The 144179-nt window shown below is 36.0% G+C and overlaps 1 long non-coding RNA gene across 1 annotated transcript; it reads right to left on the bottom strand.

The window, feature by feature from the left end:
* Positions 1 to 42418: 42418 nt before the first annotated feature.
* Positions 42419 to 138513, bottom strand: LOC134807366 (uncharacterized). Its single transcript, XR_010147621.1, has 3 exons — positions 138385 to 138513; positions 100803 to 100840; positions 42419 to 42539 (listed from the first exon to the last, which is right to left on the bottom strand). It is a non-coding gene; the product is annotated as an uncharacterized LOC134807366 (long non-coding RNA).
* Positions 138514 to 144179: the final 5666 nt, after the last annotated feature.

Genomic DNA, 144179 nt, shown 5'->3' with positions numbered 1-144179 from the left:
ACTTATTATCAGAAAAATCCAAATCAATACCACAATGAGGCATCTCACACCAGTCAGAATGGCTATTATTAAAAAGTCAAAAAACAACAGATTTGGCAAGGCTGCAGAGAAAAGGGAACACATACACTGTTGGTGAGAATATAAATGAGTTCAGCCACTGTGGAAAGTAGGTTAGAGATTTCTCAAAGAACGTAAAGCAGAGCTACCATTTGACCTAGCAATCCCGTTACTCGGTATATACCCAAAGGAAACTACATCATTCTACCAAAAAGACACATGCACTCATGTGTTCATCGCTGTACTATTCACAGTAGCAAAGACATGTAATCAAGCTAGGTGCCCATCAATGATGGATTGGATTAAAAAATGTGATTATATATGATATATATAGTTATATACATAAGTTATATACAGAATATAATTATATATAATATATATCTCATATGTATATCACATATATGATGGAATACTACACAGCCACCTACATAGTAGGTGTAAATATGAGGTATATGCAATATTTTGGTTGAGGCATACAATATGTAATAATCACATCATGGAAAATTGGATATTCATCCCCTGAAGCATTTATACTTTGTGTTATAAACAATCCATTTATACTCTTTTAATTATTTCTAAATGTATGATTAAGTCGTCATTGACTCTAGTCTCTCCATTGTGCTGTCAAATACTAGGATCTATTCATTCTTTCTAACTATTTTTTTTGTGCCCATTAATCATCTCCATCTCCACCCCACCCCACACTACCTTTCCCAGCCTCTGCCAACCATCCTTCTATTCTATATCTCCATGAGTTCAATCGTTTTGATTTTTAGATCCCATAAGTAAGTGAGAACATGAGATGTTTGTCTTTCTGTGCCTGGTTTATTTCATTTTACATAATGACCTCCAGTTCTTTCCATGTTGTTGCAAATGACAGAATTTCATTCTTTTTTATAGCTGAATAGTACTACATTGTGTATAGGTACCACATTTTCTTTATTCATTCATCTGCTAATGGACTCTTAGGGTGCTTCCAAATCTTGGCTATTATGAACAGAGCTACCACAAACATGGAAATGTAGATATCTCTTTGATAAAATGATTTCCTTCCTTTTGGGTATATACCCAGCAACGGAATTGCTGGATCACATGGTAGCCCTGTTTTCAGTTTTATGAGGAACCTCTAAAGTGTTCTTCATAGTGGTTGTACTAATATACATTCTTATCAGAAGTATATGAGTTTCTTTTTCTCCATATCTTCCCCAGCATTTGCTATTGCCTGGCTTTTGAATAAAAGCCATTTTAACTGGGGTGAGGTGATAGTTCATTATAGTTTTGATTTCCATTTCTCTGATGATTAATAATGTTGAGCACCTTTTCATATCCCTGTTTACCATTTGTATATCTTCTTTTCAGAAACGTCTATTCAAATCTTTTGCCCATTTATTTTATCAAATTATTAGAGTGGTTTGAGCTCCTTTATATTCTGGTTATTATTAATCCCTTGTCAGATGGGTAATAGGTAAATATTTTCTCCCATTCTGTTGGTTGTCTCTTCACCTTTTTGAGTGTTTCCTTCACTATGTAAAAGCTTTTTAGGTTGATGTGATCCCATTTGTTCATGTTTGCTTTAGTAGCCTGTGCTTGTGGGGTATTGCTCAAGAAATTTTTGCCCAGATCAATGTCCTGGAGAGTTTCCTCAATGTTTTCTCACAGTAGTTTCATAGTTTGAGGTCTTAGATTTCAGTATTTAATTCATTTTGATTTGATTTTTGTATAAGGTGAGAGATATGGATCAAGTTTCATTCTTTTATATAGGGATATCCAGTTTTCCCAGCATCATTTATTGAAGAGATTGTATTTTTTCTGATGTATGTTCTTGGCACCTTTGTCAAAAATGAGTTTACTGTAGGTGTTTAGATTTGTTTCTGGGTTCTCTATTCTGTTCCTTTGGTCTATGGGTCTGTTTTTAAGCCAGGACCATGCTGTTTTGGTATAGCTCTGTAGCACAATTTGAAGTCAGGTAATGTAATTCCTCCAGTTTTGTTCTTGGTGCTTAGGATAGTTTTGGCTATTCTGGTCTTTTTGTGATTCTATAGAAATTTTAGTATTTTTTTTCTATTTCTGCGATGAATGTCATTAGTATTTTGATAGGGAATTAATTGAATCTGTATATTGCTATGGGTAATATGGACAGTTTAACAACATTGATTCTTCCAATCCATTAACATGGAATATATTTACTTTTTTAGTATTCTTTTAGATTTTTATCAGTGTTTTGTAGGTTTTTTTTTTTTTGTAGAGATCTTTCACTTCTTTCATTAATTCCTAGATATTTAATTTTATTTGTTACTATTATAAATGGAAAAACATTTTTTATTACTTTTCAGATTTTTGCCTTTGGCATATAGAAATATTACTGATTTTGTATGTTGTTTTTGTATCCTTACAACTGTACTTAATTTTTTAAAATATTAACTAACATTTTTCTCTAATTTTTTTAACTTTTATTTTATGTTTAGGGGTACAAGCTCAGGTTTATTACATAGGTAGGCTTATGTCATCAGGGTTTGTTGTACAGAGTATTTTGTCACACTCAGTTATTAAGCCTAACACCCATTAGTTATTTTTCCTGATCCTCTCCTTCCTCTCACTCTATACCCTCCAAGAGGTCCAGTGTGTGTTGTGCCCCTCTGTGTGTCCCTGTGTTCTCATCACTTAACTCCCACTTATAAGTGAGGACATGAAGTATTTGTTTTTCTGTTCCCCCCAAAATATAAATAATTGTATTATAAAGACACATGCATGCATATGTTCATTGCAGCACTGTTCACAATAGTAAAGACATGGAATCAACCTAAATGCCCATCAACTATAGACTGGGTAAAGAAAATGTGGTACACATACACCATGGAATACTGTATGGCCATAAAAAAGAATGATATCATGTTCTTTGCAGGGAGATGAGTGGAGCTGGAGGCCATTATCCTTAGCAAACTTTACTGAATTTGGTTATCAGTTCTAATAGTTTTTTTGTGTGTGGGGGGGGTCTTTAGGTTTTTCCAAATATAGAATCATGTCATCTGCAAATAAGAATAGTTTGGCTTCTTCCTTTCCAATTTGGATGCCGTTTATTTCTTTTTCTTGTGTGATTGCTCTAGCTAGAATTTCCAGTACTATATTGAATAACAGTGGTGAAAGTGGGCATCTTATAGTGTCCAGATCTAAGAGGAAAGATTTTCAGTTTTTCCCCATTCAGTACAATACTAGCTGTGGGGCTGTCATATACAGCTTTTATTACATTCAGATATGTTCCTTCTGTACTCTTTTTTTTGAGGGTTTTTACAATCATAAAATGATGTTAAATTAGTTCAAATGCTTTTTCAGCATCAGTTGAAATAATCTTGTGATTTTTATCCTTCATTCTGTTGATATGATCTATCACATTGATTGATTTGCATGTCGAGCCATTCTTACATCCCTGGGATACCACTTGGTCATGGAGAATGATCTTTCCAATGTGTTGTTGAATTCTGTTTGCTAGTATTTGTTAAGGATTTTTGCACCATCATTCATCAGAGATATTGGCCTGTAGTTTTCCTTTTTTGATGTGTCTTTATCTGGTTTTGATATCCATTTAATACTGGCTTTATAGAATGAGTTTGAAAGTATTCTCTCTTTCTTGGCCAGGTGCAGTGGCTCATGCCTGTAATCCCAGTACTTTGGGAGCCCAAGGTGGGTGGATCACTTTAGGTCAGGAATTTGAAAATAAAAAAAGAATACTTTTTTTTTTTTTTTTTTTGAGATGGAGTTTTGCTCTGTCACCCAGGCTGGAGTGCAGTGGCATGATCTCAGCTCACTGCAACCTCAGCAGCGTGAAACCCTGCCTCTACTAAAAATACAAAAATTAGTTGAGCATAGGTCTGTAGTCTCAGCTCTTGAAAGGCTGAGGCATGAGGATCGCTTGAACCCGAGAGGCAGAGGTTGCAGTGAGCCAAGATCGTGCCACTGCACCTCAGCCTGAGTGACGGAGCAAAACTCTGTCTCAAAATAAATAAATAAATAAATAAATTATCTTTCTCTATTTTTAGGAACAGTTTGAGTAGGATTAGTATTAGTTCTTCTTTAAATGTTTTGTAAAATTCAGCAGTGAAGCCAATGGGTCCTAGGCTTTCCTTTACTGGAAGACTTTTTATTATGGCCTAGATTTTATTACTTATTATTAGTCTGTTTGGTTTTTAATTTCTTCGTGGTTCAATCTTGGTAGGCTGTATGTGTCTAGGAATTTATCTATTTCTTCTAGACTTTTCAATTTATTGGCATATAGTTGCTGACAGCAGCCACTAATGATCCTTTGAATTTCTGTGGTACCAGTTGTAATGTCTCCATTTTCATCTGATTTTACTTATTTGGGTCTTCTCTCTTGCTTAGTGTGGCTAAAGTTTTGTCAATTTTATCTTTTCAATAAACCAACTTTTTGTTTTGTTGATCTTTTGTATTACTTTCTTCTTTTCAAATTCATTTATTTCTGCTCTGATCTTTATTATTTATTTCCTTCTACTAATTTTGGGTTTGGTTTGCTCTTGGTTTTCTAGTTCTTTAAGACGCATCATTAGGTTATTTCTTTGAAATTTTTCCTCTTTTTTGATGTAGGCACTTGTCGCTATAAATTTCCCTCTTAATACTGCTTTTGTTGTATCTCTTTGGTTTTCATATGTTCTGTTTTCATTATCATTTGTTTCAAGAAATTTTTATCAATTTCCTTCTTAATTTCTTCATTGGCGCACTGGTCGTTTGGGAGCATATTGTTTAATTTCCTTATGTTTTTATCATTTCCAAAAGTCCTCTTGTTATTGATTTCTAGTTTCATTTGATTGTGTTCAGAGAAGATGCTTTATATTATTTCAATTTTTTAAAGTTTTAACACATTTGTGACCTAATATATGGTCTGTTCAAGGGAATAATCAATGTGCTGAGGAGAAAAACATGTGTTCTGCAGCCATTGGATGAAATGTTCTGTAAATATCTATTAAGTCCATCTGTTCTGTAGTGCAGATTAAGTCCGATGTTTCTTTGTTGTGTTTCTGTCTGGGAGACCTGTCTGGTGATGAAAGTGGGGTGCTGAAGTCTCCAGGTATTATTGTATTGGAGTCTATTTCTCTTTAGCTCTAATAATAAATGGTTTATATACCTGGGTGCTCAGTGTTGGGAGCATATAAATGTATAATTATCATATCATCTTGCTGAATTGACCCCTTTATCATTATATAATGACCTTCTTTGTCTCTTCTTACATTTTTTGTCTGGAAATCTATTTTGTCTGATACATGTAGAGCTACTTCTGCTCTTTTTTGGTTTTCATTGGCTCTTTTTCCATGTCTTTATTTTCAGTCTATGTGTGTCTCTATTGGTGAAGTGTGTTTCTTGTAGACAAGAGATCATTGGGTCTTGATTTTATCTATTCAGCTCCTCTATGTCTTTTCATTTTATATACGCTGATACAAATGGCCAAAGTTACTTGTCAATATCTTCAGTTAGAGACCCTTTGAGGGTAAGGCCTACATTCAAGTTGTCTCAAAGACTCATTTACCTCTGCTCTCTCTAACCCATTTCATATATACTCATTAAATGAGAGCCATACACCAGGCACTGGTCTATGTATATGTCTACAGTGCTGAATTAGAGAGAAGTTCATGATTCAAAGACCTGTGTGTTTGGAGGAGATAGACCACAAACATTTATATTAAGTACTATCATATGGATAATTCTAGGACTGAAAAAAGAGAAAATTGAGGTGATATTTTAGATAGGTCATACAAGACTCATAGGGAAGGTTATATTTGGGCAGAGACTGAATGAAGTGAAAATGAGTGTCATAAATTTTCTGTTAAATATAATCTTAGTAGAGAAGGCTGTAACATAAAGAGACTGAAGTAGGAGTGCATCTGGGAGGTATTCAAAGAGTAGGAGAAACAGGGAGGCTGATAGCATATGAGTTCAGAGAAGTACACAGGGGCTGTATTTTTCCTTGTGAGCCATTGTAAGAACTTTAGATGGGAGGCATTTTGAGTGTTGATAGCAGGGAATGATATTATATGATTTACATTTTAAAGGATTCCATTTATTGCTTGGGATTAAGGAGAAAAGGTGGAAACAGAATAGCTAGAAGGCTATTGCAAGTTGCAGGGGTCCTGGCGACCATTATGCCTTAGAGCAGTGTGGTGGTAGCAGAAATGGTGAGAATGAATTGGACTCTGGGTGTATTTCACAGAGAAAGCTGAGAGGATGTGCTGGCAGATTGGATGTGCATTTCTATGAAAGAAAAAAAGTCATAGATGACTCTAAGATATTTGATCTGTGGAACTTGGTCAATTATGGTACCATTTACAAAGATAGAGAAACTAGGGATGGAGCAGGTTTGTGGTATAGGTGGAAAAATTTTAAAAACTGAGTTACCTGTTAATCATCCAAGTGAAGGTGTATTTCCAGTTTATGGAAATCAGTTAGGAAAAGAGTATAGTGTGGTTAGAGAAGAGAAGAGGAAAAAAATATGAATTGCAGAGTACTTCATTTTTTAGAAGATAAAAATAATTCATCAAAGAAAATAGAAAAGAAGTGGTCAGTGAGGTAGGAGGGAAATGGAAAAAAATGAAATGTCCTTCCAAAAATAAAAAAAATTGTTTTAAAAATGGGAATAATTGAGTATATCAATGTTGCTGTTGAGTGAAATGCAGTCAGTTCTTCATCTGTGGGGGTTCCTCATCTTCAGATTCAACCAACCAATCTCTGATTGAAATATTTAAATAAACAATAACAATTTAAAAATACAAATTCTAAAGATGTAACAACTATTTAGCATTTACATTGTATTAGATATTATAAGTAAGCTAGAGATGATTTAAAGTATGTATATGGAGGTTATATGCAAATATTACACAATTTTATATAAGAAACTTGAACATGATAGATTTTGGTAGCTGCAGGGGTCCTGGAACCAATCCCCCATGGATACCAAGGGATGGCTCTAATACGAGAACTGAGAATTTGCTATTGTCCCTGCTTTCTGCTAGGGACAGAGACATGTCAGGAGTAGGTTCAAAATGAGAAATGGAGACAATGGATAGAGAAAACTCTTTTGAGGTGTTTTGCCATAAAGGAAAATAGATAAATGGGGTTATTGTAGAAGAGAGATGGAAGGATAAAGGGAGGATTTTCTTTTAAAATCAGAGCTATTGCACTATGTTTGAATGGTAGTCGGGGGAATTCAGTAGAGAGAAAAGATGATATGGGAAAAGGGTGGACAATGCTAGAGAAATATCCTTAAATGAGAAACACGTGCTGCAGTACTAAATTTAAGAGTTGACTTTTGATAATAACAGGTCTAGCTGTAAGTGTATATGGGTACAGACTGGCTCAGTGAAATAAGAAGCAGGGTTATTAGCTGGCAGAAAAAAGTTGATAGGGGAAGGTGAAGGTCTGTGCATTACTCCATTTTTACGCTGCTGGTAAAGATATACCGAAGACTAGGCAATTTACAAAAGAAAGAGGTGTAATGGACTCACAGTTCTATGTGGCTGGGGAGGCCACACAATCGTGGAGGAAGGTGAAAGGCATGTCTCATACGGCAGCAGACAAGAGAAGAGAGCTTGTGCAGGGAAACTCCCCTTTACAAAACCATCAGATCTCATGAGACTTATTCACTATGACAAGAATAGCATGGGAAAGACATGTCCCCATGTTTCAATTACCTCCTACCAGGTCCCTCCCACAAGTGGGAATTACCAGGGCTATGATTCAAGATGAGATTTGGATGGGGACATAGCCAAACCATATCAGTCTGAAAAAGAGGAAATCACAGGGAATTGCGGTGACCTTCCTCTTTATAAAATATATATTATATATTATATATATAATATATATTTTAAATATATATATAATATATATTATATATATATAAAATATATATATAATATATATTTTATATATATATAAAATACAATTTAACAAAAGATCTGGGTAACATATAGAGACAGAGCTGAAATTGTCCAAGGCTGTTCAAAGCAGGGGTCTTAAAACAAATGCAGATTTCAAGGGAGTTATAAAGGAGCCAGTGTAAGACTAGGGTACGTAATAGTTAATCAGCAAAATATGAATCATAGCATAATAAGAAAAGAACTAGAGACAGATGTCCTTGAGACCCATGAATAGTAGCTTTATATGCACATTTTTAAAATTGTGAATAAATATAATGACGAAGTGGATTATACGACCTTAGAAATTATATAACTCCTCTCTCTCTCTCTCTTTGCGTTTGTGTGTGTGTGTGTATGTGTCTATATATTATATATCCTTTATTACCAACCAATTTGAGAATATGATGAGATCACTAAATGGATTTTCTCCACTGAAAAGTACATTTATGCACATAGGTACAATATCATACATGAAGTATTCACAGACCAATGGATAAGAATTCTGATCCTACCCCTAAATGTATTCTGAGTAAACTGACCTTTCCTCTCTCATGTCCATGGTTGTGTATTTCATCCTCTCTGCTTGCAGTGCTTATCTTCATTTTCTCACCTACCAAGCTGCTGCTCCTCCTTCAAATTCTAAGTTAAGCTTTGCCTTGTCTGTGAAGCTTTTTATGACTCTTAAGAAACCCTAGGGGCACCTTCTTCCAAGTGTCTGATCTTTCCCTATTAACATTTATCATTTTGCTTTGTAACTGTTGGTTTGCAAGTCTGCTTAATCCATCCTGCTGTGGATTCTTTGAAGGCAGGATTAAATCTCTTCATTTCTGAATCATTATTACCCAGATTAGTGCCCGGCAAGTTTTGAATAAATTTTGCAAATAAAGAAAAGTGAGTCCTCAAAGGGGTTAGGGGACTTAAGCAAGTCAGTGTCAGAACTAGGCCAAAACTATGGTGTTTTCTTTGCTGAGTTTAAGTTTCTCTTTATTCTGCTTGCATCTACCTGCTTTTAAGGAAGAAAACATTTTTACACCAGGAAATAGCTGATGGGGCAAAAATGGACTAAAGTGCACATTGATAGGTCATCTATAAGTATTAGTGCTCCCCCTTGTGGCATCTCAGGAACATGGAGGTGAAAGTGACCATGGACTTACCAAGGTCTGTTAGGAAGCAAGATGGATCTTTAGCTGGGAGAGAACATCTGTGCCCCGGCCTGCATTCCCCCAGGAAGAAGTTAATCAGAAGATGTTTCCTTTCACCACAAGCAAAAATTATCTTTATTTCAAGTCTTCAATCATTTTCATTAGATTCCACAGGCATCTGAGTAGGTTCTTTAGGCAGATATTCTGACTTACATTATTGAGAATATAAGTCCTCATTATAACCTATTGAAATAGGTTGTCTCATTCTAATGTTACCAGGTGAGACAACTGAGGTTAGGATGTTAAAGTAATCATTGCAAGGGTGGACAGCCTGGAGCGCTTGTCTTTGAAGTCCTCTATGTAGCACACTTTCTACCATACTCTGCCTGTTTAGACAATAAAAGTTTGGATTGCTGCAAAACAAGCTAGCTATTGTTGTTGCCAGAATTCTGTTAGCTACCAAGTAGGCAAAGGAAGCTGGCATTCAGTGGACAGCTCAGGTGCAGAAATCAAAGCTGCTTTTTTTCCCTGCTGCTTTTTTCTATATGGAGATTGCACGTTGCCGAAATATTAGCTGAAGACAAGGGCTACCCCATTGGGAGGTGGTGGATATGGTGGAAGGATGGCTGAAAGTACAAGGATCTCTATCTCTGATGCACAAGCCCAGACCTCCCAAGTGGCCAGTGTTAAAGTCTTAACATTTTACTTGGAACAGAGGCTGGAGGAGAAAGGAAAAGCCTTCAGACTGTCCTCATGCAAAGGCTCCAAAGCCCAACCGGAAACATTTTTCTTCTCTAAGACTCAAGACATTTTTTTAACCGAGCCAGGAGCTTAGGAACATGCAACAGCTGATAGGGAGCTTTTAGGATGACTGGGTGCTGTCTTTACTGGCAGAGTCAAATATTAGCTTTGATTTGTAATGTTTTCGTAACACACTTTCCTCTCCTGGAGTCTTATCCCCCTTAGTAGATCTAACAAGCATCTAAATCACCACAAGAGTATGATTAACACATTTCCATATGCTGAACCCCTGCAAGGCAATGATCAAAATAGTAGCTGATACCTATCGATCACTTATTATGTGATAGGTGCTTTACCTTCATGATGATCTCATTCAATCCTTATAGCAAACCATATTGTAGTGACCAAGACAGATTCAGAAAACTTGCCCAAGGTTACAATGAGTAGTCAGTGGATCTGAGACTAAAAGTAAACAATCTGACTCCACACTACATTACCTAATGAACTAAAAATAAAAAGAGTATCTGAGGAACTAAGTCTCCACCTGTAAGACTGCTCACTTAGTTTACTCAGCACATTTGAGAACCATAGAAAAAAGCTAAAGCTTCTCGTTTCTCTCACTGTATAGCTGGTTAGATAGATGAGTAGATAGATGAGTACTAGCCCATGATCTAGCCAGCCACGTACTTCTTAAGAAAAATAATGACAATTAAATTATCACCAAGATTCAACATTGTAGAGAGATTTTATAACTGAAAAAATTTGTAAAAAAAAAAATACAGGCAACTGGGTGTGTTTGGTACTTTGATTTTAAGGTCGATCTATTATTGGTTACTAATTTGCTTTGATTGTCAATTTCACTTTCAGAAATTCCTGGATGTTGTGTCTCCACAACTTTCCAGAGGTTGCCACATCCATATCTGTCTTGTTTCCCACAGAAGCCCTGCCGTCCTTCACTGCTCAGTACTATTTCTAATAACATTTCCAGTAGTGCCCTGAGGGTTGTACCTCTTGTTGCCCTGGTCCCTGCCACCTGGCCTTATTGCACATCAAGAGAGGCTCAAATTTGTCCCCACCCATTCTTAAGCCAATCAATATGCATGTAATAAGGCCCATCAGTAAAAAGGATTGAGGAAGGATCCTCCCCAAAACACATGGTTGTCAGGGTACAAACCAGGCCTTGCCAGCAGGGTAGGTATGGGTGATGGGAGAAATTGGCAATGACCACCACCATTAATATGACTTGTTACATCCAGATTGTGGCTGTTGTAACAATCATGGAGGATAGATCTGTCTTCTAATCTCAACTCTGCCACTTCTGAACTGTGTGACTTTGAGAAAGTCATTTTGCCAGTCAGAACTTCATTTTTCTGGTCTCTTAAATTAGGATAATAATACCTACCAAATAGCCTTGTTGTATTGTAAAACAAGTAACAGACCGGGGTCATTCTGTCCTTGAAATTTTAGGATATACAGATAAGGGACACTATGATGGGTTGAGACCAGGCATATCAGGCTTTGCATCCTAACTTGCTCCACTTAGCAACTGTGTGAATTTGCAGAAATTTTTTCAACTCCCTGACCCTGTTTCCTCATCCGTAACATGCAGTTGAAACTACCTACCATATGGAGTATAGAAATAAGACAGTATATATAAGTAACTGCATTAAGACCTGGCATACAGATTATAAATCCCTTTATTTCTCCTACTAAAGTTCCCATTATTCTTGACTATTTGATACTGGAGAGCAAGAGGGGAAGAGGAGATTGTCCCTAGTAGTGCACTTGTCTTCTTTCTCCCACTTAATACCATAATAATAACTACTGCTACGGTCACCACTTCTAATATGACTGCTTTTACCACTAGTGCTGCTGCTGCTGCTGCTATTCTGGTATTATTTATTGAGCAGGAACTATGTAGCAATATGTAAAGGGTACTGCGATGTGCTCTTTACTGTGCTATTGATTTTAATCTCAGTATGTCTGCTTTCAATCAATTATATTGCATGGCCTTGAAAAATAGCCATTTCATTCCAGTCCTGGGTTTTTGCAGGCCAGGGTTAATGCAAGAAGCTTTCATCAGTAAACCATAAACTCTAGAAGGTGTGAATAATAGGACTTGGCCTATGCATCTTTCTTTTTATCCATCTCGGTCCTAGCACCTGCTGATGAGTCCTTCTTTGAGTGATTTCACAGTTTGTCATCCTAACTGTTCTGGGCTCTTAGTGTTTCACTGCAGCATTTTTCAGGCAAGCATAAATCTCCAAATCTTCAGATTTTGAATCAGCTAGAACAAAATCTCAGCATTGCTTTTTATGCTATTAGTCATTCTCAATTGGTTCTTTTCCTTTTGTTCCAGTCATTCTAAATGGCAAAAAACAACAAAAACAAAAAAGCAATCACGAAGTCACATCCTTGGATGTTATTAGTAGAAAATAAAACGGCATTCACTTCTATTCTGTTGAACATATACTTACTCTGAACAAAAGAAATTGATGAACTAAAACAAACAAAATATGTTCCTCAGCCTTGCTTTAGACAGATAAGCAAGACAATTAATATCAAGGCTGTTATTTCTTTGTTCCAATTTTCTATGGCTGTTCATAATTTATATTCTCCAAGGTATCTGAGATTAGATAACTATTAAAGTTTCATTCTGTATTATTTTTGGTATTTAGTGAAAGTTTATTACCTACAGGCCTTTTGAGATAAATAAACTTTAATGTATTACTATCCCTACAGAATGTCAGACCTGGAAAGAACCATAAGGATGAGATTTTTCTGGGACAACCATCTCATTTTGCACATGAGAAAACAGGCCCAGAGCACCCTGAGATGTGTGTGCTTTGGGAGTTCAGAGTGGACCCTCTTTGTAACACAGTACTTTCTGTACACGTACTCCTTTGTTTGAAATTCTTTTTAAATTGTGTGTGCTGAGTAAGAAGTTACCTTTGAGCTTTTTTAAAAATCAATTTTTTCCACTAGTGTAGTAAAGGAACACTACTATTATCAGATTCGGTTTATTTGTTCAAGCACCCACTGGGACATTGAGGAAGGACAGGAAGTATAGTGGAGGAGTTTGACTAAATATAATTGAGGAATAATCCTCTTTCCCCAGTACAAAGGAGCTTTTCAGAGGCTTATTGCTGTCCTACCTGGTTGGTTGTAATTTGCTGAGCATGTAATTTCTATGTTAAGAGCTGTTCACAAGACAAAGGGCACAGATTGCTTTTGGGAACCTTGTTAATTGTTGATAATTCTTCTTCACTCTAGTCCCCACCCAGAAGCCAGAAAAATATGCTACCAGGTATGCTAGCTGTTCAAGCTTAAAACTATTTTTTAATAGAAACTTTATTAGGAAAAATAATCCAGTAAGTTCCATATACTCCTTCCATGCTTGGTTCCCACCGTCTTCCTCCCCGTTACTTACCAACAATCCTGGTCCCAGTGTCTTCCCTTCCAGTGTAGTGTCTTCTCCTGCTGCTGGCCTTATGTCATGACACAAATGCTGAAAGTTACTTCCTCCAGTGTCCTTCCAAGTATCTGAACAGTACGGTGACTCTGTCTTTACCTGCTTCAATTGAAGAGTGAGAAGCTTCTGGTGGCTGTGTGATCGTCAGCTTCATTAATCAGTAGGTCACAGTCTAAACATTTCTCCTCACCGGTGCCATGACTCTTGGTGACCAGATTGAAAATCTGATGAGGCCCAGAGAGCAAAAGTGACTCTACCAGTGACTGGACCCCACTCATGGCAGGCCAGGATTATGGTGGGAATCTCCTGTCCCATCTCTCAGGTGAATGTCACACTGTTTGAGACAACTTAAGGAAGGGATATAGAGAGAGTGAGTGTGTCCCATGGTAGCTTTAATCTGGCCAAGCAGAACAACATGAATGGAGCAAAAGTCTCAAAGCAAAATCTCTCACTCAAAAGACAGTGTGCCTTACTAATTAAGAACAAAGGATTTGGAGTTATGGAGGCCTATACCTGAGTCCCAGATGTGCTGCTTACCTACTGTCTGACTTGGAAACATTGTTTAACCCCACTGAACCTTAATTTTCTACCCTGTGGATGAAATCTATGATACTTACACCATGAGGTTGTCTTGAAGAACTAGATGACATAATTTATAAAAAAGACTTAGATGAATATCTAATATGTGCAGGCCAAGATGGTAACTATTACTGTCAAGATGAGCCCTGCTGCATTCTCACCCTTATTTACTCTTTTTAATTTTCTGGAAATCTTGCTATTTCAGTCATCTTTTTGAGATGCTTATCAAGGATTGGCTCTTAAGAGCACATGGCTTTGTATCAGATACAGCTATGTTTGAGTTTGGACTACAACATTTATTTACTATTTATGTTACTCTATGCAGGTCAGTCTACCTTTACAAAGCTCAGTTTTTGGACTTGTAAAATAGGAATAATACGCATACATCTTGATAGAGATGGGCCTAGTTAAAAGATTAAGTTAGATTAAATGAGACTATAAATTTTAATAAAAACAGGAACCCTATCTTATACAACGTGGTGTTCCTTGCATCTGGCAATGTGCCTTGCATATAATTAGTGCTCAATAAATAGTTGTTAAAGGAAACAATTAATAATGCATGAATACAGCTTTTAATACAGTGTCTTACACATATTAAGTGGGAACTATATCTGTCATACACCAGTTAAAATATATGCGGAGAAACAGAATTGCAGGGCCATTTAATATTTCTCTCAGTAGATACCCATCTGGAATAGCCTCTCAGACTACCAAGATGTCTCTGTAAATGACTCTGACTACTTTTTTCTTAATAAATAAATGCCAGGGAGACAAATTTCAGAGAAGGTGGAGGCAGAAGGGGTTAACAGCTGATTCTGGGCTCTCTTGTAGAGACCTCCAGACTGGCAGAATAAGTTCTGACATTTGGGAATGCTAGGTGGGTAGGTGGGAAGGGATGATACTGAAGGTTGGGAGCTTGCATGAAACAGGTGACTACGAGGAAGGTAAAAGGGTTGAGATTATGAATACCTGGCCTTAAATCCTGCCTTGAAACCTGGAAAAATCACATAGTTTTGCTCTCAACTGCCCCATTTATAAAACAGGAATAACAATATTTTGCAGGATTATCGTGAGAATTAAATGAGAGAGTGGATATAAAAGTGATTTGTAAAATACTGAACCAAAATAAGGAGTCATCCCTCCAGGATGGAACTTTGCTTACTCCATGATTCTATTCAACTCGAAATCCTGACTGAGTCCAAGTTGACCAAACCTAATTAGGTTTCCATCTTATATCATGAGTGTTCTCTGGATTTTATGGGAAAAAATAGAATTCATATCAATACAGTAAATATTGATTTTATATGTTTTGAACAAAGTACTTTTTAAATTATCTGAAACCCTCCCTGACCACCCTGGCAGTCAGTTATTCATACATCTGGCAACCACATCACCTTGAACTTCTCTTTCCTCTTGATTACATTTGTTATTTGTCCTCTCTTATAGAACTTGAGCTGGAATTCTAGTGCTTTAAGAAACTCTCATTAAATGACTGTTGAAAGAACAAATAAATATTTTGAACTGAGAATGAAATATGTTGCCAATTATTTGGTAGACAACATACAGCATAAGTCAAATGTGTATTACATATAAAGCATCCCTAGTCTAAAAATTTGAAATCCATACTGCACCAAAATTCAAAACTCTTTGATGGCAACATGATGTCACAAGTGGATAATTTCACACCTAACCTTATGTGATGAGTTACAGTCAAAACACAGTCAGAACCTTGTTTCATACACAAAATTATTAAAAATATTATATAAAATTACCTTCAGGCTGTCTGTATAAGGTGTATTTGAAACATAAGTGAATCCTATGTTTAGATTTGGGTCTCATTTCAAAGATATCTCACTTATGTATATGTAAATATTTCAAAGTCCAAAAAGATCTGAAATCCAAGATACTTATGGTTCTATGCATTTCTAATAAGGGATACTCAACCTGAATATATATAAAGAGCACAGACAAAATGCTCTATTATAGTCCAAAATGTGTCAGCCACAATGAAACCCCAAAGAGCTAATCTCACTGGCACTGTGGCACCCACAAAGCTATAACTTTTGATTATTTTCCTAGAGTTGACAATTGCCTAATTGTTTTACTCCTTTGGTATTTTGATCTCCTTTATTAATTTTTCCCAAGCACTTCAACAGAATCATCGAAATCTCTCAGTACTATTTATCATATTGGTAAACTCACCGCATAACTCCTTCTGGAATCCTCTATCATCATGTTACAATCTTAAGTGGTTTCTGTCTATGCCTTTCACACAGCTTCTATGCAGGATAAGTGGAAGATTTACCCTGAAACTTCTCTCCAGAATCCTCCTGAGGATTATCTGTCCCTTTCTTTTTACATCTCTTGTTTATAGATGGGATATTTTCCTTTGTGCCAGCTTATGTTTTCCTTCATGAGAAGCATATCTTCTAATAACATATTGAGAAAGAGAGATGAAGGAATGACACTTCTGAGACTGCTTGAATAGCAGTGCCTCTATTATATGCTTATGCTTGATTTTTTAGGAGGTGAGGTATAGAACCATAGATAAGAAATTATTTTCCCTTAGAATCTTATAGTATTGTTCCATTTCTGTCAAGCTTTGGCATTAATATTGAGCATTTAAAATTACCTAATTTCAGTTTCAGTGCTGATTTTTCTCTCTGGAAGGTTGTACATATTTCCTTAATATTTGATGTTCAAAATTTTCATGATGATATGTCTTGGCCTGGGTTTTTGTTTTTGTATTTTTATTGTTTTGCATTTTTGTTAGAGACCACGTTTGTTTACTCAGCAACTGTTATTTCCGCCGGGCACAGTGGTTCACGCCTGTAATCCCAGCACTTTGGGAGGCCGAGGCGGGCGGATCACGAGGTCAAGAGTTTCAGACCATCCTGGCCAACATGGTGAAACCCCGTCTCTACTAAAAATACAAAAATTAGCCGGGCGTGGTGGCAGGTGCCTGTAGTCCCAGCTACTTGAGAGGCTGAGGCTGGAGAATGGCGTGAATCTGCGAGGCGGAGCTTGCAGTGAGCCGAGATGGCACCACTGCACTCCAGCCTGGGCGACAGAGCGAGACTCCATCTCAAAAGAAAAAAGAAAAGAAACTGTTATATCATTCCTTGACAATTTCCTTCCCAATAATCTCTCTGTTTTCTTTCTGGAGAGTATATTAGTCAGATTTCATAGATTGAACCTCAAATTCAGTATTTTTCAAACTTTATCATGCATTAGAATCACCTGGAGGCTTCTTCATACAGATTGCTGGCTTCACTTCCAGTCACTGATTAAGTTGGGATGATGGTTGAGAATTTCCTTTTCTAACAAGTGTATGGCTTACTGCTGCTAGATATCCTTTGAGAACCACTGTTCTAATTCTCTTCTTCTGGTAACTTTTGTTTTTCACATCATTTTCTTTTTTGTTCCCCTCTCGGAATTAATACCTACTCATTATTGTCTCAATTTTTGGTCAGATTTTAATTTTAGCTATAATATATTTAATTTTCTAAAGCTCTTTTGTGTTTTATGGTTAAGGATATAATATTTTCAAAAATAGAAGTATAATTTACATACAGTAAATATAGATATCAAATGTATAATTTCATGAGATCTGACGATTATATATATATCTAACCAACATCCTGATCACAACATAGAATTTTTTTTCTCCTGAAAGTTTCCGTGCCCACTGCCAGTCATTCTTCCTGCCCACATGTCACAACTCTCCTGATTTACATAACCATAGATTTGTTTGTATGTGAATTTTATATACATGGAAACATACGTTATGATCTCTTTTGTGTCTGACTTCTTTACTCAACCTATTTTTGAGGTTCATCCATATTGTTTCATTTACAGTGGTTCATTCCTTTGTATTGCTGAGTAGTATTCCATTATTTAAATACAATACAACTTATCTATTTTTCCAGTTGATACATTTGAGATCTTACCCCTACCCCTAGTTTTTGGCTATTGTAAACAGGGCTTTTATAAGCAATATTGTACATATATGTTGTGGACATATGTTTTTATTTCTCCTTAGAGTAGAATTTCAGTCTTGTTGGGTTAGGAGTATATTCAAACTTATAAGAAACTGCCAAAGGGTTTCCTAAAATAGTATCACCTTATGCTTTCACCAGCAATCTATAGGAATTCTTGTTGTTATGTATCTGACACTTGATGTTTTCGTTATTTTTATTTTTAGCATTTCTAGTTATTGTGAAGTGGTATTGCATTGTTATTCTAATTTGCATTTGGCTAATAATTTTAATTTAAGATTTTCTCGTGTAATTTTTGATCATTTAAATATCTTGTTTGATGAAGTATCTGTCAAAACTTGTGGCAACTTATTACTGATTTGCAGAAATTATTTAGCTATTTAGGATACAAATTATCTTTCAAATATAAGTATTATATGTACTTTTTCTCAGACTATGAATTGTCTTTTAATTGTTAACAGTGTTTTTCATGAAAGTTTTAAATTATGACAGAATGAGAAAAATTAATTCTTACGTGTATTGCTTTTTGTCTACTAAGAAATCTTTGCACCCAAATTGTAGACATTCTCCCAAATTTTTATCTGGATGGTTTATAATTTTAGTCCTCATATTTAGTTCTATAGTGTAATTTTATCTTTTTATTTATAATTTTTATATAATTGTACATATTTATGAGGAACAACAGGATGTTTTGATACATGTATAAATTGTGTAATCATCACATCAGGGTAATTAGCATATCCATCACATTAAACATTTATTATTTCTTTGTGAGAAATTTATTATTTCTTTGTGAGATTCAAAAACCTCTCCTTTAGGTATTTTGAAATATACAATACATCAGACTATGCAATAGACTGAAAGAACTTATTTTTCATATCTTATTGTAGCTTTGTAGCCATTGACCAATCTCTAACCATCACCCACCCTCACCCTAACCCTCCCCATCCTCTGATAACCACTATTCTACTCTCTACTTCTGTGAGGACAACTTTTTAGATTCCACATATTATTGAGATCATGTGATATTTGTCTTTCTGTGACTGGGTTGTTTAACTTAACATAATGTTATTCAGGTTTATCCATGTTGCCACAAATGACAGGATTTCATTTTTTATGGCTGAATAGTATTCCACTGTGTGTGTATATGTGTGTGTGTATATATATATATTATATACGTATATATAATGTGTATATATATATATTATATACATATATATAATGTGTATATATATTATATACATATATATAATGTGTATATATATAATGTATTCTTTATCCATTAATCTGTTGATGGATATTTAGGTTGATTACATATCTTGGCTATTGTGAATACTGCAGCAATAAACATGGATGTGCCAATATCTCTTCAGCATACTGATTTCATTGTCTTTGAATATATACCCAAATGTAATGAGATTTCTGGATCATATGGTGGTTCCATTTTTAATTTTTTGAAGAAACTCCATACTGTTTTTCATAATGGCTGTGCTAATTTACATTTTCACCATCAGCGTGTAAGGATTCCCTTTTCACCACATTGTTGCTAACACTTGTCATCTTTCGATTTTTTAAAAATTGTCCTTCTGACTGGAGTCAGGTGATATTGTAGTTTTGATTTGCATTTCCCTGGAGATTAATAATGTCAAGCATTTTTTTTAAAATTTCTGTTGGTCACCTGTATGTCTTCTCTGGAAAAATGTCTACTCAGGTCCTTTGCACATTTTTTGTTGAATGTTTTGTTGTTGAGCTGTTTGAGTTTTTTATATATTTTAGATGTTAGCCTCTTATCAGATGTATAGTTTGCAAATATGTTCTTCTATTCTGTCAGTTGTCTCTAAAACAGCATGGCTCTGTCATAGAAACAGAAACATAGACCAATGAAACAGAATATAAAACTGGAATTAAACCCAAGCATCTATAGACAACTGATATACAGCAAAGATGTCAAGTACATGCAATGGGGAAAGGACAGTTTCCTCAATAAACAATGCTGGGAAAACTGGATATTCACATACAGAAGAACAAAACTAGACCCTTATCTCTCACCATATACAGAAATTAACTACTAAAAATGTATTAAAGACTTAAACATAAGACCCCAAACTACAAAACTACTTGCAAAAAACAGGGAAAAGCTCCAAGACATTGCTCTAGGCAAGGATTTTTAAAATAAAACCTCAAAAGCATGGGCAAGATAAGCAAATACAGACAAATAGTATCATATCAAATTTAAAAAAAAACTTCTGCACAGCAAAGACAGCAATGAACAGAGCAAAGAGACAACCTAAAAAATAGGTGAATATATGCACAAATTATGATGTAATTTTAATAAAAACAATTTCTATATGTAGTTTGACGTAGGAGTGAAGATCATTGCTCATTTATTTTTAAAATGGGTTTCCAGTTGTAGGATCTTTTTTTTTAATGGTTTTTATTTCCTTCATTGAATTGCCTTGTCACTTTTGTTGAAAAGCTATTGACCACATATATGTGACTTTATTTCTGGAGTCTATTCTGTTTCTTTCCACTAATCTGTATGTCTACCTTGTACCAAATTCCCACTGTCTTCATTGGCTTTATAGTAATCTATGTAATCTGGTAGTGTGAATTCTCTGAGTTTATTCTTATTTTCCAAGAACGTTTTGTTATTCTGAGTTTTTATTTTCTTGACTTTGAGTAAGTTGTTGATTTCTACCAAAAAGAAGCTTATTGAATCTTGTTTAGGATTACATTAGATTCATCAATTGCTTTGGGGAAAATTTACATTTTATAAAATTATCCCTTCCAATTCATGAAAATTGTACAAATCCCTCTTTATTTAGGTATACTATAATTTCTCTGGAATATTTTGTTTTGTCTGCAAAGCTCTTGAACATTTTTGTTCAATCTATCCCTGTAGGTTTAGTATTTTTGATCATATTCAAAATAAAACTTTACAAAATTTATTTTTCCAATTGTTTGGTGCAGGAATATAGAAATGAAATAGACTTTTGTATATTAACCCTTATCCTGAGACCTGACTAAATGCACTTCCTGGTTTTAGTAGTTTTATTTCCTTTGAGTTTACTTGAAAATTTTTATGTGAATAATCATGTCATATGTAAATAAAGATAATTTTGTTTCTTTGTGTTCAAGCTCTGTACTTTTCACATATTTTTCTTCTTCTTTTATGCAATGACTAACTAGGACCTTCAACCATGTTTTCTGGAAGGAGTGAGTACTGACAATGCTTGCCCTGCTCATAGATGGATAGCATTTGATCCTTCACCATTAAGTGTGATGTAAGTGTAATGTTTCTTGTAGGTTTTTCATAGTTGTCCTTTATGATATTGAGGAACTTTCCTTATATTTCTAGTTTTCTGATAGTTTTTGATAGAATTGTTACTGAATTTGTAAAATGCTTTTTTTCTGTGTGGTGATCCTGTTGCTCTTGAGTTTGTTATTGTGGTAAATTACACTGATTGATTTCCAAAAGTTATATCAAACTTGCATTCCTAGGATAAATCTCACTTGCTCGAAATGTATCATACCTTTTGCAAATTGCTGTAATGAATTTGCTGTTTTAATACAGACTTTTAAAATCTGTATTCACGAAGAATGTATGTCTTTTCATCGGTATTCATGAAGGATGTGTGTCTGTAACTATGAGGCAATTGTTCTATAAGTAATATTTTATCAGTATTTTAATAATTGATAAAACGAGGTTTCATAAAATTAGTAAAGGACCTGATTTTCTTTCTGTTCTGAGAAGGTATATGTACACCTTCTCCCATATATATATAAAATAGAAGAGAAGGTACATATACATTTTCATATATATATACCTATATGTATATACCTTTATATATAGGTGTATATATATATCTCTCTATATAAGTATATATATTTTATGTCTTTATATAAATATACAATTATATTTATATAATTATATATATACTTTATATATAATATATACTATATACAATATATTATCTATATAATATATGTAATATATATACTATATACAATATATTATCTATACAATATATAATATATAATACATCATATATATGATTTCTATAATATGTAATATATAACATATATATTATGTAATATGTATTGTATAATATACAATATATTATATATAATATATATTATATATTATACATATAATTTGTTATATATTATATATGTTATGTTAAATGTAATATATATTATGTATCATTTATATTATATATAATTATATATATTAAATATTTACATATTATATATACTTTATATAATATATAATTATACATAATATATAATTATATATTGTACATAAAGTATATATATTACATATAATATATGATATATATAATTTATATATATTATATACATAATTTATATATATAATGTATATAAATTATATATATTATATATAATTTATATATTATGTATGTATAAATATTTTAAATTATTATATATAAATTATATATATTTTAAATACATATATTTCATATATATTATATATATTTATATTATATAATTTATATATATTTATACATATAATTTATATATATTTATATATAATTTATAAATTATATATATACTTTATATATATTTATATATAACATATATATAAATTATATATATTTATATATATTATATATAATTATATATATTCATATATAATCATATATATAATCATATATATTTATATATAATTATATAAATATAAATTATATATATTTATATATAATTTATATATAAATATATAAATTATATATAAATTATATATATAAATTATATATTTATATATAAATTATATATATAAATTATATATTTATATATAAATTATATATTAAATTATATATATAAATTTATATATAATATAAATTTATATATAAATAATATACAAATATATATAATTCATATTTATATAATTTATATATATATAATTTATATGTATATATAAATTATATATATATAAATTATATATATATAAATTATATATATTTGTATATTATTTATATATTTCTATATTATTTATGTATATTTATATATCATTTATATATATTTATATATTATTTTTATATATTTATATATAATTTATATACATTTATATAGAAATATATATCTTTATTTAGATAATTTATATATATTTATATAGATAATTTATATGTATTTATATATAAATATATATGTTTATATAGATAATTTATATATATTTATATATAAATATATATAGATTATCTATATATATTTATATATAAATATATATAGATAATTTATATATATTTATATATAAATATATATAGATAATTTATATATATTTATATATAAATATATATAGATAATTTATATATATTTATATATAAATATATATAGATAATTTATATATATTTATATATAAATATATATAGATAATTTATATATATTTATATATAAATATATATAGATAATTTATATATATTTATATATAAATATATATAGATAATTTATATATATTTATATATAAATATATATAGATAATTTATATATATTTATATATAAATATATATAGATAATTTATATATATTTATATATAAATATATATAGATAATTTATATATATAGATAATTTTTATATATTTATGTATATTTTATACATAAATATATACCTATATATTTATATATAATTTATACATAAATATATACCTATATATTTATATATAATTTATACATAAATATATATACCTATATATTTATGTATAAATTATATATAAATATATATACCTATATATTTATATATAATTTATACATAAATATATATACCTATATATTTATCTATAATTTATACATAAATATATATACCTATATATTTACATATAGTTTATATATAAATATATACCTATATATTTACATATAATTTATACGTAAATATATACTTATATATTTATATAGGTATATATAATAAAAATATATATTCATATTATTTAGGCATAAAGAATATATAAATATTTATATAATGAAATATTTTATAAAATATATATTTATATAATATATATTATTTAAATATTATATTAGTATATTATTATATAAATATATAATTACATATTAATATATATAACTATATATCAATATATAACTATATATTGATATATAATTATATATAAACTTATATTTAATATATAATTATATATATTTATATGTTTAATATATAACTCTATAATATAATATATAACTACATATTATATTATATATACTTATATATTATGTAATATAATTATATTATATGATATAAAACATATATCATATAATATATAAATATAGAATATAATATATAACTATATATAATACAATTATATTATAATACATATATAAATATAATATATATATTATTTTATTATATATAATTATGTATATAATTATATAATATATAATACATTGTATATTATATATTATATAATATATTGTATAATATGTGATGGATTATATCATATATTGTATAATGTATGATAGATTATATAATATATTGTATAATATATGATAGATTATATAATATATTGTATAATGTATGATAGATTATATAATATATTGTATAATATATGATAGATTATATAATATATTGTATAATATATGATAGATTATATAATATATTGTATAATATATGATAGATTATATAATATATTGTATAATATATGATAGATTATATAATATATTGTATAATATATGATAGATTATATAATATATTTTATAATATATGATAGATTATGTAATATATTGTATAATATATGATAGATTATATAATATATTGTATAATATATGATAGATTATATAATATATTGTATAATATATGATAGATTATATATTGTATAATATATGATAGATTATATAATATATTGTATAATATATGATAGATTATATAATATATTGTATAATATATGATAGATTATATAATATATTGTATAATATATGATTATATAATATATTGTATAATATATGATAGATTATATAATATATTGTATAATATATGATAGATTATATAATATATTGTATAATATATGATTATATAATATATTGTATAATATATGATAGATTATATAATATATTGTATAATATATGATAGATTATATAATATATTGTATAATATATGATAGATTATATAATATATTGTATAATATATGATAGATTATATAATATATTGTATAGTATATGATAGATTATATAATATATAAATATATTGTATAATGTATTCATATTATATAATATATGTTATATAATATATATTTATATCATATTATATATTGTATAATATATAATTTATTATAAATATATAATATAATATACTATATAAACATGTATATATTATGTGAAATATATAAATATATAAATATATGTTATAGAAAATATATAAATATATAATATAAATATGTAAAAATATATTTATATATTATAAATATATAAATATATATCATAAACATATATATGTTATATAAAATTATATATAGTTATATATTATATAAAATTATATATATTTATATATTATATAAAATATGTATAAATATATTCATATACATTATATAAAATATATATATTTATATATTATATACTTATATAAGTATATTTAAACTATAAATGTGAAAATATATAAAAATATAAATATATTACAAATATATAAATGTAAAAATATATATAACTATATATAAAAATATATATTTATAAATATGAAAAATATACATATATAATATAGAAATATATATGAAAATATATAAATATCTATTTGTATATAAATATATGTATTTGTATATATTTTTCACATTTATATTTTATATATATACCTATATATAAAAAAGTCTGTTATATGTGTATATATATGTGTATGTGTATATATATACACACACCTCCTCTTACATATATATATAATATATATGAAGGTGTATATATATAGGTATATACATAAAAATATACATAAAATATATATAAATATACCTATATATGTATATATTTATAAATGTATATATATACATACACACACACACACACATATATATATATAAACACACATATATATGTACATATACCAGACTTTTTTGGGGGGGGAAATTTTTTCTTAATTCTATTTCTTTCACAGCAATAGGGTTATTTGGAGTTTTATGTTTTGTGTTGACTTTAGTATGTGTATTTTTCAAACAATTGATTAATTTTATTTAAGAGACTGATTGTTCTTGTAACATTTGTTTTAATCTTTTAAATGCCATTTTAATCTCTAGTGAGATACCCTATTTTATTGATGACATTGCTAATTTGTGTTGTTTCTCTTTTTTTCTTTGATCAGTCTTGATATGGGTGTATCAATTTATTATTCTTTTGAGGAGCTATTGGCTTTTTTGTTATACCTCTTACTACATTTTTAGTGGCTGCTCTAAGAATTATAACATACTTCCTTAATTTATTACAGCATACTTAGAATTAAAGATTTATAGAAAATGAAGGAATCTCTCAATAATTTCATTTAATCCATACTTTTGTCATGTATTTTACTTCTCCGTATGTTATTAACTTCACAATAAAATGTTACTAAGCAGTCAGTTGTCCAATAAAGACTGTTAGGAGAAGAAAAAACATACAGAGTCTTGCAGAGTTACCCGCATATTTACCATGTTAGTCATCTCCATTTCGCGTTGTAGTTCTGATTTTTTATCTGGTATTATTTTCATTCTATCTGAAGAGTTTTCCTTAGTTCTCGTAGTACAAGTTTGCTGGCAAAGAATTATTTCAGCTTCGTTACCTGAAAATGTCTTTAATTTTGCCTCATCTTTGAAAACCATTTTGGCTGAATGTAGAATTCTGGATTGTAGTGGGCTGAGTCGTATCCTCCCAAAATTCATGTGACCTGGAACCTCAGAATGTGACTTTCTTCGGGAGTAGTTTCTTCGCAGATGCAACTAATTGGGGATGTGCAGATAAAATCATCTTGGATTTAAGATAAGCCCCAAATCCTATGACTGACTTCCTTATCAGAAGAGGAGGGGATGCAGAGAAATACACAGAGAACACCATGGGAAGATGGAGGCAGACGTTGGAGTGAGGTGTCTATAAGCTAAGGAATGCCAAGGATTGCTGGCAATCACCTGGAGCTAGGAGAGAGGCATAGAGCGGCTTTTCCATTATTCCTTCCAAAAGGAAGCAACCCTGCCAACACCTTGGTTTGAGATTTCTGCTTCCAGAACTGTGGCCATCTGTTGTGTTAAGCCACCCAGTTTGTGGTAGTTTGTTACGGTAGGCCTAGGAAATGAATTCGTTGCTCTAAAGAGTTTTGTTTGTTTGTTTGTTTTATCTCTGAGTGCTTTTAAATGGTTAAACCTTTTTTTTTCTGATTACCATTTTTTCTGGTTTGAAGACAGCTGTAATTTATATAATAATCCCTCTGTATATAAAGTATCATTTCCCTTTGGCTGCTTTTCAGCAGGCTTGGTTTTCAGCAGATTTAAAAAAAAATCCTACTATGATTTTTTGCATTTATATTTTTAGGTATTTTCTGAGCTTCATGGGTGTGTAGGTTTACAATTTTTGCTATATTTGAGGGAAAATTCAGAAATTATTTCTCCAAATTTTTTTCTCCTGAATTATGCTCTAATTTTTCCTGAGGTTTTATTGCAATATATTACACTATTTTAACACCTCACAGGTCACTGAGGTTTTTGTTTTCTAAAAAGTCTTATTTTGCCTCTTCTTGAGATTGGATACTTCCAATTCATGATCCTTTATTTTTCAATATCAAATCTGCTGTTAAGCCCAACCTATGGTTTTTTTTCTTTCAGGGTTATGGTTTTCATTTCTTTCAAACTTGTAGTTTTCATTTCCATTTGGTTCTTTTGTTATTATCGTTTCTATTTTTTCTGTGGAGCTTTGCCATATGTTCTCTCATTGTAGCTTCCATTAGTACTTGAGAACATATTTACATCAGCTTGTTTCATTTTCTGCAAATTCTAATAACTGGATCATTTTGATATCTGTGTCTCCTGACTTCTTTTGCTTGATTATGGATCTCATTTGCCTCCTTCTTTGACTATCTCACAAATTTTTATTTTATTTTGGACAATTGTTGATGATACATGGTAGGGGTATTGAGTTATGTTTTTAAAAAGTGCTTTTTTTTCTTTCAGAATACAGGTAAAGAATGATGGATTTTATTGATCATGTCAGGCTTGGGTTTATTCTTTGTTTGGATGATCTATTTTAATTTTAGACATAGGGAAAATCCCTCAAAATAGGGCATGGGTTTACTCTTAATGTGGAGCCTTCCTGAGATCTCAAATGAATGAGCAAGGTGTTCACCAAGACTTCTTCACTCTAACCTGGATTGGTCCTCCAGTATATTCCAGCATTGAATGACCTATGGCATTTTCATTTAGGTCTCTGCCCTGCATCAGCTTCTCTCTTTTGGGATTCACAGGGTCTCATTTTTCACATGTCTCATTTTTCACGTGTGTAGCCAGTCTTTGATGAGGTCTCGTGGGGTAAACAGGCTTCTGAGTACCCTCCACACTGCAGCTTTGTCCTGTCTAGTAACCTACACCAAAATTTCAGCCATTTCAGAAGCTCTCTTCACTAACTGATTCTTTGGCTAGCAAGACTGCCATACTCTGCCTGGTCTCCAGCACCGTAGACAGGGGTGTACCCCCAGACCTAGAACATTGGCACATGTGCTCTCTCTCTCTGCTTCTCTCATTTCAAAGCTCACAAGACTGAGCTGCCTATGGTCCAATTCTTGAAGACAACTGCTTCATGTGTTGTGTCCACTTCAGAGTTATTTGCATCAGGTGGGCAAGTCTTATGCAGCTATTCTTTCATGGCAAGAATCTAGAGAACTAAAATTCTTATTTTTTTCTCTGATAATTATTATAGTAGTCTTTTATTTAATGGACAAAATATGTTCTCTTACTTCTGTGGAGGTATAAATGATCATTTGCTTGTTTATTTAGCTCCCTACATTTTCTTTCTTTCCTTGTGTATTAGTCCATTCTCACACTGCTATAAAGAAATACCTGAGACTGGGTAATTTATAAAGAAAAGAAGTTTAATTGGATCACAGTTCCGTGGGCTGTACAGGAAGCACGGCTGGGGAGGTCTCAGGAAACTTACAATCATGGTGGAAGGGAAATAGGCAGGTCTTACATGGGCAGAGCAGGAGGAAGAGAGGAAAGGGGGAGGTGCTACACACTTTTAAACAATCAGATCTCATAAGAATTCATTCATTATCATAAGAACAGCAAGAGGGAAACCTGCCCCCATGATCCAATCACTGCTTACCAGGCCCATCCTCCAACACTGGGGACTACAATTTGACATGAGGTTTGAGTGGGGACACAAGTCCAAACCATATTACGTTGGTATTTCCTTTTCTCTTTTTTTAAAAAATATATTTATTTTGGTTTGTGATTTAAGAGGTTACCTCAAATATATAGGTAAAAAATATTCAAAAAAGCTGTCTGGAAACTTTGTTGCAAAGACAGAAGTTGTTCAGTGATATAACTCACTATAAAGTGATTGACTAGGGGAATTAGCTGCTTATTGATGAACTTCCAGAGGTCAGTAGGTGTGGGTCTATTGTACTTCAGAGAGGATTCCTTTAAATCTGTTAATGTGGAAAAAAACAAGAACTGCTATCTAATTGGAGCAAGCATATGTTTTATATCTCTGTTCGTTCAGTATAGTCTCTATCGTACCTAATACCAGGGCTTATAAGCGTGGATGTCAGTGCTCTGTAAAGTGAGTGAGTATATTCTGATTATCCCCACTGTTTGACTGAAAGATTTCACTTGTTTCTTCCCATGTTCAATACTGTGTTTCACTTCTGCAATCAGCTATAACTGACAGATACTCCTGTGTTCAAATTGTTTAGATAACAAACTATTTTTGGCAAAGGTAGAGGAGGTGTAATCACCTTGCTATGTGGGCCAAGGAAGGCGTCCTGAAGTGTGGGGCACCTTATAAATATTTTCAATCATTTCTTTTATTTTTGGCGCCATACTATTTTCAAGCCTTAAGACATAACTGGCTCTTCCTATTTCCATGGCACTCTGTAATGCAGAGAGGTGAATCGTCTTTCTTACTGAATTTTCTCTGAAGGAAAGTTTCCATCTTCTGTGTACAGCTACATCAACAACTGTTAATGTGTCTACCCTCCATCCACCAGAATAGTGGAGTCAGTTCAGGTGAAAGGAGGTTGCCTCCTTTTTAAATAGCTTAAAAAAAAAACGCCCTTTTACACATATTTTAGTGAAATTTCAAGAGGGCATAGCAATGAACATGTGCATTCTGTCTACCACATTCAGCCAAAACAACATTATTGTTTTAGAGTAGAGTGAAAGTAAGACTGTGAGGCATAGACAGAGAAGGATGTAATCAAAGGTGGTTCTTTAAAATTTTTATTTAAGCTTATTCTTCCAACAATATCTTGTTCCCACACTCACTCCTCCATATACTAGAACCTGGTTATGCCTCTGTCTAGCATCAGCATCTCTTGCCTTTCACTCTGTATCTATAGAACTTTAGTGAAAATAAGCTGTTAGCGTCCAATGGCCTTAAACAAACACATTGTATCCCTGTTACCAGGTCATAAAGGCAAGAGTGGGAGTGGCAAGGAGAGAAAAAGTGAACAGGTGTGACGGGAAGGGAGGTCATTTTCCCTGTACATTCTGAGCTGCACATTAGTCCAGGCTCCCTCCAATTTGCAGACATATTAGTGGCAGCCTTGCCATTTCCAAACATTAAAACACAATTTGCAGGGCTCTCTCTTGTCTTTCCTGACTTTATTTCAACAAGATAAACCCATCTGGAAACACCCTTGAAGCAATGTTCTTCCTGCCTCATTACAGCTACATCAACACTTCAGCATTCTGGGACTGCCCTGCTTGCCTCCCCCTTCTCTGCCAGAGCGTCTCATAGCCAATTAAATCCACTGTAGCTCAGCTCTGAGGCCTAGTCTTTGCTCCCTTATTGCTTTTCAATAGCTTGAAATCTACTCAGCTGAAAAACCAAACTGATAATCAGGCAGGAATCATCACTGGAGTGAGAAATTATTGAAGAACCGTGCAACGCTGAAGACTGCCCCATTGGAATGTGGCCCTAGATGTAAAATGAGCCTTTTTAGTACCCATGTGAGAGCAGTCATGACTTCCTATCCTCAGGTGCTCTCTTTGATTTTTAAATCCCAGAGCTCTAGAGTAACATTTAGCTGCTGCTCAGGGACTCCTTTTGTCCCTTGCCATCTCACACCAGAATTGTGTAAATGTTTGTCTCAGCATCCAAGAGGAAAAGGAGTAACAAAAGCCCCAAATGTAAGGCTCAGTGATAACGTCTGAAGTCAGCTGTCAGCTTGCAGCTCCCTAACTCTTCACCCGTCAGCTCTGCTTCCTCTGCAAGTCCCAGCTTAATTATATTTTCATATTTATACAATGCCCCAACTATCACTCCTTCACCCTAGTGCCCTTCTCCAACTACCTGGAGAATGTCAGAAGTGAAATGGATATTGTAGATCATCAGTTTAAGTCTTTCATTTTAAAGAATTAGAGAAAACGCAAGAAATGACTTTTCTAGGATAACATAGAAAGTCTATGCTCTGGCTAAGGTAGGAATGTGCACCCCATGCCTAGGGCGGGAACTTGGGTGAGGTATGTGAGGCACTCGGGCACAAAATGTAAGAGAGAACAAATAAACCCAGAAATTAAGATAACTAATATTTTAATGCAATATTTTTTAAAAAGCAAAATTAGTACAAAACACTCCTTGAAGAACAAAATATCATAATATGAAATAAAGGCAGAGTCTAACAGGGCTAAGATTGGGGGGAGGTGAGTGAGGCAGGCCTGCACAAGCACAGGGCTGGACCCTGATTTTACTTAAAATTTTGATATTTTGTTCTTTATGGACTTATTTTGCATTTTAATTTTTAAAATACCACATTAAAGTATTATTTTCTAGATTACTGACATTGTGTCCCCTTCAATTTTGCTCCCCAGTTGAGTGCTTACTTGCTTTACATTAGCCCCAGCTCTGTTTCTGATTCTCAAACTAGTTCTACTTCTGAGCCCATTTTGCCTGACTTTTCCATGTCAATCTTCTCACTTTGAATCTCTTGATTCTGCCGTCATTGGTCTCACAACTTTTACTCTTCCCACTGAACCTGACTTACTTGTTTATTTGGACCTTGGTTATACAGGTTTCTATATGGCTTGGCTACCTGCTTACTGAACCCTACCTCTCCTCAAATATGGGGCTGTTTCTGCTTCTCTGGTTACTGCTGTATATATAGGAGCTTAAAATCTCCAGAATCCATTGTTGTGTCACCACAGAAAGAAAAACAAAATTGCCAATTCTAAAAGCTGTTACCTTTTTGCTAGGCCATGCTAACTAATGGAATGGGGTAAAGAACCAGAAAACCAAACACGGAAACTAAGATATGTGTTAGAAATGCATCTGTTCTGTACTAAAATTCTAGTTTATTTTAGATAAATATAATTTCCCAACACAGACCTGATGAGGTCTATTTCCAGGCTCCTTGATCTTCACGTTGCATTATTTTGGCTTGCCTCTTTGGATGTTCCAAAATTTTGATAATTGAATAGTAGTTAAATTAAGGAGGTTTTGAAATCATTTTTGCTCAATGCTCTAGACTTCATTCTTCACGTCTAACATTCCTTTAGGTAATACAGCTATTATACCATGTAGCATTTGAAGAATACATTTTTTAAATAGTCAACCTACTGCCACCTTCATCGTGATAATTTATGTTGTTAACAAATATTTACTTTAGGAATTCAGGATATGTTTGGATATGGAAGTTTTCATTCACATACTCTGTTGGGGGGGGATATGTGTGGTTATCTGGAGAAGGATTGGCCAACTGTGCCAAAGGGTGATGATGGTTGTGTAAGATGAGGATCTTCTACTGGAATTGAGTAATATCAAGTTGGAAAAGGCCCTTACATCATAATTTTTTATTGTTAATGTAATTTGAAGGCAATGTAAGTTTTTGTCTTCTTCCTTGTCCCCAAAGACTCATGTCAATGACCATAGGAAAAAGATCAAGAGTGAGTCAAAGAGCCTGTTTAACACATACCCTTAGATACTGATTAATCAGAGCCTAAAGACAAGGTACACAGGATATACTGCATAGTGATGAAGTCTAATCTTTTAGTGTAACGATCACCCAAATAATGTGCATTGTACCCATTAATTAATTTCCCATTCCTCACCTGCCCCCCATCCTCCTACTGTTCTGAATCTCCAATGTCTTATTATTCCACACTCTATGTCCAGGTATACACATTATTTAGCTTAGGGGGCCCATATTTTTTGGTTAAATTACTATGCCATTTTCTTAAGCAATTCTGCTCAAAATATCAACTCTTTGTTACAAGTCTGCAATAAAATAAGAAACTTGTGTTAGTATGTAAGTCAATAACATAACTAAGCACACTGCTTTGTCCAGATGGTTATTTTTCTTAGCTAGACATTCTCAGTGAAGAAAGCAGTATTTTGAACTCCACCGTGGTGCAAGCTCCTTATCTCCTTGTGTACTACAACTTTGAGTAATATTGATAGAATTATTGTCTGTATCTGTACACTTGAAGCTGACTCACCACCACTATTTCTGTGTTCCATTCTATGGAAAGATGTTTATGGCATACAACTTCCTTCTAAGAGCCCCAGAAGTGTCCATATTACTTCTGATCACTTCTCTTTGACCACAATTTAGTCACACTGCAACACCTAGAAGCAAAGGAAGCTGGAAAATGTAGTCTCTAGCTAGGTGCTATGTGCCCAGCCAAACCTTGAGTCCTAATACTAAAAGGAATAAAGAAAAATGGATATGGAGGACAATTAACAGCCTCTGAGACACCACATTTTACTCCCTTACCGTAGGGCCATGAAATGGCTGAAACCAGTAAGGTCCTGGAAACCAAATTTATAACATAAGTAAAATGAAAATATGCAATAGAAAAAAATGTCTCTTTTGGGGAAATTAAGAAGGTACAATAAATAACATCTCTCTGTATTTTTCTAAAGTTATAAACCATTGGAAAATAAGCCAAATAATACAAACAAGAGGCCATATATCAACTTTATTACTGAAAAAGAATATATTGGAGAATGTGGCTTTATTTGTAGGCAAATGTACTTTCAACAGATAATCTCAGAATAAGAAGACATATCCATCCAGTGAGAGGAATGGCTGGACTGTTAAAGGTAGTGTCCCATACACACCCAACACCTCCCGCATGCCATCCCCAACCCTCCTACCCACCGCAGGGCATTTCCTATTATGCCTATTGAAAGACTGGGCAGACTTCAGCACATGATCTCTGAAGACAACATTATTTTTGAAAGAGAAAAGAAGAAACTGAGATGAGCTCACTCATTTTATTCCTTCTTAGCTTTCCAGTGAAATCAGTCACTTCTTCTTTGGAGAGGATTGCTTGATAGGCAGGAAGGTCAGTAGTGTTACATTAACAACGCCCTCCACCTGGAAGGAAACACTGGAAGTGGAGAAGAGGCATTCCTCACCCCTCACATTGCCCAGCTTTTTGTTCTCTTAATGTATTGCATTGGGCTTAACCATTAGGCTTATGACCAATCTGTGGGATCACTATCTCCTTCATGTAAGCAGATCCACCATCTCTAAGGATAGTCTTGTTTTTTCACTGTCATGAAGATATTTTAAAATTATTAACCACTATTTTAAAAAAATATATTATCCTAGACCCACCAGTGGGCAGTACAGCTATTGACCCCAGAAGGCTCTGAAATTGGTCCAAACCACACATTAATTGATTTCATTTCAAGGCAATTATTTTCCACTCAAATTTATTCAGCTATTTTGCTCAGCATAGTCAATTCATGGGTTATTTAAAGAGATAAAGTAACAATATTACAATAATTTAATAATAAAATGCCAAGCTAGAAGTGCTGCAAATTTAGATACAAATGCTTCTCAAAATAGGGTGACAAATAAAGGTGGAAATATAAATCTCTTTGTAGGTTGAAGTCCAATGACATTAAAGTTCAAAGGAATTAAATTTGAAAATCAAATTATTTGACTGCCTTCATTATTTCCTCTCCAAATTAATATTCAGCTTAATCTCAGCCAGAGGGATTATCCATCCATGCCTGGCTGGAGTTAGGATTCCTTCAGTAGCTGAAGCCAGGCAGGCTTCCACAGGAATGATTGTGAGTCCTTTGGGAACTTAGAAGCTTTATTTGTTCAATGCAAAGCTCTTATAAGCCTCTCTTTTGAGAAATCCAAAGAGGTAACAGAACATGCATGATCATCACAGCACTGGCTCACACCCAATAAATTTTGAAAATGATGCAATTCCCAGACCCTAGAGAAACTATCTCAGATAAAATTATGTACTTAATGTTGCCAAGAATTACAGCAGGGACTTGATGGAGTCTATATAAAGGAGGAAAAATGGAGAAAAGGTTTTTTGTTTTGGGCTAGAGACAATGCCAGTCATCTGGTACCTTGTCCAAAAATCTATGACCTGTGCTTTGTAAACTCAAAAATGAGGTTAATTTTAGCATTATTGATTTACTATATGGGGTGGGAGGAAATCACTGAGACAAACTGTCTCCTCTCTTGCATGTTGCATTTAAGGCATTGCTGCCTTCTTGGAAATTTAGAAATATGTATTTATATCCCCTGTCATAATGGAGATGCATTTTCCCTACCATCTGAGTACCTTGGAAAACCTCTTTATTGCCATTTCTCTTTTCCCTTGGAGCCCAGTGTTTCCATCTCCTAGTGCTGAAATGAGTATGGGCTGTGTCTAGTGATATAGCACCAATACTCCTCTACATGTAAATATAATAGTTTCAGACTTGATCCAATGTTCTTGTGGCACAAAATTGCTTAGGCTTAAAAGCCCTCCCCCTATGAAGGGGAGGGGTTCTTCTTTATATGAAATTAACCTATCCTGATCCACATTTTCTCAGGCTACTATCATCTGGTTGAGGTTCCTCCAGCCCATATCTTTGGTAATTGTGGCTGGTGCCTTTGTGGATGTCTGAGTGCCCTTATCCTCTGTCTTTGCTGAACCTGAGACCTAAAACTTTTTCTTGAGGTCCTTTGCCTGTACCTTTCCTGGGCTTGATGTCTATCCATTTCGAGAGTTACTGAGGCCCACAACACACACCTTTGCTGGGCACTTGCTTTTCCTTAAAATAAGCAGATAGATAACATTGTTTTCTTAAGGCAGAGCATGTTTAGTTCCCTCTGTAAAAGCATAAACCACTTGCTTGAGGTCGAAGCTGCCTTAAACTGTCTTAACCCATAATGGACAAATTCCCACTTCCATTTACCTTAGGCCTAACTCCCTCTGTCCTGGTTAAAACAGTTAAAAGTTAAACTAATACCTATAAAAACTGGCTTCATTGTTTCCTGCAGGCTACTGAAGTCTTTGCCTTGGACATATCAAAATGCTCAGGTAGTTCGCATGTGTTTTGCCCCAAACCACATTTCACCGTCTATGTCCCAATTGTCCTGATCAGTGTAGTATATTATAATACTTCTTGGTAAAAACTTTCTTTCACCCCGCCATACCCTACAGGAATAGAGCCTGACCCGATAAACCCTAAAGAGTGAAGGAGTTGAGCGGAGTGTGTGAGCAGTTTTCTCTTGAGGGAAAAGTAAATGAACATGAACTGGGAACATGTACATGATTCCTCTCTCAAATTCAGTCGTCATCGAAGAGCGATAGCATGAACAAAGGCCAAGGGTTTCAGGAGTGTTCCCTTTTTATGAAAGGCAATCTCCAGAGTGGAGAATTATCATTCTCCTCTAAAAACAGTCTGCCCTTCCCAAGCACAGTAATCCTTTTTTTTTTATTGAGACATTAACAGATGATGTTTACCTGAGATCTTGAAATTGACTAATAGTTGTGGCATAGTTGCAATAGGCTGTAGGTTATGCACACTGCTGATTCTCTGGTACAGTGGTTCTCAACTGAGGGTGATTGTGCCTCCTTCTAGGGGACATTGGATGTGTCTGGAGACATTTTTGGTTGTTACAACCTGAGGCCCATGCTAGCAGGTAGAGGGCAAAGATGCTGCTAAACATCCTATAATGCACAAAACAATCCCATACAACAAAGAATTATCTGGCTCAATATGTTAACAGTGCTAACTAAGGCGGAGAAACTCTGCTGTAGATATAACTTCAGTTGTTTGTTTCCAAGTCAAGAAACATATTGGGATGCAAGTGAGCGAGAAAGCTGTTAATATATAGATAACATTGAAACTCTCCTGAAAATTTTTTTAGTGAAATAAGTAATTTATAAATTATGGTGGTCTGTTCTGCTACAACATATGTTTTTGTAATCTGAATTAAATTAGTCCATGTGTGATTGTAAATAGAGGAATAATGCCAGGAAAATGTGGAAGCAATTTTTTTAAATTTTTTTTCCTAGCTCGTTAGTGTTTTATACCACCAAGTGGCCACAGCGGGACCCAGAAGGAGGAAGCAGGTAATACCATATGCAAGATGTATTTCTCATTGATTAATTGGTTGTCAAATGGGCTCAATTCTCTTCTCCCATCGTCTATTTATACCTATTTGCAATGTCGTTTTGCACTTTGTAGCTCCTATCATGATGAACTGAAGTCTATTTCCACACCCCTTGAATATGAATTGGCTCTGTGACTTGTTCTGGCCAGTCAACAGGGGCAGAATTAATGGCCTACCAGTTTCAAGCCTAGGCCTCAAGAGACCTTCCACAATTCCATTTGTTCCGTTGGAACTGTATGACCATTACATGAATAAGTCCAGACTAACCTGCTAAAGATTTAAAAATTCCTTCAAGCAGAGAATATCACACTGGAGTTCCTTCTTGATTAGCCAGGCTACTGCTGACCTGCTAACTGATCACAGATGCAACGGTCCTTGCATCTCCTGCTGAGATCAGTCAAGGCTGGCCCAGGTCAGTAAAACCAGTCAGCTGACCTATAGACACACTAATAAATGGTGGTGTTTTAAGTTACTACATTTGGGGAGGTTTGATATGCAGCAATAGATAACTGATATACAAGCCATAATTTCTTCTTGGCTTATTTTTGCCACATGCTCCATTTTTGGAGGACTTATTGCACAGTTACCTTTGATTTTTGTGTGTTTTTCCCTTATCTCCAAACTTAGTAGAATCTACCATTGCTTAAACTTTATTCCATCAGATCACCTTTAGTGAGCGGTGGCTCACGCCTGTAATCCCAGCACTTTGGGAGGCCGATGTGCGTGGATCACGAGGTCAGGAGTTCGAGACCAGCCTGGCCAACATGGTGAAACCCTGTCTCTACTAAAAATACAAAAAATTAGCCAGGCATGGTGACAGGTGCCTATAATCCCAGCTACTTGGGAGGCTGAGGCAGGAGAATCACTTGAACCCGGGAGGCAGAAGTTGCAGGGAACCGAGACCATACCACTGCACTCCAGCCTGGGCAACAGAGCAAGAATCCGTCTCAAAAAAAAAAAAAAAAAGAAAGAAAAAAAGAAATATACAGCTATATTTAGCTATCTCTACGTATTAGGAATTTAACATGATGTTTTAACTCTGCTTGTATTTTGATTACATATTTCATTATTATTTTTGTTAGTGCTGTGGTTAAAATGTTGCATAGACTTTTTTTTTTTTTTTTTTTTTTTTGAGATGGAGTCTCGCTCTGTCGCCCAGGCTGGAGTGCAGTGGCGCGATCTCGGCTCACTGCAAGCTCCGCCTCCCGGGTTCACGCCATTCTCCTGCCTCAGCCTCCCGAGTAGCTGGGACTACAGGCGCCCGCCACCACGCCCGGCTAATTTTTTGTATTTTTAGTAGAGGCGGGGTTTCACTGTGTTAGCCAGGATGGCCTCGATCTCCTGACCTCATGATTGCATAGACTTTTGAGTGTTCTGTCCCACTCCTAGGTTTTCTATAGTCCTATTATTTTAATTTGTGATTTTGTAGAATTTAAGGTATCTTAGAACTGTATGTATGCGTTGCATTATAGGCAACAGAAATGCCCACATTTTTTTGAGAATCATATTATTTATGCCTTACTCACAACTGATTCTTAATCACTTGTGTACCAAGACATAAGGTTAGGAATTTTGCTCAGGCCACTCTGGGGGATCAAAGAAGCACCTAAACAGAGGGCTCTGTGGATATGTTTATTTCTGTTTTGGGTGTGTGTCAACATGTGAGTGTTTGTATGTATGTGTGTATTATATGTGTGAGTTGGTAGAAAATTCAGAGAATTAATATACTGTTACGGTTTTTATAACACTAATATGTTCCCAGGATGTTTAATGCAACTTATATCAAATTATTATAAATAGTTAAAATAATAAACACTGTGATTCATAAATAGCTCTGCATTTTATCAAGGACTTTCATATCAATAGTCTCATCTTTAGTCCTCATGGAACCCCTGAGATACAGGTAATATTTTTTAATTTTTAAAAATTTGATTGTAAATCAACAAATAATTGTACACATTTTGGGGGCACAAAGTGATGTTATGATATATGTATATAATGTAGAATGTTTAAATCAAGCTAGTTAATATGTCCATCACTTCAAATACTTATTTTTTTGTGGTGAAAACATCTAAAATTTACTCTTAGCAATTTTGAAATATACATTACAATAGTCAGCACGCTGTGCAATAAATCTCAAAACATTTATTTCCTCCGTCTGAAAAAATTTTCAGGGAAGTTTCAGTGCTATCCATATATTAACTGCATTCCCATTCACTTGAATTTCAATATGTTTGCGTGACTTGGATTACTATATATTAGTTGAAAACTTAAGGCATTTCTTTTCTAAGAGAGAAACTGAGGATATATTAATTTATAGTGAACTTCCATCTTCATATCCCTTGACCAGCATATCCTTCTTCCCCCCCGCCCCCTGCCCCCGCCAAGCCTCTGGTAACCACCACTCCACTCCTTGCCTGAGGTCAGGTTCACTTCAGTTTTTTTAGATTCCATTTCATATAAGTGAGATCATGTGGTATTTGTCCTTTTGTGCCTGGCTAATTTTACTTAGCATAATGTCCTGCAGGTTCATTCATGCAGTCACATATGACCAAGTTTCCCTCTTTGAATTCCATTGTACAGATGAGGAAAAGGAAAGTGGACTCGGTTTAGTGCTCCAGGTAGTACATGTCAAATCGGGGATTTTTTTAAAAGATGCTTTTTTTCCTACTCCTTCACACCAAGATGGCTTCTTTCGGAAAAGGGCAAGACTGGAAATCTTAAGGCATTCCTTTTCTGAGAGAGGAAGGGAGGATAAATCAATTTATAGAGAACTTCCATCCTTACTTTATAATGTAGTGCTAGTAACAAACATAAAATTGGTAATTAGGTAGCTTTTTGTTATAGATAAGGAAATAGACACAGGTAGCAGTCCTAAGATCAAACCATGACCAATATGAAAGCTTTCTGAATGGGGAGTTGGTTCTTTCTCACTAAAGTCTTGATCCTCTTTTATCCTCAGTATCTCATTTTGCACATATTTTAGTAAACCTCAAGTCTTCTTGGAAAAAAATCAAGGCATAAATATGACATAAATAATGCAGCCCTACTATTTAGACAGCCCATGACACATTTTCTCTTAGAGCTAAAGACAATTCCCAAGAGTGTAGTATTTGGTCTGTGGCTACCCAACAGTGCTTCTTCAGCTCATGGCGTGATGTCCCTGCTACTGTTGGCATCCAGGCTTGGTTTCTAGGACTTTAGTTCCTGGGTACAGAACCATTCCTCTTTTCAGGATGTACCAGTCAGCTTTTATGTAAAAAGGAGGGATTGACTTTTGGGGAGAAAATCAAATCTAGTTGGAGTTGTCTTTGATTTTTAGATTTGGGTCTCAGATGGGTTTATTGAGATCCTGATGTTGGGGGATGAATACTGTCAGCACACTGGGTTGTTCCAACATGCAGAATGCCATGGCTGGCCACTTGCACGGCTGTGATACTCTGTAGAAAATACTCTGGCACCTCCACATGTCCCCCAGCCAGCTCAGGACACTGATGTCAATCACTTCATCACAGCATTATATGGATCACACAATCTCTCCTTAAACTTGTTATTTTTAAGCATTCATTGGGGTCATGATGTTCTGAGGTTAGTCCTTAGGCACTTTCAAATTATTAGGCAAGACAAATTATTACTGAATGTCCTCAGCTTTTACTCTGGCTGGGATCAAAGTGTTCTCCACAACTGCTTCAGCCCAGCATTCTAGGTGAAAGGAGGTCCAGCACCACAAGTGCCATTAGGTTTTGGAGCAGGCAGAAGGGGGCCAGAAAGACTTGAAAATTTTATTTTATTCTAATAGGCACAGCATGAAAAGAGACATTGAAATGGAATAATTAAAAATGCTAGGTTTAAAGTTGCCTTTTACTTCCCTTCAATATGCTGTGAATTCTCTGTTCAGGAATGATTTGTCTTCATTCCCTTCCTTCTTAACATGAGTAATTTCTCCTATTTACTGAGTCCATCTTCCACGTGACATCTTTAGTTTTTACAATGTGTCTGTAAGGCATTACTATGCTACAAATGGGCAAAACAGGCTTAGGGACGTCTGGGTAGATTTTGGCTGGTCTAGCTCAATAGGAGGTTAGATTTTAGCACATCTAGGGAAAGGAGTTAGTGAATATCTTTTAGGCACTCCTTTATGAACAGTGTTTACTTTATAAAAATATCAAAGAGCTATTATTCTGAAGTTATGTAACCGAAATGCAGGTTAGTCGCTCACCTTGTACAGAGTACAAGTAACAAGAATGGCGTCTGGTATAAAGAAAGTAACCTCAGTTTCCTCATATATGAAAAGCATTGTTTAAATTACCTCATAGAGTGTGAGGATCAAATCTGATAATGAAAACAGGGCATGACACACAATAATTGCTGGCTTTTATCATCATTGTTATCAGCATTGTCCTGATTCAGTTCTTGCTCCCTTTGCTTCAGTCATGCCCAGGGCTTCTGTCCTTTGAACGTTAAAGTCTTATTTCTCTCTTTTTTGTTGTTGTTGTTGTCTTCCATCTCTGTTTAAGGAGTTACTGTCAGTGATACTCAAACTGTGGTCACTAGACAGGTAATCTCAGCATCATATGGGGGCGTGTTAGAACTGCCAATTCTTAGGTTTGGCCCAAGACCTCCTTGATCAGAGTCTCTAGGGAAGGGGCTCAGGAATCTGCATTGTAATAAGCTTTCCAGGTGGTTCTGATGCTTGCTAAACTTTGAGAAGCACTTTTCTAAGTCAATTACACTGTTTGATTTAAAAGCCCTGAAAATGGAGACAAGATTTGGGTTCATATCCCAGCTTTGACACTCATGGGCTACATAAACTTTGGCAAATTGACTCTAGATTTTCCTTTGTAATGTGTACAGTGTTCTCTGGAGTTTCATTACTTAGGTTATAGGCTAAGCTACATGAATGAAGAAACCCAAAAAACAGTGATTTGAATACATTTATTTCTCTCTGCATAATAGTTCAGAGGTACGAAGGTAGCCCAGAGTAAGTTTGTGGCTCTTTTCTACAAGGTCATCTAAGGACTCAGGATTCTTCTGACGTGATTCCCTGCCCCTCCTGAGACATTGTTTTGTTCATATAGTTGACTTGGGCTCATCGATGCTATGTCAAGCTTCTTGCCTGAGGGAAAATAGAAAGAGAGAGAAAGGAAAACAAGTAATTTTATTTTAAAGAAGTGATGCAAAAGTTGCTCATATTACTTTTGCTCATATTCCCTTGGTGAGAACCTGGATATTTGGCTATAACTGGTGGGAGGCTGGAGAATGCGTGTATGAGCTGGCTGGCCAGCTACCTTATACAAATTCAGGAGCTGTTGGTATTCTGATGCTAGTAAAATAGATACTTATAGAAACACATAGCACAATGCTCAGCACATAGGAATTATTCCACAAATGCTAATGTGAGATGGAATAGTGTGGTCTTGAAAAGTCAGATAGATATGAGTATGAATATGCGTTCTTGTACCTACTTAGTATTTGACTTTGAGAAGATTATTTCTTCTTTGAGATTCAATGTCCTTATTTTCTAAAGTACAAATTACATAAGGTAATAGTCTTAGCTTACTGTGTAGGTTTTAGAATGATGGAGGGTTTAGGCTACCTCCAATTCTAGATCAGAATGCGTTTTGATTCCCTTAATTACAATGAGGCAGGAGATATCCTAAATGTGTCGGAATGTTTCACATGTCATTAATTCCTTATCAAACACAACTGCAAGCAACACTGCAATTACTGTGCAGCTATGGGCCCACAGCCTGAAGGTAGGGATCTTAATCCTAGGGCCCATTTGATGATTGGTGGGGTGTACATGGCAGAAATTGTGCCAATAGCCTAAAGCACAGCTTTCAGTTCCGCAGAAGGAGGAGGTGTTTCCATCATTTCATTATATTCTCTAGGGCAGAAATTGGAGGCCTGTGGTGAAATATAATTACAATTCTCTATTGTCTTATTTGGGGTATAAACAAATTCCTCTCTAATCAATTTACAGAAACAAACATAAAAAGCAAATAAGCAGCCTTCTTAGAAAGGGAGTATTATACAGGATTTGCATATGTCACTTACTCTGGTGGAGCAGAAATGCAGCCATGTATTTACAAACAAGGCAAACGTATGCCCTGTTCAAGAATAGTGCTTATTATTGGAGCTAGTCCTATTTGTCTTGACATCAAAAATTCCTTTTGATACTTGTCAGTTTTCTCTTTTAGAAAAAAACAATGATTCCTGAAATCTCCAAATTAATAAAGTCAAGGACGTCTTTAGGTTTCTTGCTGTCTACTTCCTTCCCTCACAAAAGACACTAGAAGCTGGAAATGGAGACCAGAGTGTTCTAGGTGTATCATAACATTGCTAAGAGCCTCGCTTCCTGGGGTTCATTTTCTCTAATTACTAAGAACAACACTAGCAGTGGAAAGAATAAAATAGGTATGAAAAAAGGAGGTTGGAGACTTTCTTAGCTTGGATCTCCTTAAGAGCAGAGCCCAAGACAGACGCTTGCATGCAGGGGTAGATGCTTCTTAACTTGGGTTACCTCTAGATAAACCCATCATATGTTGAAAATATGTAGCTAAGAAATGCATCTTATACACCTAACCTACAGAACACTGTAGCTTAGCCGAGCCTACTTATATGTGCTCACAGCATTTACATTGGCCTACAGCCGGGCAAAATCATCTAACAACATAGAGCCCCGTAGAGTGCTGGTTGTTTGCCCTTGTAATTGCTTGGCTGACTGGGGGCAGTGGCTGCCAGTGAGAAAGAGTAGAGTACAGTATATTGCTAGCCTGGGAAGAGATCAAAATTCAAAATTTGAAGTACAGTTTTTACAGAATGCATATGGCTTTCAAAGCATCATAAAGTCAAAAATCGTAAGTCGAATCATTGTAAGTCTGGGACCAGCTGTGCTTTATTTGGAAAGTGATTCTAGGGAAGAGAAATGAGCATATCAGGGATCAGAACACGATATCCCAAAATATGGTGTCATGGCATGCTGAGTATTTCGTTAGGAAGGAGATTGGAAGGCCTTAGAAGAAAGGTCACTCTGACCTTCTCATGCTCTCCCTTCTTCCTTTCCCCACACTCCCCCAAGATGTGTCAAGAATTTTTCTCCCCACCTCAGATTATAGAAGTTAGAACTCCTCTCCCCCAAAGTGAACCATAAAACCTAGAAACATCACTCTCTGGCCTACCTTCCCTGAAAGTAGGTCATGAGGGTCTTGTTCTAGAGTTCCTGCCCCATATGCTGAGAGAGGAATGCCACATAGAGAGCCCAAGAATAATCTGAACAAACAGGCCTTGCTTGGTCTCCTCGCAGTTGATTACTATTAGATTCTACTTTCTTTGTCCAATCATGCTTCTTCACAACTTTTCACGTTTTTCATCAGACTTAGAATAAAAGCACAGTTTTCCCTGGGTATGGGGGTCACATAAAACCCTGGTTAAATAAACTTATGTTTTTTTTTTTTTTTCTGTTAATCTGTCTTTTGTTACAGGACTGTCATCCGTGACCCTTATGACGGATGAGAAAAAGTTATTACCTTATTGCCCCTATGGGGGGTGAGGGGAGAGAAGCAGGAAGGAGAGAAAGGCAATCCAAATATGTATGATCCCATTGTCTACTGTGACAGGCAAAGAATCTTGATTCAGAGAGAACTTTTAAGGAAACTTGTGACATGAATCTTGGAACTGACCACCTAAGGGACAAAGGGGGAATCAATTTGTGGGAGTGAAAAAGTAAATATTTTTCCTCACCCACTGTAAGTTATTACTTACAGTGCTATAACAATAGACAGATTCATAAGAGAAAAGCACAGCCAATTGATTTAACAATGTTTTATGTGACATGAGAGCGTTCGGAAATGAGGACTCAAGGACTCCCCCCCAAAAAAACTGCATTTTTATACTTCAGTTCAATGAAGAACGGACAGTCCTGTAGAAATGTCAGTGTACAAAAAACAGGGTGAAACTTCATGATAATAAACTGAAGGTTGGGGGAGGGAACCCAGAAAGGCCCTGAAAGGTTCAAATTCTTCTTGGCTTCTCTGTGTATCATTCCTTCTCTCCAGGTTTGGTGCAGTACTCCTCTGGAATGCGGGTCTTATGACTTACTTTCAGTTAAGGTAGATTAAAAAAATGTTTTATAACTATGCTTTATACAGAAAAGTGGGGGTGGTCAGAGTGACCTAGCTCCTGTAGCTTTTTCAATTGCTGAGTGCCATGTTTTCACATATCATGTTCTGAGCTCCCACAAATTATTAATTAGTTCCCAGACCCCAGTGGACAAGGTTGGACACGTAGGGGTTAATTATCCTGCCGTTTGGTTTGTACAGACATCTCCTACTATGGCATCTGAGAGACCATGGGGCAGGAGTGGGAGGCCATGGTGCAGCTGATACAGGCCTGTGCTAAGCAAATCTCTGCAGCAGAGAATAGTGTAGAGGCGCGGACCCAAGAATTTAAGCTTGCATATGAGTGGTCTCCAATGCAGATGACTAAAGGATATTTTTTCTCTTCTCACAACTTTTTGATTCTAGTGTTATGCTGTGTGTAATTTTATAATAAGAACAATAGCTACAATTTATTTGCTATTTGCTGGATGCAGTTTGAGGGACTTGTGCAACATGTTCTCATTTTATCCTTTATAATAGTCCTTTATCATGACTTTGTATCGTTGATATTTACTTACGAGTAAATATTTTCAGATAAGTTAAATAATTTACTTACAGTTACAAGGTATATGCATGTATGTATGTATGTTTTTAAAAATTATTTTATTAGCTCAGAAAATATATGAACCATACTGTAGAATGGAGACTTTTAAACATTTTTGGTTTAGCACTTAGTTTTTTATGTCTGCTAATGTACTGAAGCAAGAGTTTTATAAAATTGCATTTTCTCTTTTGACATGTGTTGTTAAAAGAGAAAATACAATATTTTCTATTCTGTCCTACTTGTGTGTGTGTGTGTGTGTGCATACTGTTTGCTACCCATTATATTGATTTTATCACTCACTAATGAGTTATGAGGCATGACCCCACAGTGTGAAAACGGTGACCTAGAAAACCAATATTTTATAGAAAATATTCACTTTCGGATGACAGGGGTCATCTGAAGCCTCATGAATGCCTAGCTCAATGGATGATTGACAGATGATAGAAAGATTGATTGATAGATAGATGATTGATAGATATAAGAGCTAAATGTAGTGCTTATTTTATTCATTTAAGTTTGGCTTATAGTTAGCTACGGGCTTTATGCAATAGCTTTAGGCTTCGTTAAACAAAAGAGTCTATAGGATAAGTCATATTGCCTACTGATACTTTAAATAATTTTAACTTTTATTTTAGATTCAGGAACTACATGTGCAGGTTCGTTATGTGGTTATATTACACGATACTAGGTTTGGAATACGGATGATCCTGTCACCCCAGTAGTGAGCATGGTACCTAACAGTTTTTCAATGCTTACCCCTCCCGCTTCCAGCAGCCCCCAGTGTCCATTGTTGACATATCATTTTATTTTATTTTGTAACGGGAACTGAAATTTTGATAAATATTCTCGCTTGAGACTAGAGAGGAAATATATTTCCTTTATAATTTGGATTTGCTGGATTAAAGAATAAGAGAAGAGCAAGAAGAGGAAAAAATAAATGAAAGCATGTGGAAGAGTGCACCAATGTGGAAGAGTGTGTGCCAATGTGGCTTTCATGGACTTCTTGTGGGAGTCAGATGGGGCACCCATGGGCCAGTGAACACTACTGCATGCACAGCTGCTTTGCAGCTCCCACTATGCTCCTGCTCTTTTCTTCTGCTGTGCTCCTTTTGCAGTCTGTTCAACAACAATCTTTTCACCAAATTTACTCCAACCCGCTACTTAGTATATATGATGCAATATTACTAATTATCAGAAATTCTTTCCTCTGCTTATTTTGAATATTGCCTTTACAGGTTCTGGAGGTGGAGCTGACACTTGTTTCTTCTTTCATAAACACGGGATAATGCTTTTCATTCCAGATGAAAGGGTGAGTCTTTAATGAGATAATGTGTATAGCACAGTAGGTGCCCATCACATTTTAGCTAAAAGTGTCCTTGCTTTCTGCAATGCACCAAATCCACTTCCTCCTGCCACTGTGGTTGAAGCCTGCTCCCGGGCTCGTCTATACCTTATCTGGTCCTGCCTTCCTGAGCAGCTGATCCTCTTGATGGTGTGTGGTCACTTCCTGAAAGCTAGTGGTGGCTTTGTGAATGCTCACAGGAAACTGAGGAAAAATTCTTCAGATAAGGCACAGAAATTTCTCAACAAGGCTGTTCCTTCTCTAGCGTGCATTTATGCAGGTCTTTCAGTAGGTATTGAGACTTGAATATGTAGAAAATCTTTCTTTTTCTATCTTTCTGTGACAACACAGCACACAAACTCCCTGAAGACCAATTAGTCACCTTTATTCAGAAATTTAGGCTGAAAAAGTAGTCTTTATCTGGAACATTTCCAAACTCAAGGGAGAGACAGAGAGGAGATGGGGAATTATGTGATGAGTCTCAAAGTTCTGGCTGTTGTTCCCACCATGATGCCATTGGTAGGAGTTCACATGCTCACCCCTGAGTTCAGCAGGGTGGATGCATCGTCCTCTCACAAGAAGGACAATCAAAGGAAGGGGATCCAGAATATTTAGCAATCATCAATGCTACTGATCAACCACCAGACACAAGACTACATTTTAACTCAAAATCATTGGATGTTCTTGTGTATCTCAGCTTGTGTGCACATTTACATGAACATGGCCACCCTCATCTAGGATCAACAGCATTCCACAGGACACTTTAGGGGGTCCCACCTCTGTGTCTTTGCTCATATCATTTCCTCCTGCTGGAATGTCTTTCCTCCATGTTCAAATTTTGTAGATTTACATCAAAACAGGAATAGGAAATTCAAAAATAAATAAATACAAATAGCTAACGAAATTGTTCAACCTGACAAATAGTAAATGGAAAAAAAAACACTAAAACAGAGATTCCATCTTGGGCCTAAAAAAGGCAAGGATTTAAAGAGAAACATACAATATTGTTCAGGGGGAAGCAATACAGATATTTTCATTTACAGTAGTTTCCCCTTATCTTCAGGTAATATGTTGCAAGACTCTCACTGGATGCCTGAAACTGCAGATAGTACTGAACCCTATGTAGACCATGTTAGTATGTTTTTTCCTATGCATACATACCTTTGATAAAATTCAATTTATAAATTAGGCACAATAACAGATTAACAACAATAAATAATAATAATGTAAACAATTATAACAACTGTGCTATAATAAAATTTATGTGAATGTGGGCTCTCTTTGTCTGTCCTTTAAAATATATTTTTGTGGTGTACTCACCTATTTTCAGACCACAGTTAAATATAAGTAGCTAAAACCTTAGAAAGTGAAACCGCCAGTAAGGGGGGACTACTGTACTATTGCTAAGAGTTGCTATCCAGGCACTTTTTTATGACTAAAAAGCTGGAAAGAATTGAAGTATCTCCCATCACTCTCTAACCCCTATTCCTTATACATTCATCACTACTTGATATACATGTGTGCATGCCTACAACCCCCTTTACAAACACATGAACTCTTTCTTTGCTTGCTATTGTTCTCCCCAGAGAATGTAAGCTCCACAAGGACAATGACTTTATCTAGCTTGTATATTATTATACCTCCAGTCCTAGAATGTCTAACACATAGGTGGTCACATAGTAAATATTTATTAGATGAATATATGAAATGATCATCAGGAATCTGTGTAAATAAATAATGACATATTTACATAATGATCAACTTTATAGAATTTTTTAAAAGTTATTAAAATTTTAATTTTAATGTTTTCAATGTTTTATGTTTAAATGTTTTAAAATTAAAAACATGAAAAATACTTATTGTCTATAATAAAGACACAAACACAGTGGTTATCTCAGACTGATGAGCTTATGATTGATAGTTTTCCTTTTTATATACATCTGCATTTTCTAAATACTTATCAATAAGCATGTGCTATTGTTATAATCAGACAAACATGTAAAAGACAAAAAGTCCTGGAAGTCCAGCTCAAATGCAACCTCTTCTATTAAATATTTCCTGAACTCTCCAATCCCTGGTGATCTTGGCCTCTACAATCCTCAGGACATAGTGACCATGTCCGAAACCATGCATAGTACTGAACCCTATACTGATTACAATACTGTGATGTTGGATTTGTGGGTATAACCCATTTGTGTCATTTAGCTGTGTTCCTCTTGGACCAACAGCTTTAGCTCCCATTGCCCTGCCCAATGCAGGGTGAAGGAATATGGTATTCTGAAAAAGGTGGAGCAATAGGAAGTTAAACAGGGAGGAAGTTAAGAGGAGAATGTGGATATACCAATATATCAACAGAAAATAAGAAACAAGATCCTGTTCAGTTCCTAAAAATGACTCCAAAAAAGGTATTTTTCACTTGAAAACAGTGCAACCTTTAGCTTCGAGAGAATGTCGTAAAATTTACTGCTGGGGGCATTTGAGGTCATTGAGGCCCACCTTTAAATGAGTTCCATAAATTCCCAGGATGAAGCTCCAGACTTTGAGAGATACAAAAGAGGCCTATGGAAAGGTAACACAGGTAAAGAAATAAGAGATGAGTGTTCCCTACCCCCCAGCTCCTCTGGCCACCCTCCCAATGGATCCCTGTGGTGCCAGGCAGGAATGACCTGCTTGGGGATGCAGCGAGCTCCCAGGACCTTACCCACTGCTTCCTCTACCCAGGTATTTCACTCGGCTCCCCAAATTGACTCAGCTCCAGGCCGGTAGGGGAGGAGCCAAGGATGGCCGAATAGGAACAGCTCCTGTCTACAGCTCCCAGCGTGAGCGACACAGAAGACAGGTGATTTCTGCATTTCCAACTGAGCTTTGAAGAGAGTAGTGGTTCTCCTAAGCATGCAGCTTGAGATCTGAGAATGGGCAGACTGCCTCCTCAAGTGGGTCCCTGACACCCGAGTAGCCTAACTGGGAGGCACCCCCCAGTAGGGGCAGACTGACACCTCACACAGCCAGGTACTCCTCTGACACAAAACTTCTAGAGGAACGATCAGGGAGCAGCATTTGCAGTTCACCAATATCCGCTGTTCTGCAGCCTCTGCTGCTGATACCCAGGCAAACAGGGTCTGGAGTGGACCTCTAGCAAACTCCAACAGACCTGCAGCTGAGGGTCCTGTCTGTTAGAAGGAAAACTAACAAACAGAAAGGACATCCACACCAAAACCCCATCTGTACATGACCATCATCAAAGACCAAAGGTAGATAAAACCACAAAGATGGGGAAAAAAAACAGAGCAGAAAAACTGGAAACTCTAAAAAGCAGAGCGCCTCTCCTCCTCCAAAGGAACGCAGCTCCTCACCAGCAACAGAACAAAGCTGGATGGAGAATGACTGACGAGTTGAGACAAGAAGGCTTCAGATGATCAAACTACTCTGAGCTACAGGAGGAAATTCGAACCAATGGCAAAGAAGTTAAAAGCTTTGAAAAAAAATTGGAAGAATGGATAACTAGAATAACCAATGCAGAGAAGAAGTCCTTAAAGGACCTGATGGAGCTGAAAACCAAGGCACGAGAGCTATGTGACGAATGCAGAAGCCTCAGGAGCCGATGCAATCAACTGGAAGAAAGGGTATCAGTGATGGAAGATGAAATGAATGAAATGAAGCAAGAAGAGAAGTTTAGAGATAAAAGAATAGAAAGAAATAAACAAAGCCTCCAAGAAATATTGGACTATGTGAAAAGACCAAATCTATGTCTGATTGGTGTACCTGAAAGTGACAGGGAGAATGGAACCAAGTTGGAAAACACTCTGCAGGATATTTATTATCCAGGAGAACTTCCCCAATCTAGCAAGGCAGGCCAACATTCAGATTCAGGAAATACAGAGAATGCCACAAAGATACTCCCTGAGAAGAGCAACTCCAAGACACATAATTGTGTCTTGGAATAACCTGATTCACCAAGGTTGAAATGAAGGAAAAAATGTCAAGGGCAGCCAGAGAGAAAGGTCGGGTAACCCACAAAGGGAAGGCCATCAGACTAACAGCTGATCTCTCAGCAGAAACTCTACAAGCCAGAAGAGAGTGGGGGCCAATATTCAAGATTATTAAAGAAAAGAATTTTCAACCCAGAATTTCATATCCAGCCAAACTAAGCTTCATAAGTGAAGGAGAAATAAAATCCTTTACAGACAAGCAAATGCTGAGAGATTTTGTCACTACCAGGCCTGCCTTAAAAGAGCTCCTGAAGGAAGCACTAAACATGGAAAGGAACGACTGGTACCAGCCACTGCAAAAACATGCCAAATTGTAAAGACCATTGAGGCTAGGAAGAAACTGCATTAATTAATGCACAAAATAACCAGCTAACATCATAATGACAGGATCAAATTCACACATAACAATATTAACCTTAAATGTAAAGGGGCTAAATGCTCCAATTAAAAGACACAGACTGGCAAATTGGATAAAGAGTCAAGACCCATCAGTGTGCTGTATTCAGGAAACCCATCTCACATGCAGAGACACACATAGGCTCAAAATAAAGGGATGGAGGAAGATCTACCAAGCAAATGGGAAATAAAAAAAGGCAGGGGTTGCAATCCTAGTCTCTGATAAAACAGACTTTAAACCAACAAAGATCAAAAGAGACAAAGAAGGCCATTACATAATGGTAAAGGGATCAATTCAACAAGAAGAGCTAACTATCCTAAATATATATGCACCCAATACAGGAACACCCAGATTCATAAAGCAAGTACTGAGTGACCTACAAAGAAACTTAGACTCCCACACATTAATAATGGGAGACTTTAACACCCCACTGTCAACATTAGACAGATCAACGAGACAGAAAGTTAACAAGGATATCCAGGAATTGAACTCACCTCTGCACCAAGCGGACCTAATAGACATCTACAGAACTCTCCACCCCAAATCAACAGAATATACATTCTTCTCAGCACCACACCACACCTACTCCAAAACTGACCACATAGTTGGAAGTAAAGCACTCCTTAGCAAATGTAAAAGAACAAAAATTATAACAAACTGTCTCTCAGATCACAGTGCAATCAAACTAGAACTCAGGATTAAGAAACTCACTCAAAACCACTCAACTACATGGAAACTGAACAACCTGCTCCTGAATGACTAGTGGGTACATAATGAAATGAAGGCAGAAATAAAGATGTTCTTTGAAACCAATGAGAACAAAGATACAACATAACACAATCTCTGGGACACATTCAAAGCAGTGTGTAGAGGGATATTTATAGCACTAAATGCCCACAAGAGAAAGCAGGAAAGATCTAAAATTGACACCCTAACATCACAAATAAAAGAACTAGAAAAGCAAGAGCAAACACATTCAAAAGCTAGCAGAAGGCAAGAAATAACTAAGATCAGAGCAGAACTGAAGGAAATAGAGACACAAAAAACCCTTCAAAAAATTAATGAATCCAGGAGCTGGTTTTTTGAAAGGATCAACAAAACTGATAGACCGCTAGAAAAACTAACAAAGAAGAAAAGAGAGAAGAATCAAATAGACGCAATAAAAAATGATGAAGGGGCTATCACCACCAATCCCACAGAAATACAAACTACCGTCAGAGAATACTATAAACACCTCTATGCAAATAAACTAGAAAATCTAGAAGAAATGGATAAATTCCTCGACACATACACCCTCCCAAGACTAAACCAGGAAGAAGTTGAATCTCTGAATAGACCAATAACAGGCTCTGAAAGTGAGGTAATAATCAATAGCTTACCAACCAAAAAAAGTCCAGGACCAGATGGATTCACAGCCGAATTCTACCAGAGGTACAAGGAGGAGCTGGTACCATTCCTTCTGAAACTATTCCAGTCAATAGAAAAAGAGGGAATCCTCCTTAACTCATTTTATAAGGCCAGCATCATCCTGATACCAAAGCCGGGCAGAGACACAACAAAAAAAGAATTTTAGACCAATATCCTTGATGAACATTGATGCAAAAATCCTCAATAAAATACTGGCAAACCAAATCCAGCAGCACATCAAAAAGCTTATCCACCATGATCAAGTGGGCTTCATCCCTGGGATGCAAGGCTGGTTCAATATGTGCAAATCAATAAATGTAACCCAGCATATAAACAGAACCAAAGACAAAAACCACATGATTATCTCAATAGATGCAGAAAAGGCCTTTCACAAAATTCAACAACCCTTCATGCTAAAAACTCTCAATAAATTAGGTATTGATGGGACATATCTCAAAATAATAAGAGCTATCTATGACAAACCCACAGCCAATATCATACTGAATGGGCAAAAACTGGAAGCATTCTCTTTGAAAAAACACACAAGACAGGGATGCCCTCTCTCACCACTCCTATTCAACATAGTGTTGGAAGTTCTGGCCAGGGCAATCAGGCAGGAGAAGGAAATAAAGGGTATTCAGTTAGGAAAAGAGGAAGTCAAATTGTCCCTGTTTGCAGATGACATGGTTGTATATCTAGAAAACCCCATTGTCTCAGCCCCAAATCTCCTTAAGCTGATAAGCAACTTCAGCAAAGTCTCAGGATACAAAAATCAATGTACAGAAATCACAAGGATTCTTATACACCAATAACAGACAAACAGAGAGCCAAATCATGAGTGAACTCCCATTCACAATTGCTTCAAAGAGAATAAAATACCTAGGAATCCAACTTAAAAGGGACATGAAGGACCTCTTCAAGGAGAACTACAAACCACTGCTCAATGAAATAAAAGAGGATACGAACAAATGGAAGAACATTCCATGCTCATGGGTACAAAGAATCAATATCGTGAAAATGGCCATACTGCCCAAGGTAATTTATAGATTCAATGCCATCCCCATCAAGCTACCAATGACTTTCTTCACAGAATTGGAAAAAAACTACTTTAAAGTTCATACGGAACCAAAAAAGAGACTGCATTGCCAAGTCAATCCTAAGCCAAAAGAACAAAAGCTGGAGGCATCACGCTACCTGACTTCAGACTATGCTACAAGGCTACAGTAACCAAAACAGCATGGTACTGGTACCAAAACAGAGATATAGACCAATGGAACAGAACAGAGCCCTCAAATAATACCACACATCTACAACCATCTGATCTTTGACAAACCTGACAAAAACAAGAAATGGGGAAAGGATTCCCTATTTAATAAATGGTGCTGGGAAAACTGGCTAGCCATATGTAGAAAGCTGAAACTGGATGCCTTCCTTACACTTTATACAAAAATTAATTCAAGATGGATTAAAGACTTAAACGTTAGACCTGAAACCATAAAAACCCTAGAAGAAACCCTAGGCAATACCATTCAGGACATAGGCATGGGGAAGGACTTCATGTCTAAAACACCAAAAGCAATGGCAACAAAAGCCAAAATTGACAAATGGGATCTAATTAAACTAAAGAGCTCTGCACAGCAAAAGAAACTACCATCAGAGTGAACAGGCAACCTACAGAATGGGAGAAAATTTTTGCAACCTACTCATCTGACAAAGAGCTAATATCCAGAATCTACAATGAACTCAAACAAATTTACAAGAAAGAAAAAAACAACCCCATCAAAAAGTGGGTGAAGGATATGAACAGACACTTCTCAAAAGAAGACATTTATGCAGCCAAAAAACACATGAAAAAATACTCATCATCACTGGCCATCAGAGAAATGCAAATCAAAACCACAATGAGATACCATCTTACACCAGTTAGAATGGCCATCATTAAAAAGTCAGGAAACAACAGGTGCTGGAGACGATGTGGAGAAATAGAAACACTTTTACACTGTTGGTGGGACTGTAAACTAGTTCAACCATTGTGGAAGTCAGTGTGGCGATTCCTCAGGGATCTAGAACTAGAAATACCGTTTGACCCAGCCATCCCATTACTGGGTATATACCCAAAGGATTATAAATCATGCTGCTATAAAGACACATGCACACATATGTTTATAGCGGCACTATTCACAATAGCAAAGACTTGGAACCAACCTAAATGTCCAACAATGATAGACTGGATTAAGAAAATGTGGCACATATACACCATGGAATACTATGCAGTCACAGAAAATGATGAGTTCATGTCCTTTGTAGGGACGTGGATGAAACTGGAAACCATCATTCTCAGCAAACTATTGCAAGGACAAAAAACCAAACACTGCATGTTCTCACTTATACCTGGGAATTGAACAATGAGAACACATGGACACAGGAAGGGGAACATCACACACCAGGGACTGTTGTGGGGTGGGGTGAGTGGGGAGGGATAGCATTAGGAGATACACCTAATGCTAAATGATGAGTTAATGGGTGCAGCACACCAACATGGCACATGTATATATATGTAACAAACCTGCACGTTGTGCACATGTACCCTAAAACTTAAAGTATAATTTTAAAAAATCGGAATTAGAGGCTCTATGAGAAGAACCATGGTTTTCAAATCAAAGACTGAATTCCAAATGTTCTCATACATCAAAGAAGACCTAAGACTAGCCCATGTGGCTTAGAGGTGACAACGTATCATCAAAGAGCTAAATAACTGACCATTATTCTAAAGGGACTAAAACATTCTTTCCCAGTCTCAGCCTTCAAGTGGCAGGTCACTGCTGAAGACTTGAAGGAAGAGAGATTAACCCTTTAAGATATTTGGTAAGTTCTGTAACCATAGTTTGTATATATTCCCCTACTATTGAACTGAGATTGCTAATAAAATCAGAGAAATCAAGGTTTAAATTCTAGCTTTGGCATGTGTGAACTTGGGCAAGTTATTTACTTTCTCTGGGCCTCAGCTTCTGCATCTGTGAAAAGGGCCATCACAGTGCATTATCTCACTTACAATGAAGGGTAATTGTGAAAATTAGAAATAATAAATCTGAAGAGCCTGTCATAGTGCCTGCCACATCAAAGATTTCCAATAAAAGCTAACTTAATATCTTTACTCAGTTATATTCATTATGTCAGGAAAGATGCCAGACGCCAAGTGTAGCAGGGCAGCTTTTACATTTACGAGCACAAAATTTGGTTCAGGTTCATGGATATTTTCATAACCTTAGGTGAATGACTGTTTCCTTCTACCACCATTATTTCATCTGAAATATGATCAGCTTATGCTGGTTGATTTCCAAGGCATTTTAAGCTCTGACATCCTATTTTTATGATACTATGAATGAATTAATTGGCATGGGCTTTAGTAGGAACCTCTCTTTTTCTTTTCCTTCACTCTTCTACATCCTTACTGCTCCTTCCTTAATCAACCACAGCACTGACTTCATTCCTATTCTCTTTTACTCTGTTTTCTACCCTTCCAACCCACTGATAACCCCGTTGTCAAAAGGAATTTTTGGAAGCTCCAATTTGTTAAATTGCTCCATTTCAGTAAAATCTGAATTGCTTTAAGTCTCAATCCCTTTTTCCCATTTGCAGACTAAACCCTTTATTTGTTAGAGTGAGATTTAAAGTTCTGTAGTCAGCCTCTGTCCACATTTGTAAATGTACTTCTTTAGACTAATATTTTAATGCCTATGACTTTAAGCCAAAATAAAAGTAATGCTAATTGCAAAATTGTAGAAAATTCAGGTCATAATCAGATACAATACAAAATCAGAAAGTTAAAAATCATTCTTAATTCTACTCTCGAAAGAAAACCAGCAACGTGGTGTGTATTATTCTAGTTTTACATCCATTCATACTTGTGGTCAGATGAAAAATTTAAAATTTACCCATGTGTCTTTTCAAGATACCTTGTAACTCTCTTACATTTGTCTAGCTAGTTCAGAGGCATCCATTGCTCCAAAAGAAGAGAGTCATTAAAGCAGAATGCAAACAGAAAACAAAGGTTTAAATAATTAAGCATATGAACTAACATTATTTAGAAGTGAGTGATTTGTCAGATTTTCTACCTCTCTGTTCTGCTCCAATGCCCTTCCTTCAAAAACAAACAAACAAAAACACCCCCAAACCCTACTAGAAGTCCTGAGGCATAGGGGATGATAGGATGCTCAAATGGGTTTGGCTGCGTAAGTGTGAGAGGTCCCATATGTCACACGTTAAAGTAGAAACTGGGGACCCAGAAAGACTCTAAATATCCACCATCCTCCATTTCATGGAAGGTATAGAGTAGAAATGACTGTTTAAGATATCCAGATAGAAGCATTTCTAGAATCTCTCAGAGGTTCCTAAGGCCCAAGGGTGGTCTGGAGGTGACCACCATTTGCTGTGAACTAGAGATGGGAGCAGAAGCAGCTGAGAGAAGAGTAGGCACAGAGAACCTTCTGGGAGGAAGAGGATTCAGCACAGAGCTGTAGGGACCAAAAATGGAAGACTACAGGGGAACAGGGTGTTTCACAGATGCCAACATGGACAAGAGACAATGACCACAGACCAAGTGCCTCTCCTCACTATGGGTTGGCATTGTGTAAATCTCACAGAATTTGCACCTAACCCAAATACAAACATGCTTCATTTTATTGTGGTTTGCTTTATTGGGCTTTGCAGATAATGCTTTTTGTTTTTTTATTTGTTTGCAATTGAAGGTTTGTAGCAAGCCTGCATCAAGCAGGACTAGCATACCACTTTTCTAATAGGATGTGTTCACTTTGTTAGCATTTTTAGCAATAAAGTACTTTTTAATTAATATATCTATGTTTCTTTTTAGAATAATGCTATTGCATACTTAACAGACTATAGTATAAACATAACTTGCATATGCACTGGGACACCAAAGAATTCATGTAACTTATTGTGACATTTGCTTTATTATTGTGTTCTGAAAACTAACCTGCAATATTTTCAAGGTATGTCTGTATATGAGGGAAAAACTTTTTGAATTGAATGAAATTTCATTTCTACCAATTGGCCAAACAGGAAATCAAAACAGAAAATGGGTTTATAAATGGAAAAATAAGTTACATTTTTGCATACTCAACTTTGTGAACTGAGATTCACAGAATTGTAGAACTATAGTTCTTTTCCTTAGACTTACTGGTCTCTAAAATGATCATGCCTTTAATGTAGGACACATTCAGTTGCCTCTGTCTGAAATACTGCCACATCCTTCATTTCTCCAATTAAAAATATCTGCTCCATCTTTAAGACCTCTCTAAATAAAATCATTTACCCTTTCACAGGCCTCTCCCAAATCCCCTAAGTATGGTGAATCCTCTTACACTACACAAACTCCCAATAAAGCAGTTATTTTCATAACCATTATTATTACGTGTATTTCACTAAACCAAGATGGGCGAGAAAATGAGACCTTATCTTCTATCATTTGTTTCTCATAGCTTAGCACAAAACCATGGCATCTTGCAGACCTCTATGTATCTTTGTTGAATAAATGAATAGAAGGGTGGTAACCTGAGGATGATACCAGAGGGGAAGAACCAGAGAGGCAATGATGAGTAGAAAGGTGTTATAGAGTGCAAGTCATCTTGTTTTTTAAAAAGCAACCTAGCCATGTATCATCAACCCACAAATCCAGTTATAATAACAATAAAAATAATTTAAATTATCTATTTGTCTTTGCTTCACTCAATGGTCTACAGTGAACAAATCTTCTCCCAAAGAAGAGCCAGTATCTGGACTTTCCATTTCCCTAATTAAATTTAGAGACATCTCCAAAATAGGAAAAATGCTGAATTCTGACAATTGTAGGTTATCTCTCTTATTCTGTTCCCATGGGGTATTGTAAATTTCCCTTATCCTGATTTCTTGAATCTATTTGACTTTTTCACTTCATTCATTTTTACGACTTTCTTTTGGCTTATGCGAGAATTACCCATTCCAATTTTCTGGATTTTAGAGCCCCGCTATTGGACTAGTTCCCAGGTTCCCTGCATTAAAGGAATAAAACAAAGATGCAGCCAACTCAGCAAGTCATGGTCCTCTCATTTACAAAATTACAGAGTTAGAGCTCAATGGATATAAATTCTTTTCTATGAAAAGCGAGAATGATTACGACAGAATCATCTGGAGGACATACTTCACACACAGACTTGTGGACATTCCTCTAAGTGAGAATTGTGGGTGTGCCCAGGGTTCGTCCTGTTATCTTCAGCAGTCATCGGACAATTTAGACTTTCAGCCAGGTCTGAAATCCACTCACTCCTGTAGGTACTCCCTAGTGTTCCTTCTAGTCTATTATAAATGATAATACAATTGAGAATTTCAGCTCCAGATACCAGCAGGGAAGTTTATTTTGAGACAGTGCCCCTCAAGTCAAGTCTTAATCTTTACATTTCCACTGTGGGAATAACTCTTGATGTTGAGAATGGCTGAACTAAGGTGAGCATGAGAGCAGGCAACCTAAGCATAAACTTAGGTTTATACAGCGAGTTGCTAATTCTTAAAGCCTTTTATTTTTATTATATGATTTGATCCTCTTTATTACCCTAGAATTCATCAGGGAGGAGAGGTTATTGTTTCAGGTTTACAATGAAAAATTTTGAGACTCAAAATGGCCGTGTCTTTTCTCCTTCACAGTTTGGTGAGTAAACCAGCAACATCAGCTGGGAAATTTTTAGAAATGCAGAATTTCAGGTTCATGCTAGTCCTATTGGACAAAATCTGGAATTTAACAAGATTCCCTGGGTGATTTTCTTTTACATTTGAGAAGCATTCAATAATGTGATTTTCCAAAACTCCTGCATCAGGCACAGCTCATGGTGAGCAAAACCATCAGAAAATGAAGAGATCATTTATAAGGAGAAATATGGTTGCAGCCAGTAAATCAACAGTCAGGTTGGGCACCATTTTCTTGTGAGAAAGTTACAGGCCACAGGCAAGAAGTCAGGGCTGTCAGCAGCCTCATCACCAAATACCCAGACAAGGAGCAAGAGAGAGGGGCAGAGGTAATGAAGCACTCCCTTCAGGGATGATCCTGAGAGGAGAGCTTCTTTCTGCTGACAGGTGAGGGAGTCTGTGTGTCTTTCAGGTCTGACCTTGAGTTTTATTCCTACAGAGAAACAGAAGGGAAGAAGAGAAGGGGAAAACTGGAAATGTGACATCACCCAACCTATAATTAATCATGTTCTTTAGTTGGTCTTGATAAGCCTCAGTAATTTTTTAAAAAGAGAACACTTGAAATCTTCCCTGTTAATCTCATACCTTTTCCTGATAGCTGTAACTTATTGAAAATACTTGATTTCAGAAGTGTCCATGCCTTTCTTCATTACTTTATTCCACAAGTACTTGCTGAGTATTTTCTGGATGCTCAGTGCTTGGGAAATGAAAATGAAGGACATAGATTCTGTCATTCTGGTGCAATGAGGAAGAGAATCAAGTAGAGGGGTAATTTTAGTAAAATCATACCATCTTATTTCATGTTACCTCAGGAGGGGATGTGCCTTTTGATTTTTTGAGAAACTCAACTCAACATTTCCTGAATGGGGAGAAAAGAAAATGTTCCAACTAGCTCCAGCCAGATAAAATCCAGACAGACTGCGATGAGTGTAAGTTGCACACCTATCCATGTGGTTAGAGGATGAGAAACTCTGGGACAGTTTGGGCTACCAGGCCATTTCTGTATTTGGAGTGAGAAAATAGAAGTTTTATATATATATATGATATATATATATATATATGATATATATATATATCATATATTTATAAAAATATATATCCTATATATATAAAATACATATGATAAAGAGTGTTGGTAGGTGCTATGTCCAGCAAATAATTAGCGTCTAATATACCTTCACATCTAAACTTCAGGTTCTTTTAAGAGCAAGAATCTGTCTTTAGTTCTAGGTTCACCATGACAGCTATCACAGTGACAGGTACATGCAAAACAGGTACTAAAGAAATAGCTGCTGATCAAACCAAAGGAGTGTTCAGCAAATTTTCATTTACCAAGTAAGTATGTATAACCCTTCTGGGCTGGGCGTGGTGGCTTATGCCTGTAATCTCAGCACTTTGGGAGGCCAAGGCGGGAGAATCACTTGAGTTCAGGAGTTTGAGACAAGCCTGGCAATATGGTGAAATCTCGCCTCTACTAAAAATATAAAAATTAGCCAGACGTAGTGGTGTGCACCTGTAATCCCAGCTACTCGCAGGAGAATCAGTTGATCCCAGGAGGCAGAGGTTTCAGTGAGCCAAGATTTCACCACTACACTCTAGTCTGGGCAACAGAGTGAGACTCCATCTCTTTCTCTTTCTTTCTCTCTCTGTCATATATATACACACACACATATATAGATATAGATATATGTACATATATCTATTTCTGTGTGTGTGTGTATAAAACCCTTTTGACAAGCAGGAACTCTTTTGCTTTTAGCATCAAACACAGGCAGACACATATCAATTTCCATATCCTATTAACTCTCTTGCTTTCCTGTTCTATGGAGTTGTCTAGCAATATTCTGTACAAGACCTATTTCCAATGATCATTTTAGTAACAGATATTGAGGGAAATTAGCACTTGTATTATTTCACTCATTATCTCACTGTGTCTGGGCAAAGAGAGATGAGTGTCTTTCTCATTCTTCATATAAGGTAAACTAGGCAGCAGATTAGACTAAGACCATGTCACAATTTATGCTGGCTAATTTGTGAACAGAGCCTCAATCTGACATTAACTCCAACCAACTATGCTGCTTTTCTCCCTCTCTCTCTCTCTCTTTTTTTTTTTTTTTTGTATTATCTGGGTAAATGTCCAATCTTTCTTTCCTGTTACATTTTTTTCTTATTAGTATGACTAGAGATTTATCAATATTGTTTATCTTTTCAAATCACTGGATTTTTTGTTTGATCTTTTCTACTGTTTTTCTGGGTTTTTAAAATTTATTTTATTCCCTTTTGCTCTTCTCTTTAATATTTCTTTTTTGGATTTAATTTGCTCTTCTTTTTCTAGTTTATTAAGGTGAAACTATAGATTATTGATTTGACAACTTTGATTTTTTGAGATAAGGTCTGGCAATGTCACTCAGGCTGAGGTGTAGCTGGGGTATAGTGGCACGCTCGTAGCTCACTGTAGCCTCTGCCTCCCAGGCTCAAGTGATCCTCCCACCTCAGCCTCCTGAGTAGCTGGGAATACAGGCGTGAGCCACCATGCCTAACTAATTTTGATATTTCTTTTCTTTTTTTCTTTTCTTTTTCTTTCTCTTGTTGGTACAGAGGGGGTCTCACCATGTTGCCCAGGCTGGTCTCACACTCCTGGGCTCAAGCTAGCTTAGCTCCTCGGCCTCCCAAAGTTCTGAGATTACAGGCGTGAGTCACCATGCCTGGCCAACTGTGCTGCTCTTTAAGATCATTTTAATTCTGTTTTAAGATTTGAGAAGGACAAAGTATGCCACTAAACAATTGTAGTCATTTAAGTTGAAAAATATCAAACAGTCTTTATGTTGCCTTAGTTTGTTTCAACTTCTTTATTTCTATATTGATGTCAAGGAGTGTGTGTGTGTGTGTGTGTGTGTATGTATGTATGTGTGTGTTACCCCAATGAAGTAATTGCTGCAGATCCCTGAAGGTCACATACTTTTGGATTATTTTGTATGTGAATGTGTGTGTGTGTGTATGTATCAATGGATTTTATCTACCCATAACTCTGGATTCACAGCACTCATAATTGAAGAGACACCAATGAGAACTATACTCATCCTATAGCCAACATTCTAAATATCTAATGAAAAACTAGCAACTTAATGGGAGCTCTAATGGGGGAGTTCCTGAAAGAAATACATTTTAAGCTAGGTTTGATTGGGAACTGAGTGACAAATACACATTTGATCACAAAAAGCAATGCCAAATACTCTAAAATGGATAGTATTCGTTATCTGGCAGGTACTAAAAATAAACTCATTTAGTAAAGTGCAACGTTAAAAAAAAATGAAGGACTTCTGTTTCTGGGAGCATGGTGTAGAAGTACATTTCCCTATTCATCCCACTAAGTACAATTGAAACCTTATATTTTATATAAAATAAATATAGTAATACTCTGAAAGGTAGAGAAAAGAAGGCAGACCGGCTAGGGACCTCAGGACCCAAGGAGCTACAAAGTGGTGAATTATAGGGTTTACTTTTCGCCTTACGTATACTTGCCTTGGAGTTGAAGAACCCATCAATCTGGAAATTCCCATGGTCACAAACAATTTTAAAACCCCAACAAAATTTTGTGGTTTTTTTTTTTTCTGGCAAACAAACAATAACAACAACAACAACAACAAAATCAAAAAAAAAAAAAAAGGAAAAGAGCAACAGAGAAGAAAGAAAGAAAAAAAAACCTTTCAAACAATAACCCCTCTACTGCAACCTAATGGCACTGAAAAGAACTGTGTCCTCTCCCCTACGCATAGCAGTTAACGCAAGTGGGAGACTGGACTTCTCCCTTTGTGAGGCTGTAAAGAAGCACCACAACAACCCTGCTGGGGTAGTGCCAGAGAGGGCTAAGGAAGCTAAGACGTTCATCCCACCAGCCAGTGGTGAGTCTTCCCCTTCCCCTTATGGTGTCAGTGTATACCATATGGGGAGGCTGAGCTTCCAACCTCACACCAAGATGGTGTCAAAGACAACCTAGTAGAAAGTCAAGATTTTAACCCCTGCCCAGCAGTAATGAGTCCACCCCCACCATAGTGTCAGGAAAGATCCCATGAAAAGCTGGAATTCCCACCCCCAAAAAGCAATAACAGGGAGTCCCCATCTCAGGTGTTAAAGAGGCCAAATGGGGAATCTGAACTTTTACCTTCACTTACAGGGAACAAGATGACAGAGAAAGCGAGCTAAAATGGAAGGGTTAAATAAGTCCCAGAATCTCAGTATATAATGTGAAAACATCCAGTTTTCAATTCAAGTCACTTATTATATGTAAAGCCAGAAAGATCTGAAAGTGAATAAAAAAGATATTCAACAGATACAAACACCAAAATTCCAGAAATGTTAGAATTACCTGACAAGATTGTAAAGCATACATGATTAAAAAAAAAAAAAAAAAACACTTCAATGAGCAATTACAAACATACCTGAAACAAATGAAGAAAATAGAAAGCGCCAGCCAAGCAATAGAAACTGCCAGTGAAGTAATAGAAGATATTATGAAGAACCAAATGGAGATTTTAGATCTAAACCTAAAATAAGTAAAACACTCAGTAGACGGGCTTAACAGCAGAATTTTTCCAAATGGATCAATTCTTTGAAAACATAAACTACCACCACTCGCCTAATACAAAATAGATTATTTCAATAGTCATAACTATTCATGAAATTGGATTTATAATTTTAAAACTCCCTCTAAAATATCTCCAGGACCAGATGGTTGCACTAGATAATTCTAGAAGAATTAAAGCCAATTTGACACAATGTCTTCCAGAAAATAGAAGAGGATGAAATACTTCTCAGTACATTTTATGAAACTGATAATGCTCCAATATAAAAACCAACCAAAGACAGTACAAAACAATCTACAAACCAATATCCTCATAATATACTTAACAAAATACTAGCAAATAGAATTATGTTTTATATATATATATATATATATATATATAATGACCAAGTAAAAGTTATTTGAGGAATGCAAGGCTGGTTCTGTATTCTAAATCAATTAATGCAATTACCATATTAATAAGCTAAAGAAGAGCAGTTACCTGATCATATCAATGAAAGCAGAAAAGGCATTTGACCTAACTCAATACTCATTCAGATAATAATGTCAGAAAAGTAGTTAGTTAAGAAAGAACATCTACAACAAAGCTTATATCTATAATTATACTTCATGATTAAAGACTGAATATTTTTCCCCTAAAAGCAAGAATAAGGCAAGGATATCCATTCTAACCACTCTTATTCAACATGTTGCTAAAAGTTCTAGCCATTGTAGTAAGGCAAGGAAAGAAATGAAAATGCATACAAATCTAAAAGGAAGAAATAAATGCAAACGGCATGGTTGTATACATAGAAATTACCAAGCAATTTACAAAAACAAAACACAAAACCTCCTAGAAATAATAACCAAGTTTAGGAAGGTTGCATAATACAAAATAAACATACAACAATCAATTATAATCCCATACAGTATATACTTCAGTTCTCCCCAAACTGATAATCAGGTTTAATGTAATTTCTACCACAATCCCACCAAGATTTTTTGTGGTTATAGACAAAACTATTCTAAAATTTATATTGGAAGGCTAATGAGCTAGAATATCTCAAAGTATTTTAACAAAGAGGAATAAAGTGGAAGGAATCCATCTACCCAAATTTCAAAACTTGCTTTTTAGGTACAATCATTAAGACTGTGTCTGTGGTACTGATGGTGTGGTATGGATGGAGTGTGTCAGGGCTGGAGGGGTAGGCACATAAATCAATGGAACAGAAGAACCCAGAAGTATTTCCATACAAATGTACCCAATTGATATTTTGACAAACGTGCAAAAGCAATTTAATGGAGGAAAGATTACTTTTTCAATAAATGATGTTGGAACAATTGGACATCCAATAAATAAATAAATAAAAATAAAGCTTGGCCTGTCTCACACTTTCTACATTAATTCAAAATGGAACATGGGCTTACATATAAAATATGTAACTATCAAGCTTTTAGAATAAAAACATAAGAAAAAATCTTGTAAGTCTAACTAGGCAAAGAGTTTATAGACTTGACACCAAAAGCACGATCCATAAAAGAAAAAAATTGATAATTTGGACGTCATGAATATTTTTAAAATTTGTTCTACAAAAGAACCTACTGAGAAGATGAAAAGAGAAACTACAGAGGAAAATATATTTGCAACCTACAAAGAACTAGTATTTATAATAAAGAATTCTCAAAACTCAACAGCAAATAAAACAAATAGCAAACAATTCAATTAGAACATGGGCACAAGACTTAAAGAGACATTTCACCAAGATACAGATAGCAAATAAGCACATGAACAATATAAAACATCATTAGCCATTAAAGTGTAAATTAAAACCACTCTGAGTGAACAAAAATCAATTCTAAGTGGCGTGCATAATGTTTCATTCTATTTACATATCATTCTTCAAATGACAAAATTATAAAATGAAGAACAGGTTCATGGATGCAGGGAGTAGGGGTGGGGAGTGGGTGTGACTATAAAAGGACAAGAGAGATCCTTATGGTAATGGAAATGTTCTAAATCTTGGCTATATCCATGTCAACATCTTGATTGTATTGTACTATAATTTTTCAAGAGGTTACCACTGGGGAAAACAGTAAGGCTACACTGGACCTATCTGCATTATTTCTTACAACTTCATGTGAATCTATAATTAATTCAAAATAAAATAATAATAAAAATAATAATTAACTGTAACTGGTTCTTATTCCAAAAAAGGAACAAAATTAATCTCAGGACAGAATAACAAACTCTACAGAAATCTGTGTGAAAAAGAAGTCTTCTGAAGGGCATGGTCTGAAATGAGAAAGGATGGGGGTGAAGAGGGTGGAATTATAGAAAATAATAATTTTGAATCATTAGGGGAATCCCAGGAGAGAAACAGTAAAGGGATCAGGAAATAAAGAAAAGGGGGAAGATGTGTGGAAGTTCAAAACCAAAGGATCAGGAGCATATTGGAAGAGCCCCCTCAAAATAAGGCCAAAGAGGATTTTCACATGGATGAAATGACTGAGGAGATGTTTTTTAAAAGGATATCTAATATTTAACTATTAGTAACTTGTCATATAACAACCCTTAATTTCTCCAAATCTTCTAGAACAGCTTTTTGGTTTGTGTCCCCTTGAAGGAGACTGGAAGACAAGAAGAAGGGAGGAGAGACCCGCCCTTCCCGAAGTGCTTGCAGTTTCTACCAGCATTAGCCTGGCAAGGGCTCTACACCGTGGCCACAGGACACTGTTTCCAGGCTCCACACAGTCTCCTCCTCAAGCTTCTACATTCCAATATCTCCAAACTCTTCTCTTTGTTATCCCATCTCATCGCTGCCCCATCTCTTCCCATTGTAGCTGTTTGCTGCAACTGCTACCTCAGTGTTACCTTAACATTCCTTTTTCATCTTGTCTATTCCCTAATGTATTTTAAACCAAACCTTTGTATTTTTTTTTCTGTTAAATACCTCAGATGGTTTCTTTTTTCCTGATCAGACTTTAATATTATACTCATATAAATAATATTCATGAGTGCAAGATTTTTATAAGCACAGATGGAGACAAGTGGTAGACTTGGAAGATGTACAGACTGAAAGCTTCACTTCCTTTGAGACTGACCACAGGCAGAACTAGGAAAGTAATTTAGCATTGCATGAGAGTACTGCCTCAAATCAACAGCCTTTTATGTTAATATGATATTTATGTTTTCCCAAATAATAAATTCAACTGGGTCAACTTTTTGCCACTAGGTATAAAATAACACTTTTGGGTGGATTTTCTGCCAGGCTACCTATGAGGTTAGCATATAATTCATTTATTTGTCTTTAATCCAATCCGTTATGATGACATGGCAGAAATAATTTTACTAGAAAATGTATAATTATCATACCAAAGGGAATCGAAAGTTAGAAAAAATCAAGTTGAAACCTCAATTGTGTCTTAAATGGTGCTTCTGTAGGTAATAAATAGGCCCCTATTTCATGGATTTACCCTTTAGTCATTGCAGTGTCTGTTTCAAGCACACAGGCATGTTATTTGTAATTGAGATACACATCCAGATTTCAGTTTAACTTGGAAGACCTCTATAAAAAGGCTGATTATACTGAAGTGCTTCACTGAGTGGTCCAGGACAATCACGAATTAATTCAGGGAGATGCTAGAAGGTTACTGGCTGTGTAAGACAGGACTTGAAAGGACCACCCTACCCAGACATGGTAGAAACCCCAGACTAAGAAAGGACCACCCTACCCAGACATGGTAGAAACCCCAGACTAAGAAAGGACCACCCTACCCAGACCTGGTAGAAACCCCTGCACAAACTTCTCTTCATGATGCCTTTCTGCCATGTTCCAGGTTTTTCTCTGCCTTCTGGTGGCAGCAAACTCCGTCCTCAAGAACTCTTAAGTTGTTGCTTCTCAACTTCTCAACAAGGCAGAGAAGCTTGGGTAGAGAAAGGTGTTTCAGCTAATATTTCCTAAATTGGAAAATGCCAATGTAGGTAGGACTTCCTGTCTTGCCATTGGTGGATTTGCTTATGCTAAAGGGAATTTTTTTTTTTTTTGTCTCCATGCAAACTGAAAAATCTAGGCTTCTTTTTAAGTATGAATTGATTCCCAGCTCAAAAAATGTTATCCACCTCTTGGCTGTTTCCTCAGAGCTACTTCAGTTCTCAATTCCGCCCAGAGACACCAAGGAAGCTTCACATTTACAGAATCTCATTCCTGTCTAGCAGTTGAGAGTTTGTTTTTCTGAAAGCTTAAGTCTTCAGGTTGTGCCTTCTCTGGCAGACCTACTTTGAGACATGTGCCCATTTTTAAACTGCACTGAGTCAAACAGGATAGAATGAGGTAACTAAGCTGGACCAGAACACATGTTCTACTCATGTATTCTGTGAGTGAAATCAACTTTACCTGAAAAATATGAGATGGGAGTGGGCAAGGAATGGCTCAGAGGAAAATGAGGATACCAGTGCTACAAAAAGGAATGGATCTGGGGAAACAACAACAACAAAAAGCCCACTATATGTTATTTCTGTTATAAAGCCGTGTTGTAGCATCTCTACCTGAGTACTAATTTCTTTTCATATCTCTGATTTGGCTTCTCTGCTTTCAAAACACCTAGCAGTTGCCTGGCTAATCTGGAACTTGAGTCAGTTTATTTCTTGCTGTATTCACTGAGGATTCATCTTTGTTCTAAGATGAACCTCCATACGTGATACTGTGGGTGGTGCATAACAGATGGTGCTGTTGTCTTTTTAAGGTCATTGATAGGGCTCCTGAGAAAATATAACTTAGCAGACTGTGGATTCTGTGTTCTCATAACTGCAACCAAGATGACTTGACTCTAAATTAAGAAAATAAAATTTCAATAATATGACCTGTCCCTAGGTCCCTTTGCTGCTGATTCTAGAATTAGGAATGCCCAATTTAGAAGATCTGAGTAACCAGTACAGTTTGAAGCCTGGGACACAGCTGCCATTAAGGTATGAGTAGATGAGTCAGGTGGTTTTTGCCTACACACTGGACAACTAGCTGTAGCTGTACTTACACAAAAGGAGGGGGAGAAGAGGATGCTTGTAGATGGGATCTAAATGCTTATCTAACACAGCAGAGAGCAAGCTTTGAGAAATTGTTTTGTTGGGTTTTTCATGGGAGGCTGATTACACTAGGATCTAAGTGAGATGTATCTTATTTTTCTGGGCAAAAATCCATTAGAAGAACTAAAGGAAGTTCAGAAGAGATTTGGTGAGATGATAGAAGGAAACTGTTGTGACAGCTTGGTTATGCTTATAGAGAACTAAGCATGCAGAGTCACCACGCTACCCAGACATGTTAGAAACTCCTGCACAAACTTCTCTTCATGATGCCTTTCTGCCATGTTCCAGGTTTTTCTCTCCCTTCTGGTGGCACCAAACTCTGTCCTCAACAACTCTTAAGTTGTTGCTTCTCAGCCTGAATCTCTCTCTCTTTTTTAAAAAATTTTACTTTAATTTCTGGGATACATGTGCAGAACGTGCAGGTTTGTTACATAGGTATACATGTGCCATGGTGGTTTGCTGTACCTATCAACCTGTCATGTAGGTTTCAAGCCCAGCATGCATTAGGTATTTGTCCTAATGTTCTCCCTCCCCTTGCCCCTCTTGAATCTCTTATTTAGCTAATCTCCCTGGCTATAGCTGGTAGGCTTGGGGTGGACATGGTGTTCAAACCTAGGGACCTGGAACTGGGACATGGAGAGAGCAAACAATTTCACCCTCAGAAGCAGCACCAAAATCCTGGATCATGATGATCCAGGAGGCTGCCATTCTCCCTCACCGCCCCACCCCACCCCTCCTGTGCATTGTCCAAATATCCTCCTTTCTCCTTTACTTCCTGGCCCCTTCTGCTTACAGTAAATGGAGGTGCTGCTTCGTTAGTCAGAGAACACACATTCATCTCATTTTGTTCTTGTCCACACTTAAACACACAGATTGTAGGCAAGAATTCTAGAGGCATTTGGTGTACCAGCTAAGGAAAAGTTTACAGATGTCAAAAGTTCTTAATACACTTGTTAATTTAACACATATATTCTCTCTGAATCATCAAAGCTAACAGAAGGAACTGATATTATGGGTAATCCAAATATAATTTGCTTGGTTTTGAAAATTCTTCTGTTCTGACATTTGAATGCCAGTGTGCCTGGTGTTCAGGGAATTCACAACATGGAAGCAGCCATATGGTACCTGGTGGCCAGTGGCCTCTGAAAGAACAAGTGATTTCTCAGTCCTACTCCTGGTAATTGCCTCCCTGCTCTGGATCTCTCCCAAGCAAAAGTAGACACATTTCCCAACCTAGTGCAAAGCATCAGCCTGAGTGGAGTTGTCTACACCTTCTCATCTTATATGGAATTCTTTCTTCTCGTACTTGCAATAAGGATGACAGTAGGTATGATGAAAGGGCCTCAAACAAAAATAGACAACCCAAACCAACTTGCATCTATCTTCCTTCCTTCCATAATAGCTTATCTTTTAGTATTATTTCTGCCTTTAAAGATTATCTTGAGTTTATTATCCAAAATGGAAGAACATTCCATGCTCATGGGTAGGAAGAATCAATATCGTGAAAATGGCCATACTACCCAAGGTAATTTATAGATTCAATGCCATCCCCATCAAGCTAACAATGACTTTCTTCACAGAATTGGAAACAACTACTTTAAAGTTCGTATGGGACCGAAAAAGAACCCGCATTGCCAAGTCAATCCTAAGCCAAAAGAACAAAGCTGGAGGCATCACGCTACCTGACTTCAAACTATGCTACAGGGCTACAGTAACCGAAACAGCATGGTACTGGTACCAAAACAGAGATATAGATCAATGGAACAGAACAGAGCCCTCAGAAATAATGCCACATATCTACAACCATCTGACCTTTGACAAACCTGACAAAAACAAGAAATGGGGAAAGGATTCCCTATTTAATAAATGGTGCTGGGAAAACTGGCTAGCCATATGTAGAAAGCTGAAACTGGATCCCTTCCTTACACCTTATACAAAAATTAATTCAAGATGGATTAAAGACTTAAACATTGGACCTAAAACCATTAAAACCCTAGAAGAAAACCTAGGCAATACCATTCAGGACATAGGCATGGTCAAATGCTTCATGTCTAAATCACCAAAAGCAATGGCAACAAAAGCCAAAATTGACAAATGGGATCTAATTAAACTAAAGAGTTTCTGCACAGCAAAAGAAAGTACCATCAGAGTGAACAGGCAACCTAGAGAATGGGAGAAAATTTTTGCAATCTACTCATCTGACAAAGGGCTAATATCCAGAATCTACAATGAACTCAAACAAATTTACAAGAAAAAAACAAACAACCCCATCAACCAGTGGGCGAAGGATATGAACAGACACTTCTCAAAAGAAGACATTTATGCAACCAAAAGACACATGAAAAAATACTCATCATCACGGGCCAACAGAGAAATGCAAATCAAAACCACAATGAGATACCATCTCACACCAGTTAGAATGGCGATCATTAAAAAGTCGGGAAACAACAGATGCTGGAGAGGATGTGGAGAAATAGGAACACTTTTACACTGTTGGTGGGACTGTAAACTAGTTCAACCATTGTGGAAGTCAGTGTGGCAATTCCTCAGGGATCTAGAACTAGAAATACCATTTGACCCAGCCATCCCATTACTGGGTATATACCCAAAGGATTATAAATCATGCTGCTATAAAGACACGTGCACACATATGTTTATTGCGGCACTATTCACAATAGCAAAGACTTGGAACCTAGCCAAACGTCCAACAATGATAGACTGGATTAAGAAAATGTGGCATATATACACCATGGAATACTATGCAGCCATAAAAAATGATGAGTTCATGTCCTTTGTAGGGACATGGATGAAGCTGGAAACCATCATTCTCAGCAAACTATCGCAAGGACAAAAAACCAAACACTGCATGTTCTCACTCATAGGTGGGAATTGAACAATGAGAACACATGGACACAGGAAGGGGAACGTCACACACCGGGGTCTGTTGTGGGGTGGGGGGAGGGGGGAAGGATAGCATTAGGAGATATACCTAATGTTAAATGACGAGTTAATGGGTGCAGCACACCAACATGGCACATGTATACATATGTAACTAACCTGCACGTTGTACACATGTACCCTAAAACTTAAAGTATAACTTAAAAAAAAGAAAACAAAACCAAAAAAAGAATCAAAATTAATGTAGCTAAAATAAACTGTAGCTAAAATAATTTTCCAAATGATTATTTGAAATACAACCCTAAAATTCACCTAAAATTCAACTCCCATTCAGACTGACTTAAATAATTAGGTATATCCACACCAGGAAATAGGGTGAAGCCTTTAATAAGAATGAAATTTCCTTTCTATGGGAATATTGGGCTGGAAAAAAAAAAGGAATGAGATAAACATATGTACATGAAAATATGCCCATGCTAAACTGTTAAAAGGAAAGAGGGGGTTACAATAAGTATAGCACTCTGTTTTTACTAACTAGTTAACTGAATACGACAGATTAATATGAATGAGAAAAAGATCAGGAAGGAAGCCTACCAGATTGTTAACAGTATTTACCTCTACAGGATAGACTTGAATGAATAGGGATGAAGAGCTTTTACTTTTTTTGTTGTTTTTTTGAGACAGAGTCTCGCTTTGTTGCCCAGGCTGGAGGGCAGTGTTGTGATCTTGGCTCACTGCCACCTCTACTTCCTGAATTCAAGAGGTTCTCATGCTTCAATCTCTTGAGTAGCTGAAATTACAGGTATACACGACCACACACAGCTATTTTTTGTATTTTTAGTAGAGATAGGGTTTCACCATGTTGGTCAGGCTGGTCTTGAACTCCTGATCTCAAATGATCCGCCCGCATTGGCCTCCCAAAGTGTTGGGATTACAGGTGTGAGCCACTGCACCTGGCCTACTTTTTTCTTATATAATTCAAAAAATAGTAGAGTAATGAGTGATTTAGTGTTACTTATTCTTTTTATTTTCATATTAAGAAACTGAGTGTTTCTACAATTCTTTGTGGTTCTATTTGAAAATAGGACCATTTGCTTTTTGAAAGCAAATTCATCTAAAATTCATCCTGCTCATTTTTATGTTTCTATTAACTATCGTGTTGACAGTGTTTTAACAAACAGTGGAATTTTTTTGTATCGTTATGTATTTTTACCCTTTGATCTACTTTTGTTCACTTAAAAAAAAACCTCGGCAGTTTGTCTCAACATTTTACTTAAAATTTTAATTATTTACATTTAAATGCATTTTAAGATACCTTTAATAGTTATGAAAATCATACACAATAAGGATGACTCAATATCATCTTGTTATAAGAGGTATATATCATGCGGAGACTGAATTAAAAGAACTTTCCATTTTTTCATTTATTTTAAGAACACATGATCAGATGTGGAGACTCTCCCCAGGGTTTTCATTTTATATAACTCATCTTAGAATAAACTGATAAATTAGTTTTATTAAAATACAAGAAGTAATTTGTTATTAAAAGTACAACATGAAAGAGGGAAAATACTACTAATAGTTAAAAGTTATTGAACACTTACCATTTGATAAGTACATGTACTGACTCATTTAGCCCAACTAGAAAACCATGATAGTTTCTCTCTCTTCCTTCTTTCTTTCTTTCTTTTCTTTTCTTTTTTCTTTTTTTTTTTTTTTCAGGGTCTTGCTCTGTTGCATAGGCTGGAATGCAGTGATACAATCATAGCTCACTGCAGCCTCAACCTCCTGGGCTCAAGCAATCCTCCCACCTCAGCCTCCTGAGTACCTGAAACTAAAGGTTTGCACAACCACACCTAGGTATTTCTTTTTTCAAATTGTTTATGTTGTGTAGAGACAGGTCTCACTATGTTGCCCAGGCCAGTCTGGAACTCCTGGGCTCAAATGATCCTCCTGCCTCAGCCTCCTAAAGTGCTGGGATTATAGGCATGAGCCATCTTGCTCCGCCAATAGCCTTTGTTAGTATCCCTATGTTGCAGATCAGAAAACAAGCAGAGAAAAGTTAAGTAACTTGCCTAAGGCTGACAACAAGTGAGAGGCAGAAAGGGATTTGAAGACAATTTTAAATCTAGTATTCTTCCTTAATTTCTAGTATACTAGTTATACTAGTATACTAGGTTATACTAGAAATTAAGAAAGAGAGAGGGTGATTTCCCCAGGGATAGGAGGAAGGCTTCTTAGATTGGATGGTATGAGTACTATGTCATGTATACAGTATGGTTAAGAGACGAGTATGTGGATTGGCAATTTAACAAAGGAGAAGGTTCTGTTTAGAGAACTCTGTTCAGGAGCTAAGTCAACTGAAGGTAACTCACCTCCAGGTGAAAAGCAGTATACAATATTATGGGTACTTCTGAAAAGAAAGAAACTCATTTATAATCCAACTGCCTTAAAACAAAAATGATTCTAAATTTTTCTTTTATTTATCAAGCCTATATTGAGCACCAGCTCTGTTAATGCTCCCTTCTGAATACTGGGGTGTAGGAATATATTTAATATAATCCTTACCTGCAGGTAGCTCACAGCCAGGTATGGATCATTGAAAACACTGCAAGTCTATTTATACTGACAAGTAGATTCACATCCCAAATTGTATTTTTAGTGGGACGCCTCTTTCTGAGCAATCACCACCTGCAGTTATTCTTTATAAGCCTCCTGCGATAAATGAGTATGAAGAATAGCAGTTGAAACAGTACAACCAAAATCTTTACTTTATCATACAGATGCAAGTCCACATGTCATCATGTTCTTTGTCTCCTCTCTTCTGAGTTGACTCTCTGAACTGTTGGATCCATCTCCTCCACTGTTTCTACCACTGTTGCTATTCTAGAATGCATCAAAACAAACTAGCCTAGCCAGGGTTTCCTGGGAAATTGGGTGACGTTGTGCAAAAGAAGCCTGGTGGAAGACAGAGCTGCAGCTCAGTGCTGCGGTCATCTTCAGCATTGATGAATGAGTCATCCTTCACAGATTAGCCGGTCAGGTCCTGTGAGGAAAGTCTGCTCTTGCCCATCCTTGAGTAATAAAGCTCAACTCCTTAGCAGCACCAGCCCCAGACCGTCACCTGCCAGCTTAGTTTGCCTCTCTTCCTCTTCATTTAGAATTATCTACAATGACATAGCAACTCTCTTGGGGACTCAAGCTTCCATATATTACCATTCTCAATAGGTAAATTCTTTGGGACTGAGAATGCAAACAAACAAACAAACAAAAAACCACCATTTTACTTATTTAGAATTAGAGTAAGGAAATTCCTGAGTGATTCAGTGTTCTCATTTTACAGATGAGGCACAGAAAGGTGAGCTCACTTTCTGGAAGTCGATGGCTGAGTGAAGTGATCTAGCTTCAGGGTCAGAACTTTACTACTACATTTTAATTGACAATAGTTTGGTAATTTTTATTATTTTTTTAATTTTAGGGAAGGTAATAACTTTTCTGAAATTCAGTCAGGAACATAGGTTTGAAGCTTTTGAAACAGAGATGTGAAAGAGAAACTAGGCCAAAAAGGACCTGAGGGTAAAATCATAAGGTTGACAATCATGACAGTCAAAGAGGGTAGTGGCGATTCTTTCATTGGTCAGACCTCTCTGCTCATTATCCATGAATGATGAACTAACTCCGTGCTAACACTCAAGCATAGGCCATTAAGAGAGTGGCTGTCTCTCGGTGCTGCACAAAGGGTAAATGAGTAGGATTTGAATTGGTAGAGGTAGAGGGGCATTCTGACATGAACCATCCTCTCCTGCTTCACTAAGACATTGCTGTTCCCTCCGTAAAGACTTCCTGATCGTAGCGTGGCAGGTGTCAATGTTAGAAGAAGCCTTAGATGAGTTCGTGTCAAAATCAATGTGGAAAACCCTTCCAGATCACTCCAGATAGACAAAGGCTTTATAGTTTGCTTAAATGCCACTTATAAGAAGCACATTACCTCAACAGACAGCCCATCCTATAATTGGATAACTTCATGGAAAGAAAGTACTACCTTTATTTTTGCAGTCATCTGCCTTCTATAACATTTGCCCACTGGTCCCCTCAAGGAAGTGTGAGATCACCTCTTGGGACTTGTAAAATGATCAGCTCAACCTTTGATTTCCCTCACCCTATAACCAGCCAAGATGATTTCCATTTGAAATAATCAGTTCTTCCCTGAATACCTTCATTAAACATACCTTTATTATATACTTACTCTATGTGCAAACCACGCCAAAAGCTAAGAATATTGAGCAGATAAACAACTGTCCTTGTTAGTTTATGGTACAGATCCTTAGAAAAACAATTATAGTGTAAAATGATCGTTGATGTGCCTAACCCTAACCCTAACCCTAACACAGATGCTTAGCACAATGCCTGGTACATGGTAGCTACTTGGTAAATATCCGTAGAAAAATAAATTCCTTAAGTTAGCATTAATTGGGCAGGTGATAAGAGAAACTTTTTAGAAGAATTGGCATTTGAATTAAGTCTTTGAAAACTAAGTATTTATGACTTACACCAAGTAAGAGGTTCTAAGCTGAACTCCATTTTAACTTCTCAGTATACTCAGATCTAGGAAATAGTGAAGTCAGGTTTGGTGGATGCTCAAGGCAGGAACTATAACCCTTGTTCTGGTTTTCTAGTATTGCCAGTGAGAGAGAAGAGCTTCTACTAGCCACAGGCCTTCTTTACTCTCCCTGGTTCAAGACATCACCATCCCTACCACTGAGCACACCAACCTCCTTCATTTACCTAGTGTGCACATGCTATCCTGGAAGAGGAAAAGGAGAAAAGAAATGCAAATATAAAAGCAGGCTTCAGGAGCCACAAGATATGTCCATTTGTTTGCACATGCGCACTCACACACATACACACAACACACATTTGTATACACAATGAGAGGCAATGAGATGCAGTGGAAAAACTGGATCTTTGGAATAAGGTAGGCATTGGTTTGAGCCTTGCCTCCACCACTTCCTACCTGTATGACCCAAGGTGAACCCTTCATCTTCTCAAGCCTCAGTTTTCTCACTTGTAAAAGGGAAAAAAAGAGTTACCATCCCACAGAGCTGTTATAAGAGTTATCTGAAAGTGTGTATGCAACATGCCACCTTTCCTGCAAAGTAGAGAAAGGCTTACTTTCACCTTTCAAAATCTGTTGCCTGGTGAAGTAGAGTGAGGGTCTCCTCCATCATAATAAGGTCGTCTCCCACCAAGGTGCTAGAAGGCCCTTTCTCCATCAAAAATTTACTCAACAGAAAAAAGGTCACCAGTTAAAATATTTCAGTTTATGACCTCCAAGGACTATTTTGCAAACCATCTCACACTTCCTCATGTTGCATCAGCTGAGATATTTTCTGAGATTTTGTTCTCTGAGTTCAAGGCTATGTCTTGTTTGTCTTTGTATCACTTTAAGTATCCTGTGCTTGTAAACTGTTTTTGCACTGTAGGTGAAGGTCAGTGTGACCTGGGAAAGGGGCACAGCCTTACTTACCGACTTCCAAGGCATGTGTGTGCATTTTGAGTTCAAATACAGATTCCATTACTTGCCAAATTGGGGAAGCAAGTTAACCCCAGACTTTCCTTCTCTCATCAGTCACATAAGGAAAATAGTGTCCTTCTTACAGGTGTGTTAGGGGATTTGCAGAAATACTTTAGCAAAGAACTGAGAACAATGCCAAGTGTCTTATTTAAAATGGTGTGTGTGTGTGTGTGTGTGTGTGTCTGTATTTACTTTAGATTTTTATTGTTTCTCTGAGATGAAAGAAGGCTTAGAAATGTGTTTTTTTTTTTCTTTTTAATTTTCTCTTTGATCTTCAGTCACTCTCTGACCTTGGAGAGGTGGACATAATGAGGAAAGCCATCAGCTAGTATTTTTGAAAAGTTAACTATTCTCTCTGGGTCAATGATTCCTCAACTACAAAACTGTGATGCAAATGCTACCTTCACAGTGTTCCCATAAGAATTAAATGAGCCAGCATCTGTGCAGTGCCTTGCTCAGAGCAGGTGCTTAATTAATGGTAGTGAAGATTAGTAATGCTATCATTAAATGCATCCAAAGCACCGACTCACTTCTTTCCTAAAACAACCTCAGAATTATTGGTTTACATGAGGAATAATATCACCATCTTTTAAAAAATGTATCTGCATTAGGTTGTCAAAAAGCTGCCACACATACACACATGCACACACGCACACACACACACAGAATTAATTGACTCTTACATTGGAGCAAGATACAAATACCTTCTATTCTCTAGTACTAATTATGTTTGTTTGTGTGTCCCTACTAATGAATGAAGTTTATGCTTAAGGACAAAATAAATAAATAAATAATTTCCAATTTAAGACTAAGAATCTAAGAATATTTAAAAAGTATCCTGCTGTTTTTTGAATAAATTCTCTAAAAAGTAGAAAAAAAAGGGCAATCCCTTTAATGAATGCGTCTCCTCTAGCATTTCCACTTAGCTATTGCATTTGGAAATGAAACCGTCTCTTTCCGGTTTCATTTTCAAAGGTGGTAATATTAATACTAATACTAACAAAGTAGCAAATATAACTACTTCAACCACCCCAACGCAGGACCACCATGTTTAAACTTCATGTAACATTAATCACTTTGAAAAATATACTTACCTTATTTGGAGGAGAACAGAACAGCTACCATGATTAAGTCAGTTGTTGTTATATACAGGTCAAAGTCAAAATTAATCAATTAATTACATAACAGTCATAGTTATTCCTCCCTTTTCTTCTTCCCCTATTCTTTTATTTTCTCCTTCCTTCCTTTACTTTTTCCTTCTCTCTCTCCTTCTGATTCCCTTTTCTTTCTTCCTCCCTCCCTTCCTCCCTTTCCCCCTTCCATCTCCCATCCATTTTTCTTCCTTTATTCCTCCTCTCTGTTTCCGCTCTCTTTTCCTCCCCTCCCTCCCTTTTCGCTTACTCTTGCTTCCATCTTTCCTCCTTTCTTATTTATTTTATTCCTTTAAAATATGTACTGAGTGTGAACATGTTCCAGCCACTGTATAAAGTTGTTGGCATAAAAAAAATAAATAACAACCACATTTCCACGTACCACAAACCTCATACTGAAAATTTGCTCAGTGTTTTGCAGTGTAAAAATAATTTGGCTCCTTTATTTTAAGAGTGAAAATCTCCGTAAGATGACTCAATTATGTATTTTTTTTTCAGGTGAGAAAAATGAGGCTTGGAAAATTTGAATGACTTGTCAAATATGAATATGACAGGTAATTAAGCATTGCCCTGTCTTAAAAGGGTGAAAAGAAATAAGTAGGAAAATTCTGTATTTAAAAATATTCCCACAGAGGAAAAAAAAACTAGATCTCCATGATTGAAACAAAAACAGTGCTTTCTACTTAGGAGTTACTCTGCTCCAGTAGCTTGTATTTTTTAATTAATAAATGTGAAATAAAGATGGTCCAGAAATAATAGAATTCTCCTCGTTAGAGGGTGTGCATTGTGGGGGTGGATGACAGATTTACCAGTATAGTCTTTCCATTTTGAGGCTGCACAATCTGTCTCCCTAATGCAATATAATTACCATCCAAAGTGACACACTGCATGAAGCATCTTGGGATGGAAGTGGAGTTTATTGTGTTCTGGAAATATTTACAGTCATATAAGTTAGATGCTGTCATGAAACCAGTCTAAAACACTATTTAAAATTCTCACTTAGTATATGTTTAAAACATTCTCTTCAGAACAAAGGGTACAGGTGCTTTTGAGAATACTTATTACTTATCTGTCTACCTGCCTACCATTTTTCTCCTTCCTTGTGGTTGGCAGAATCCTGATTTTGCTCAAGTACAGTCCTATGCTCATGTGCTTCATTGCTTAGAAGACTAGATCATCTCTTTAATCATTTTTATCCAATGTGCTGCTTCAAAATGGGACTTACAGTTTTGTTGAAATAAACTAGCTGCTATCTGAGAAAAAGAAGGCTCTACCAACCAATATTTTTACTCAGTTATTCATTTAAAACTTTTCCTGAGTGCTTACTATGTGCCAGGCACATACTAGGACCTGGGGATGCAAGGATGAATAATACCAATATCTAAGCTCAAGAAGCTTACCGCTGGTAAAAGAGAAAAGAGTCAAAAGGTACCTGAAGTACAGAGAGAGTAATGTTGTCATATCTAAATGTGTATACATATAATATTTTATATATATAGAGAGATTTACAATGAAATTATTTCTCAATAAACCCATAAGTTGAAAATATCATGTCAAAAATCCATTTAATATGCCTAACTTACTAAACATCATAGCTTAGCCAAGCCTACCTTGAACATGCTCAGAACAGTCATATAAGCCTACGGTTGGGTGAAATCATCTGGTAACACAGTACACTGTAGTGTATTGGCTGTTTACCCTTATCCCATGGCTGAACGACTGGGAGCTAGGGCTTATTGCCACTCCCCAGGAACACAGGAGAGTATCACTAGCCCAGGAAATGATCGAAATTCAAAGTATCGTTTCTACTTAATATGGATTGCTTTCACACCATCATAAAGTTTACACATTTTAAAGTCAAACCATCATAAGTCAGAAACTGTCTGTAGTTATACATAGCAGTCCTCATGAATACATTAATGCCATTATCACAGGAATGGGTTCCCTATTGTCAGAGTGGGTTTACCCCCTCTTGTTCTCTCTGTCTTTTCACCATGTGATGCCTTCTATCCTGTTATGATGCAGCAAGAAGGCCCTTGCCAGATGCCAGCCCCTTGGTCTTGGACTTTACAGCCACCAGAACTGCGAGCCAGTAAATCTCTAATTATAGATTACCCAATATGTGGTGTTCTGCTATATTTATATAATATGTACTAAAACAATGATAAAGGAATCAATTCATCAAGGAAATGCAACAACTGCAAATACATATTCACCCAACATGGAAGTACCAAAATATAAAAAGCAATGATTAATAGATCTGAAGGGAGAAATAGACTACAATACAATAATATGCAGTAATTCAATACCCCATGTTCAGTAATGGACAGATCATCCAGAGAGAAAATCTGTAGGAAAATGTTAAACTTAAACTGTACTTTAGACCAAATGGACCTAATAGACATATACAAATACTGCATTCAACACCTGCAAAAATACACATTCTATTCAACTGCACACAAACGATTCTCCAGAATAGATCATATATTAAACCACAAAATAAGCCCTATCAAATTGAAGAAGATTGAAATCATATCAAGTATCTTTTCTGACCACAATGGTCTAAAATTAGAATTCAATAATAGGAAAAATATCAGAAAAAGTCACAAATATGTGAAAATTGATCAATGTGTTCCTAAACAACCAATTGGTCAATGAATAAATCAAAAGAGAATTTTTTTTAATCTTGAGCAGAAAATGGAAACACAACATTTAAAACTTATGGGATGCATAAAAATAACAGTCCTAAGAGGGAAGATTATAATAATAAATTCCTACATCAAAAAAGAAGAAAGATCCCAAATAAGCTAATATTAAACCTTAGAGAAACAGAAAAAGAAGAATAAACTGAGCTGAAAATTAGCAGAAGGAAGAAAATAATAAAGATCAGAGCAGAAATAAATAGAGATTATAAAAACAATAGAAAAGATCAACAAAACTAAGGATTGTTTCCTTGAAAAGACAAGCAAAATTGACAAACCTACAGCTAGACTATGGAAGAAGTCTCAAATAAAGGGAGAAGACTCAAATAAATAAAAAGAGAAATGAAAGAAATGACATAACAACCCATGCCACAGAAATACATTTGTCAGACTTACTTAGGGTAGGTGAATTTTATTCAAGTATCATAAGAGACTACTAAAACAATTATATGCCAACAAATTTAAGTTAAATGAAATGAATAAATTCCTAGATAGATAAAATCCACCATGACTGAATCATAAAGAAACAGAAAATCTGAACAGACCAATAATGGTTAAGAGCATAGTAAATCAATAATAAAAATTCTCCCATCACAGAAAAATCTCAGGACCAGATGGCTTCAATGCTGAATTCTACCAAATATTTAAGTAACTAATACCAGTCTTTCTCAAACTTTTCTGAAAAACAGAAGAGGAAAGAACGCTTCACAACTCATTTTAGAAAGCCAGCATTACTCTAATACCAAAGCCAGACAAGGACACCACAAGGAAAAAAAAAATTATAGGCCAACATCCCTGATGAATGATGGATTAAAAATTCTTAACATAATAATAGCAAACCAAATTCAACAGCTTATTAAAAGGATAATTCACTATGAGCAAGTGGGGTTAATTCCTGGAATTCAAGAACAGTTTAATATAGGCAAATCAATAAATTCCATATATCACATTAATAAAATAAAAAAACTATGATAATCTCAACAGATGAAGAAAAGAAATTCAATAAAATTTAACATGCTTTCATGATAAAAACTCACAACAAATTAAGTAGAACTGTTCCACAACACAATAAAGGCCATATAAAAAATTAATAGCTAAACTCATACTCAACAGATGCATAGACCAATAAAATTGAATAGAGAGCTGAGAAATAAATCCACACATTTACAGCTACTTCATTTTTGACAATGATGTCAAGAAAATGCACTGGAGGAAAGGCAGTCTATTTAATAAATGGTGTTGGAAAACTGGATATCTACACACAGAAGAATGAAATTAGACCCTTATCCCTCACCACTTATAAAAATCAAAATTGATTAAAGACCTAAACTGTAAATACAGTATAAGAAAACGTGGAAAGCTTCATGTCATGTTTTTGGGCAATGATGTTTTTTTTTACTGTGACCCAAAAAGCACAAGCAACGAAAGCAAACACAGACAAATGGGATCACGCCAAACTCAAAAGCTCTTGCACAGGAAAAGAAACAATTACTACAGTAAGGAGACAACCTATGGAATGGAAGTAAATATTTGCAAAACATACATCTGATAAAGACTTGATATTCTAAACATATTTGGAAATTAAACAACTCATAAAAAGAAAACAAGAACTTGATTTAAAAATGGGAAAAATACCTCAATAGACATTTCTTAAAAGGTGTAGAAACAGCCAACAAGTATATGGAAAAAAATGATCACCAGTAATCATCAGGGAAATACATATGAAAACCACAGTGAAATTCATCTAATACCTGTAAAATGGCTTTGATCTTATGTGACAAATGATAAGAAGTATTGGCAAAGATGTGGAGAAAAGAGAATCCTTGTACACTGTTGGTGGGAATGTAAATTAATACATCATTATGGGAAACAGTTTGGAAGTTCCTCAAAAATTAGAACTACTATATGATCCAGTAATTTCACTACTGGTTATAAATCCAAATAATTTGAAATCAGTATGTAGAAGAGAGATCTGCATTCCCACGTTCATCGCAGCATTATTCATAATAGCCATGATATGAAATAAATCTAAGTGTTCATCAGTGAATGAACGGATAAAGAATATGTGGCATATATACATGATGAAGTACTATTCAGCTATACAAAGAAGGAAATTCTGTCATTGTGACAACATGAATGAACCTGGAGGATTGTTAAGTGAGGTAAGCCAAGCATAAAAAGAAAAGTACCACATGATCTCACTTATATACGGAGTGTAAAAAAGTTGAACTGATAGTAAAATGGTGGCATCCTGAGGCTGGCGGGGGCATGAGGAGTGGGCAGGTGTTTGTCAGAGGACACAAAACTTCAGTTGGCCCTTTATATGGGTCTTCACTCTGACTAGAACTTAAAGTCTCTGTGTCAGTACGGTGTAATTTCTATTGTTTTTGCCCCTTACCAATCTCCCCCTTCCTTTTATTAAAAAAAATTTTAACCAGAAAATAAGGATAGTTAAATCCTGAGATAGGGATTAAGTCATGGTTTAAATGAGGAACAATCAATGCATCAGATTCTGTCCTCTTCTCTGCACACAGTGAATTTATAGTTAAGGATCCCTTTGCTATGAGGGTAGAAAACCTCACTGACTGCACCAATGAGGAAGAAGAGTGCATGGACTCACAGGGAGCCTCACAGCAGCCACATGGCAAGCTCCAGGTGGAGGTGCCATTAAGGCATGTTCTCTCGTTGTTGGTGCCGATAACAATAGGGAACAATGCAGCATGCATTTTAAGACCTGGCCTGGAATAAATATGTTTTGTCTTTCCCTCCCTGGAAAAAAAAAAAAAAAAACACTTCAGTGAGACAAGTGAAATAAGTTCAATAGATCTACTGTATGACATGGTGGTGATATAGTCAATAATAATGTATCACCATAATTTATTCTATATACATTTTGAACATAAGTTGAGCTTTCTCAAACCAGAAGCAAGAATTAGTCATTCTTGACACATTTTCCTGTTCTCCACCTCCTCCCAGTTTTTCAGTGTGCTAGAACCAGATATCTGCCTTATACCACCATTTCCTGATGACCGTCTCTCTACGAGTCATATAGACTCATCCTTGACTCACTTTGGTGACCCCCACAATACCCCACGCACGGTGCAGGTATGCCACAGTGACCACCTCTAAGTCTCAGCATCCCTCCATGGAACTTGTGCCTACTTTCTCTGAACCCACCAATTAGACTTCCCCATAAGAAACCTGCTTGGGCAATGCCCCAGACCCCAGTAAAGGTTTTGGCCCTCATGTCCCTTGCTGTCTCTCTCCCCTGCTTCCCTGCCACTGGTTAAATATGCATATGTCCTGGATGACTCTCCACTTCCCATTGATCCTGTGAGGTATGCTAACCCCTTCTCTCTGGGATTTGTAAGTAATACACTAAAAAAAATCATAAGTATGTGAGATAATACATATGTTAAATAGCTTCATTTAGTCAGTCCACTATGTATACAAAACATCATGCTGAATACAATAAATATGTAGATTTTTATCATCAGTTCAAAAAAGTTAGAAGTCAATAGACTGGATTTTGAAAACAACAACAAAATAAGCAAAATTCAACTATACATTGCCTACAAGAAACCCAATTTAAATATAAAGACAAAAACAGATTTAAAGTAAGAAGGAGAGAAAGACATAATAATTGTCTCAGTCTGTTCTGTATTGCTATAACAGAATACTTGAGACTGGGTAATTTATAAAGAAAAGAGGTCTATTTAGATCACAGTTCTGCAGGCTGGGAAGTATGAGAAGCACAGTGTTGGTATCTAGTGAGGTCCATGTGCTGGGTCAAGCCATGGCAGAGGAGGTCAAAGAGGAAGTGGACACATGTGAAGAAGCAAAATTAAGGGGCACCCTCACTTTATAACAAAACATGCTCAGTGGAACTAATCCATTTCTGTAAGAACTAATCAATCTCCCAGAGCAAGAATTCAGTCATTACCACAAGAACTGTACCCAGACATTTATGAAGTATCTGCCCCCATGATTCAAATACCTCCCACTAGGCCCCACCTCTCAACACCTTCACATTGGGGATCAAATTTCAACCTGAGTTTGATGGCGAAAAACCATATATAAACCAGTGCATTCCACTCCTGGCCCCTCAATACTGATGTCCGTCTCTCATATAAAATACAGTCATTCCTTCCCAATAGTCTCCCAAAGTCCTAATTTGTGTTAGCACCAAAACAAAAGCCAAAATCAGTCCCATCTGAGACTCAGGTCAAGCTCCTTCCAGTTTTGAGTGTAAAATAAAAGTTATTTACTTCCAAGACACAATTGTGAGACAGACATTTGGTAAATATTCCCATTCCAAAAGGGAAAAGTCATCCAAAAGAAAATAACAACAGGCCCCAAGCAAATAAAAAACCTGATGGAGCAGACATTAAATCTTAAAGATCGTAAATAATCTTTGACTCCACGTCCCACATCCTTGGTGCACTGGTGTGAGGGGTGGACTCCCAAGGCCTCAAGCAGTCAGTCCCACCTCATGGCTTTGTTACCAGAAAGCAGTCTTGATTCAGACCCCAAGACAAGGTTCTTGGATCTCACACAAGAAAGAATTCAAGGGGAGTCCATAGAGTAAAGTGAAAGCAAGTTTATTAAGAGAGTAAAGCAATTAAAAAATCGCTATTCCATAAGCATGCCGCTGGTTGTCCATTTTCATGGTTCCTTCTTGATTACATACTAAACAAGGGGTGGATTATTTGTGAGTTTTCCAGGAAAGGGGTGGGCAATTCCCAGAACTGAGGATTCCTCCCCTTTTTAGACCATATAGGGTAACTTCCTGACATTGCCATGGCATCTGTAAACTGTCATGGCACTGGTGGGAGTGTCTTTTAGCATGCTAATGGATTACAATTTACATGAATTATAATTATACATGTAATGAGCAGTGAGAATGACCAGAGGTCAGTTTTGTTGCCATCTTGGTTTTGGTGGGCTTTAGCCAGCTTCTTTACTGCAACCTGTTTTATCAGCAAAGTCTGTATCTCATGCCATCCTCCTATCTCATTGTGTGACTGAAAATGCCTTAACTTCCAAGGGATGTAACCCAGTAGGTCTCAGCCTTATTTTACCCTATTTAAGATGGAGTCACTCTGGTTCAAATGCCTCTGACAGCTTTGCTAGGCACAGCTCACATGCCTGCTGTCATAGATTGGAATCAAATGCCTATAACTTTTCAATTTGTGGTTACATACTGCCACTGGCTCTACCATTCTGGGGTCTGGTAGTGGCCTACACCTATGGATCCCCTAGGTATTGTCCTAGTGGGGATTCTCTGTAGTGGCTCTGCCCCTCAGGCAGGTTTCGGCCTACTATCCCAAGTTTTCTGATACAACCTCTGAAATCTAGGTGGAGGCTGCCAAGCCTCTATGGCTTTTGCATTCTGGGCACCTGCAGCCCTAACACCTTGTAGAAGCTGCCAAAGCTTACCACCTGACCACTCCAAAGTGGAAGCCTGGGTCACACTTGGGGCCACTGGAGACATGGCTGCTTCAGCCAGAGCAGCTAGGATGCAAGAAGCAGTGTCCTGAAACAATGCAGGGCAGCAGTCCCTCAGGCTTGTCCTCTAAAACTATTTTATCAGGACCTGGATGGGAGGGGCAGCCTGGAAAATCTTTGAAATGGTGTCAGGGCCTTTTTCTCACTGTTTTCACTATTACGTAACAAGCAGTCACTTGACTGCACCCTTGGATTCCTCTTCTGAAAACACTTTTTCATTCTCTACCCCATAGGTAGGCTAAACGTTTCTCCAATTTTTATGCTCTGCTTCCCTTTTAATTATAAATTCTACCTCTAGGTCATTTCTTTGCTCCCATAACTGAGCATGAGCAGTGAAAAGTAACCATACCACTTCTTGGAGACTTTGCTATTGGAAATTTCTTCCACCAGATATCCTAGTCCATCACTCTTAAGTTCAGTCCTCCACAGGGCCCTACAGCGTGAACACAAGGCAGCCAAAAATTTTGCTACAATGTAACAAGGGTGACCTTTGCTTCGGTTTTCAAATAAATACTCTCCATTTCTACCTAAGACTTTATCAAAATGGCCTTTACTGTCTATGTTTCTATCAATGTTTTGGTCACAGCCATTTAATCTCTAAAAAGCTTCAAATTTTCCCTCTTTTTTTTTGTGTTCTTCCGAGTCCTCATCACAATCACCCTTAATGATCTGTTCACAGAAATAGAGCCTTTTTCAAGCCTAATCCTCCAAATTCTTTCAACCTTTGCTCATTACCCAATTTGAAATCCACTTCCACACTTTAAGGTATTTTTACAGCAACACTCCATTCCTGGTACCAGTTTTCTACCTTAGTCTGTTTTCTGTTTCTTATAACAGAATATCCAAAACTAGGTTATCTCTAAAGAAAAAAAAATTTTCTTACAGTTATGGAGGCTGAGAGTTCCAAGACTGAGGTCCTCTTGCCAGCGGAACTCTCTGTAGAGTCCTGAGGTGGCACAGAGTGTCACACAGAAGGGGCTGAGCATGCTACATCACAACATGGTGGGGAAAGTCAAGGGGAAGTAGATATATGCGAAGAGGCAAAACCTGAGGGGGCATCCAGGCTTTATAACAACCTGCTCTCAAAGTGTCAGTCCCACAAGAATGAATTCAGTCTTGCAAGAGTGAGAACTCACTACCGTGAGAACAGCAACAAACCATTCACAAGAGATTCACCCTCATGACCCACATATCTCCCACTAGGGCCCACCTCCCAATACCACCACATTAGGGATCAAATTTCAATGTGACTTTTGGTGGAGACAAGTCATATTCAAACTCCAGCGCCAGGCTATCAAAGAAAGCTAGAATGACTATATTCATATTAGACAATTCATGGAAAGAAATATTACCAAAGATATAGAGGGTCATTTTTTAATGTTCAGGGGTTACTTAATCAAATGGCATTACAAAATTCAAAATATTTCTACACCTAATAACAGAACTTCAAAATACCAGAAAGAAAACCCTTGACAAAACTTCAAGGGGTAATAAGCAAATTCACAATTAAAATGAAAGATTTTAACATTCCTCCATGATAACTGATAGAAAAAGTAGACAGAAAATCTGTATCTTCAGCAAAGATACAGAAGACTTGAAAAAACATAAACCAACTTGAACTACTTGACATTTATAGAACACTCCACCCAACCATAGTAGAAAATGCATTATTTTCAAGTACACATGAAACATTTACCAAGTTAGACTGTATTCTGGCCAAAAAGCAAGTTTTAATAAATTCAGTAATAGAAAGATAGCTGGAAAATCCCCAAATATTTGGAAACTAAATATCACACTTGTAAAGAAACTATAAGGAAAAGAAGAAATCTAAAGTGGGATTTCAAAACATTGTGAACTGGACGAAAATGAAAACACTGCATATCAACATTTAAGAGATGTGCCTACATGTATCCCAGAACTTAAAGTAAAATAAAATAAAATAAATAGATGTGCCTAAAGTAGCAGATAAAGAAAAATACTATAGTGCTGAATATGTCTAGTATAAAAGAAAAAACTTCTACCTGAAGGAACTAAAAAAAAAAAAAAGAAAGAAAATTAAACCCAAAGTAAGTAGAAAAAAGGAAATAATGAATATCAAAGTGGATATCAATTAAATAGAAAACAAAGCAATAGAGAAAATCATCAAATCCAAAAGCTGGTTCTTTAAAGAGATCAATGAGTCTGACAAACATCTAGCAGGAAGGATTAGGGTAAAAAAGAGAGAAAGCAAAAAACAACATAAATTACCAATATCAAGAATAAAATAAGTGACAACTACAGATTCTACAAATATTAAAAGAGTAATAAGTGAATATTATGAATAACTTTATGCAATACATTGGACACTTAGATGAAATGGACTAGTCCTTTGAGACACAAACTATAAAAAGCTCATGCAAAAAGAAATAGGTGACCTGAATAGCCCTATATCAATTAAAGGAATTTAGTTTGTTAAAAATCTTCACACAAGGAAAACTCCAGTCTCAAATGTCTTCACTGGGGAATTCTACTAAACAAAGAGAAAAAATAATACAACTTCTAAACAAACTATTTCAGAAAATCAAAAAGGAGCAAATGCCTCCCAATTTATTCTATGAGACCAGTATTACACTGACACTAAAACCAGACTAATATATTAAATAAAATGAAAATTACAGACCACTATCCCTTATGAAAATAAATGCAAAACTTCTTAACATTTTAGAAAATTGAATCAAATGATATATAATATAGTTAATTCATCATGACCAAGTTTATCCCAGAAATGTGAGGTGGGTTTTAATATTTGAAAATCAATCCATTTAATTCATTACAATAAGAGACTAAAACAGAAAAAAAGATCATCTCAATAAATATAAAAAAATTTTGCCAAAATCCATATCCATTCCCAATAAAGCTTCTCAGCATACTAGACATAGAAGAGAATTTCTTCCAATTGATAAATGGCATCTGTAAACAACTTTCCCCTAACATTACAGTTATTAATGAAACTGAATGCTGTATCTTTAATATAAGAAACACAGCAAGCATGCATATTCTCATCACTTACACTAACTACTATAATTATGATACTAGCCAGTACCACAAATCAAGAAAAAGAAATAAATGACATCCATATTAGAAAGAAAGATGTAAAGATATCTATTACCAGATAGTATGATCCTTTACATTGAAAATCCTATGGAATCTTCAGAAAATTCTATAATTTATGTATAAAAATCAATCATGTTTCTATATACTAGCAAAGAACAACTGGAAGTTGAAATTAAATAAAGAATCAGAACCATCAAAAATATAAAATATGTATAAATCTGGCAAAAGATGTACAAGTCTTATAAAATAAAGACAATAAAAACTTTGTGAAGCAAACTTACAAAGACCTAATATATGATGCTATGTATCATGATCAAGGACTCGGAGACTCAAAAAGGTTAAGATGTTATTTCTCTCTAAATTGATCTATAGATTCAATTCCTTCAAAATCTCCATAGGCTTTTTATAGAGCTTGACAAGTTGAATCGAAAATTAATATGGAAATTCAAAGGGCCTAGAAGAGTCAAAACAACTTTGTGAAGAAGAAACACATTTGAATATTGACTTTAATTCACCAACCAACTTTTAAGACTATAGTGTAGTTACTATAGTCAAGTCTCTATGGTACTGACATCAAGATAAACAACCTTCAGTGGAATAGAATACAAATTTATACATAATCTACACATATATAGTCAGTTGACTTTAGACAAAGACACAAATGCAAGCAGATGAGAAAAGATAGTCTTTTCAACAATTAATACTGAAACAGATATCCACATGCAAAAAAATAAAAAAACAAAATATTGAACTTGAACCCATACCACGTAAAAGTGAACTTTGAGGCTGCGCACTGTGGCTCATACCTGTAATCCCAGCACTTTGGGAGGATGAGGTGGGCTGGATCACAAGGTCAGGAGATCGAGACCATCCTGGCCAACATGGTGAAACCCCGTCTCTGCTAAAAATACATTAGCTGGGTGTGGTGGTGCATGCCTGTAATCCCAGCTACTCGGGAGACTGAGGCAGGAGAATCACTTGAACCAGGGAGTCGAAGATTGCAGTAAGCCGAGATAGTGCCACTGCACTCCAACCTGGTGACAGAACGAGACTCCATCTCAAAAAAAAAAAAAAAAAAAGAAGATGAACTTTGAAGTGGATCATAGATCTATATGTAAGACCTAACACCACATAATTTCTAGAGGTAAACATAGGACAAAATGTTTGTAACTTTGGGATAGACAAATATTATTTGGATATTTTATCAAAAGCAGAATTCATAAAAGAATGAATTAAAAAATTTGACTTTATCTAAAGAAGAAATGAATGATCTTCAAAAGTTGCTGCTAAAAGAATGAAAAAAAAGGCAGACTAGGAAAACTATTTTCAAGTAATATATCTGATAAAGACTATCAAGAATATATAAAGAAACCTTAACATTCAACCAAAAGAAAACATGCAACCCCAATGAAAAACATGGGCAAAAGATTTGATAATACATTCCACTAAAAAAGACATATAGGTGGATTCATCATATGAAAACTTGCTCAACATAATTAGTTAGTAGAAAAATTAACATTGAAACTATAGTAAGATACCACTACACATCTATTAGAATGTCTAAAATTCAACAGAAATAACCATATTAAGTGTTGGCAAGGGTGCTGAGTAAATGAAACTTTTATATATTACTGGCAGAAACATAAAAGGGTCTAACCACGCTGAAAAACACTTTGGCAGTTTCTTAGAAAGCTTAATGTATACCTACCGTATAAATCAGCTATTCCACTCCGTGTTATTTAAGATAAATTAATGCATATGTTTATATAAAGATTTGTAAATGAATGTTCATAGAAACTTTATTTTCAGTAGCCCAAAACTAAAAACAACTCAAATGTCTATCAACAGTGTAATGAATAAGCCAATTTACTTAGCAACAAAAAGTAAGGAACAATTGGTAACACCCAACAATAAGGATGCATCTTAAAATAAGTGTGATGAATAAAAGAAACCAGAAGAATAAAAAGAGCATATACTGTATGAATGCTGGGTAAAGTAGGGGTAGGGAGGCACAAAAGAGAAGGACTACAAGGGGCATGGAGAAACATTTGAGTTTGATAGATATGTTTATTATATTGATTTTGATTGTGATTTTATGGATGTACACATTTGTGGAAACATATAAAATTATCCACTTTAACTATATATAGTATGTCAATTATACCTTAACAAGATTGTTTAAAAGGAGAGAGAAAGAGAGACAGAGAGAGAGAAAGAATATTCTGGGGCTCCACCTAAACTCAGTTGAGAAAGAATGCAATGAATTTGCGTCACAGATGAGGAATGCCCTTCTTAACTCCTGCAAAATATGAGAAGTAAGAAAGGTGCTGTGGCACATAGGAAGGGCATATAACCACGCTTTAGCAAGTCAAGATATTATCCTAGAGATATTGTACTTACATTGACTAGTAAATGCTAATACAAGTAGCTAAATGAAAAGAGAAAAAAAGTTCAAGAAATTTTCCCAATAGGGATCTTGCCTAAGGAAAGACCCAGAGGTAAAGAAGCAAATGATTCATTTCAGGAATTTGAGATACTATAAATGATTCTTAAGAGGCATATAATGGTAGAGGCAAGAGGATATATGTGAGTACACAGATCCATGATAATATTATCATGACCCTGAGGAACTGAAATACACTGAAGCATCCTCTGCTTCAATAATATTAAATTGTTTCCATTACAGTTTCAGTTGTGACTATTTTTGATGCATTCCATTTTGTTCCAAGATAGAAATCAATATGCAGAAAAATTTTTAATAAAACAAGCATTTTGAAATGCTCCAATATTCCTAACATTCAGGATAAGAAAAAGCTCACCACCTTAAGATTATGTTGTTACTGAATGCAGGAAACAGGAAGGTAAGAAACTCATTATCTGCCCACATATAGTCAATTTCAAAACTTCCCAAACATTCCTGTTCAGCTGTAAATAATATAGGTTTACGGTTTAGAATTTTAAAATTGCATAAACTGCAAATTTACCTTTGATTCTTAAAAAAAATGACTCAACCTGCAAATTGATGTGTGACAGGCACAGTGCTAGACACTGAAGTCACAAACATAAGAACAATGAAGTTCTACCACTTGGGAAAAATTAGACTGTGATTAATTCAGAGTAAGTATGCAGACCTCCATAGTTTCCACAAAATTCAGTGTGTTCTGTTGAACATCAATTTAATGGAATTATAATTCTGCTTGAAGCCTTAAATTTCCATAGAGATACCAATTTATTCACCAAAGGAGTGTTCACCCACATTAAGAGAAAGTGAAATGTGGTCTGAGATTGAATTTGGCATCCTGATAACATTGTCTTAAGTACAAACCCCTTCTGTGAGGTCAAGATTAGAAAGATTAGTGGGAAAGAATAATTTTTCTTACAAGAGCAAGCTCTAGGCTTGTAGGTCTGCTTCATAACAGGGCTTTGATCTTTCCCATTTTGCTAATCTGTAAATCCAATCACACTTGCAGTTGAGCACACAGATTTCATTCTCTCTTATGAGCTAGGCATCCCTCCGAACTGCTATATGGCCAGACCAAAACTCTCTGAGAGAATTATGTTAAGTCTTATGACCGGGACTAATCATTACAAAATGCATTTTAGTCTTAAAAGGAGAGAAGAAAAAATATTATCAGTATTATAAATATTGAGATCAGTTTTGATTGATCATTAGAATCAGTAAATCAGACATCATTTTCTAATAGTATATTTATACTATATATAAAATGTATGTGTGCTTATATATATTAGAAGTGCTACCAAAAAATAAGTATAGCAAATTTATCCCTCTCTGTAAAATTTGTAAAGGCTCCCAGGATTATAGCAAAAGAGAAATATCACATGTAAAGTGAAAAATGAAAACATATTATTGGATTGAATTTCCAATGAGTTACTAAGGAAATAATATTATTCAACAAATGACTAGCAATTTATTTTTTAAAAAACCAGATTATTCAGTTCTAATTTTAAAAATCTATTGCATGCGACTAAAATATTTAAATACTAGAAATTTTGAAAGAAATGTCAAAAATATACATGGTTTAATTTTTATATATTGGAATAGGAAAGAAAGAACAGAAAAAGTAAAAACTATGATGGAAATAATTAAAAATATTGTTTATATAAAACTTTTAAAACTAAAAACAACAAACTGAACAAAAATAAATTAAACCTCAATGTGAAAAAAATATTTTTTTTTGTAATATGGGTCAAAGAACTAATCTCTTGATTCTACTTTAAACAGCTTGCAAAAAAGACAAACCAATTTAAAAGAAATAGGAAAGGGGCAAATATTTAGAATAGATATTTAGATAGAAATACAAATAGCTCATAACCAAATAAAAATGTTCCATCTAGTTCCACAGCAAAAGCAATGCAAAATAAAATATTAAATTTCTGTGTTTCACGTATCAAATCACAAAATTTTTGTTTGACAATATACAGTATTAGAAACTGTGCTAAGAAATCAGTGTTGTTTGTGGGAACACCAATTGAGAAACTCTTTGGAAGAAAATGCAGCTATATTGACCAAAATGTCATACCATACATAACTATTTACTCTAACAATCTTTGTTGTAGAAACTTACCTAGTCATGTTCACACATACACAAACATATATGTACAAAGATGATTCTTACAGCCTTATTAATAAAAGCAAAAACCTGAAAATATCTTAATACTGTCAATAAATAAATGTTATTATAATATGTCAATAAACATAACAAATTTTGTTACATTTATACCAATGAATATGATGCAGTTATTAAAGGATGAATTGTATTAGTAGGTGTAAAAAGGAACAAAACTGAAGATATATCAATGGGTGAATAAAAGCAAGCTAGAGAAAATTGTGTATAAAATACTCCCATTTCCATAAACACGAAGAAGCTACAGAAACTGAGGTTTGTACAACCATGGCAAAATTTTGGAAGAGTACATATGAAAATTGATCATGTTACCTCTCAGAAGTAAGATTCTAGCTCTGAGGTGATAGGCAGAAAATTCTTATTGTGTAATCTCTTGTACTACTTGGATTTTAAAATTATATTTATACCCTGTTTTTATAATGAAAATACTTTCTAAGCATCACTGTAATAAAGATTTTAGCTTTTAACTTCAGAATAATAATATTTGGTAGGGTGCTTAATATGTGTCAAACACTGTGTTACGTGTCTTCAAAGCATTCTTCTAAACCTCACAACAATTATAAAGAGTATTTCTATCTCCATTTTAAAGATGACAGCAAAACTCAGAAACATTAAATAACTTGTAAAAATTCACATAACTAATGAGTGTTACATTTACTCCATCCAAAAGTTTCACTAATCAAATGGTTATAAGTTTGGGTTCTTAAGGACCAATGCCAGCACTTAGCACATTGGTGAAAATGGGAATAATTGACTGTCTTCTTGAAGCTTTATTTGTTCATTTGATTTTTAATGCTCATGAGTGGGAGAGGACTCCTGATTCTCACATGTTACAGTAGCTGGTAATAATCTAGCCATTCTGTTATAAATAACTATAAAACTAAACAAATATGTATATGAAAAGTATGTGAAAAGAAAAATATATTTTCAGAACACAACCATGATCCCCAAGATAAGGATAACAAATGTGGTGAGCCTCATGATTGCCCAGCTTTCAGCTCTGAGGCACTTGGAGCTGAAGACCAAGAGGCACACAGGTATCTGAGCTGAGGAGACAGAAATCAAAGTTTGGACATAATGTTTTGGACATAATGTAAGGGACTGGAATTTGCAGTCAGAGTACTACAGAATCTAATTTGCAGTCAGAGTACAAGAGAATCAATAACTGTGAAGAAAAGGAGCTCTAGATTGCTTGCTACATAAGACTCCTATTTAGTCTTTGGCTGATTATTAAAGTATGCATGCACAGGATGATACTTGAAAATGCTGGGCAAAGGATACCTACCAAGTTGCTGAGAACTCAGTGAAGATTCCAAAGCTTGTATATCCATTGGAAAAATCTGAGTTCCAACCAGCCAGAATAGAGAGACCTTGTTGAAACTTCAGATAATTAAATGACACTTCAGAAATCTCACATCTCAGGAATAAGGCTACTCTAGTCCAAATGTAATGACTCTTATGAACAATTCTTAATATAAAAAAGCTGAAGTACAAGTAAATTAAGTCTGCAAGTATCAAATCCAATCTTCTTTAAATAAGAGGAAAATACACCACTTATAAGGTTTAGGATTAAATAAAACATGAGTAGACATGCAAAGACACAGGAATATATGCCCTGTAAGTATGAGAAAAGTCAATCAAAATAAAGAGATGCAGAAATGATGGAAAGAGCTAACCAGGACACAAAATAGCTATTATAAATATGTTCAAGGACTTAAAAGGACTAAATGAACATAAGGAGGGAAAAGATACAAGATTTCAATAGAAAAATACAAATTATGAGAAAGACAAAATTTTTATATTGAAAATATAATATCTAAAATAACAAATTCATCAGTTGGCTTTTCAGTATATTATAAACTACAGAAAAGTATCAGTAACTTTGAATACGGGGAAATAGAAGGTACTCAAACTGAAATAGGAGGAAAAAAATGAAGAGACTCAATAAACTGTGAAATGATATCAACTAGTAAAATATACCTAAAATTGGAGTCCCAGAAGAGGCCAAAAGAGACTTAGGGATGGGAGAGGGATGGTGGAAAAATATGTAAAGAAATAATGGTAAAAAGTTTTCAAACTCATGGAAAATATAATCGTAGAAACCCAAGAAGTTTAATAAGCTCTGAGTAGTAAAAACGCAAAGAAAATCACACCAATATACATCATAATCAAAATGTTACAACCTTATCAAAACTACAGTGAGACACCATTTCACACTAGTCAGAATGGCTGTTATTAAAAAGTCAAAAAAACAACAGATGCTGGCATGTTGCAGACAAAAGGGAACACTTACACACTGTTGGAGGGAATGTAAATTAGTTCAGCCACTGTGGAAAGCAGTTTGGAGAATTCTCAAAGAACTTAAAACAGAACTATCATTTGACCCAGGAATCTCATTACTGGATATTAAAAAAAATCATTTTACCAAAGAGATACATGCGCTCATATATTCATTATAATACTATTCATAGTGGCAAAGGCATGGAAACAACCAAGGCACCCATCAGTGGTGTATTGGATAAGGAAAATGCGGTAAAAATACACAATAGAATACTATGCAGCCATTAAAAAATAACAAAATCATGTCCTTTGCAGCAACATGGATGCAGCTGGAGGCCATTATCCTAAGCATATTAATGCTGGAATAGAAAACCAAATACCACATGCTCTCACTTTAAGTGGCTGCTAAACATTGGGTACTCATAGACATAAAGATGCCAATAACAGAAACTGGGAACTACTGAGGGGGAGAGGATAGCAATGGTTGAAAACTACTGTTGGGTACTATGCTTAGTGCCTGGGTGATGAGACCAATTATACCCCAAACATCAGCATCATACAGTATACCCAATAACAAACCTGCATATGTACCTCCTGAATATAAAATCAAAGTTGAAATTTAAAACTGTAAACCAATAATTTTAAAAAGCATTTTAACAAGAAAAAGGATATAATAAAAATAAAACCACAATTCCATAAAATAAATAGAAAACAAATAATACATAGAATTCACAAAACCAAGAGATAATTTTTTGAAAATATTAGTGAAATAATAAACTCCCAGACAAATAAAGAAAAAAGAAAATGAAATACCAATATCAGGAATAATACAAAGTACTTCCTTCTATATGCTACTGACAATAAAAGGCAAATAATAAAATTAATATACAACTTAATATGAATAAACTTAATAAGGGAAATGGAAAAAAGCTCTTTCATTCAACCCAAATGGAATAGAAAAATTAAAGAGCTTTTATCTACTAAAGAAATGATTTCACAGTTATGAATAAACGTCCCACCAAGAAATGTATAGGCCCAGATGGATTCACTGGAGAATGCTAACAAACAATTAAGAAAGAAATAAAATAAGCTTACACAAAATATTTCAGAAAATGCAAGAAGAAGAAATATTTTCTATCTCATTTTATGAGGCTGCATTGCCTAATGCCAAAACCAAACAAAACATTTACAATACAAACACACAAGAGACCAATATCCTTCAAGAGTAAAGGTTCAGAAGTTCTTTACAAAACATGAATAAGTCAAATGCAAAGATACATAGAAAGATAATATCTTAAGAAGAAATCAGGTTTTCCCCAATATTGAAAGTTTGATTCTTACTAAAAAAATCCATCAATATAATTCAACTTATCAAATGAATAAAATAATTATATAACCATTTCAAAAAGGGAAAAGAAGAAAAAAATTGTATTTATTTATAAAAACATGCCTAGAACAATAGGAGTAGAAAGTAGACTCATAAACTAATAAAAGGCATCTACCAAAAACACAGAGCTAACATCATTTCTTAATGTTGAGAGACTGAATGCTTTTCTTTTAAGCCTGGGAACAAAGCAAGAATGTCTATTCTCACCACGTTCATTAAACATCATATTAGACATTCTAGTTAATGTAATTAGGCAAAAAAAGAAATAAATAACGGGAATACATCAATTTAATGATAGGAAAGGATGAGTAAAAATTTCTATTCACAGACAACATCATTATGTATGTAGAATAGTCTAAGCAATCTGCAAAAAATTTCCATCGAAATTATTAAATAAATTTAGAAAGACTAAAAGATACAAGCATTATATATATATGCATATATATGCACATACATATATATGATCAATTTAAAATATATAAAATATACATATAAATCTATCTAAATATAAATATATATTGTCAGTGAGCTGTTATAAAATTTTTAAAATATCATTTGAAAGCATCACAATATGCAAAACGCTTAGACATAAATTTAGCAAAATGCATAGATACAAGTACACTGAAAACAATAACATATTGCTGAGAGAATTTAAAGAGAACCTAAATAAATAGAAAGATACGCTGCATTCATAATTTAGAATTATTCAACACAGGTATTGTTGATAAGTGACTTCTACTCAAACGCATGTTTAGATTCCAAACAACAGACAAAGTCTGTAAGATTCCAACAGACAAAGTCTGTTGAAAACCCCAACAGACTTTTCTTGTAGAAATAAATAAGCTTTATGTGTTTGTGTGGTAATGCAAATAACCTGGAAGGACCAAAACAGTACTGACAAAATAAGAACAAAAAATCAATATATCAAAAAAGAGTCCAGAAATAGACCACCCACATACAGTTGATCTATTTCTACTTTGGCACCAAAACAATTCAATGGGAGAGAGTTGAGTCTTTTCGACAATTGCAGATACAATAATTAGATATCTATATGAAAAGTATTTGTAAAAGGATAATTTCTAGAAAATATAGCAGTGCCTTACTTAATATACTAAAAGTTTGGTGGCCTTATTATAGAAATTTCCTTTTCTCTGGAATATTGGCTATATCCTTTTAAAACACTGGCATTTGGGTTTCACTCCACCACTTAACTAGCCGTATGAGCTCTTTTTCAACCCTTCATTTCTTTCTCTGTAAGATGGACTTATTAATACTCATCCTTTTCTTCTCCCAAAAGTAAGGCAATATCAAACAGGATAATCAAAGTATTCACATATCTTCTCCTGCAGTCCAATCTTTACACTTTCCATCATGCTTTTGTTTTGCCTTCTCCTTCCTTAGCATAAAAGTTATCAGCATGTCTTGAGTTAAAAAAAAAAAGTCAGCCAAACACAGTAATAAATTCAATGTAGCAAATAATTTTAGATGCTACATAGGCCATACCAAAGTCTATAACATTAAGGCAGTTTTGATTGGACCATGAGTTGAATGAAGGACTTTCCTGATGGACTATGATTATTAATGCTCTCAAAGCCCTTTTTATAATGGAATGACACTTTTAAGATTTGTAGTGTAAGCACAGCTCCAGTGATTGCATTATTCTGGAATAATGTACTGCTTAAGTTGAACGGTGTGGGATTTGCTCCTGGCTTAGAATCCTTGACCTTCTATGCCCTGTTTATTAACCTCATTGCAAGGCAGCATATACTACTGTTCAGTTAGGGTTGAGAATGAATGCTTTAGCAGCCTTAGGAAATATGCTTCCATGTGCCTTCAGGCTGATGTTTATAGAGCTATTGGTGATAAAACTCCAATGACGTTAGTGAAAGGAGGATAAAATTCTTTAGAAAAAATATTACACTTACTTTATGGAATGTTGAGTTCCAAGTTCTCCAAAACAATTCTGGAAAAGAAAATGAGAGTCCTGTGATTTTTTATGGAGTCAATGAATAAAATAGGTTTGGCGTGTAGTTTAATTCAGTCCATTATTGTTATCATATTGTATGCCTGCCCTATGTAAGGATAAGGGAAACACAGATACAGAAGATAAAAGCCTTGCTCTGGAACTAGTCTGCAGGGATTTTTCAACCCTCAATGCCTATTTATCACTTGGGAAGCATTTAATAAATGTTTATAAAGGAGGCATACACCAGGACAACTAGTATCTATAATTTTAACATCACTTCCATTGATTCCAATGTGCAGCCAGAGAAAGCAGAACTGGGTCCCTCCCAAAAATGTGATGATTTAGCTGATGCTGCATGTAAAGAAAAATTCTGCATAAAGTTTGAGGAGTTAAAAATGGAATGAGAGTTCCAGAGAGCATAGCTGAAAGACTTTGGATTGGAATAAACATATATATTAAAAAACAAGAGTAAAACATGCATGAGAAAAGATGATGCATGGGTAAGAAAAGGAAACACTAGGTGCCTTTTTTTCCCACCCTTTCTTCCTTGCTTCCTTCCTTTCCTTCCTTCATTTCTTTCCTTTCTTGCTTTATTTCTTATCTTTTTGTATTCTTTTTCTCTCTCTTCCTCCCTCCCTCCATCTTCCTTCTTCCCTCCCTCCCTCTTCCTTCTTCCCTACCTCTCTTCCTTTTTCCTTCCTTCCTTCCTACCTTCCTTCCTTCCTTCCTTCCTTCCTTCCTTCCTTCCTTCCTTCCTTCCTACCTTTCTTTCTGTGACAGAGGGTCTGAGGACATAAGGAGAGATGAACATTAGATTAATATTGGGAACATTGAGTTCTAGTTGGTGTGTCAGTTGGGAGGTAAACTTGGGAACAAGTGTCTAGCTGGTGAATATAAGTATTTAAAGAAGAAACAGTGCTATCTTCAGACATTTGCTTGCCAAATACTTTGTTAATTTGTTGCATCTGCTTTTTGCACAGATTTATGGACTTCATGCATTAAGATCTCACCAAACAATAAATGTTCTTACAATTCACTTCCCTATCCACCTGAGAGGTATTGGAAAGCCTGTGGAGTTTCACTTCATCTCTGTTGATTTCTATACTATGGGAGTGTTTGTTAGCTGATACTCTCAATTTAGTTTTTCTCTCAGATCTTGGCTCAGTCTTCTTATCTTCAGTTAGGTCATCTCTGATCTTCCTGATAAGATAAATTATTCTATTATGTAGTATCAATCTCCTGTAAACCCCTCGTTCATATTTTACTCACTTGTGTATTTCAATTTTTTAAAGAGTTTCTTATAGTTACATATCTTTCTGCATAGGATGTAAGCTCCACGGTGTAAGGACCACTTGAGTTTTTCATCATATCTCCAGCACGCCCGTCAGTGTCTCGTTCAGAGATAAGTCAGTAAATATTTGTTGAATGAATGAATGATGGAATGACTATGGGGGAAAAAAAAACGGAAGGAATAGAGAGAGACAAGCTGGCTACCTGTTGCAGAGGTAAAGCAAATAAGATTTTCCAAGGGTAAGACAGTTTTGCTTTGGCACTGTTTTCAAATAATCACTGTTTCTATAAGAAGAAAGCCTGAACAAACCATCCAGGTAATTCCATGACTTTTGGCAGTTGTATCTTATTTACACTTAAAGAACTGTTTATTTTTTTAGCCCATAAAACGTTAGGATGGAGAGATTATATGCTCTGATGTCCCAAGAAAGATGCCATTCCTGAGCTTATAGGGGAATCTAAGTTCCCTGGACAATTTAATCATATTTCTATCTTTAGGACATTGGGGTAGAGAGGAATAATGGTGCCCCTTCCCTGATTCTTTTTGTCTAGAAACTTTCTTCCCAACTGTGGGACCTATTTAGCAATTAAGGTAAAAGGAGCTTTTCTTGATATAACAATGGCCAAAAAATGTGCTTAGCACTGTATAGCTTACATTTAAAAAGTACAGCTTCTCTCTCCTTTCATTGTTCCAAAACCATTCAAATAGCCATTATAAAGAAATAAAAACAGCTTAGAGGAGTTAAGTTTTTGCCAAAATCACTCAGCTAATAAATGACATTTTTCAGACTAGTACCAGACAGTACCGTTGCCCCTGTGCCTTTCATCTGCATTTGAAAGCCATTTCCTTCCAGTTCATTAGAAACTGAGCACTAGCGCATAGCATCTTACAGGCAGAAAGAACCTTGGGAGCCACACCTTCCGTCTTTGCACCCGGTGCAGTAAACCTCTGGACTGCATTCTTCATAAGTAGATACCCAGCTTTACTTGAATATCCACAGTAATGGACATTTTATTGTTTCCTTGGGCAGCCCATTCCACTATTGAGGGCTCTAATTATTATCTGTCTCCATAGGAAGTCTACTATTAGCGATTGTGCACCAGTAACAAAAGTCCTGCCTAAGTGTTGGTGACAATGGCACTACTCCTGAGAGTATTTGCATTAAGAAACAGGCTGTCAGAAGACAACATACCTTAACAAGAAGCAGTGAAGCTCTAAAAGTGTGATAACAGGCATCTTGGTCCTTCCTACATGGGGGAATCCTAGTTTGTCTTATGGACACATTTTTGGCATCTGTTCCTGCCATGTTGTCTTAGTTACACTCTTGCTGTGGTGGATTACAGTAACTGGAAGTATGATAAGGGCCCTTTAAAAACCTGAAAGCACAGTTGGGAACCAGTGAGAAACTGATGTTCTTCCCCATTCCCATCTCAATTAAATTTTTTAATAAGCATTGAGATTCTGACAATGTTCATTTTTAGAACCCTAGAAATAATGCACAATGTTGTATTCATTAATGTAGTCCTTCAATACATATTTATTAGGCACCTAGTATGTGCCAGGTGTTAGGCTCAGCACTGAGAATACAATGATGAACAAAACCAGACATGCTCCTGCTGTTGTGGAATCCACAGTCTAGAAGGGGAGCAGATACTAATTTTAAAAAGCAAAAGCAAATGTGAAATTGCACCTGAGATTTACACTCTCTGAGTGATTCCATATACATTGAGAAGATTCATGGAAAGTGGCTCTGAGGAGATGATTGGTTTGGGATCTGAGGAAGGCTACAGCATACTAGGGAAAAAGTAGAGTGCAGAGGGTGAGGGAAAGGTTTTACCCACGCTCTGTGGTTGGTGAGGACATGTTACATTTGGGGAATGATAGAAGAGTAATGCCTTTGAAGAACAGAGACTGGAGATCATGCTGCCTAATAATGACTTTCCCTGGTGAAGGTCAGGTATTCATTTTATCATGTTGCAATTTTTACTGTCCCTATGATGTGCTGAGTAGGCAACTTTTGGAGGTTATTAGTTTATTCACCTGAAGAGTTGGGATATTTCTCTTTTTATTTTTGGGAAATATAGCATAGATCCATTAAATAAGGTAAAGACTTCCAATCTTGAGATGAAAAATAGATATTTATAGAGCCCATCCTTACAGATTCTTACAGATTCATGATAGCTGCCTATAATTATATGATGACAAGGATTCTGAGTCATGTCTTTGCTTAAGCCCATCTGCTCCTTCTCCTGTGGTTAGTCTTTAGCTCAATTCGAGTGTTCTGGTCATTCCACTTGCCTGTCTTTGTCTCAGAAAGTAAGAAAAGCTATTTTATCCTGGAGCTGAAAAGTACATTGAGCATTAAAAGTGGAAGAGGAAACTATTCATCTCATTTATCCTGTAATGGTGGTTTTGCCTTTAAATGGATTCTAAAGCCATTCTTTCTTTCTCAGTTCTTAAACACAATTTCGTATGGGCTGGTGTTTTTTAAATCCAAGCAAAATTTAGGCAAATATGTGTATCTGCTCTAGAAATTTTGGGGAAAATCCTTCCGTTTACAAATATTTCTGCTGCTTTTCAGTTTTATTTAAAAAGAACAACAACAAATCTACGAAAGAAATTTAAAAATACCCTTCTTAACACTGTTCAATATTAACTTCAAGACCTTTAGGTTTCTAAGATCTGGGAAATAGGGTATTTCCCAAGAATGTCATTTCACATACTGCATGCTACCCAAGATAAAATATTTAGAAGCTAGGGATTGTTGGAGGTATAAAAATACCAGTGTTTGCAAAACCTACAATAGTGAAATATTTACAATTTTTCAAATAGGAATGTTAATAAAAGTATCAGCAGGTAGGACTTTGGCACCAACTCTGTAAACATACTGGCTGATTCATGATTTTAGGAATATAGGAGAGGTTACCAAGAAGGATGCAGATTTTCATTTATGGTTCACATTGGTTTGGGGGGGGTTAAATCTGAAGAATTATTTTAAACTCATGTTTACATGTTCTTATTCTATTCACTTTAAAAGTACCTAACTTCCCAATTAATGAGAAAAAAATGTAGACTTCTAAGCTATAGAGTTTCTCAGATGTCTACACTTAAAAGGCAAAAAGATCAGTAAGATTGGCTTTAGTGAAAAATGTATAAGGAATCTTTCTACAAACAAGTAAACTATTAATGAAACACTCCAGTGCCTGAAGAAATTAGAATAGGATAAAACTAATCTGAATGCAGAGTGGAAGAAGATACTAGCTCTTTTGAGTGCCTAATATGTGCTGGGATCCTTTCTACACACTTCACACATATGAGGCCCTGTAATATTCACAACGAAACTTATCATAGGTAAGACCAGCCAGGATTACAAAGGAGGAAATTGAGGGTCAATACGATTAGTAACTTGCACAACAAGCACATTCGGGACCTGAACCCATGTCTGACTCAGAGATGCCTCCTCTGTTTTCCTCTGCCTGGAAATATTGGTCTAAAAGACAATCAATTCTCTGTTTTTTTTTTTTTTTTTCTTTTTTCTGTTCCCTAGCCCAACAACTACAGGAGATGGTTGCTTTGGAAAATTTTCAGCAGTCGTGTTTTGAAATTAATGGAGAGTTGGAGTTTCTGACTTTTCTCTCATAAATCTCAGCAGAGAGCAATGTATTTGTTGTGATGTGTCTGCACCCAAATTCGAAACAGTTTTCTTTCTCCTAGATGTGTTGCCCTAGATTCCAGCAAGCATGGTCTCTCCAGATTTCAAATTGGATGGTTCACCTCCCTATAATGTACCACTTTTGGTACAGACATCTTGTTGTCTAGAATGTGGGAGATTCTTACCACAGATGGCTGGGGAAGGGTTGAATGGCCCCTTGGCATGGTCTCCTTCTAAATGTATGAGTGGAAATGGAGGGTCGGGGGCTTGCAATTTGGCTATGGTCAGACAGCTGCTGAACAACTGAAGAATTTTAATTCAGCTCTGTCTGACTTCTGTCTATCATTCCCTTTTACGTTACTAATGAGTAGAGTTCACTCTTATACATTGCTGTATCTTCATCAGTACCTGGTACAGTTTTGATTACATGATATCTATCCAAATAAATAACATTTTAAAGAGCATCTGAATTATTAACTGATTCAGAATAATACTCAGGCTTAAATAATTTAGAAGAAATAGGGGAAGAAAATAACATGTACAAAGGCACAAGTATATGTGAAGAAATAGTTTCAGGAAATGTTCCTTTTGAAGACTTGGTTTTTATCCTCCTCTATAGCACTCACCACAATCAGCTTTGCATTTAGAATAATATGTCTATCTTCTCAGCTACATTAACTATGTCAATGAGACATAGCCTGTGTCTCATTTTTTGTGGCTCAGTAGCCAGCACGAAGTGGGTTTTCAAATTTTGCTTACTTATTGGCATGGAATTATAAACATATCCCAAAGCAGAGATAGTGCAGCTTCTCCTCCCCTTAAAGCAGCCGGTGCAGTGGAAGTAGTATAATCTTTGGAGCCAAAGAGACTCTCCATTGTCTAGCTTAATTAACTATAAATTTGCCTTAGTTGCTCATCTGTAAAATGAGGCTAATAATACTTAGTTGGGAAGATAAGAGAACTAAATTAAAATGCTTAGTTAAGTTGCCCATCCCATGCTTGAAATGAAACAAATTTCAGGACTCTGCTATTCTTTCTTCTCTTGCTCTCCAAAGCAAAGTCTTAAGGAGCCTGGCTGTTAGTGAGCCAAATCGCCCTCCCTCGGTACCCGACACAAGGATCTCAATCCTGTATTCCTACAACTCTTGTTCATTTTTCCAATTTATGTACTGTATTTGACACCAAGAGAAAAGCTATTTTTAAGTGTTTATTTTCCCCATCATCTGTGCTGTGTTTGACTCACATATGATATGGGCAAGAATGTTTAATGGCATTCAACTTAGCAAACACCCTCATCAGCCAGACAAGCTGCTTTCTTTCCAGAGGCCCCGCTAGAGCAATTCACCCTCATTTCACACCTGGGGGTGCTTTTCTTCTTCCTTTTAAACAAATTCAAGCTGATCTTCAAGTAAGCATTTCAGTTGAACTCCATCAACCCTACAAAATGGGGCCAGAGGGTACTGGAACAACAGCACATTTCTTTTACAGAAATTGAAATGACTTAATACTTTGATAGCTTGTAGCTGTTCCAGGAGTCTCAGCTGTAATCAGAGCTACTTAATCCTTTCTTCTTCCCAGTGAAAATAAATTCAATATATCTGTAGTTCTAGCTCCCCCACAATACTATACATTTTGCCTATATTATCACCTCATGTCATAGAGATATTATGGTATGTTAGTTTCATATATATATATGATATATAATGTGTACATATATGATATATAATGTATACATACATTTTTTATATATATATAATGTGTACATACTATTTCATACGCAGTGCACTCAGCATATGTCCCACACACCAGTAGGCATACTTGATGTTATTTCAATTCTATTTTCTCAAATTTAGGAATGAATATCATCACTATCAGCTAAGACTATAAAATGCCAAATGTGTTTTCTTTAATAACACAGAGGATTACATATGTTCAGATGATTTTAATACAACTATCTCAAAATGATCTCTCTAAAAGGAAGCACATTTAGTGTCATATTTTTGCCATTAGTCCAAAGTATGTCGGAACTGCTCCCAGGGAATCTGTGGCATGTGACATATTATTAACATGATTATCCTCATCAATCATCATTATCCTTAAAAAGGCTACTATAGTAAATATATATTGTTTCTGGCTGTCTAACAAAACTCCTTTACACTGGGGAATAGCATATCCTTTCTCTGTAGAATTATTTATTCCTCCCTCATACCTTGCCTCTCAATTACTGATTGGCCCTCTTATTTAGTTCTGGGGCTGTCCTATTATCAAAATTCTACCTCCTAAAGAAAACAATCCCGATCATGAGTGAGGAGCCAAGATGGCCGAATAGGAACAGCTCCGGTCTACAGCTCCCAGCATGAGCGACGCAGAAGACGGGTGATTTCTGCATTTCCATCTGAGGTACCGGGTTCATCTCACTAGGGAGTGCCAGACAGTGGGCGCAGGCCAGTGGGTGCGCGCACCGTGCGCGAGCCGAAGCAGGGCGAGGCATTGCCTCACCTGGGAAGCGCAAGGGGTCAGGGAGTTCCCTTTCCCAGTCAAAGAAAGGGGTGACGGACACACCTGGAAAACTCGGGTCACTCCCACCTGAATATTGCGCGTTTCAGACCGGCTTAAAAAACAGCGCACCACGAGACTATATCCCACACCTGGCTCGGAGGATCCTACGCCCTCGGAATCTCGCTGATTGCTAGCACAGCGGTCTGAGATCAAACTGCAAGGCGGCAGCGAGGCTGGGGGAGGGGCGCCCGCCATTGCCCAGGCTTGCTTAGGTAAACAAAGCAGCCAGGAAGCTCGAACTGGGTGGAGCCCATCACAGCTCAAGGAGGCCTGCCTGCCTCTGTAGGCTCCACCTCTGGGGGCAGGGCACAGACAAACAAAAAGACAGCAGTAACCTCTGCAGACTTAAATGTCCCTGTCTGATAGCTTTGAAGAGAGCAGTGGTTCTCCCAGCACACAGCTGGAGATCTGAGAATGGGCAGACTGCCTCCTCAAGCGGGTCCCTAACCCCTGACCCCCGAGCAGCCTAACTGGGAGGCACCCCCCAGCAGGGGCACACTGACACCTGACACGGCAGGGTATTCCAACAGACCTACAGCTGAGGGTCCTGTCTGTTAGAAGGAAAACTAACAAACAGAAAGGACATCCACACCGAAAACCCATCTGTACATCACCATCATCTAAGACCAAAAGTAGATAAAACCACAAAGATGGGGAGAAAACAGAACAGAAAAACAGGAAACGCTAAAATGCAGAGCGCCTCTCCTCCTCCAAAGGAACGCAGTTCCTCACCAGCAACGGAACAAAGCTGGATGGAGAATGATTTTGACGAGCTGAGAGAAGAAGGCTTCAGACGATCAAATTACTCTGAGCTACGGGAGGACATTCAAACCAAAGGCAAAGAAGTTGAAAACTTCGAAAAAAATTTAGAAGAATGTATAACTAGAATAACCAATACAGAGAAGTGCTTAAAGAAGCTGATGGAGCTGAAAACCAAGGCTCGAGAACTACGTGAAGAATGCAGAAGCCTCAGGAGCCGATGCGATCAACTGGAAGAAAGGGTATCAGCAATGGAAGATGAAATGAATGAAACGAAGCGAGAAGGGAAGTCTAGAGAAAAAAGAATAAAAAGAAATGAGCAAAGCCTCCAAGAAATATGGGACTATGTGAAAAGACCAAATCTACGTCTGATTGGTGTACCTGAAAGTGATGCGGAGAATGAAACCAAGTTGGAAAACACTCTGCAGGATATTATCCAGGAGAACTTCCCCAATCTAGCAAGGCAGGCCAACGTTCAGATTCAGGAAATACAGAGAACGCCACAAAGATACTCCTCGAGAAGAGCAACTCCAAGACACATAATTGTCAGATTCACCAAAGTTGAAATGAAGGAAAAAATGTTAAGGGCAGCCAGAGAGAAAGGTCGGGTTACCCTCAAAGGGAAGCCCATCAGACTAACAGCGGATCTCTCGGCAGAAACCCTACAAGCCAGAAGAGAGTGGGGGCCAATATTCAACATTCTTAAAGAAAAGAATTTTCAACCCAGAATTTCATATCCAGCCAAACTAAGCTTCATAAGTGAAGGAGAAATAAAATACTTTACAGACAAGCAAATGCTGACCGATTTTGTCACCACCAGGCCTGCCCTAAAAGAGCTCCTGAAGGAAGCGCTAAATATGGAAAGGAACAACCGGTACCAGCCGCTGCAAAATCATGCCAAAATGTAAAGACCATCAAGACCAGGAAGAAACTGCATCAACTAACGAGCAAAATCACCAGCTAACATCATAATGACAGGATCAAATTCACACATAACAATATTAACTTTAAATGTAAATGGACTAAATTCTCCAATTAAAAGACACAGACTGGCAAGTTGGATAAAGAGTCAAGACCCATCAGTGTGCTGTATTCAGGAAACCCATCTCACGTGCAGAGACACACATAGGCTCAAAATAAAAGGATGGAGGAAGATCTACCAAGCAAATGGAAAACAAAAAAAGGCAGGGGTTGCAATCCTAGTCTCTGATAAAACAGACTTTAAACCAACAAAGATCAAAAGAGACAAAGAAGGCCATTACATAATGGTAAAGGGATCAATTCAACAAGAGGAGCTAACTATCCTAAATATTTATGCACCCAATACAGGAGCACCCAGATTCATAAAGCAAGTCCTGAGTGACCTACAAAGAGACTTAGACTCCCACACATTAATAATGGGAGACTTTAACACCCCACTGTCAACATTAGACAGATCAACGAGACAGAAAGTCAACAAGGATACCCAGGAATTGAACTCAGCTCTGCACCAAGCGGACCTAATAGACATCTACAGAACTCTCCACCCCAAATCAACAGAATATACATTTTTTTCAGCACCACACCACACCTATTCCAAAATTGACCACATAGTTGGAAGTAAAGCTCTCCTCAGCAAATGTAAAAGAACACACATTATAACAAACTATCTCTCAGACCACAGTGCAATCAAACTAGAACTCAGGATTAAGAATCTCACTCAAAGCCGCTCAACTACATGGAAACTGAACAACCTGCTCCTGAATGACTGCTGGGTACATAACGAAATGAAGGCAGAAATAAAGATGTTCTTTGAAACCAACCAGAACAAAGACACAACATACCAGAATCTCTGGGACGCATTCAAAGCAGTGTGCAGAGGGAAATTTATAGCACTAAATGCCCACAAGAGAAAGCAGGAAAGATCCAAAATTGACACCCTAACATCACAATTAAAAGAACTAGAAAAGCAAGAGCAAACACATTCAAAAGCTAGCAGAAGGCAAGAAATAACTAAAATCAGAGCAGAACTGAAGGAAATAGAGACACAAAAAACCCTTCAAAAAATTAATGAATCCAGGAGCTGGTTTTTTGAAAGGATCAACAAAATTGATAGACTGCTAGCAAGACTAATAAAGAAAAAAAGAGAGAAGAATCAAATAGACGCAATAAAAAATGATAAAGGGGATATCACCACCGATCCCACAGAAATACAAACTACCATCAGAGAATACTACAAACACCTCTATGCAAATAAACTAGAAAATCTAGAAGAAATGGATACATTCCTCGACACATACACTCTCCCAAGACTAAACCAGGAAGAAGTTGAATCTCTGAATAGACCAATAACAGGAGCTGAAATTGTGGCAATAATCAATAGTTTACCAACCAAAAAGAGTCCAGGACCAGATGGATTCACAGCCGAATTCTACCAGAGGTACAAGGAGGAACTGGTACCATTCCTTCTGAAACTATTCCAATCAATAGAAAAAGAGGGAATCCTCCCTAACTCATTTTATGAGGCCAGCATCATTCTGATACCAAAGCCTGGCAGAGACACAACCAAAAAAGAGAATTTTAGACCAATATCCTTGATGAACATTGATGCAAAAATCCTCAATAAAATACTGGCAAACCAAATCCAGCAGCACATCAAAAAGCTTATCCACCATGATCAAGTGGGCTTCATCCCTGGGATGCAAGGCTGGTTCAACATACGCAAATCAATAAATGTAATCCAGCATATAAACAGAGCCAAAGACAAAAACCACATGATTATCTCAATAGATGCAGAAAAAGCCTTTGACAAAATTCAACAACCCTTCATGCTAAAAACTCTCAATAAATTAGGTATTGATGGGACATATTTCAAAATAATAAGAGCTATCTATGACAAACCCACAGCCAATATCATACTGAATGGGCAAAAACTGGAAGCATTCCCTTTGAAAACTGGCACAAGACAGGGATGCCCTCTCTCACCGCTCCTATTCAACATAGTGTTGGAAGTTCTGGCCAGGGCAATCAGGCAGGAGAAGGAAATAAAGGGTATTCAATTAGGAAAAGAGGAAGTCAAATTGTCCCTGTTTGCAGATGACATGATTGTTTATCTAGAAAACCCCATCGTCTCAGCCCAAAATCTCCTTAAGCTGATAAGCAACTTCAGCAAAGTCTCAGGATACAAAATCAATGTACAAAAATCACAAGCATTCTTATACACCAACAACAGACAAACAGAGAGCCAAATCATGAGTGAACTCCCATTCACAATTGCTTCAAAGAGAATAAAATACCTAGGAATCCAACTTACAAGGGATGTGAAGCACCTCTTCAAGGAGAACTACAAACCACTGCTCAAGGAAATAAAAGAGAATACAAACAAATGGAAGAACATTCCTTGCTCATGGGTAGGAAGAATCAATATCGTGAAAATGGCCATACTGCCCAAGGTAATTTACAGATTCAATGCCATCCCCATCAAGCTACCAATGACTTTCTTCACAGAATTGGAAAAAACTACTTTAAAGTTCATATGGAACCAAAAGAGAGCCCGCATCGCCAAGTCAATCCTAAGCCAAAAGAACAAAGCTGGAGGCATCACACTACCTGACTTCAAACTATACTACAAGGCTACAGTAACCAAAACAGCATGGTACTGGTACCAAAACAGAAATATAGATCAATGGAACAGAACAGAGCCCTCAGAAATAACGCCGCTTACCTACAACTATCTGATCTTTGACAAACCTGAGAAAAACAAGCAATGGGGAAAGGATTCCCTATTTAATAAATGGTGCTGGGAAAACTGGCTAGCCATATCTAGAAAGCTGAAACTGGATCCCTTCCTTACACCTTATACAAAAATCAATTCAAGATGGATTAAGGATTTAAACGTTAGACCTAAAACCATAAAAACCCTAGAAGAAAACCTAGGCATTACCATTCAGGACATAGGCGTGGGCAAGGACTTCATGTCCAAAACACCAAAAGCAATGGCAACAAAAGCCAAAATTGACAAATGGGATCTAATTAAACTAAAGAGCTTCTGCACAGCAAAAGAAACTACCATCAGAGTGAATAGGCAACCTACAACATGGGAGAAAATTTTCGCAACCTACTCATCTGACAAAGGGCTAATATCCAGAATCTACAGTGAACTCAAACAAATTTACAAGAAAAAAACAAACAACCCCATCAAGAAGTGGGCGAAGGACATGAACAGGCACTTCTCAAAAGAAGACATTTATGCAGCCAAAAAACACATGAAAAAATGCTCATCATCACTGGCCATCAGAGAAAGGCAAATCAAAACCACTATGAGATATCATCTCACACCAGTTAGAATGGCAATCATTCAAAAGTCAGGAAACAACAGGTGCTGGAGAGGATGTGGAGAAATAGGAACACTTTTACACTGTTGGTGGGACTGTAAACTAGTTCAACCCTTGTGGAAGTCAGTGTGGCCATTCCTCAGGGATCTAGAACTAGAAATACCATTTGACCCAGCCATCCCATTACTGGGTATATACCCAAATGACTATAAATCATGCTGCTATAAAGACACATGCACACGTATGTTTATTGCGGCATTATTCACAATAGCAAAGACTTGGAACCAACCCAAATGTCCAACAATGATGGACTGGATTAAGAAAATGTGGCACATATACACCATGGAATACTATGCAGCCATAAAAAATGATGAGTTCATATCCTTTGTAGGGACATGGATGAAATTGGAAACCATCATTCTCAGTAAACTATCGCAACAACAAAAAACCAAACACCGCATATTCTCACTCATAGGTGGGAATTGAACAATGAGATCACATGGACACAGGAAGGGGAATATCATACTCTGGGGACTGTGGTGGGGGGCGGGGGGAGGGATAGCATTGGGAGATATACCTAATGCTAGATGATGAGTTAGTGGGTGCAGCGCACCAGCACGGCACATGTATACATATGTAACTAACCTGCACAATGTGCACATGTACCCTAAAACTTAAAGTATAATAAAAAAATAAAAAATAAAAAAAAATAAATAAAAAAAAAGAAAAAAAAGAAAAAAAAAAGAAAACAATCCCATTTACGATAGCATCAAACTGGATAAAATACTTAGGAATGAATCTAACTAAAGAAATGAAAGATTTACACATTGACAACTATGAAATGTTGCTGAAAGAAATCAAATAAGATAGAAATAAATGGTAAAACATTCCATGTTTATGGATTGGAAGACTCAATGTTGTTAAAATGTCCCTACTACCCAAAGTTATCTGCAGGTTCAATGCAGTCCCTATCAAGATCCCAATGGCATTTTATTTTCACAAATAGCAAAAAAATCCTAAGATTCATATGGAATCTCAAGGGACCACTGGATAGCCAAAACAACCCTGAATAAAAAGAACAAGTTGCAGACTTCACACTTCTTGATTTCATATACTACCCCAAAGTTTTTCTAAGCAAATAAACTGGTCACGAAAGGACAAATACTGTATGATTCCACTCAGGCAAAGTAGCTAAAGTAGCCAAAATCATAGAGAAAATAAGTAGGAAGTTGGTGGCTAGAGGTGGTGAGATCACGAGAGGAAGAGGATTGGAAAAATTAGTTTTTAGTGGATATATAGCTTCAGTTTTATAAGATGAAAAAGTTTTAGAGCTCTATTGCACAACAATGCAAATATACTTAACACTACTGAACCATACGCTTAAAAATAGTTAAAATGGTAAATTTAATGCTTTGCTTTTTTACTACAATTTTTTAAAAAGGAAAAATAAAGAAAACAAAGCATCTTCCTTCCTCCTGACCATAGTTGATTGGTCAGGCAGTGGGCTCTTGACCTAAGCTCAGCCAGTCAAATAGCTATGTAAAAAAAAAAAAAAAAAAAAATATATATATATATATATATATATATGTAAAATATATAGGTATATATATGTGTGTGTGTAAAATATATATATGTATGTGTGTGTGTATATACACACACACACACAAAATCTGGAAAAAAAGGACATGAGTCATCTTTGATAACTAAAACTCTGAGTTACAAAGTTTGGAAGCTGCCAGTGTGATATTTCCTGCCTTATGAGAGAACTGGTCTTTGGTGAGAGAAAAGTACCAATGAAAGACGAAGAGAAAGTATCCCAGCATCTAAGTGTTAGCTGTAACTAAGCCCCTAATATTACCATCAACATCGTGGAAACAACAATTTATACATGGAGTATCTGTGGAGCAACATACTAAATGTTTTATATTTATTGTCTTATGTTGTAAGTTTACAAATCTTATACCAGGGTCTCTAACATCTGTAAAGCGTATAGTCTACCAGGATGATCAAGTACACAAACAGACAATTTCAACAATATGAAAAAGGTAATATGATAATTTTAATAATGAATAAGGTCTAACAATTCCAATAATTGAATACTTTGAATATAAGCTATATAATACTGATCAAAAATGAGAAATATTGGGCTAATCCTAGTGAAGAGAATACACAAGACTTTCTTGAAAGAAACAGTACCTGAGCTGAATCTTAAAGACTGGGTAGAATTGAGCTAACCAAAGAAATGGGGATATATCATGCCATTAGACAAAGTAAGAAGTCAAAAATCAATTCCTCAGGTGTTTAGGATGAGTAGAAATTGCAGTGGGGAGTGACAGTAGTAGGAGCTGAAGTAGAAAAGGGCTAGTCAGCTAGAGCTTGATTGGCTATGCTCTGCCTACATCCTGCTAGTAACCGCAATCCCTGAAAAGCTTTGAGCAGGAGAATGACATGTTGGATTTGCATTTTAACTAGATTACACTAGCATCATTGTGGAGGATGAATCTGAAGGAAATGGAAAGGAAATCCAGTTATACAGCTATTACAACCACCCAGGAGAAAGATGGACAGCCGTGTAAATAACACAGTGATAGTGGAGATTGAAAGGATCTATATTTTTCAGGCAAAATTTTTTAGGACTCAGTAATTAGTTAGATGTGTTTGGGGAGTAAATACCAAGGAAATAGAAAAGTAACGTTCAAGATGTTGCCAAGTTTTAGCACAGATTCTGCTACCTCCTTGGTGAGTGAGCTTGGACCTGAACTTGAGTCTTTTTATTTCCAGGCTGTCAGACTGCACATGGGCTAATAGGGCTGTCAGACTGCACATGGCAGTTTGAGCATCTCTTCCATGCCCATTTCTACTGCTTTTCCTTCACTCACACATTCCTCAACAAAGAGACATTGAACATGTATTGTGCTAGGTACCAGGGATAAAAGATGTATAAATTATGCCTCTTATCATTAAAAGGCTCAAGTAAGGTAAACAGGCAGTCAAACAATTACTATATCACATGATGCAGGGTTTCATTCAGTTGTGTACACAGGGCTGTGGGAGGAGAAAAAACAAAAGAGAAACTAAATGCATTATTGTCTTATAAAGGCCATGGAAATGAAAGGATATTTGATCACCTACATTCAAAGCTCCTGGAGGGCAAGACCTGTATTCTTTCTGTTTACTCCTGATTCCTAGTGGCCTACCTATAGTGTTCTACAACACATTTCAAATTCTTGATACACATAACATATTCAAAATACATATTCCAAATCTTGGTGTAATTCATTTGAACTACTGGGCAGCCTATTCACTGGGATGAGAAGAATTTTGTAGCCAGAAAAATGTTTCTAACTCATAGTTTAAATATATTTCTAATGAAAAAGGTCATTCTGATGCCCAGAAACTCGGTTCTTTAGATGATCCTTAAATCTCACCTACTTTCTGCCAGTAAATGGAGGACAGAGCAAAACCCATTTCAGCCTGCCCACCATTGGAAACACAATCCAATCACAAAATCTGACTGATCAATGAACAAGTGGTAAGCAATCTCATTAAGTGGTAGTCATTCTTCCTCTGTGTGTAATGATAAATATGACATACACAAAACATTAGATTCAGGGTCAGGGATTATATCTATATTTTTTTCCTTGATACTAAAGCAGAAGATTGTAAAGTTCCTTTTTTGTCACATTCTTTAGGATGTCTGTTCGATGTCTGGTGTTTTAGCAATGATGAAAAGCAAGAAAATGGAGGAACAAATGAAAAGCAGACTTGCTAAGGCCACCCCAAATGAAGACTTGTCTTTACTAATACTCTTCGCATTCCTGTGTAATTATTTTTCTTTAAGGATAGTAAAAGTTGAGGGGTTTTGCTCTTTCTCATGGAATGTATTGTGAACCAACCTAATCTAGATGAGAGAGGGTGGGTCAGAGCTGGTTTCATGAGAGTGTGACCTATGCAGGTACACATGGCCTTATACTTAGAAGGGTCTTACTCTTGGTTTAATGCTCTGCTGTTGCTATCTTGACATTCTTATGAATATTTTTTTTAACAAGGGTTCCCATGTTTTCAGTTTGCACTAGGCTAGTCCTCCTGAAATGGATATACTAGTGCAATATCTAGCACATAATGACTACTCAGTAAGTGAATGAATTCATAAATGAATCAAATTTTTCTTGAAAAATAAGTTAGAGATTTCCAAGTTGAAGTGGGAAAGAATTAGTACAAGAAAAACTTATGCAAAAACACAGAGGATAAAGAGAACCTCTACGATTCAGGGAGTGGCAGGAAGTTTCGATTATGGCTAGAGACCGGCCTGTTTGAAGTCAGTTATGGGAGAGATGAAATTGGAAAAAAAAATACAACAGTTGATAAAAATTTTGAAAGCTTTAGATGCCATTCTAAACAGCTTAGGCTTTATTCCATAGCATAAAGAAATCCATAGAAGTCCATGAAACATGAAAGTAACAAGGATCGGATATGAATTTTAGATGGTCACTCTGGCAGGTGAGGGATGAACCAAGAGCTTGGTATGGGTCATGGGATACTTAAGCAGCAGCCAAGAACATAGGAGGAGCTGGCTGCTGGGAGGAGGGAAGACATGTCTCTTCTGGAAGGAAACAGAGGTTGAAAGTAATACCAAAGTGAATGTGTTTGAACTTTAAAATACTTTTAATCTTAGGCAACATACTTAATCTCCCCAGACATACTTCTTCATACATATTATAAATAGTCTGGATCACATGATCACTGAATTGTTTTCCCGCCTTAAAATTTGTGTGATTTTATAGTTTTTCAGATTTTATTAAAATTTTATAAAAATACACAGAGGTAATTCTATAACTTCACTAGATTGGTGCTCCTAGAAAGCAGATACTTTTTCTTCTTCACCTCTTTATATCTAATTACTGGAGTAGTGCCCTGTACATAGAAGGTTTTTCACAAACATTTATTAAATAAATAATACATACAATATTCTATCATTTATAATGTATATAATTTTTATACTGCTAATATCATCAACGAACATTTAGTGTGCCTCTAATATAATGAAGTTCTATTAGATACAGAGAATACAGAGGAGAGGTACGATATCTGCCCTTAAGGACACATTCTAGTTGCAAAAATAACAACAACAACAAAAAAACACACAGAAACACACACACATCTACATGTTATATAGAACAGTAAGTGTCATGTATAAGGAAAGTGTGATGTAAGAGAAAGAATATGGGCTTTGAAGTCAGAAAAACTCTGGATTCAAACCTGACACTTCTATTTAGCTACTCTATCAGTTTGGGAAGCTAGCTTGGCTTCTGTGTGCTTCTTTTACAAAATTGGAGAAAATGCCTTTGTTGTAGAGATGTTAAGAGGATTATAATACATAATATACGTAAACAACCTCACATATAGTAGCTACTCAAAAATTATAACTATCATTATTATTACTGATCATAATTATTATCATTATTATTGATAACTATTATAATTATTACTGCATACACACAGGAAAAAGTAGTCCAGCCAACAAGTTAGGAAAGGCTTTTTCAATGAGGTGATCTTGAGCAGATTCTTGAAAGATGAGAAGAAATAAACTAGGCCCCATCCTGGGCACAGGGAAGAACAGCACATGTGGTTTGGATTTGGGAGGTCATGTGTGCTCATTGCAAGCATTCTTGTTTGGCCCCAGCAAACTCTGCTGTAGAATCAGTCACAGGGAGGAGAAGGGTGGGAAGTAAGGGGCCCTCTGCTCCCACCTTCTTTCCTTTGTCTGTACTTCCTGGGCAGAGGGCAGGCACATCAGCAGTTTCCTGGCCTAATAATCAAGGAGTTCTTCCATTTGGAGAAAAACATAAGGTCATACTTTTTTCACACTCATATTTTCAAACTTTAAAAACTATTGCTGATAAGAGGAAAACAAAGTTATTAGTGAGTGTTCTGTTCTGTATGTTTTTCCCTTTAGAGTCACATGAGCGCTAATTAGGGAAAAACCTTTTCCTTGAAGCAGTATTAAATGTTTTGTCTAAGCATCACAATGAACCACTTGCAGACAGCACCAATTGCTAGTGGTGTCTCCTTGGAAGTAGCCTATGCCTCCATTGTCCCTTTGGAGTTCAACAGTACAGTACTTCATTTCACCTTTTAGACAACCAATCCATTGGGCTACGTGTGTGAGAAATTGGCTCTGATATATTACAAGAAAGATAAAATAATCCTTGATGTAAACCACAGCTTATTGCTCCTCATCCCCTAAGAGCAGCGCTAAACCTGGTTTCTTGCATGTTTCCAGCAGTGTGGAAGGAGCAGGCAGGGAGGTCCCTTCTAACCCCCTTGTTCTTGAACGTTTACCAGAAGAGCAGCTGAAGAAGAAGGAAAGGTACAGATTAGTACATAAATGATGCTTGTACATGTATAATCTGATTTCCAGCATTCTTTCAAGGCACAGATTATTATTTTTATCCTAGAATGAGAGAACTGAGGCTCAGAGAGTGAGAGTATGAATGTTCCAGATCTCACAGATAAAGAGTGATAGAACTAGGATTTAGACCCATGTTTGTCTAACTCAAAAGCTGGTGCTCTTTTCATTATCACATGCTTTCACTTTTTCTGGCTGTTCACAACTTACTGCATTGCATCAATTCCAAGACACATTTTTTTCCGCATTGTGAGCATATCTGAAATGGAAATACATAGTATTTTACAACTGCTATTAGCCAAGACAGAATTGTAACTACTAGTCATTGCCTCTGTATGCATAAACTTGGGTGTTATTCTTGAAGTCATGATTTGATAACTGCAGTCACTCGATGTCTTTGTCAACAAACCACTTAGGAAACATTTGAAGAGGATTATGTGTCCTAGTAGTCTTCTGAAAAATCTTCCTTTGGTACACGGTAAGATCAAGAAAGCACCACCACTAAAATATACAGAACAAGAGTCTGGGGCTTGGAAAAAAAATCTTCAGGAAAAGAGTAGAACACTTTTCAGAAATGCTGCATCACTAATGCCCTTGATGGTACAGGGGAGAATGTTGTATAAAAAATGTACCAACTAGAAGATTCTTATAGCAAAGCTTACTCAGAATAGTCAAACTGGTTTTTCTTATATTGTTATTACATTTTGCTGTATTAATTCTGTTTACATTTTATTTTTATGTAAGATTGATAGGTGATTTTAAAAATTCAAGTTTAAAATGTCCCACATAATCCTGGGATTATTCATGAATTTGCTTTTCCTTTAGCTAGATGTATGTTTCAAAGAGCAAGGTCTGGCCATGACATGAATAACATCATGTTTTTGAGATCCTATCATCTTCCAAATTTTATGTTATGACATATATCTTTTATTTCAAACAACAATCTTGTCAAGTAGCTATTACTTTTCTCATCTTACAGATAAGGAAATGAGGCTTAAAGACATTAAATAATTTGCCCAAATTCATACTACTAGAAAGAGAGGGTTTTAACCCAGCGTGGTCAGACTTTACCATCTTGGTGTGGAATATCATATTGTATTACTTTTCAAATATTTTCTGCACATCACACCAGAGATCCAGCACTCTGCGGAGCATATGCTAAGTATTCGTCAGTTTCTGGAAAATTAAGTAACAAATTCCTGTTTTGGCCACTGAAGGAAGAAGAGGGCAAGGATGCTCAGGGCAGCAGTAAGTTGCTAAAGACGTCTAGCCTTTTCTTGCTACAGCACAGTGAGGTCAGGCAGACTTTGGAGTAAAACATAACTGAGTTTTAGTTTCAAATAAACCACTCACTGCAAGAATTGGAAAAGTTACTTAGCCTCTCAGAGACTCATTTGCATGTAAGAGGATGATAGACTCAAGCCTGCTCGGCTTTCGGTTGCCTTAAAGGAAATAATGAAGGTGATTTTGTCACACTTAGCACACCACCTAGCACAAAGGCCCCCATGGGAAGAGAGTTGTTTTCCCATTTCATGGGGTTTGGGGCTGAATATATAAGTCTCATTTTACTCTCGGGCTTTTACTTCATTAAAGTTATGCTGGCTGATGAAAATGGTTTTCTGTTTGAGTGACAGATATAACCTTTCATTGATGCAATATATATCCATTGAACATAGATAGTGATGTATCAGAAGATGGGCTGGCATCAGTGTAAAAGAAAAAAAAAAAAAAAACAAGTGCTTCGGCATCAGGACATCTTCATGAAACCCGGCTTGATCAAGTGGTATCAACTTGGATAATCAGCTCATCTTTCTTTCTCAACCTTACTTTGTTTATTGAAAGTGAATAATAGTGTCTCTTTTCCAGGGCAGCTGTGATGATTAGAGGAGATAATTTAAATAAAAGTGTTTGTACTAAGAAGGAGTTAATGTAATAGCCATTTCCCCTGACCTTGATAGCCACGGGTAGAATCAGGATCCTTGATTAGTTGCAAATTAACCAACCAACTGCTAGTGTGCTGGTAAATCCTTAACCACAGGTTTTCTGGGGGAAAACAATCCCGTTTGCAGCACTTGATGATTTCCATGGTGTAAATTCTTCCAAGAAATTCAAGCCCAACCCTGGTAGCTATTTTTCTTACTCTAACAACGTGCAGGCTCACCAGGGGAGAGACTGGAATCATCTGGAAAGTTAGATCTCTCTCTCCTGCACATGTGCATGCACACACACACACACACACACACACTCACAACACAGTCCGTTTTTTCCCCCTGAATACTGTTGGGGTGATCAAACCCAACACCAGGTCATGGGGACGACAAAGTCCGGCGGAGTCAAAGGAATGAGAAAAAGTTTGAGAGAAAGTGGGACCAGCCAGAGGGCCACCGCGAGTGTGGAGGCTGCAAAGGCGCTTAGATCTGGGAGCCCACGCTATTTATTGGTGATCGAACAAAGAAACAGGTGGTGAGGATGTGGGAGTTGAAACGGTGTATCAAGTGAATGAGAAACATATGGCTACTTGAGATAATGGGAGTGCTAGAAGCAAGGAGCCAGCAAGTCTAGCAGACATGCAAGCCCTGCCTCAGCTTCTCTCCCAACACTCAGCATTTCTCGCAACAGAATACCAGAAAAGAAAAGAACTATGAAACAATACTTCAATAGATGTTTATAAATTTTAGTGTAATTTTTGCCCCCATCCCTATTTATTCTTTGATTGATACAAGTAATTGCAACTTCCTGGTACCTCATTTTTTAAAAAATTCCCATGCTAGAGGCCAAGGCCACAAGGTAACTGGTCCCCAGTTTTACCTTTTAGGTAACACTGCTTTAAGAAGAAACAAAAATGAGGTTCATTACCCCAAACTCATTTCCTGATGATTAGAGACATAATCATGACATCTGCTCACATCAGCCAATATCAAGGCGAGGTACAGAAGTATTTTGAAGAGTAACTTCAGTACAGGAGAACTTATAGCCCTGAATTTTACACAGGAATGGGCAGGGTTCCAGTGTCAGGCATTGCATGTGTTTACCCGCAGTACACTGCCAGTCCTGTCTCTCATTTCCTGCCTAGGCTACATGGTTCAGTTGTCAGATAGGATAACTCCAAAGCAGAGAGAGCAGAAGCAGGAATATTCAGGGTGGTAAGTGTAGCAACAGAGCAACTAAGGATCACACCTGACACACCCAGTACATCTGAAGTATCAAGTATCATTTTGATTACGTAGCAGGTTGAATGTCTTCTCTTAAATTAGTAGTTCTCAATTCTGATTACATATTGAAATCATCATGAAGAAATTTTGAAAACACACTTGCATGCAGATGATTTGATTGTTCTGAGATGAGACCTGTGGGTCTCTATTTTTTGAAGTTTTTCAGATGTATCTAATGTAAAGGTAGGTTTGGGAACCACTGACTTACAGCAAACCCACAGTTAAATGTTCTACCTGATCCAGGGCCATAATGATCAGATAATCAACATTGGAATCATCTGGGGATTTCGCCGAACTGTAGATTCTTGATACAGTAGGTCAGAGGTAGGAAAATCTGCATTCCGAATGACATCCAGGTAATGTCATGATAAAATGGAAGTGCAGGGCCTTAGTTGTGGGAATTAAAAGGGGAGTCCCTCAACTGATTTTGATATCCCTTTTTTGCCCATCTAGTCATAGAGACTAAAGTAGGAGTATCAGGGACATTGTCTTTGGCTTCCATTTATTTTAGTGCTCAGTTTCCTACAGTAATAACTCACAACCTCCCAAATTACCTCGCTGTTGTTAACCTGTGAACACAGTGTTTTCCTGCTTACTAAGGAAGTAATGTACCAGTCCCATCCCATTGCTATGGGAGCATTCTTTCTTCAGGACAGGGCACATCTTTCTCTGCTACAAACCATCTTGTCATTTTCATGGTGCTGCTCCAGGTGAGGCATTGCCCCATCTCCCAGGCTGAGGCCAGGCCATTTGACTAACAGTTGATCTTTCCTTTGTTAATTTGCCCCACTTCAAGGAAATAACTATTATCTTCCTCCTCAAGGAATCCTGCCTTCCTTTACTTCAGGGAGCATTTCTTTTCTTCATTCTGACACATATCCCCACTCTTACGAGCAGAAGCAACCACAAATAATGTCATCAGATGTTAATACTAGGGGTTTTGTCCCATTAGTTATTACCATTTTATTTATAGGTGACCTACAGGTATCTAATCTAAAGATAAGGATAGATGATGGTTTATAGAGACCATTTATGTCAGAAATTCAAGGTCATCATCTTTAGCTCAATCATCTAAGAGAGTAAAGCATTCCTTTTTCAAGTGTGGCCTGCATGCTTAATAATAAGAGTAGCGTATGAGTTTTCTATTTCTGCCATAACCGATCACCACACACTCAGTGGCTTAAAACAACATAAAATTATTATCCTACAGCTTGGAATATTAGAAGTCTAAAATGAGTTTCACTGGTCTGAAATTAAGGTGTCAGTTCTTTAAAATGAAGATTTCTTTTCTGGAAGATCTAAGAAAGAAACAGTTCTCTTGACTTTTTCAGCTTCTGTAAGCCATCTACATTTCTTAGGTCATGACACCTTCTACTAGTTTCAAAGCCAGCAACAATGCATCTCTCTGACCTGTCTTCCATTGGCACACCTCTCTTCATAACCTGGAAAGGGTCTCTGTTGTTAAGAATACAAGTGATTAAGTTGGGCACACCTAGAAAATCCAGGCGACTCTTTCTCATCTCAAGGTCCTTAATTTTAATCACTTCTGCAAAGTTCCCTTTGCCATGTAAGGCAACATATTCACAGGTCCCATCTTTTGCAGATGATTTGTGTATTATCCAAATACACAACTGGCTGCCATTTATAATGCTTTTCATGCGTTACTTCATTTTCTCAACAACACCATTATGTAGAGATTCTTATCTGCATTTTGCAGATAAAGAAACTATGGCTCAGCGCAATGAATTTGGTAAAGTGACCTAGCTGGGAAATTTCAAAGGTGAGGTTTGAACTGAAGTCCTATAATTCTCAAGCCTATGTCCATATTCACCTCCTTCTGCTATTTCCCTTATCAAGGATTCTGTGAGCCAATTCCTTGGTTTAACAGAAAATTTCCAAGGCAACAGTTGGCTTGCTGTAGTGGTGATGGATGGAGGTTTATTTGGAGAAATATCAAGTGATCTAGAGTTGATGATGCAAATCAAATTTGCTCTGCGTGGCATGTGCTGTCAACAGTGACCTCCTGCAGTAACCAGAGAAAAATCTACAGAGTATTTCTATACTTTAGCTAGGCTGATTCCACCAAGCCTTGTCGACCACAATCACAAGTAACATACAGGACTAAAAAAATGTAAAAATAAATCAGTGAAAATTCAATGAATCCTCTGCAACATAGCTGTGTTGGAACTCAGAGCTGTCTTTTAGAGCAATAAAAATGGGGAAAACATAGTACATTCTATTTTAATCTCAGCCAAACTTATTTTTTTTCCTTGGGGAGAGAGGAGAAAGCTCACAAAGACCATGCCTCATAAGCCATTTCCTGAAAAATAACTGAAATTCTCCTTAAGAAAATAGGTTACCTCAGTTTCCATGGGAATGGTTTCTAATGCCAAAATTTTACTGCCGACAACAAAAAGTGACAATGGCAGAGAGACCAAAATGAGTGTAGCTACAGAGACTGCTTGTTTCATTATCACACCCTATTCTAATTGTTTCTTTACATGTCAGACATCACTCCCTATTATATTTTGAGGACAGGAACTAACTTATTCAGTTTGTATCCACATTATTTAACACAGTGTCTAGCAGGAAGCAAATGATTCATAAAAATTGGTAGATAAAATTGAATATTACATTACCTACTAGAGTGGTTCTCAAACAATCTGCAGATTGATAGTCCTAGAATCATCTGAGGAGAAATGAAAATATAGGTTCTCTATATCATAGAGATTGTCAAGTATAAGAACTGATGGGGCGCAGATATTTGCATTTCTTTAAAGCCCTTTAGGGGCTTCTGATATACACCAAAGTTTAGAACCACTACTTAGCCTTATATACAAATTTATAGGCAATATGCTAGATTCACATTTGCCAAAAGCCAACCTTGAATTAACACCCCTCTATGCAAAAGCATAGAAAGAACTTATTTTGCTAATGATGGGCCTATTAATGTGGCCAAATCTGGGCCAGAAGCAATCAAGGATATAAGAATGAGGAGTTTTATCCCCACAAAATATAAAATTCTATTAGAAAACCAAGGATATTTTTAAAATTCAGGTTGGTCTGGGATAGTTTGGGGGACCGGTAAGGAGCTAAGGAAGCTTCTGACAATAACTGTGCTAAAGGGGGAGATTAGAGTGGCATTAATTTGCATCAAGGACAATGTATAACTGTGGCAGGAAAGGAAGAATGGCACTGGTTACTACTGAATACAGGACTCTCTGCCAGACACCAACCAGCCCTTTGCTCATTGAGCATCAGTGGTCTTGGCATGGACACTGAGGCATGGCCAGCAACATGGTTCACAGGTTTTTCTGTTGTGCTTTTAGCAGGATAAAGAATATGGCTCTAACTTTTGGTTTTGAAGGTATAAGAATGTGACTATAAAGCCAAAGCAGAAAGTGAGGGAAACCTGAGAAAAAAAACACTTAGTGGCTAAAAAGAACTAAATTATGAAGCTCATATTAGACAAACCCATAATAATCTTAAGTAGCTGGAACTAGAGAAAGATCATATTGTCATTACAGTCCTATGCTTACTCACAGACTAGTGTAGTGTGGCAAATAATACATTAGTTTTATAATAATGAAACACTGAGAATAACAAATGAATGTAGAGAAAATAACAGATCACTATGTGACATGATGCAGTCTCCACATTTATGAGTTCATACCCAGAAGATATGGGTAAAAATTAAAATCATGTGAACCTAATAAAAAATAAAAGTAGAAAGAAAAGAGAAGACAAAGGAAGAGTCAGAACTGCTTTATTAACAATTGGATAGGCATTCAATACCCTAGTGCCTAATCTAGAATCTTTCTTTTAAGTCAATAACCCACGGATAAAACATGAATCAACAAATATCCTGGGCTCTGAACATGAGGGCAGCAGGGGCAGTGTATTATCCAAACAACCTACGTTATTCCATTCTCTTTAGTATCTTCTATGTGCCAGGTGCTGTTAGGCACTGGAGATGCTATTACAACAAAGCAAAGCAGTCTGGGCATGATGTCTCATGACTTAATCCCAGCAATTTGAGAGTCCAAGGTGGGAGGATTGCTTGAGCCCAGGAGCTCAAGGCTACAGTGGGTTATGATCACGCCACTTCACTTCAGCCTGGGTGACAGAGCAAGACCCTGTTGCTAAAACAAAACAAAGTACCTTCTTTATTTTTCACCATAGCACTCAGCACTAGTTGATACTTAATTACAAATTTATTTTTAAAGTTCTGTAATATCTATTCCACATATGAATATAGTTCATGAAGTAAAGGGCTTGTCCTTGTCACCTCTCTATGCCCAATGCCATTTATAGGCCCCACTCATTAACTATTTGTGGAATAAATGAATAAATGAATTAATAATTGACTGAGTGAATAATATTGGCCATTAAATGATTAAACAGAAAAGTAGTTTCTTTTGAACTATTATCTTGGAAGGTACTTTTTCAAGTGTATAATGTAGAAAAAGCAATGTTGTGGGACCCTATGTATTCTTTCTGTTCTCACTGAAAATACAAAGTGACTCTTCTCCCCAAAACTGAATATAAACTGCCTCAACTGGAAACAGTGTATTAGTCAGTGTATTCTAGGCTGAATGTGGCAAAAAAACAAACCCTACAATTTCAGTAACATAGCACAATGTGATTTCTTTTTCATATTACTGTCCTTTGAGAGTGGCTCTTCTATAAGCTGTAACTTGGAGATCTAGGCTGTTACCATACTGTGGCTCTACCATCTTGAACTTTTTGTTTTCAAGGCTTTAAAATTGTGATAGAAGAGCAGGAAAGATATCTGGAGCATGTTGTGGCCAGGACTCAAAGGGATATACATTATTTCCAACCATATTCCATTTGCAGAGTCTCACTGAGTTGTAAGAGGGCTACAAAACATAGTCATTTTGTATGCCAAGAAAGAAAATGAAGCGGTTTGGTGAACACATGGCATTGTCTCAATGTTACACTTTCAACATTAGGTTTAAAATAAAAAAAAAATAGTATTTCTAGTAATAGTCAACAAGTATAGAAAATACGGATAGGAAGCAAAATAATCTATGGAAATCCCTCAATAAATATCTAAGAATCAGATATTCATTCATTCATTCATTTTATATCTGAACTTATTACTATGTACTGCTATTCTCAGTCTCTTAGAACTTACAGTCTAGACAGGAGGACAAATGAACCATTAAATGAAGATGAGTGCTTTGATAAAGTACAGCATATTATAGGAGATCTATAATAATATTTGAAATATAATTACTAATATTTTGAGTATTAGGTACTTTATAGATATTATTGCATTTATTTCTTTACAAAGTGAGGAGATACTATTACTGTTGTTGTTTACGGTTAAAACAGCCACTCGCTCAAGGTCTCACAATAATTAATGCACTTTAAGTACCTGAATAAGCAATGATTAACGTTGTTCATGAAAGTTACTAAAACAAGAACTGGTAGTTTTACCCCAGATTAGATAATGTAGAATGAAAAGAATGTAAAATCTCCAGAAGAAAGCCCGCATGAGATGAGCATAGAGGTTGCTCCATGAGCACACAGAGGTTCTCACTAGATTCCTAGAGAAGAAAAACCAGAGGTGACAGCAGAACCACTCCACAACCCTAGTCCACTGCATAAGCTCTTAGAGTAAAGCTCAGAGATCCCATTCCAGAGGGTGGGTCTTGCCTTTTTAAATATTTTTGTTGTTGTTGTCTTTTCATAGTCCCAACTGAAAAAAAAATATCTTCTCACTTACTGGAATACTCTCCCCACCCCCATCCCCCACATGTTGAAAAGTAGGCGGTCCCTTCCAAATTTGTCCCTTATGCCTGGTGCTAAGATGAATCATGTTCTCGCAATGTGGTTACATATTCATATAAACACATAAGAAAATATTTTGAGTGTATACAGTCCGTATCCATGTAAATGAAAATTTTTATGCTCAACTTAAGCCATTTATTGTTTTGGTAATTGATGTAGGAATTGGTAAACAATGAAATTTATATTTATGATACGCCTAATATAAAAGTAATTATATTTCCACAATGAAAAAGCAAAGCAAACGACTAGAGTGTTGCCTAGCTTTAATATGATTTACCCCTCTCCTCAACATTTCTGTCAGAATTCAAATTCCTAGGCAATACATATTTTCCACTGAGGCAAAAAAAAAAAAAAAAAATCAGTAATTGCTCTGAAAATTAGAGAAGCCAGCTAGGATAGAGTACTTAACTTGGATATTTTCCACTGTGATTACATGGAAATAACAGAATGCATAAGAATGGTATAATGAGGTAGGATAAAAATTTCATCCTTGAGCCAAAGTCACATTTTTCTCTCCACAGGATGAATTAAAGAGGTGGATTGAGCAAGAAATTCACCTGGTGAGCACATTGCTTTTGCAGATGTAAGTGGCACACAGCTGGCTTTAAAAGCTATGATTTGCTTACCCATATGTGGTATTACATGAAATAAAGAGAAGCTGAAACTAGGGAGGGGAAATGCAATTTTTAGCACAGCCTCACTGTCAGCAATGGAAATTGCTTTTTTAAAACTGGGAGTAGCTTTGATAAAAACATCCTCCGACATTCTCAACATTGCCTTGGGATGAATTCTTCCAGAAACCATAGAACACTCCCTCTTTATTTTGCAGTTTTATAGCATTTTATTGTCTACTTTCATTTAATGTTGTGAAGCTCTTGCACTGCCCTCTGCTGTTTTCTGAGCTGCATAACCAGGGTGTTCACAAGTAAAATACTGAGTTCATTTAATTCTCTCTCGATAGGTAGACAGATGATAGATAGATAGATAGATAGATAGATAGATAGATAGATAGATAGATGTGTGTGTATATATATGTGTGTGTATATATATATGTTTAGCACATATTAGGCATCCAAGATAAAAGAGCAATTTTTTAAAAAAGCAGTAAATGGTCAAAGCATAGATTTTACAGTTAGGCAAAATGAGTTCTGATCCTAGCCCCACCAACATTTTCAGTTGTGAGACTGTAGATAATTTAAATTCTCTCTGGCTCAAGGCTCAGTTTCCCTACATACAAAATAGGAATATTAATACTTATTTGCATCATGTTACAAGGATAAGTCAGGCACGCTTAGTGCCTAAAACAGAGAAGACACCATGGTATGAAGCTATTATAATATAAATTAGTCATGCACTCTACAAGAAGATAAGGCAAGTGGGGAATCTGGCAATTATGTAACACAAGGAGGGATTGATTTGATGGCTATTGTAGAAAACCAGATAGTAAAGTGGGCTTAAATGAGAATTTCAGCCATGAAAATGATACTGCTTTAGTAACCAAGTGGAGACCATTCAATTAAGGGGACAGAGACTGGAAAAAGAAACAATAGCTAGGAGGGCTAGTGTTATACCTGGGGATGAAATGTAAGGTGGGCATAACTATGGAGGCACCATTACTAAGAGGAAGATAGACACAGTCAACAGTCATGGTGGAGGCTGAATATGAATAATTTTGTAATAGATTGGATACAGGACACAAAGGAAAGAAAATTGGATTCTGGATATGTTGGAAGGATGATAGAGGGCATATTCCATGGATGAACAGCAGTCAGAATTAGCAAAAAAAGGAGATAGCATGGGTGTGGGGGGAGGGAGGAAATTCATAGTTACTTGGCATCAACTAATAGAAATAATTTTCCTTTATTCCTCACAATAATTCTGCAATGTATACTTTATTATTCCCATATTTCAGATGAGAAAATTGGGTCCCAGAAAAGTAAGTATCTTGTTAATGACACTTAATGACACCCACCAGAACATAAAGAAGCTAGGATTCAAACAATTTTATGTACTTTCCAAATTCTAGGCCCTTTCCACTATGGCTTTACAGAATCAGTGCAAAAGAAGCAGTGTATAAAGAGGTCCTGGTTCCATGGAGGAGGTCCTCAGCACTTATGGTACTTCCATGCATGATACTGTTTTCCTTAGGTATAAAAAGATGACACCTATCTGTCCTGTTTATACTCTTTATACACAAGACCACTCATGAATATTCTCATGATATTTACTGTTGATGAGTATTTCACTTTTGTTGATGGTGAAAATGCACATTGATTTCACAGTTGATTTAAGATTTCTTCTAATGCCCATTTGCTGTTTTGGGATTCTCTACTGAAACTATATTATGTGTTTAATTTCCTGAGAGATACTATAAGAACACTTCAGCTGAATGGCAAAGGAGAAAATTGTGCCCGGTATCACTGCTCATCTGCTACCAGGTGAGCAGGTCTAAATAGCATGGAAGAACACCGTTTCCTTCTCTCTTTCACCAAAGTCTTGTTTGAAGAGTAGTCTCATACAGGCCTCACTAGAATTTCATAATCCAGAGTGACTTCTAAGAAAAAATTTTCAAACTTAAAGACAATGGAAAGTCAAAGATGTGCATGAGCCCTAAAGAAACCACCTATCAAGAAGAGACATAGACTCAAACTAGGCTCCCACCAACTCCAAAGTCCTAGAAGCTTTCTAAAGTCTCCTGTCTTCATAATCCCTTCATTCTAACATTTTTATTAGGTGAGAATTAATATTTGTTACTCTTTCAAAGCTGTGTTAGTTTGGATTTGCTGAGGAGAAGCCAAGACAGAACTAGATATACAAAAATTTATTGGGGGAGAAAGAAAGAGGAGATAGAGAGAGCTTTTGGACCATGACACTTGTCTAACATCTGTGAAAGAAGAGAAGGAAAAAGGACTATGGTAGAAAAATTGCTGGTAAGGAGTCATCATCATGCCCAGATACCCACTAGAGAAGGTTTCTATCTCTAGATTACACCCACTTTGTTCAGTCATTGGCATGAATGTGGTAGTTGATCAGAAGGGCATCAGCTAAGATCATCACTCAATTCTGCTACCTGCAGCTAGAGATCTTAGCAGCATGTTTTCATGGCAGTTTCTAATTCTATCCCCAGAGATCTATATTGAAATATTAGAGGAAATTATAGAGTAATAATTAAACGTAGAGTTTGGAGACAAACTTCCTAAGTTCAATTCTTAACTTCATCACTTGGCTGGATAAAGACAAAGATTCCTGATATCACTATTCAACAGTGTATTGAAGACCTTGGCAAAAGCAATATAGAAAATAAATGTAAAGAATGGGGAGGAAAAAGTAAAATCTGTTATAATTCACAAATAACAGGATTGTAGATATAGAACATCTAAAAGAATCCACAAATTATTAGAACTAATCTGTAAATTTTAGCAAGGTTGTTGAATAGAAGGTCAATATGCAAAAAATCAACTGTACTGTACTACTATAGCCAACAACAAAAATTTTAAAAATAAAATGTTATTGAGCTAATGCTTAAGATAATATCAAAAACATTACATTTCTAGAGAAAAAATCTAACTAAGGAAATTAAAACTTAAAACTGCAATGAAAATTATTAAATTACTAGAAACATTTAAGAAAATATAACGAAAAATGCTATATTCATCAACTATAATACTCAGTACTACAAAGATATAAATTATCCCCAATTGACCTATAGATTTCACTAAGTCTGAATCAAAACTCCAGTAGCAATTTTGGGTGAATTGATACCCTAAATCTAAAATGTGTATGGACATACCAAAGATAAATAATCAACATCTACAGTCTCTTTATTTATGACATTAAAGTGCAATGGAGAAAATATTTTTTTCAATAAATGGTGTTTGGTTGATTGGATATCAGTATTTTATTTTATTTTTCTCAGCTTTACTTATAATTAATTTTATTTTTAATTGATAAATCATAATTGCATACATTTGTGGACTGCAATATAATGTTTTATATATTGTATATATGTATATAATGTGGAATGATTGAATCAAGCTAATTAACCAATCCACCACTTAACTTACCTATCATTTTTTATTCTAAGACATTTAAAATTTACTCTCTGAATTATTTTAAAATATACATTATTATTGACTAGAGTTACCCTACAGTGCACAAGATCTAAAAGATTATTCCTCCTGTCTATCTGAAACTTTGTAATCTTTGATCAACAACAGATCCATATCTTGGTTATTGTGAATAATGCTGAAATGAGTATGGCAGTATAAGTATCCCTTCAACATATTGATTTCAACTCCTTTGAATATATACCCAGAAGTGGGATGACTGGACCATATGGTAGTTCTATTTTTAATTTTTTGAGGAACCCCCATACCATTTCCCACAATGGTTGTACTAATTTACATTCCCACCAGCAACCTGCAAGGGTTCCCCCTTTTCTCCTCATCTTCACTAATGCTTATCTTTTATCTTTTTGATAAAAGGTATTTTTAACAGATGTAAGGTGATATCTCTTTGTGGATTTAATTTGCATTTCGCTAACGATTATGGATGCTGAGCATTTTTAAATTTATTTTATTTTATTATTTTATATATATATATTTTATTATACTTTAAGTTCTAGGGTACATGTGCACAACGTGCAGGTTTGTTACATATGTATACATATGCCATGTTTGTGTGCTGCACCCATTAACTCGTCATTTACATTAGGTATACCTCCTAATGCTATCCCTCCCCTCTCCCCCCACCCCACGACAGGCCCCGGTGTGTGATGTTCCCCTTCCTGTAAGCCATTTCTATGTCTTTAAAAGGTATCTGTTCAGGTCCTTTGCCCATTTTTTAATTGAGTTATTTGTTTTCTTGATACTGAATTGTTTCGGTGCTTTATATATTTGGGGTATTATCAGATGTATGGCTTGCAAATATTTTCTCCCATTCTGTGATTTTCTCTTCACTTTGTTGTTTCCTTTGTTGTTGATATCAGTATTTTAATAAGTGAAACAATGGTACTTCACACAATATGAACAATATGCAATAATTGATTCTAGATGGGTCATAGATCATAATGTAAATGGTGAAAAAATAGAAGTAAACATAGAAAAATTTCTCTATGAACAAGGAGTAGGGAAAGATTCATTTAACAGGACCAAGAAGCATTAACATAAAGAATATTGTCAAATTGGACTTAATCATATTTGTAACTTCTGTTCATCAAAAAGTAACACAAAGAAAATAAAAAGGGAAACCACAGATTGAGATATCTGTCATATGTAGACCTGACAAAGAATTATTATGCAGAATATATATATATATATATACACACACACATATACATATATATATACACACACACATATATACACACACACACACACCCCTATACACTGGCAAATCAATAAGAAAGAAAAGTAAACATATCCAATTTTAAATCAAATTTATAACAGAGAGTTAAGAAAGAAATATAATACAAATTGAGTCAACTGATCTTCGACAAAGAAGCAAAAACAATTCAATGGAAAAAGGATATTTTTTTCCATAAATGGTGCCGGGACAACTGGATGTCCTCATGCAAAACAAAATCTAGACACAGACTTTATTCCCACTGCAGAAAATTAATTCAAAATGGATTATAGTCTTAAATGTAAATGCAAAGTTATGAAACTCCCAGAACATAACATAGGAGAAAATCTAGATGACTTTGGGTTGGGTTTGGTGATTACTTTTTAGATACAACACCAGTGTCATAATCCATGAATGAAATCATTGATAAGTTGAACCTCATCACTAAATAATAGCAACTTCTGCTCTGCAAAAAATACTGTCAAGAGAATGAGAAAACAAGCCAGAGACTGAAAGAAAATATTTGCGAAAGACATATTTGATGAAGGACTGTTATCCAAAATATGCAAAGAAGCCTTAAGTTTTAACCCAATAATAAGAAAACAAATATTAAAACTGGGTAAAATATCTGAATAGATACCTTATCAAAGAAGATATACAGATAACAAGTAAGCATATGAAAAGATGCTCAACATCATATATTACTAAGGGATTGCAAATTGACACAACCATCAGATATTATTACGTACCTGTTAGACTGTCAAAAATGGAAAACACTGACACCAGGTGCTAATGAGAATGTGGAGGAACAGGAACTCTCATTTTTTGTGGGAATGCAAAGTTGCACAACTATGATGGAAGACAATCTGGAGGTTCTTACAAAACTAATCATATTTTTACTATGCGATTCAGTAATTGTGTTCAAATTATTTGTGGAAATGAGTTGAAAACTTACATCCATACACAAGCCACACATAAATGTTTATAGCAGCCTCATTCATAATTGCCAAAACTTGGAAGTAAACAATACGTCCTTTAGAGGGTGAATGGATAAATAATCTGGGACACATTCATGCAACAGAATATTATCCAGCATTAAAAGTTCTGAGCCATACTGCCCAAGGTAATTTACAGATTCAATGCCATCCCCATCAAGCTACCAATGACTTTCTTCACAGAATTGGAAAAAACTACTTCAAAGTTCATATGGAACCAAAAGAGAGCCCGCATCGCCAAGTCAATCCTAAGCCAAAAGAACAAAGCTGGAGGCATCACACTACCTGACTTCAAACTATACTACAAGGCTACAGTAACCAAAACAGCATGGTACTGGTACCAAAACAGAAATATAGATCAATGGAACAGAACAGAGCCCTCAGAAATAACGCCGCTTACCTACAACTATCTGATCTTTGACAAACCTGAGAAAAACAAGCAATGGGGAAAGGATTCCCTATTTAATAAATGGTGCTGGGAAAACTGGCTAGCCATATGTAGAAAGCTGAAACTGGATCCCTTCCTTACACCTTATACAAAAATCAATTCAAGATGGATTAAAGATTTAAACGTTAGACCTAAAACCATAAAAACCCTAGAAGAAAACCTAGGCATTACCATTCAGGACATAGGCGTGGGCAAGGACTTCATGTCCAAAACACCAAAAGCAATGGCAACAAAAGACAAAATTGACAAATGGGATCTAATTAAACTAAAGAGCTTCTGCACAGCAAAAGAAACTACCATCAGAGTGAATAGGCAACCCACAACATGGGAGAAAATTTTCGCAACCTACTCATCTGACAAAGGGCTAATATCCAGAATCTACAATGAACTCAAACAAATTTACAAGAAAAAAACAAACAACCCCATCAAAAAGTGGGCGAAGGACATGAACAGGCACTTCTCAAAAGAAGACATTTATGCAGCCAAAAAACACATGAAAAAATGCTCATCATCACTGGCCATCAGAGAAATGCAAATCGAAACCACTATGAGATATCATCTCACCCCAGTTAGAATGGCAATCATTAAAAAGTCAGGAAACAACAGGTGCTGGAGAGGATGTGGAGAAATAGGAACACTTTTACACTGTTGGTGGGACTGTAAACTAGTTCAACCATTGTGGAAGTCAGTGTGGCGATTCCTCAGGGATCTAGAACTAGAAATACCATTTGACCCAGCCATCCCATTACTGGGTATATACCCAAATGACTATAAATCATGCTGCTATAAAGACACATGCACACGTATGTTTATTGCGGCATTATTCACAATAGCAAAGACTTGGAACCAACCCAAATGTCCAACAATGATAGACTGGATTAAGAAAATGTGGCACATATACACCATGGAATACTATGCAGCCATAAAAAATGATGAGTTCATATCCTTTGTAGGGACATGGATGAAATTGGAAACCATCATTCTCAGTAAACTATCGCAACAACAAAAAACCAAACACCGCATATTCTCACTCATAGGTGGGAATTGAACAATGAGATCACATGGACACAGGAAGGGGAATATCATACTCTGGGGACTGTGGTGGGGAGGGGGGAGGGGGGAGGGATAGCATTGGGAGATATACCTAATGCTAGATGACGAGTTAGTGGGTGCAGCGCACCAGCATGGCACATGTATACATATGTAACTAACCTGCACAATGTGCACATGTACCCTAAAACTTAAAGTATAATAAAAAAAAAAAAAAAAAAAAAAAAAAAAAAAAAAGTTCTGAGCTATCAAACCACAAAGAGTTGTGAAACAACCTTAAATGCATATTACTAAATGAAAGAAGCAAATCTGAAAAGGCTAAATACTATTAAGTAAAATGAAATAAAAGATTCCAACCATATGATATCCTAGAAAAGGCAAAACTATGGAGACAGTAATCAGTGATTTCCAGGGTTAGAGGGCAGGGAGGAATGAATAGGTATAGCACAGGGGATTTTTAGGGCAGTGAAACTTTTCTGATACCATAATAGTGGATATATATCACTACACATTTGTCAAAACCCATAGAACGTAAATTAAGAGTGAACGCTAATGTAAACTTTGGACTTTAATTTATAATGACATGTCAGTGTTGGTGTCAGTTGTAACAAATGTACTACCCAGGTGCAGGATGTTGATGGTGGGGGAGGCTGTGCATATGTGAGACGAGGAAGCATATGGGAACTATTCATACTTTCCACTCAATTGTTGTGTACCTAAAATTGCTCTAAAAATATAGTCTATAGGAAAAAATCCAATTTAAAAATGGACAAAAAGCTGAATAGTCTCTTCATGGGAGACGGAAAAGGATATTTCAGTGGCCAATATGCATATGATAAGGTATTCAATGGCTTACTGCTAAATGCACACCAGAATGGCAAAAATGAATGACAAACAAGTGTCAGTGAAGACAGCAGGTAAATAGAACTCTCAGATACTGTTGGTAGAAATGTAAATTCATACAACCAATTTGATAAAGTATTAAGCACTATATTATAAAGCTGAGCCTATGACTCTGGGGTTCTGTTCTTTGATGTATATATATCCAACAAAAATATGTACATATATTCACTAAAATACAGGTAGCATTATTTGTAATAGTCAACGGCGGAAACAATAATCAGTATCAGTAATAGAATGGTTAATATGGGGTATGTTCATTCAATGGAATGTAATGAAAATAGGTAAACCATTGCTACACAGAAGTCATAGAAAAAATTCACAAAATGTTAGGCAACAAAAATGCAGCATATATTATATGTTTCTACTTATATAAATTTCAAAAACAGTCAACCCTAATTCATGGTGTTAGCAGTTAGAATATTTGTTAGCCACAGGGAAAATGTAGTAGCTAGGAGAGAGAATAAAGCATTTTTCCAGGATATTGATAATGTTCCATTATATTTTGTGGAAAATCATTTATCTACATACTTATGACACACTACTTTTCTATATTTATATTTTTATAAAATTATACTTTAAAATATGCAAGCTTTTTATGGACTAATTTATGCTTTTAATTGGAAAGCACTAAAAAGAATTTTAAACATAGCTATATGACTGTGTGCATGTTATTTCTATTTGTGTGTACACCACAAACTTCTGGGTCAAGTTCAAAATCTTAGCACGTAACATATATTTGAGAATTTGTTTTGTAGCTGTAGTCTTTTTCACATGAAGCCTCACTTCTTACCTTAGTTGAGTCAGTCTAGCTCTGATTCCTGCTTTAAGGGAACTGGTGGCAGACGGTAGGGAGGGGTTGTTGGGAATGGATCACAGTCTGTTGCTCTGGAATCTAGGCGTTTCACAGCTTGTCCTGGAGGCAATCAGAATATACAATGACATGCTTTGACAAACAGACTAACAACAAACTTGAATCATGTTTAGACCCTCAGGTGAAATCAACTAAACCTAAAAATAATTTTCTCAAATTTGTTTGCTTTAATTTTTACATATTACATATTAAACCCAGTGTTTGCATCCAGATTAAAGTTTGAAACAAATGGAATAGTTTGTACATAAAATATGGCTATAAAAATATTTTAACATTTTGCGTGACATACTAAAACACAACATAATGCTATGTGTGATATAAAAAATTCAATTGCATAAGATGCAGGATTAAATAATTGCATTGCAAATGAAAAAATATGGTTTTCATATGCACAAATATACAATGATAGTTATTCCATACACAAACACCAGACTAAGTCCCATATGATGATAAGGTTGTCACTTTCAACCCCCTCTTTCCTCTTCCAATCCCAGAATATAAGTCTATTTCTATTAAAAACTCGCTTGGGCAGAGGACAGAAGCAATTGTGTTCTATCCTTGCTTGAGTTATCACTTTCCTGCTCCAATTTATGTGGGCATCTTCTTAATGTCACACATTAGTTGATAATACAAATAGGAGCTATCTTAGCTTAGAAACACCAAACTAAAAACAAGAATAAAGAAACAAATTCAGTATGGCAAGAAAAGCCAAAGGCCACAGTAAGGAAAAGTCACGGACCGCTGATGACAAATGTGTGTAGACTCTGAAATGATTTTTTTTATTTGACAAAAAGAATTTCTTAAAATTTGAATTAAGAATGAAAATGGACATGAATATCTGCATCACAAACATAAGACCTATATTAGTTTTGTTTAAGTCTGTTCCAGTGATTCTGAGCCATTTTCACGATGATTCACAGTGGATGATATCTGTGTGTCTGACATTGTGGGCATATACAGATATTTTCACAGAAAGCTTTTGAAAGGAAGTACAGTAAACAGTCCCACAAAAATATTTTCTCTTTAATGAGGTGCTCACAAAAAAGATTTTTTGTGAGCATGTGAATAATAAAATCAGTCCCAACTATTTACTTTAAAAGGCTAGATAATATTATGACTAAACTAAATAGTATTAATTTTAAAAACGTCTTATATGTTTCCAGACTTCTATTCTACAGGTAATATTAAGATGAACAATATTACATAATTTAGGCATAAGTATGAATATAATTTATTTTATTGTAAGAGTTATAATGGGTTTTATAAATTAGACACATTATAATGAATTTTAGAATTTTCTGACTTTTAACATATCTATAGAACTTTTATAAGTGTTAGCTTAGTTGAGTTGCTTTGATTGGCAACAGGCATACCCTTTTGTGAATGTGGTAATAAAATAATACTGCTCATCTCCTTCATTTATATATACTGAAGAGATGGCTCTGCAGGAATGCAGCTGATCATTTGGGCTGTGTTGTGTAGATGGGATGTCTCCAACTGAAGAAAACATAAGGGAATACAAACAAACAATTACAATGTTATTATTGGGATACTCTTGAAAGAACCCTAAGTTATTTTTTTCAGTTCAAAACTTCACAAATACTTGAATATAGTAAAAACGAGGACTACAGACCTAAAATATACTTTTTCAACAATAGCACTCCACCTGCTGCTGTGATTTATCCAATAACTATAAAATTATTGCATTTTCCAAAATGATTTGATACTTGTGTTAATGCAGACCTGTTTACAGGATACAGATGCACTATAGTAGAGTAAGCAGAGCAGTAATTTGGGGTGAGTGAGCTGGGTTCTTATTCAGGCTCTCAAGGAATACTGACCAAGAAACTATGAGTGCTCATTTAATTTCTCTGAATCTCAGTTTTCTAATATTTAAGTTTAGGATAATAATACTCACCACATGAGTGTTAGGAAGATTAAATGAGATAGGTGTTAAACGCTTATCCCAGTGCCTGGAGTATAATAAGTCATCTGAAAAGTAATAGCTGACCTTGTGATTTGGTTGATGAGAGAGCAGATGATCATTCAGCAGACAGCAGTAAAGGACAGTTTGCCACAAAAATATAAGTGATGATGATAGTGACATTTAAAATGGTTTGTTTTATGGTTTTGCTCCCTAGATTCTAATACCAGAATAAGATAACAGGATAAGGCAGTGGAAAAAGTGAATCAAGAGCAAGTTCTCAGCTAGAAAGTCACGGCAGTCTGTTTTTTGTGGGAATCTCTGGAGCACAAACAGTTCCAGTCTTGGTTTCACCTTTGGGCCAGGGAGTGGCCTTTGTTACCGTCTAGGCAGTTAGACATTGGTGACAGCATATGGACCTGAAGAAGGTAGGAATGAAACAGGCCTTCCTGTCTTGTGGGAGGCAATTCTCCTGAGAAGGAGGCAACACTCAAAGCAGCTGGGATGGTACACCAGCCAGAAGAGAGGATGTGGGCAGGGTACCAACAATTATGTCCCCAGCAACTAGCATCCTTCCTCAGTTGGATCTACTCAGTAGCAGGGAAATCCTGTGCTAGGAGTATATGGCCTAGTTGTGTGTCTATCCTCAAAATTAAATTATCCCTTATTTGTTTATTCTCATTCTCTCTCTCTCTTTCTCTCTCTCTATCTCTCCCCCTCACTCCTTATCATTTTAGCCCTGATCTGGATCACTCTTTCATTTTCATTTCTGTTGCCACATTCTTTGTCACATAATGTCTTAGTCCATTTGTGTTGCTATAAAAGAATACTTGAAGCTGGGTAATTCATAAAGAAAAGAAGTGTATTGGCTCATGGTTTTTCAGGCTTGACAAGAAGCATAGCACTAACATCTGCTTCTGTTGAGGGCTTCAGGCTGCTTCCACTCATGCTGGAAGGTGAACAGGAGCTGATGTGCACAGATCACATGGTGAGAGAGGAAGCAAGAGAAAGAGGAAAGAGGTGCCAGGCTCATTTTAACAACAGCTCTTGTGGGAACCAATAGAATGAGAACTCACTCACTACCTCAAAGATGGAATCAAGTCATTCATGAAGGATTTGCCCCCATGACCCAAACACCTCCCATTAGGCTTCAACTCCAGCATTGGGGATCAAACTCCAACATGAGATTTTCAGGGACACTCATATCCAAGCTATAGCACATAATGTTCCACATTTCAAGATATTCTATGTGAGACTGATCATTTCCATGTATCAGTCTTGACATATCAACTGTGAAGGGTTTCAGCATCTTTGTTTATAACTCTTAAGTATTCTGTTTCATAAAGTGTGAGACAATACATAGTGTCACTCAGATTAGGGCCAGGTGACTTGGGTTTGGATCTTATCTCTGCCGTTTACTAGCTCACTGAGTTGAGGCAAGTGATTTAACTCTCTGGATCTTAGTTTCTTCATCTGTGGTATAAACGTAAAAATTTCACTTACCTGTTAAGAGTCCATGGTAATTCGATTAATTGATACATTTAAAACACACAGAATAGTATCTGATACAGGGTAAGCACTAGTTAAATATTAAGTGTTCATAGTCATAAAATGCAGAGGCTGTCTTTCTCAATTTCAGACTTTCAATTATGGTTCTAGTTTTCTGGTTATTACCAAATCTCCCAATTGTTATTTATTACCCACATCTGTGCAATTTTGGGATAATCATAAAGTCCAATTCTTGAATGTCAGGAAGCTCCACCAATGTCTTCTACCTACAATTTCCAGAAAAGCCTATGAATAGTCGTTGTGACTATCCTAAAGTAGATTTGGTTTTTAGCTAAAGGTTAAATGACTTTTAGATTAAGTTTTGCCTAGAAGACTCTCCCATTACAATGGATTCTTTCCTTCTTTATGGCATTTTAATTTTTCTGTCTTGTATCTAATGTCCCCCAAGATCTAAACACTGAGATTAAAACTGCCTCGTGGAGACAAAATGTTAGTCTTTAAAAATGAAATAACAATTTGGATCACTGTTTGGCTACTATGGTGCCCACTGAACTCTAAAATTTACCCTGAGAGGTATTATCCCAATTCGCTACAGAGCTAAAATATCTTCTGGTCTGCTGCCAAGCATGTGGTAGTGGGCCTGGATTTCTGCTCATCTGGACAACCAGCATTCAGAAAGCTGAGCTGGATGCAAACCAGAGAAGAGCAAGAACAGGTTGGCTCCACCCAGTCACGTCTGCATTCAACCATCATCATAACTGATTTCAAATACCTTCCAAGGCAATGGCCACATATTTACTTCTGCCTCCCAAATATTTTGCATGTTTCTCATTTATCCAACTCTACCCTAGAACTCTATAGGGAAAGGTGTTTGGTAAAACATAGCCTCCAACTTGACCAAGTCGCCACAGCAAAATCCAGCCCATGCCAGAAGCTTTCCTGACTCTCTATGTTCAGTTGAATGCTCCTTGCTGTGACCCTCTTCCATTCTGGGCATGTCGAAGTCATTCTGTGAGCACAAATAAGCTCTTCATATTTTGGCTTGGGGATCAGAGGAGCTTCCATAACTACCTATTATCCCAATTAGTTTAAGTTCCACCACCTTGCCCACTATATGGCACACGGTAGGAGTTCAATATACATTTATTGAAATGGAATGAACAGAGACAAGAAAAAATGAAAAGCAGGTTTGGTAAAAGGTAGTTCTGTCGATAAGTATACATCACAGAGGCAGAGCCAAGACTCCAGAAAGCAGCTAAAATCAATAGTAGAATTCAGCTCATTTCAGTTATGATAGAAAGGTAAAAATAGAGTCAAAGTAGGATTGACTTATTTGTGCCTGATAAACATGTTTACAAAGAGAAGTGAATGAAGAATAAAGCAATGCCATGGAAAGCAATGGTACCGAAGAGTCTCTATTGGAAAGATATTGCCCATGGAGTAGTATTAGTGCTTGCCAGAGAACTTGCCACAAATTAATGTACATATAGAGGCCCAGAAATCTTGATATTTGTTTGCTGCTTAACTCTGTCCTCAAAATTCTAGCAAGCACATCAGTAACTCTAAGCCATTTATTCTCTGTCTTCCCACCCTGATCCCCTATGCCCCACACTCCCCCTGCTCTGGATATCCTTGTCCTTCCTACTTTTCTCCTTTTCAGTTACTTTAACTCCTCATTCTCAAGGAAGATCAATCTGGTTTGGAATACTGACTCCATTGTTCATTCATACTTTCTGAGACTCCGAGTTCTCTTCTATAAAATTGAGAATATTTTCTATTGCAAAGGCTAACAAATAATTTATTGTGAATATTTATTCAGTGTATATGTAAATGCCTCTCTGTTTCCTTCTTTCCAAGACTGAAAAGATAAAGATTAGGGGCCATCTGCTGTTGCACCAACATACTCCCTGAGATATAACCTGACACATGCAATATTCTCCTGAGAGAAATTCTAGTGACTACAAATCCCCTTCCTCTTTCTGTCGTATATTTACCCTGATTGGTTTTCCAAGTCTGCTGACTCTAACAATTTCTTAATCTCTCTCTTCTTTTCTTCCTTCCTTCTCTTTTCCTTCTTTTTTTCTCTACCTTCCCTTCTCTTCATGTCCTCCTTTCTTGATCATGTATTAGCTTCCCATTGCTGATCTAACAAATCACCACAAACTTAGTGGCTTCAGGCAACATATTTCATCTCACGGTTTTGAAGTCAGAAGTCCAAAATCAGTTTCACTGGGCTAAAATTAAGCGTCTGGGTTCCTATGGGAGACTCTAGGGAGGGAGA

Source organism: Pan troglodytes, chromosome 9, assembly GCF_028858775.2.
Source record: "Pan troglodytes isolate AG18354 chromosome 9, NHGRI_mPanTro3-v2.0_pri, whole genome shotgun sequence".
NCBI classification, from domain to species: Eukaryota; Metazoa; Chordata; class Mammalia; order Primates; family Hominidae; genus Pan; species Pan troglodytes.
This window is presented reverse-complemented; position numbering and strand designations above follow the sequence as displayed.